General features: G+C 40.7%; 4 protein-coding genes across 4 annotated transcripts; 3 read left to right on the top strand and 1 right to left on the bottom strand.

Annotated features, from left to right (window-relative positions):
- The first annotated feature begins 39,397 nt into the window (after positions 1 to 39,397).
- Positions 39,398 to 100,286, top strand: LOC131231913 (dnaJ protein ERDJ2-like). Its single transcript, XM_058228284.1, has 11 exons — positions 39,398 to 39,559; positions 59,682 to 59,908; positions 60,036 to 60,131; positions 69,047 to 69,167; positions 69,335 to 69,441; positions 69,539 to 69,756; positions 70,118 to 70,295; positions 70,763 to 70,882; positions 80,076 to 80,162; positions 99,088 to 99,198; positions 99,338 to 100,286. Exons 2-11 carry the CDS (start codon positions 59,723 to 59,725, stop codon positions 100,166 to 100,168), a joined length of 2,055 nt encoding a protein of 684 aa, XP_058084267.1. The 5' UTR covers positions 39,398 to 39,559; positions 59,682 to 59,722; the 3' UTR covers positions 100,169 to 100,286.
- Positions 100,287 to 102,664: 2,378 nt separating this feature from the next.
- Positions 102,665 to 104,839, bottom strand: LOC131230633 (pentatricopeptide repeat-containing protein At3g62890-like). The gene has a single exon (XM_058226524.1). It carries the CDS (start codon positions 104,837 to 104,839, stop codon positions 102,665 to 102,667), a length of 2,175 nt encoding a protein of 724 aa, XP_058082507.1.
- A 296-nt stretch (positions 104,840 to 105,135) lies between these two features.
- On the top strand, positions 105,136 to 113,765 carry LOC131231094 (uncharacterized). Its single transcript, XM_058227187.1, has 13 exons — positions 105,136 to 105,765; positions 105,958 to 106,095; positions 108,511 to 108,592; positions 108,678 to 108,754; positions 108,860 to 108,975; positions 109,288 to 109,396; positions 109,488 to 109,604; positions 109,714 to 109,805; positions 109,925 to 109,991; positions 111,766 to 111,847; positions 112,914 to 113,005; positions 113,212 to 113,355; positions 113,453 to 113,765. Exons 1-13 carry the CDS (start codon positions 105,547 to 105,549, stop codon positions 113,597 to 113,599), a joined length of 1,482 nt encoding a protein of 493 aa, XP_058083170.1. The 5' UTR covers positions 105,136 to 105,546; the 3' UTR covers positions 113,600 to 113,765.
- A 27,341-nt stretch (positions 113,766 to 141,106) lies between these two features.
- On the top strand, positions 141,107 to 142,611 carry LOC131231299 (uncharacterized). Its single transcript, XM_058227444.1, has 3 exons — positions 141,107 to 141,360; positions 141,468 to 141,673; positions 142,044 to 142,611. Exons 1-3 carry the CDS (start codon positions 141,271 to 141,273, stop codon positions 142,309 to 142,311), a joined length of 564 nt encoding a protein of 187 aa, XP_058083427.1. The 5' UTR covers positions 141,107 to 141,270; the 3' UTR covers positions 142,312 to 142,611.
- Positions 142,612 to 144,179: the final 1,568 nt, after the last annotated feature.

Here is a 144,179-nt window from a genome sequence, read left to right as displayed (position 1 = left end):
CATACAATTGAAGTTGTTTTTTATGATCCAAACTCATCATATGATTAAAGCTGCTTTTCATGATCCAAACTCATCATATGATTGAAGTTGCTTTTCATGATCTATGGCAATGTATATGCTAAGTTGATCCATGCCCTAAATTTTGTAGATCCCTCTTCAGCTTTACAAATGATCCAAACTGGTCATATGATTTGGCCCATTTTTAGTGATCCAAACCTTTAACATGCTTGGGCCGTTTTAATGGATCATAACCTTTGACGTACTTGGGCCATTTCAACCTATTTGAACTTCTTATATGATTCATCCCATTCAGCGATCCAAATGTGTCATATGATTCGTGCTGCAGTTAGTAATCTAAACTCATCATGTGATTGAAGCCTCTTTCCATGACCCATCCCAATGGATATGTTAAGTTAGATCCATCTATTCATAATATTTGAGGTTGGTTCTCAGTGACCAACATCGTTAATTTTGTAGGTCCCTCTTTAGTTCGATACGCAGTTCAAACAATCAGATTTCTTTTTACAACGATCCAAATTCATATGATTCGGCTATTTCAATGGATCAAAACCTTTGACATTGGCTATTTCAATGGATAAAAATCATTGACATGCTTGAGCCATTCACTGGATCCAAATTTTTCATATGATTAGAGGCTTATTAGGCGATCCAAACTCATCATGCGATTGAAGCTGCTCTTCATGTTCCAAACTCAGCATATAGTTAAAGCTACTTTTCATGATCCAAACTCATCGCATGGTTAAAGCTGCTTTTCATGATCCATGGCAATTGATATGCTAAGTTGATCCATGCCCTAAACCCTCTTCCGTTAAATAAATAATTCAATCAATTAGGTTTCTTTTTACAACGATCCAAATTAATATGATTCGGCTCATTTATAGTGATCCAAACCTTTGACATTGGCCATTTCGATGGATAAAATCATTAACATGCTTGAGCCATTCAGTGGATCCAAATTGTTCATATGATTAGGCTCATTCGGCGATCCAAACTCATCATACGATTAAAGCTGCTTTTCACGATCCAAACTCAACATATGATTGAAGCTGCTTTTCATATGATTAGAGGCTTATTAGGCGATCCAAACTCATCATACGATTGAAGCTGCTCTTCATGTTCCAAACTCAACATATGGTTAAAGCTGCTTTTCATGATCCAAACTCATCGTATGGTTAAAGCTGCTTTTCATGATCCATGGCAATGGATATGCTATGTTGATCCATGCCCTAAACTCTCTTCTATTCTATACACAATTCAATCAATCAGGTTTCTTTTTTTCAATGATCCAAATTAGTATGATTCGGCTCATTTATAGTGATCCAAACCTTTGACATTGGCCATTTCGATCGATAAAATCATTGACATGCTTGAGCCATTCAGTGGATCCAAATTGTTCATATGATTAGGCTCATTCGGCGATCCAAACTCATCATACGATTGAAGCTGCTTTTCACGATCCAAACTCAACATATGATTGAAGCTGCTTTTCACGATCCAAATTCAACATATGATTGAAGCTACCTTTCATGATCCAAACTTATCGTATTGTTGAAGCAACTTTTCATGATCCATGGCAATGGATATGCTAAGTCGATGCATGCCCTAAAACCTTCTTCTGTTCTATACACAACAAGTAGGTTTCTTTTTACAACGATCCAAATTCATATAACTTGGCCCATTTCTAGTGATCTAAACCTTTGACATTGACCATTTCGATGGATAAAAATCATTGACATGCTTTAGCCATTCAGTGGATCCAAATTGTTCATATGATTAGGCTCATTCGGTGATCCAAACTCATCATACAATTGAAGCTGCTTTTCATGATCTAAACTCAACATATGATTGAAGTTGTTTTTCATGATCCATGACAATGGATGCTAAGTTGATCCATGCCCTAAAACCCTCTGTTGTTCTATACACAATTCAAACAATCAGGTTTCTTTTTACAACGATCCAAATCATATACCATTTCTAGTGATCCAAGCCTTTGACATTGGCCATTTCAATGGATAAAAATCATTGACATGCTTTAGTCATTGAGTGCATCCAAATTGTTCTAATGATTTGGCCCATTTCTAGTGATCCAAACTTTTGACATTGGCCATTTCGATGGATAAAAATCATTGACATGCTTGAGCCATTAGGTGGATCCGAATTGTTCATATGATTAGGCTCATTCGGCGATCCAAACTCATCATACGATTGAAGCTGCTTTTCATGATACAAACTCATACATATGATTGAAGCTACTTTTCATGATCCATGGCAATTGATATGCTAAGTTGATCCATGCCCTAAACCCTCTTCCGTTATATAAACAATTCAATCAATTAGGTTTCTTTTTACAACGATCCAAATTAATATGATTCGGCTCATTTCTAATGATCCAAACGTTTGATATTGACCATTTCGATGGATAAAAATCATTGACATGCTTGAGCCATTAAGTGGATCCAAATTGTTCATATGATAAGGCTCATTCGGCGATCCAAACTCATCGTACAATTGAAGTTGCTTTTCATGATCCAAACTCAACATATGACTAAAGCTGCTTTTCATGATCCAAACTCATCATATGGCACTACTTTTCATGATCCATGGCAGTGGATATGCTAAGTTGATCCATGCCCTAAAACCCTCTTCTGTTCTATACACAATTCAAAGAATTAGGTTTCTTTTTACAACGATCCAAATCAATATGATTTGGCCCATTTCTAGTGATCCAAACCTTTGACATTGACCATTTCGATGGATAAAAATCATTGACATGCTTTAGCCATTTAGTGGATCCAAATTGTTTATATGATTAGGTTCATTCGGCGTTCCAAAGTCATCATACGATTGAAGCCGTTTTTCATGATCTAAACTCAACATATGATTGAAGCTGCTTTTCATGACCCATGGCAATGGATATGCTAACTTGATCCATGCCCTAAAACCCTCTTCTATTCTATACACAATTCAAACAATCAAGTTTCTTTTTACAACGATCCAAATCATATACCATTTCTAGTGATCCAAACCTTTGACATTGGCCATTTCGATGGACAAAAATCATTGACATGCTTTAGCCATTGAGTGGATCCAAATTGTTCTAATGATTTGGCCCATTTCTAGTGATCCAAACCTTTGACGTTGGCCTTTTCGATGGATAAAAATCATTGATATGCTTGAGCCATTGAGTGGATCCTAATTGTTCATATGATTAGGCTCATTCGGTGATCCAAACTCATCGTACAATTGAAGCTGCTTTTCATGCTCCAAACTCAACATATGATTGAAGCTGCTTTTCATGATCCATGGCAATGGGTATGCTAAGTTGATCCATGCCCTAAACCCTCTTCTGTTCTATAAACAAATCAATCAATCAGGTTTCTTTTTACTAGGATCCAAATTAATCTGATTCGGCTCATTTTTAGTGATCCCAAACCTTTGACATCAACCATTTTGATAGATAAAAATAAATGATATGCTTGAGCCATTCAGTGGATCCAAATTGTTCATATGATTAGGGTCATTCGTCAATCCAAACTCATCGTACGATTGAAGCTGCTTTTCATGATCCAAACTCAACATATGAGTGAAGCTGCTTTTCATGATCCAAACTCATCATATGGTTGAAGCTGCTTTTCATGATTCATGGCAGTGGATATGCTAAGTTGATTCTTGCCCTAAAACCCTCTTTTGTTCTATACACAATTCAAACAATCAAGTTTCTTTTTACAACGATCCAAATCAATATGATTTGGCCCATTTCTAGTTATCCAAACCTTTGACATTGGCCATTTCGATCCAAACACAACATATGAATGAAGCCGCTTTTCGTGATCCAAACTCATCGTATGGTTGAAGCAGCTTTTCAAGATCCATGGCAATGGATGTGCTAAGTTGATCCATGCCCTAAAACCCTCTTTTGTTCTATACACAATTCGAACAATTAGGTTTCTTTTTACAACGATCCAAATTCATATGATTTGGCCCATTTCTAGTGATCCAAACCTTTGACATTGACCATTTTGATGGATAAAAATCATTGACATGCTTTAAACATTCAGTGGATCCAAATTGTTCATATGATTAGGCTCATTTGGCGTTCAAACTCATCATACGATTGAAGCTGCTTTTCACGATCCAAACTCAACATATGATTGAAGCCACTTTTCATCATCCAAACCCATCGTATTGTTGAAGCAGCTTTTCATGATCAATGCAATGGATATGCTAAGTTGCTGCATGCCCTAAAACCCTCTTCTATTCTATACACAATTCAAACAATCAGGTTTCTTTTTACGACGATCCAAATTAATATGATTTGGCCCATTTCTAGTGATCCAAACCATTGACATTGACCATTTCGATGGATAAAAATCATTGACATGCTTTAGCCATTTAGTGGATCCAAATTGTTCATATGATTAGGCTCATTCGGCGATTCAAACTCATCATACGATTGAAGCTACTTTTCATGATCTAAACTCAACATATGATTGAAGCTACTTTTCATGATCCATGGCAATGGAGATGCTAAGTTGATCCATGCCCTAAAACCCTCTTTTGTTCTATACACAATTCAAACAATCAGGTTTCTTTTCACAACAATCCAAATCATATACTGTTTCTAGTGATCCAAACCTTTGACATTGGCCATTGCGATGGATAAAAATCATTGACATGCTTTAGCCGTTAAGTGGATCCAAATTGTTCTTATGATTTGGCCCATTTCTAGTGATCCAAACCTTTTGACATTGGCCATTTCGATGGATAAAAATCATTGACATGCTTGAGCCATTTAGTGGATCCAAACTTTTCATATGATTAGGCTCATTCGGCTATCGAAACTCCTCATACGATTGAAGCTGCTTTTCATGATCCAAACCCAAAATATGATCGGGGTGCTTTTCATGGTTGGAGCTGCTTTTCATATTCCATGGCAATGGATACTCTAAGTTGATCCATGCCCTAAACCCTCTTACGTTCTATAAACAATTGAATCAATCAGGTTTCTTTTTACAAGGATTCAAATTGATTCGGTTCATTTCTAGTGATCCCAAACCTTTAACATTGGCCATTTTGATTGTTAAAAATCAATGATATGCTTGAGCCATTCAGTGGATTCAAATTGTTCATATGATTAGGCTCATTCGTCGATCCATGCAGACTTCAAGGAAAATTTACCTGAGGAGGTCAAGTTCCAGACTAGACAGTCTTCCCTACTCGAAGGCAAGATACCACTCTCCTGGATGGATCTAACTATTGCAGGAGAAATGTTTCCTGAAATATCGGAGAGGTTCCACGTGCCGGATTGACTGAGAAAATCGCATACCAAGGCTGGGCGGCAAGATTCTGGAATGTGGATAGAGGAAGCACCGATGAGCAGCCCTCTACCAGTCCAATTATGCGTTCAGAAATTTACATTACCTTTTCCAATCATCCATCGAGAATTGAGAATAGAGAAGGGAAGAGTTTTCCCCAAATCTTTCCACTGAGGCGAGGTTCCCTGAGCAACGGATCCCTGGCTGATCAAGAATTTCTGCATGTATTTGGCCATGAAGAGGCCCATAGAGAATCGACTGCAAGAAGCTGCCATCTCATCTTGTAACGAAAAGCCTGCATGACCTCTGAAATTCGTCTGACTCCAAGCCCACCTTCAGCCTCAGGGTAGCAAATGTCGGTCCATTTGGTCCAACGGTGCTTGATGCTAGTCTCTGTGTTCCCCCAAAAGAATCTAGCGAAGGCTTTTTTAATCTGATGACAAGCTTTATTTGGAATGTTAATAGCAGAAAGTAGGTGAAGGGGGAAGCTAGATAGAACGTGCTTAATGAGGACTAGCTTCCCTGCCTGGTTGAGAAGCTTCCCCTTCCAACCCGTGACTCTATTTTCAATTTTCTGGATAAGGGGTTGGAGCTGAGGAGTGTGGATTCTGCCCTTGGATATCGGTATGCCCAAGTAGATAAACGGAAATGACGCTTGTTGAAAGCCTGTAATTTGGCTGATTCGATGAGCTCTGGCCGCAGAGGATTTTGTAGGCATGAGGAAGTAGCTTTTAGATGCATTAGTTTTCTAGCCCGAGTTAGCTTCATGAGATTTGATGAATGATAGCACCGAGCGAATTGAGGAGACCCTGCCACTCAAAAAGATTATAGTATCGTCAGCAAACAAAAGGTGAGATATGACGGGACAATTCCTGGGAAGTTTATAGGGCTGACATGATCCAGAAAGAAATAGGTGCTTTAGGCCTGTACTGAGGACCTTTGTCGCAATAACAAAGATTGACAGGGCTAGCGGATCTCCTTGACGTAATCCGCGAGAAGATTTGAAGAAGCCACACGATCTTCCGTTAAAAAGGACCAAGAACCAGCAGTCTTGCCAACATGGTTGAGCCAAAAGAATCCATTTCGGATCGAAACCAAACCTTAAAAGAGCCTGGGAAATGAAACTCCATTCCAAGCGGTCGTATGCCTTCTCCATGTCCAGCTTGAGGATGATGTTGCCTCCATGGACCTTCCTGTTAATTTCAAAAGCCATCTCACTGGCAATGGACACAATTTCCGCTATCGATCTCTCTCTCACGAAGGCACCTTGTTCTTCTGAGATGATATTGGGGAGGATCCAAGACAGCCTATTTGCTACGATTTTTGAGAAGATTTTGTGGATGCAGTTACACAAACTGATCGGCCCGAAGTCCCTAAAGGATTCCAGATTTTTCTTCTTTGGAACGAGGTATATTAGAGTACATCGGAAAGCCCTCGGAATAATTGCACCCTCAAAGAATTCAAAAACTGCTCCAAAGATATCTTGGCTGATAATTTCCCAGCAGGAGGAAAAGAAAGCCCCAGAAAATCCATCCGACCCAGGAGCATTATCGGCCAGGATCGCAAAGACGGCTGCCTTAACTTCTTTCGAGGTCGGAGGTCTAGCAAGATCTAAATTCATAGAAGTCGAGATAAGGCTAGGAATGCAATCCAATAGACTGTCATTATCTTGGATGGGCTCCGATGTGAAGAGGTCTTTGAAAAATCTGACTGCTTCCTATTCCATGTCTTCAGGAGATTGGAGGGAATCCCCCGATTGGAGTTTGATCGACCTGATCGCTGAGGTTCTCCTCTTGATCATAACCGAATCATGAAAGAACTGAGTGTTGCAGTCTCCCTCCTACAACCATGAAACTTTGGATTTCTGCTTCCAGAAAATTTCTTCCTGGAGATGGGCGTTCTTCAGCTCAGCTACTGCTATGTTTAGCCTCTCTTTGTCCTCCTCCAACCTAGAGTTGAGAAGGGTATGTTCAACCTTGATGACTGCGTCTTCAGCCCTCTGAACATTATGGAAAACATTACCAAACACTGCTGAATTCCAAGTTGATGCAAGACAATTAACCACTTGCTCTAAAAGCTCGAACTGTTATAGTATGGCGAATTAATCCATTTATCTCATAGCCCAGGCCCCACATCTCATGGGTTTAGGACCTCGGCCGAACCCTTCGTGAGCCCTAAATCACATGGGCCGCCCACCCCGAGTGTGTCCCCGCATCCCACGGGTTACCCCACTCGAGCCTGGTGTAAAATGTGCATTAATCACCCCTAGTGAGGAGTCTCGAACACGAGACCTCTCCCGTGGGCCCCAAATCACATGGGTCACCCACCCCGAGTGTGCCCCTGCATCCCATAAGCGACCCCACTCGAGCCCAGTGTGAAAATGCTCCTACATTAATCACCCTCGGTGAGGAGTCTCGAACACGAGACCTCCCGCTCTGACACCAATTTGATGCAGGACAATTAACCACTTGCTCTAAAAGCTCGAACCGTTAGAGTATGGCAAATTAATCCTTTTATCTCATAGCCCGGGCCCCACATCTCATGGGTTTAAGACCTCGGCCAAAACCCCTTCGCAGTCCCCAAATCACATAGGCCGCCCACCCCGAGTTTATCCCCGCATCCCACGGGCTACACCACTCGAGCCCGATGTGAAATGCGCATTAATCACCCCTGGTGAAGAGTCTCGAACACGAGACCTCCCCCGTGAGCCCCAAATCACATGGGTCACCCACCCCGAGTGTGCCCAATCCCACAGGCGACCCCACTCGAGCCCAGTGTGAAAATGCCCCTGCATTACAAGTCTTCAACGCTGACTTTAGATTCTGCATTTTTATAAGCAGGTTCAGCATAGGAGTAGCCTGCGTGGGGAGCTCCCATTGGGCCCTAACAACGTCGAGAAAGTCTTTGGGAGAAGTCCACATACGCTGAAATTTAAAAAATCTTGGGGCTTTGGCTGATTCTTCCTCAAAACAGAGGAGCAATGGGGAGTGGTCTAAGTGTAACCAGGGCAAGTGGTCGACTTTGCTACGGGGGAAGGATTGGATCTAGTTCATGTTGAGCAACATTTTGTCCAGTCTAGCCTAGCGACGGCTGCAGCCTGCTCTGTTGTTGCACCAAGTGAACATAGAGCCAGAGAAACCTACATCAATCAAACCAGAGTCATCGATGGCATTGCGAAAGTCTTCCATGCTTCTACCATCTGCTGTCAAGCTGCCAATTCTCTCTTCTGCATTAATGGTGGTGTTGAGGTCCCCACATACCAGCCACGATCCCAGGGATAATCGGGAATGTTGCGAATTTCGTCCCATTAGTAGGGCTCTATCATATCTGTTGCATGAAGCGTACACCGCAGAGATGATGCACAGCTGAGAGTTTAGTTTCATCTGAGACCTGGAGAGTGACATTGTTTGGAGGTTGCGATAGTCGAAATGTGGAATGACTTGTTGAATAAAATCCAGATCTTGCCTTCTGCTGATACTTCTTCAACCGTGAATTGAAATCCCAACTTGGCTGCCACATATAGCTTTCCAGATTGTCTAATCATCGGTTCCTGGAGGATGAGAATAGCTACCTTCATTTTCCTCACCAAGCTTTTTAGGTATCTTAAGGTTGGCATATTTCCAACGCCACGAACAATCCAGGATAGAATACTAGACATCAGTTTCCCATCCTTCAATAGGAGCCCTTTTCTTAGGTCTCGCTTGGCGGAGGCTCTTCCTGAGTAAAGTTTTTCTTCTCAATCGACAATACACTAGAATATCCTAAGAGCGAGGCCTCAAATTAACAGAGGAAGGGGACAGGTCGCTATCTCATTCCTGAGTTCCCGCATCCCATAGATCTAAGCCTACCCTTGCTGGACAGATGATAGTAGTTGGAGAGGATAGGTCAGGGGCCAAATCAGACACCAATAAATCTGGGATTGAGACAGACTGAGGAGGATGAAGGTCCCAACAGCAAGAGAAAGCATCATCTAGCCAGCTCCATCTGGCAGGGGTGTAGCTGCGGTTATCTCTAGTGGTAAATATCTGGCTACGACATCTTCTGATAAGGCATGAGAGGAATCTGGATGAATCATGGCACCCCTAATGGACAAGGCCTCTTGTCGAGATGGCAGGGTAGGAGAGTCAGGCGTAGTACCTTGGACAAAAGATGGGGCTGGTAGAGATTGAGGTTGAAAAGGGAGTTCATTGGTTTGATCTGGAAGGGGCTGATGTATAGCATTGAGGTGCAGTGGGGGGGGGTGTGGACGAGGGTGGGTCGGTCGTATATTGCCAACTGGTGCACTATGGAGGGTCTGTCTAGAGTCCCTTGGATGTGGCTCAAGAGTCGTCGCAATTTCATTCGAAAGGTCGACTGATCCCCCTAGGTGAGACTCATCCCTTGGTGAGGGCCATTTTCCAGTAGGACAATCTGTCGAGCAGCTGGGGTGTGTCCTTTTGCGACTTGGGAGGGAGTGAATCTCTCAGCTGCATCATGGCAAACACCCAATCTGCAGTGGTTCAAAGTCCGGGGAGAGAACCAGGGTGGGTCGGTCGTATATTGCCAACCGGTGCACTATTGAGGGTTTGTCTAGAGTCCCTTGGATGTGGCTCAAGAGTTGTCGCAATTTCATTCGAAAGGTCGACTGATCCCCCTGGGTGAGACTCATCCCTTGGGTGAGGGCCATTTTCTAGTGGGACAATCTGTCGAGCAGCTGGGGTGTGTCCTTCTGCGACTTGGGAGGGAGTGAATCTCTCAGCTGCATCATGGCAAACAACCAATCTGCAGTGGTTCAAAGTCCTAGCTGGTTGAACCTCCATGGGAGATTCCACTTGATCAGTTGGTCTGATAGGGAATTCTGGAGAGTGGAAGGTTCTCAGGACCCACTGTCTGGTGCCTTTGTCAAGTTGAGGATTGTGTTGAGGGTAATGCATCCGGCGATAGCATGCTGGGAACATGGAAAGTGGTTCAACATGTACAATGATCAAGGTGTTCCAAAACGGTAACAGTGGCCGTAACGGCCACCACCGTTACCGTTATGATATGGGCCGTAACGGCCATTACAACCCCCGTATCGGCCATTAGGGCCTTTTTTATTTTTTGAAATACTGGACCGTTACGGGTCCGTTACGGCACATTTTTCTGTAACAGCCGTTACGTAACCGATTTTGAATACCTTGACAATGATCAGAAATGATCGAAAAAGCTACTAGCATTAATGGTTATCTTTTCAGAGAAAGTGAGAGTTGTAGATGAAAAAGCTACTAGCTTTCATGGTCATCTTTGGAGTCTTCTAACTCAGCTTTAATGGTGTACTTTAATGTATGTTGCTTGTTTTTTGATTGGCAGTTCATTAGGGTGTTGCTAGGTGACTTGAGTAACCTGGTTAGAACCTCTTGATTTATTTTTTTGAAAACTAACACTAATTTATTAAGAGCGCCAAAAAAGCACGGACAAACAGCCAAAGCAAAAGGATCCATAAATTTTCTTTCTTTGGTTAGAATCTATTGATAGCCAGCCCCATTAGGCACTTTTTGGCTGGTTGATCGGATTCTATTGAAATATACTACTTCGGATATCATATGTTAAGTGAAGCATGCTTAGTACATTTTAAACTAAATTTTGCATTTCAAATAGATGCTGCTATGGCTGAAGGGTGTTACATACCACTAATAGTTCATGCATACTACATCTATTTTGATAAGTTGCATTACTAGGGTGTTGTAATTTTACATTTCATTTGCTTTCTCATAGTTTGCTGCTGGGACCATCTATAACAGGAAAGAAAAACATGGATACTCAGTGGTCAATGTTGGAGTGAATTAAGTAGTGAACATCCATGCATTTCAAAAAAAAAAAAAAAAAACAAAAGAACATTCAGTTTAATAAAAAAGTTAATGGGTGCTTCCATGTCATTCATAATGATGAAGTTGCATTGAAATTGCAGCGTGTTGCTTTAGAGTCCAACTTGGAAGTAACATAATTGCCATTCAGAGCAGAGGAACCATAAATATGAATGTCAGGGAAGGAAATCACAATTGGGCTATTACTTGACTTTTAATGGTAATTCGATTTGAATTGTCCATAAGGAGCTTCAATAGGATTTCTTCTGGAAAATTTCACCTATAATTGTCATCATTTGAAATGTGCAGGCATACTCTACTGTCGGTGCCCCTGATTATACCGCTTCAGAGGTTTTGCTGAAGACGGGTTATGGAATGGAATGTGATTGGTGAGTATTTATATATGTTCTCCATCCTTTTGGCACCAACACACTTTGTAAAATCATTCCATTTCTTTTCTTTCTACAGGTGGTCACTTGGTTATCATATTTGTAGTGTAAGAGTTCCTGTCATACCTTTTAGTAAATTTGTCTCTCTTGCTTCATATTTGTAGTGTAGTCTTAGGCTCCATTTGGTCATCACATCAATCTTTATGAATATATTTTTTTCTCAAACCAAATGGAGCTTAAGCCACTTTTTAACTCCGCCAATGCAACTTCTTGCATTGCCGGTACCAAGCCCGGGTAAAGGAGGAGGGAGAAGGGCGTCAGGGTGAGTCGTGTCCTTTTCTTCCATTTTCTGAAGCTGTTATAGCTTTTGAGTTTACTACAACTAGATAGTTTTTAATTGGTGATAACCACTTTCCCTTGAGATCAAGCAAGAGCTGGGAGGAAGCGTTTTTTCCAGCCTAGAGGGAGACCAGATCACATTGGTTAATGTATATCAGGCATCTGTAGAGTGCTTGGAGACTAGCAAGATGGCTAACAGTAAAAAGAAAACAATTGGGAAATGCTTGAGCAAATGGTGCGGAGAAATTTTCATCAATAGCCATTCCCTGAGGCATGCCTATGTTTACCTTAGTTTGGTGGTTGTTATGTCTTGGATATAATGAGTTCTTAACTGGTAATGAGGTTTTATTTTAATTGACTTTAATATGATTGTTAATGAAGTTAACCTTCCTGTTGTTTTGCTGAGTTTTTTTTTTTGGATCTGTTTGAAATGAAGTGATTTTTTTTTTTCATTTCTATAATTTTGTGTGTTGCTTCTATATCTTAGTTTGGTGGTTGTTATGTCTTGGATTTATTTAGATTATTCCATTGTGTTTTATATATGCCAGCCAATATGCGGCCCACTGTTAAGTTGCAGTGCTGCAGTGCTCCCTATGGAATGTGAATATGAGGAGGTGAACAGATTGGGCAGATTTTAGATCATACGAAAAATTCAGATTTATATTTTTTGTGAATTTATTTTGCTGATTCGATGCATCTGTTTTTGGAATTGTTAGCAGTCCAAAAAAAAAAACAAGGGTTTTTGCATTTTTATACATAATTCCTTCTAATCGCTTTTGAGTTTTTTTTTTTTTTCCTTAGATCTCTTATTTTATTCCTGGCAACTGTATGATTAGATGGAAGGATATGTCACAACTCACAATCAATTGGAGAAAATCAAATTTTAGAATTTTTTTGGGGATGATCAATGCAATGTTTTACATCACATCACATCACTGATGTGCCAAACATTGTAGCTATTTCATCCTATGTGATTGTGGTGCTCATTTTGCAAGCAGTTTCTGTAGACAGTATTTCTTGCTTCCATTTTCACCAATTCCATGACTATTTTTATCAATATAGATGAAAATAACCTGTCAGGGTATTTTACCCACATCAAACTTACCAGGCTTTAACTGTCTTGGATGCTTTTTCGTTGTTATGGGTGGTGAAAACTGCACATATATAACCAATTGTTAATGTGGAATGAAGTGAAATATGTGATGGTCATAGAATGACTGACAATGCATGTTATCAAAAAATGCAATCTGGTGTGGAGCTAGTACTCCTTTTAGACGGTAAGCAATGGGATGTTCAAATGCTTTCTCCTCTTTGTTAAACAGACTTGATGACTGTTCAGTTATCTGATATCCTCAATGATCACCACCTATTATCCACTCTATGAACTACAAACATGGTATTAAATGGTAATGGGACTAGCAAATGGGTGATATTTTTGGGATCCATGACAAGCTTGAAAGTTCATGTCCACTGTAAAGTAAATGAGTCAATGATATTGCTGATTGTTAGGAACTCGGTAGAATTTGGTGTTATATGATATGTACTTGTGCTTATTTACTGGCTTATATATGATTTTTCCTAGTGAATTAGGCGATCCTCATGGTTGGGCCAACCTATTCGAGGGGCTGGATGTCACAGGCTCTTGTTCATTGAAGCTCTGTTTTTTTTCCCTCTTTTAAAGATATATAGCTTTGTATTGTTTATAACCATGTATAACCCTAACCAATCTGTGTATTCACATTGCTTAGTCATTTCCAATTTAACTACATTTATCTTTTATTATTATTGTTTAATTGACCAACTGATGATCATATAGGCAAATTGGCAACATAACAAACGGGACCCCATCATTGGCATTTATTAGGAACATGAAGAACTTAAGTACCTTGTAAGTGATCAGGTATGAGTTCTCATTCTGCATGCCTCTGTTGCTTTGGTACATTAGTAAACATGTGCCTATGGTAGCTGTTTTCATATGGATTTAAGCTGTTTGTATGGGGATTGATTGTAGGAAAGAAGAGTTTCTCAATTTGATGAGGAGTAATCTCATCCAAGCACTTTTTAATGGCCTACCGCCTGGAACAGTCCACTTTGGCTGCTACATCGTCTAAACTTCTCATATGAATGAAAAGCCCCCCTTAGTTCTCCCAGATGGAGAATCATTTAATTAGATGAGGGGCTTCTTTCTTTTTTTCTGAATTGGTGAATGAGGTATGTAACAGATGGGTGCTTTGTCAATTTTCATGTGTACAAACTGTATCTTCCTTTCACTAAGTTTTGCCCTGTTTGGATTCTGTATAGGACCCTCCTCCCTTGAGTTTGCTGGGGCTACTTGGTTTTTCACTTCTAACAAGTGGGGCCCGTGATTCGGTAATCCAGGCCATTGGTTTGTTGATTAAGTTTGGATAGACTATGCCCCAAAAATCTCATGGATAGAGAACAATCCTGACTATTCTATCTGTGGGCTACATGGCTGAGCAAGTTTTTAAAAGGGCAGTGGGATTGACCTCAATATCAAAGTTACCTGATTGCTACACTTTTTCCTCAAGGTGATAATGAAAATCAAAAGCCAAAACTGAAATGCAGCAATTAGTGCCTGCTGTTACTACTTACATAAAAGGCAAAAACTGAATTTAGGCGTCAGGATGCACAACCCAGTTGTTATTCTTCCAACAGAATCAGCACCAAGTGATTTTACTAGGCATCTGAAATCCATAAACCACTTGTTAGACTTTCAACAAAATCAATACTGGGTCTTTTTACCATGCTTCTTTTTTATGAAAATAAATCTTCTGTACAGTTGCAGTATATGTTTGTATCTTTGACGTTGTATAGCTATCTAGTACTGTAAATTTTATTGCCAGCTCTAATGACATTGTCGTTGAGGAATTGGGTCTGGAGGGCTCTTATGTTCCCCGTACTTATATTGAACAGATTCAGCTTGAGAAGCTTGTAAATGATGTTATGGTAAGCATCTTATGCTAAATATTTAGTTTCCCGCTTCAATTTGCTATTGTAAATTGATCTTGATACAATAGATTATCTGCGCAGGCACTACCGAATGATTTGAAGACAAAGCTCAGCATCGACGATGATATAGCATCAAGTCTCAAAGACACTTTCCTGGGCCTCTGCAGGCATGATTGCCTTGAGAAATAAGAATCTTAAGAGGTACTGTTTCTAATCCTTTCCTCCATATTTCCAGACATAGGTTGGATGGAAGAGTTGACTGAGCAACTTGGGGACCAGTCAGCTGTGTCATGGGACTCACATTTATGTTTCTTGAGTGTTAGTCAAGTTCTCTAGATCAATAATTTAAATTGCCTCACTCACTGTTGGCAAGCAAATTGTTGTGGATGTAGTGCCATGTTTGGCATGTATTGGGGATCATTTAACATGTTAGACTGAGTTGCAGGATCCTTCTAAATAGGTGTTGCTCCCACTTCGAATCCCTGCTTCGGACTCTTGCTCTCTATCTGCTTACCTACTTCGAATCCCTGCTTCGGACTCTTGCTCTCTATCTGCTTACCTACCTATTTATACTCTCTTGCATTTTGAAAGAGACTCTACCGTGCTCGCACACCCAAATTTGTTGCTGCTTTGCTTCACACTCTATACCCACTTCTTGAATGTAAACGGCATAGTTCGCGCGCGTGCGCGCGCACACACACACACACACACACACACACACATATATATATATATATTGGTTATCTGGGATGTAATTAATTTTTCTTTTTACTATTTTGTTTTGCAAGTTTTAGGCAGGGATGAATGGGAGCTGGATCGATGGATTTCTCTCTCTCTCTTTTTTTGTATTTGGAACCATTTAACTTATTATTGTAAATATTATTTTAATATTTATTTTTAGGGCTGGCTAATAAATGGGTTATGGCCAGCTCAGGTTTGATGGATCTTTCCTTTGAGGAACCCACAAATCCTCATTACAGGCCCATTTTACGACCATTATGGGTCATGATCAGGCCCGAATTACAGGCATTGCCATGCCTGACTTCTGCAATTGAGTAGACAAAAGGCTGCATGGCTGGCAACTGCCTTCCATCATTAGTTTTTACAATGGACTCAACACAAAGGACATGCAAAGCTAACATATTTTCTGGAGGTGCAGTTTAGGAGTTGACAATTGTGACAATGCTAGTTCGAGTGTGGCAACTTTTCAAGCCCATACGATGTACCATAATAATCTTTTAAGTTTTAAATATGTAAAAAATTATTTAAAAAAAAAAAAAAGAAAAAAAAAGAAAAAAAAAAAAAGAATGAAAGTTTCAATCAAATATAAACAGTGGCCCACGCATATACCGGTGCTTCAGCAAACCTTTGCCGGCGCTTTTCAGGATTTTCTAGGGGCTCGGAAAAGCACCGGTAAAAGTGTATAAACTGCCGGAAAATCTTACATGAAGCAGCGCCCAACACAACCGCCGGTAAAAGACGCCGACTGTCTAACTATTTATTGGCCAGGGCATCTTCACAGACAAACCCATCTAACTATTGGTGAGATAGGTGAGATTTCTGCCACATGTTCAATTGTGGCAAGTGTGTTATAGTTTTAGTTCATTTTCTTCCATCTTGGATTATTATTATTTTTTTATTTTTGGATAAAATGGGAGCATTGTTTGATTTTATTAGTTAAAACCTTCAAGTACTCGAATCCAATTTGCACCGGCCACATAGCATATACAAAACTATCCATGACAAAATGGCCTGCATCGTACATCACCACAAGGCTGACCATGCATGGACACAATCCGGGACCCAAAGAAGTTTGTATCTTGCTGATATTTGTGATTAGATATTTGTGATTATGTCTAAATATCCCAGACACCCAGGAATCTTCTGCTATGGTTGCACGCATGTTCCAAAAGATCACTCATGCCATGCTTGCACTCCCAAAAACTCTTGATCCGGTCACTCGTCAGGAACTACTTATGCCAATATTCCATCAAGAATCATTGCTAAGTGTACGGTTGTCAATGGGCCGAGCTTGGGCTTGCAAAATCAAATTTTCAAATATCCTAGCCCAAGCCAACCTCGTGTTGAAGCTCCTGTGAGTCTACCACTAAGGCATGAGTAAGGACCCCACACATGTATACAAGTTAGTAATGCACATGTCTCCACAATTGCCAGCATGGTGGGAAGGCGCAATATCCAAGCCATCAATTCAGGTGCACCTCACCGTATAGAAGTTTCGTCCCTAAGATAAATGTGGTCCATTTGGTAGGTATGCCATGATATTAGAAAATCAGTTGACAGGTTTGAAACTTTAGCTGATATTTCCAATAAAATCTAGGGCACAGTCTATTGTTGGTAGTTATCTTATTCTTATGGTCTTGGTTAAGAAATGTACTACAACAGTAGTGACATTTCTTTTTACATGTTCCCTGGAAATCTGAAGTAACTTCAAAGAGTTGAACATAAACTGGGTTTAGTTTTGTCAGAGGGAAATTTATAAAATTTATCAGTAGAGATATCAACATAATGAAGACCTAGACCCAGCCTCATTGAGTTTGGGTACCCATTAGGTACCCACGTGTCTTCGGATCTAGTTTTCAAGTTGGGTTCAAGGAAAATACGAGCATTTACATGGTTCATCTCAGATCTGATCGTGTTTTAGTACCTATTAGGTATGTATTGTGGTTTTTGAGCCATGGATTATCAACCCTAAGTGGAACATAGAGAATTTGGGTCATTTGAATTGCAATGACAAGTTCAATAAAGTACAAATGATGATGAAATTGTAATTTTATCTACCTTAGCATTCACATTGAAGAAATAAAACTCTAAATTACAATTAGGTTACCTTAAAGTTAGACATGAAATGGGTAAACAGTAATTTGAGAAAGAGCCCCCTGTCCAATACAAAACCTTTCAGGTACCCATGCGATCTTTAGAGCTAGGTTTTGAGTTGAGTTAGGGACGAATTAAGCATTTATGATGGTTGGGCCCATCAAATGCATGGAGTAGATTGCACACGCATCATGCGTGGTGCATAAACACGCTCTCTTACATGTGAGCGGAGTACTCAGTTCTTTAAATTAGAGAATAGTGCATACATACCAAACAATACCTAACCCACCTAAGCTCGTATCATTGGCTTAGAGTCAACTACCAATGACCTCCTGTTGGAAGATACAATGGCTTAGAGTCAACGACCAATGACCTCCTGTTGGAAGATACAATACGAAGTGAGGCACAACTTTGATGGACCGTATCTTTAAGGATGGACAATCCTATCCAATTGGTGTGACTTTTGATTCAGGTGCATCACCTATGTTAGGCTTGGGGCGCACAAATCGGAGCCATCCATGATTCAGTGGACCATACAATTTGAAATAGTGTACGAGGCAATGCACATCCTCTAGACTGTTTCCTTTTGTGTGGCCCACCTGACTCATATATGTAATTTTGGTTTGGAATCTAATGGTTGGAGTGGTTTTTATATAATCACCACGGTGGGCCCTATAAAAGTCAAGGGATGTCTTTATTCCAACTATCTCCTTTGGTGTAGCCCACCTAAATCACATGTCAACCTAATTTTTTGCACTTGGGACTAATGTGATGGGATTACATGTCTAATTGTCAGAGTGGATCTCACTCACACATCCAGGAAGGCCCCGTAAGAAATCAAGGGTGGGAGTAAATCGTTTTTAACAGGTCCAACTGGTTGGACCAAGAGTTATGGTCGACACATTGGATAACTTTCAACCTATTAATCTTATGCAACATCCCACCCTTCCAAATAGGTTGGCCAGGATAACCTATTGAAAATCTGCCAGATCTAATTATGCAGTTGACCAGTCCATTTAAAAAATAAAAAAAATAAAAAATAAAAACAACTATTACTATTGATAAATAGTAATAGCTATCTAATGTGTAGACCATAACTCTTGCTATTGATAAATAGCAAGATACAAGTGAGGTCCAATAAATTTGTAACTACCACTGATTTTTGCATGAAGAATCATATGGTGATTCCAGCCTATTATAATGTATTAAAGGAACCTTTTAAATCAGCGGGATGGGGCGGATTTATCCCATCCATCACGGTGGTCTCCACTTACCAAAACCCGAGGCTACCTTGATTTTTGTCAAACGTTGTTATATACCGGTAATTCGAAAACACCATCTTCATACAAGCATTGTTTTCGTTGAACGAAATAATAATAATTTGGAGGGTTGGAGTATCATGCCTAACGCTTGGGCCGGAGCTTAAAATCTAAGCCCATTTCTAAATTTAATTGGGTTGAATTTCGTACAATAAGCCATCAGCCCAGCAGCAGTTCGGGGCCACCTTTACATGAGCAATTTTGTAATATACAAAATATTTTATTATCTCTAACCGACATACATCTAAGAAAGCAAACGGACTGCCTTTTTAGCTTGTTGATCATATTTCGAGTCTGAGTGTGAGTGTTGCTTAGGTGGATCAGGTTGGTATTAGAGTTTTTGTTTTGTATTAGACTTGGGATAGGCTCAAGATTAAGATTATATTGAATAATGTGAGCCGGGCTTGGACAGAGATGGCTCTGGCCCTAACCGCTTTGGTGGATTGAGGTTAGTGGATCCTTTGACTGTGGCATCACGGCGATGTACGTGTCTTACATTCATGCTGTCCATCTGCTTAGCCAGATCATTTTATGATATGAGCATAAAAATAAAGTGGACCACACCATAGGAAATAGTGGCAATTGACCATTAAAAACTTTCATGAGACTACAAAAGTTTTGGTGTGGTGTTTTCATGGAGGTCTCTATGACCTTATCAACAGGGTTGGATGGAAAATAAACATTTTAGTGGCTCCCAAGATATTTTTAATGGTGGCCGTTTAATCACCACTGTTTCAATGCGGTGGTCTACTTAAGATTCGGATCTGCTGTATTTTTTGACCTAAAATCATCTGAAAAACCAATGGATATAATACGCCTGCAGTCAGAAATCCATAGACCGGCCTGGGATCCACCGAATCTGCTGTAAAATCCACTCTGTCCACCGCACATATAAAGTAGATATAAAGCAGGAAGTGGCTTGGGTGGATCCCTCGACTGTGTGGCCTACCGTGGTGTATTTGTCTTATATCCATCCGTTTCTCTAGCTCATTTTATGATATGAATCCAAAAATGAACCACATTTAAATCTAAGGTGGAGCACACCACCGGAAACCATGGTGATTGAATACCCACCATTAAAATCTTCTTGAGGGGCAGCGGAATGTTTATTTGCCATCCAACCTGTTGATAAGGTAACGAAGACAAGGGACCTTCTTCCACAAAAAATATCTAGAACGATTGCAAGCTGAAGGAAGTTTTTAATGGTAAATCAACCATGGCTTCATGTGGTGTGGCCCACTCGAATAATAGACGTGGCTAATGTTTTTTGGTTACAGGAATATCATTGAAGAATGCAGGGGTTGAAGGGAGTGAATGTTAGACATCCCACATGATGTGAGACGACCTTGGCCCTCTGGACCCACCAAATCACTTATCCAAGGTTAAAACCCTTTTTTTTTTTAACGGCTCTCCCCGTTAGCTCTTCCCAACGGCTAGTTTCTCTCTCTCTCTCTCTCTCTCTCTCTCTCTCTCTCTCTCTCTCTCATCCAATCTCCCATAGAAACTCTGTCTCCAATCAACATAGGAATTCCACCTTCTACCCATTCCAATCCAATCCCCCACTTCTACCCTCATTTCTCATCTCATTCTCTGCCAATTTCTCTGGAAAATCATGCAACTAGCCTCCCAAGAACCCACCACCATCACCGATAAACCTATGGAAGCAGCAGCAAGATCCACCTCCTCCCGTAGACCAAGGGTGAGGGAGGTCAGCTCTCGCTTCATGTCCCCCGTCGTCTCCTCTTCTTCTTCCGGCGATCTCCATCTCCCTTCTTCTTTTTTTTCTTCCTCCTCCAAATGCCCTCCTCCCCTTCCTAAGCATCCTCATCATCCCCTCGATATCAGACAGCAGCAGCAGCAGCAGCGATCCCAGTCCGTGCACAGGTGGCACCCTTCTCCTTCATCTCCAATCCACAGCGACTCTGAATCTGAACCCTTGTGCTCTTCCAATTCCAACACCATCTTCGACACCCCTTCAACAGCATTTCATCCAAGCAAAGACCAAAATGAAGAGGAATTGCCTGATTCCAAGGCAATTTGATAACCCAAAAGCACGGTATAAGCCTTCGATCGTCATTTTCCAGAATTTTTTTGACATCCCATGTTCCCATGAAAACCCTCATAACTCCATCACCGGGGTCGGATTTGGACGATTTTTAGCTTGTTGGAAAGGTAACTTGATGATTTCTAAAAAAAAAAGATGAATCGCCTAATTCCGAGGCCGTTTGATACCCCAAAAGCATGCTAGAAGCCTTCGGTTGTCGTTTCTCAATCTCGATCGTTAATCTTTTGAAATCACGTGATGCGAATAAAACGCTTGTAACTCCCTCATTATAAGTTGGATTGGGTCGATTTTAGGTTCATTGGAAAGGTGAGTCAGTGCTCTTCTTAACCCCACTGGAATCGTCGCATTCCAAGACCGTTTGGGCCCCCAAAAGTTGGGTGAGAGTAAATGGTCCAAAATTTTTTTGACATCCCCTGTTCCCACGAAAACCCTCATAACTCCCTCACTGGGGGTCAGATTTGGATGATTTTTAACTTGTTGGAAAGGTAACTTAACGAGTTTTCAAAACGAAGTAGAATTTCCTAATTCTGATGCCGTTTGGTACCCCAAAAGCATACTAGAATCCTTCAATCGTCGTTTCTCAATCTCAATCGTTAATCTTTTGAAATCCCATGATGCTAGTAGAACACTCGTACCTCCCTCGTTATATATTAGATTGGGTCAATTTTATATTCATTGGAACGTCGAGTCAGTTCTCTTCGAAACCCCACTGGAATCGTCGCATTCCGAGACCGTTTGGGCCCCCAAAAGTAGGGTGAGAGTAAATGGTCTAGAAATTTTCTAACATCCCCTGTTCCCATGAAAACATTCATAACTCTCTCACTAGGGATCGGATTTGGATGATTTTTACCTCGTTGGAAAGGTAACTTGACGAGTTTTCAAAACGAAGAGGATTGCCTGATTCCGGGGCCGTTTCGTATCCCAAAAGCACGCTAAAATCCTTCGATCGTCATTTCTCAATCTCGATCGTTAATCTTTCGAAATCCTATGATGCGAATAAAACACTCATACCTCCCTCGTTATATATTTAGATTGGGTCGATTTTATGTTCATTGGAAATTCGAGTCAGTTCTCTTCGAAACTCCACTGGAATCGTGGCATTCCGAGACCGTTTGGGCCCCCAAAAGTGGGTGAGAGTAAATGGTCCAGAATATTTCTAACATCCCCTATTTCCATGAAAATATTTATAACTCTCTCATTAGGGGTCGGATTTAGACGATTTTTACCTCGTTGGAAAGGTAACTTGAAGAGATTTCAAAACGAAAAGGAATCGCCTGATTCCGAGGCCGTTTGATACCCCAAAAGCACGCTAGAAGCTTTCGATTGCCATTTTTCAATCTTGATCGTTAATCTTTCGAAATCGCGTGACGTGAATAAAATGCTCATAACTCCCTCATTATATGTCGGATTGGGTCGATTTTAGGTTCATTAGAAAGTTGAGTCAGTGCTATTCGAAACCCGCTAGAATCGTTGCATTCTGAGACTGTTTCGGCCCCTAAAAGTGGGGTGAGACTAAATGGTCTAGAAATTTTCTAATATCCCCTATTCCCACGAAAACCCTCATAACTCCATCATCGGGGGTCGAATTTGGACGATTTTTAGCTCGTTGGAAAGATAACTTGACGAGATTTCAAAATGAAGAGAAATCACCAGATTCCAAGGCCGTTTGATAACCTAAAAGCACACTACAATCCTTCGATCGTCGTTTCTCAATCTCGATCATTAATCTTTTGAAATCACGTGACACGAATAAAATGCTCGTAACTCCCTCGTTATATGTCAAATTGGGTCAATTTTAGGTTCATTGGAAAGATGAGTCAATGCTCTTCGAAACCCTACTAGAATCGTTGCATTCTGATACTGTTTATGCCCCCAAAAGTGGGGTGAGAGTAAATGGCCAAGAATTTTTTTGGACATCCCCTATTCCCATGAAAACCCTCATAATACCCTCATTGAGGATCAGATTTAGACAATTTTTAGCTCGTTGAAAAGCTAACTTGATAAGCTTTCAAAATGAAAAAGGAATCACCTGATTCTGAGGCAGTTTGATACCCCAGAAGCACGCTAGAAGCTAACGATCGTCGTTTCTCAATCTCGATCGTTAATCTTTGGAAGTCTCATAATGTGAATAAAACGCTCATAACACCCTTGTTATATATCAAATTGGGTCAATTTTATGTTCATTGGAATGTTGAGTCAGTCCTCTTTAAAATCCCACTTGAATCGTTGCATTCCGAGACCGTTTGCATCCCCAAAAGTAGGGTGAGAGAAAATGGTCCAGAATTTTTTTGACATGCCCTGTTCCCACGAAAACCCTCATAACTCCCTCATCGAGGGTTAGATTTGGATAATTTTTAGATCATTTGAAAGGTAACTTGATGATCTTTCAAAACAAATAGGGAATCTCCTGATTCCAAGGCCGTTTGATACCCCAAAAGCACGGTAGAAGCCTTCGATCCTCGTTTTTCAATCTCGATCGCTAATCTTTTGAAATCATGTGACGTGAGTAAAATGCTAGTAACTCCCTCGTTATATGTTAGATTGGTTCGATTTTTGGTTCATTGGAAAGCTGAGTCAGTGCTCTTCGAAAACCCACTGGAATCATCATATTCTGAGACTATTTGAGTCCCCAAAAGTAAGGTGAGAGTAAATGGTCCATAATTTTTCTGACATCCCCTGATCCCACGAAAACCCTCATAACTCCCTCACTAGGGGTGAGATTTGGACAATTTTTACCTCTTCGGAAAGGTGACTTGACGAGATTTCAAAACAAAATAGGAATCGCCTGATTTCGAGGCCGTTTGATACCCCAAAAGCACGCTAGAAGCATTCGATCATCGTTTTTCAATCTCGATTGTTAATCTTTCGAAATCGCGTCACATGAATAAAATGCTCATAACTCCCTCGTTATATGTTAGATTGGGTCAATTTTAGGTTCATTGGAAATGTGAACTAGTGCTCTTCGAAACCCAGCTAGAATTATCGCATTCCGAGACTGTTTCGGGCCCCAAAAGTGGGGTGAGAGCAAATGGCCCAGAATGTTTCTAACATCCCCTGTTCCCATGAAAATCCTCATAACGCCCTTGTCGGGGGTCGGATTTGGTCGACTTTTAGCTCGTTCGAAAGGTAACTTGACGAGCTTTCAAAACGAAAGAGGAATTGCCTGATTCTAAGGCCGTTTAATAGCCTAAAAGCATGCTAGAAGCCTTCGATCGTCGTTTCTCAATCTCGATCGTTAATCTTTTGAAATTGCATGATGCAAATAAAATGCTTATAACTCTCTCATTATATGTCAAATTGGGTTATTTTAGGTTCATTGGAAATGAGAGTCGGTGCTCTTCGAAACCCGACTGGAATCGTCGCATTTCGATACCGTTTGGGCCCCCAAAAGTGGGGTGAGAGTAAATGGTCCAGAATTTTTCCAATATCCCATGTTCCCATGAAAACTCTCATAACTCCATTGCCAGGGGTCATATTTGGACAATTTTAACTCGTTGGAAATCTAACTTGACAAACTTTCAAAACGAAAGAGGAATCGCTTGATTTCGAGGCCGTTTGATACCCCAAAAGTATGCTAGAAGCCTTCGACCGTCGTTTCTCAATCTCGATTGTTAATCTTTTGAAAGCACATGACGGGAATAAAATGCTCGTAACTCCCTCATTATATATCAGATTAGGTCGATTTTAGGTTCATTGGAAATGTGAGTCAGTGCTTTTCGAACTCCACTGGAATCATCGCTTTCCGAGACCGTTTGGACCCCTAGAAGTGGGGTGAGAGTAAATGGTCCAGAATTTTTCTTACATCCCCTATTACCACGAAAACCCTCATAACTCCCTCACCGGGGGTCGGATTTAGACAATTTTTAGCTCGTTGGAAAGGTAATTGATGAGTTTTCAAAACGAAGTGGAATCGCTTGATTCCGAGGCCATTTGATACCCAAAAGCACGCTAGAAGCCTTCGATCGTCGTTTCTCAATCTCAATCGTTAATCTTTCGAAATCGTGTGACGTGAATAAAACGCTCGTAACTCCCTCGTTATATGTTGGATTGGGTCAATTTTAAGTTCATTAGAAAGGTGAGTCAATACTATTCAAAACCCCACTACAATCGTCACATTCGAGACCGTTTCATGCCACCAAAAGTGGGGTGAGATTAAATGTTCCCGAATTTTTTTGACATCCCCTCTTCCCACGAAAACCCTAATAACACCCTCACCGGGGGTCGGATTTGGACGATTTTTAGCTCATTGGAAAGGTAACTTGACGAAATTTCAAAATGAAGAGGAATAGCTAGATTCCAAGGCTGTCTGATAACCCAATAGTACGCTATAAGCCTTCGATCGTCATTTCTTAATCTCGATCGTTAATCTTTTGAAATCGCGTGAAGGGAAAAAAATGCTCATAACTCCCTCCTTAGATGTCAGATTGGGTCGATTTTAGGGTTATTGGAAAGGTGAGTCAGTGCTCTTCGAAACCTCAGTGGAATCATCGCATTTCGATACCGTTTGGGCGCCCAAAAGTGGGGTGAGAGTAAATAGTCTAGAATTTTTTGGACATCCTCTATTCCCATGAAAACCCTCATAATACCCTCACCGAGGGTCAGATTTGGTTGATTTTTAGTTCATTGAAAACTTGACAAGCCTTCAAAACAAAAAAGGAATCGCATGATTCCGAGGCTGTTTTATACTCCAAAACACGCTAGAAGCTAACCATCATCGTTTCTCAATCTCGATCGTTAATCTTTCGAAATCACGTGACGCGAATAAAATGCTCGTAACACCCTTGTTATACGTTAGATTTGGTCAATTTTATGTTCATTGGAAAGGTGAGTCAATGCTCTTCGAAATGCCATAGGAATCGTCGTATTCCGAGACCGTTTGCATCCCTAAAAGTAGGGTGAGAGCAAATGGTCTAGAATTTTTTCGACATGCTCTATTCCCACGAAAACCCTCATAACTCCCTCACCAAGGGTCGGATTTTGATGATTTTTAGCTCGTTCGAAAGGTAACTTAACAAGCTTTCAAAACAAAGAATCTCCTTATTCCATGGCCGTTTGATACCCCAAAAGCACGCTAGAAGTCTTCGATCGTCGTTTTTCAATCTCGATCATTAATCTTTTGAAATTGTGTGATGCGAATAAAATGCTAGTAACTCCCTCATTATATGTTGGATTGGTTCGATTTTAAGGTCATTGGAAAGGTAAGTCAGTGCTCTTCGAAAACCCACTGGAATCGTCACATTCCGAGACCGTTTGGGCCCCCAAAAGTGGGTTGAGAGTAAATGGTCCAGAACTTTTCCGACATCCCCTGTTCCCACGAAAACCCTCATAACTCCCTCACCGGGGGTGGGATTTGGACAATTTTTAGCTCATTGGAAAGGTAACTTGACGACTTAAAAAAATAGATGAATTGTTTGATTTCGAGGCCGTTTGATACCTCAAAAGCACGCTAGAAGCCTTCGATCGTCATTTTGTCAATCTCAATCGTTAATCTTTCGAAATCACATGACGGGAATAAAACACTCCTTACTCCCTCCTTATATGTCGGATTGGGTCAATTTTAGGTTCATTAGAAAGGTAAGTCAGTGCTCTTCGAAACCCCACTAGAATCGTCGCATTCCGAGACCGTTTGGGCCCCGAGAAGTGGGGTGATAGTAAATGGTCCAGAAATTTTCTGACATCCACTGTTCCCACGAAAACCCTCATAACTCCCTCACTGGGGGTGAGATTTGGACGATTTTTAGCTCGTTGCAAAGGTAACTTGATGAGTTTTCAAAACAAAGAGGAATCGGCTAATTCTGAGGCCGTTTGATACCCCAACAGTACGTTAGAAGCTTTCGATCATCGTTTATCAATCTCGATCGTTAATCTTTCGAAATCGCGTAACGCGAATAAAACGCTCATAACTCTCTCGTTATATGTTGGATTGGGTCGATTTTAGGTTCATTGGAAAGTTGAGTCAGTGCTCTTCAAAACCCATTGAAATTGTCATATTCCGAGACCGTTTGGGCCGCAAAAGTGAGGTGAGAGTAAATGGTACAGAATTTTTTCGACATCCCCGGTTCCCACGAAAACCCTCATAACTCCCTCACCGGGGGTCACATTTGGACAATGTTTAGCTCGTTGGAAAGGTAACATGATCAGTTTTTAAAACGAGGGATGAATTGCCAGATTCTGAGGCCGTTTGATACCCCAAAAGCACGCTAGAAGCCTTCGATTGTCGTTTCTCAATCTCGATCGTTAATCTTTCAAAATCGTGTGACATAAATAAAACACTCGTAACTCCCTCATTATATGTTGGATTGGGTCGATTTTAGATTCATTGGAAAGGTGAGCTAGTGCTCTTCGAAACCCTGAAGTAAATGTCACATTCTGAGACTATTTGGGGCTCCAAAAGTGGGGTGAGAGTAAATGGTCCAGAATTTTTCTAACATCCCCTGTTCCCATAAAAATCCCCATAACTCCCTTACTGGGGGTCAGATTTGGTTGATTTTTATCTCGTTTGAAAGGTAACTTGACGAGCTTTCAAAATGAAAAAGGAATCACTTGATTCTGAGGCCATTTGATACCCTAAAAGCACGCTAAAAGCCTTCAATTATCGCTTCTCAATCTCGATCATTAATCTTTCAAAATCACGTGACATGAATAAAACATTCATAAATCCCCCATTATATATCAGATTGGATCAATTTTAGGTTAATTGGAAAGGTGAGTCAGTGCTCTTCAAAACCCCACCAAAATCGTCGCATTCTGAGACCGTTTGGGCCCCCAAAAGTGGGGTGAGAGTAAATGGTCCAGAATTTTTCTAACATCCCCTGTTCCTATGAAAGCATTCAAACTCCCTCACTAGGGGTCAAATTTGGATAATTTTTACCACATTGTAAAGGTAACTTGACGAGATTTCAAAATAAAAGTGGAATCGCCTGATTCTGAGGCCGTTTGATACCCCAAAAGCACGCTAGAATCCTTCGATCGTCGTTTTTCAATCTCGATCGTTAATATTTTGAAATTGCGTGATGCAAATAAAATGCTCATAATTCCCTCACTAGATATTGGATTGGGTCAATTTAGGTTTATTGGAAAGGTGAGTCAGTGCTCTTTGAAACCCCACTGGAATCATTGCATTCCAAAACCGTTTGGGGCCCCCAAAAGAGGGGTGAGAGTAAATGGTGCAGAATTTTTCTGCCATCGCCTGTACCATGAAAACCCTCATAACTCCCTCACTGGTGGTGGGATTTAGACAATTTTTAGCTTGTTGGAAAGATAACTTGACGATTTAAAAAAAATGAATCGTCTGATTCCGAGGCCGTTTGATACCCCAAAAGCACGTTAGAAGCCTTCGATCGTTGTTTCTCAATCTCGATCGTTAATCTTTCGAAATCGTGTAACATGAATAAAATACTTGTAACTACCTTGTTATATGTCGGATTAGGTCAATTTTCTGTTCATTGGAAAGACGAGTCAGTGCTCTTCGAAACCCCACTGGAATTGTCGCATTCCGAGACCGTTTGGGTCCCCAAAAGTGGGGTGAGAGTAAATGGTCTATAATTTTTCTAACATCCCCTATTCCCATGAAAACCCTCATAACTCCCTCACTAGGGTTCAGATTTGGACAATTTTTACATCGTTGGAAAGGTAACTTGACGAGATTTCAAAATAAAATAGGAATCACCTGATTTCGAGGCCGTTTGATACCCCAAAAGCACGCTAGAAGCATTTGATCGTCATTTTTCAATCTCGATCGTTAATCTTTCAAAATTACGTGACGTGAATAAAACACTCGTAACTCCCTCGTTATATATCAGATTGGGTCGATTTTAGGTTTATTGGAAAGGTGAGTCAGTAATCTTCGAAACCCCACTACAATCGTCGCATTCCAAGACCGTTTGAGCCCGCAAAAGTGAGGTGAGAGTAAATGGTCCATAATTTTTCTAGCATCCCCTGTTCCCATAAAAACCCTCACAACTCCCTCACTGGGGGTCAAATTTGAAAGATTTTTAGCTCGTTGGAAAGGTAACTTGATGAGTTTTCAAAACAAGAGATGAATCGCCTAATTCCGAGGCCGCTTGATACCTCAAAAGCACACTAGAAGCCTTCGATTGTTGTTTCTCAATCTCAATCGTTAATCTTTCAAAATCGTGTGATGGGAATAAAATGCGCGTAACTCTCGAATTATATGTTGGATTGAGTCGATTTTAGGTTCATTGGAAAGGTGACCTAGTGCTCTTCGAAACCCCGCTGGAATTATTGCATTCTGAGACCGTTTGGGGCCCCAAGAGTGGGGTGAGAGTAAATAATACTATATTAATAATTATTTTGTTAAATTTCCTTTCCTTTTTATAATTGAAGCTCGTGTGGTATGATAGGAGGACGTGCTTAGGCTTAAAATGTAGGCCCATTTCCCAATCAATTAGGGCATGGAACAGGCACTGTACAACCCAGCTGGAATGTGGCCCGGCCCGCCTATGACCATTGTAAGGAGAGATCCTATAATACAAAAGAAACTTATACTTGGGAGGGCCCCACCATGTTGTCTATGTTAAATCCACCCTAACCATCAAATGTGTCATCCTATTTGAGGTCTAGGAACCAAAAAAATCAGCTCCATTCATTTTTACGATAAAACCACGCAATTAGAGAAACAATATACAGGTCAACTTTCACCCTACCAACTACTTCTATTGGTGTAGCCCCACCTAAATGACATATGGACCTAAATTTGGGTCAAAGGTCTAAGTTTTGGTGTAGCATCTAAATGGCATAGGTAAAATTCCTTTTTAAGGGTCATGGTCCACCCAATGGGTAACTTCTAATTTATTAAGTGAATGGGATCTCCTTGAGTTTTTTTTATGTATGAAAATCATGCATATTTACTCATCAATGGCTATACACAGCTTTGATGGTCACTTTAGTGGATAGGTTGCCTCATTATGGGGCAACTTATGGAGGATTGGGATTTCACGAGCACTTAATAGGTAGGAGTTGTCTGCTGGAAACTATGGTCCAACCAGTTGGACTCAAGACATTCTATTTTTTAATATATTAGCATAAACCCCTATGAGACGAATGCCCACCCTTGATTTCCTAGGGTCCGGGCTCGAGCCACCCAAAAAACAGAAGTTGGACCTAGGGTGTTGGGGCTACCTTGTGGCCACTTATTGAGGCAAAGGCCCACCTTTCGATGACTAAAATTGTTCATATAGTGGGGACCATGCAAGAGGGTCATAGCTGAGAAATGTCCACATCAGACTATCCTAACCACCAAATTGGGTCCAGTTAATTGCCATTTTGTTAAAGGAATAGGTTGATCAAATGGGGATGTGATATGTCGTACGAGAGTAGCTTCTTAGATATCATAGATGATGGCCATCATGCTATTACATTTGCATTGCTTTATTTCTTCAAAAAGATTTTCATGACAGCTGAAAAGATTTATATATTTGGTACTCACATTTCTTCTTTTCAATAATTATAATAATCTTACTAATAAGATTATAATATTTAAATCTATATCAATGCTATGATAATATTTAAATCTATATCAATGCTATGTAATTAACCTGTGCAAGCATTTCAGTTCATCTAATCTGAGTTTCTTCACAATTTTGTGTTTCTTCACAACTGGAAATGCATATTTGTTGATGCAGATCGCAGTGCATACAGCATGATTGATGTTGTTGATTATTTATTGAGAAGAAAATTTTGTTGGTTAGCCTCGATTATAGCCACCATGGTGACTATTTCATCTAACCTTTTCATAAAAATCAACCTTATCCTAAATTCAAGTGGGCCGCACCACATGACCCTCTAGGTTTTAGGCAGAATTTACCCATCTGAATATTCTATTGGGCGGATCAGTGAACACAAGGATTTTTGCTCCATGGATGGAATAGATGTTTCACATCTAACATTGTAGGGCCCAGTCAGGCCAAGAGTCGGAAATGGTGGTGAATCCATGACAGGTTCTTACCCAAATTTTAATATATGAAATCACTTGAAGGCAAAAGGGATTTTGGTCCATTGGTCATGGATAGATGTGCCCATTATATGAACTATTTAGATCAATGAACCACAGGTCCCACTCATGCCAATTGAAAACTGGGAGCTCACTGCACAACATTTAAACCCAAGAACCGTAGATTGCCTCCATCTCTTTTATATTGCGAGCCAATGTCTGCTCCCCTGTACAATCCGAAGGATGGATGTCTTTAACAGTCAATTTGCTCAATTTGCTGATGTGGATGATTCCATACATGTGGAGTCCATGATTCAGCGTGCACATCTTCCTAAACATCCACAACAAAAAGTGCACAGTTAAGATTATCTGGGTAGTGGACCATCGCACAAATCTAATCGAAGGATTAATGTAAAAAATCTATTCATCCTGAAAACTGCCCCTGATGGTAACAGAATCTCATGCAATAAAATCATCATCAATTCCAACTCTCCCATTGTTGTAGCTCTGTCCCTTTCCAGCTAAACTTGATAGACCCCACCATCATGAAATCCCCACTGCGTTCCAAAGTATGGCTGGGATCTTCTATGTGACTGCACATGGGACAATTAGTCTGATGATGTGGCTCTCTCTCTCTCTCATTTTATATTTCACTTTAAGGATTTTCACCGTACTGGCATCATTGTATGGTAAAATTCTCAAAAGAGGTTCGACCTTTCAAATATTCCGAGGGTGAGCTTCTAACAGGTCTTGAGAAATTTTTTAGACCAAATTGCTCTTGTTCTTGGTTCAGTACAGTTTTTTGAGTGAATAAGAAGTTACATTGTATTTAATGTTGAGAAATTAATATAGACAGAAGCCTTTTTGGGCGTCAGCAAGGCCCAACTCGTGGGGCCCACATTGATGTATGTGTATAATCCATGCTGCCCATCCTTTTTGCCGTGTCATTTTAGGACTAGGGCCAAAATATCAACTTGATCCAGAGCTCTTCTGGGCCACATAATAGAAAATAATGGTGATAATGTCACCCACTATTGAAACTTTACAGGTTCACTGTGATGTTTGTTAGAAGTGGACACTACCCAAGTCAAGACTTTTTGGGCCCATGACGAGCTGGCTGACAAGGTGGATAGAACAAATCATACTATTGTGGGGCGTGACTCCTATTATTTAAAAATAATCAAGTTATTAATTATATTAACCTGACAACCACGACCCTCACCACATTACAACCACGATCCTTACTACAAGCCCAATAAGACCATACATCTCCACATAGGTCCGATTTGTAACATGACAACCACGACCCATATAACATGATAATTACAACTCATATAACATGGCAACCATGACCTATATAACATGACAACCACAACACATATAACATGTCAACTATGGCCCATGATAACCACGACTCATATAACATGACAACCACGACTCATATAATATAATAACCTTTACCCTTACCACATTACAACCAAGACCCATATAACATGACAACCGTGACCCATACCCATATAACATGGTAAGGATTATGGTTGTAATGTGATAAGAGTCATGGTTATAATGTGGTAAGGTTTGTGGTTGTCTGGTTAATGTAATTTATAACTTGATTATTTTTAAATAATAGCAGTCGAGACTCACAATGGAGTGATCCGTTCTGTCCACCTTGTCGGCCAGCTCACCGTGAGCCCAAAAAAGTCCTGACTTGAGCAGCGTCCACTTCTAAAAAACATCACAATGAGCCTGAAAAGTTTCAATAATGGGTGTCATTGTCACCATTATTTTCTATTTATGGCCCACACGAGCTCTGGATCAGGCTGATATTTGGGCCCTAGCCCAAAAATGACACGGCAAAAAGGATGGGTGACATGGATTATACACATACGTCAATGTGGGCCTCATGAGTTGGGCCTTACCCATGCCCAAAAAGGCTTGTATCCATATCAATTTTTCATTATTAAATACAACGTAGCTTCTTATTCACCTAAAATCCGTACAACTATTGAACCAAGAACAAAGACAATTTGGTTTAAAAAACTTCTCAAGACCCGTAAGAAGGTTACCTTCAGAATATTTAGAAGGTCGAACCTCTTTCAAGAATTTGACCATACAACGATGCTAGTACGATCAAAATCCCTTCACTTTAATGAGTCGTTTGGATGTGTATAGCTTCTGTAAAACGTAAAAAAAAGTTATAGTTTGTATTTGGGGCAGAAATAGGTAACAAAGTAAGATTGCAAAAAATGTACTGATTATGTGTTTGGGGGAGAAATGTTATGGGTAACAAAATCACAGGTTACTTTGCTGTGAGCAACGACAATCACTTTTGAATTTGGGAGAGGGATATCAAAACATCTCTCTCAGCTCCAACAAAGTAAGCTTATTTTTTCTCCTCATTATTTATTTTTTTCTCTTTTGCGTTAGAGTGGAACAGGCACAGTTTGGCCCCGTCGGTTTAGGATTCTTGACCATGGTATAAGCCCCTTATCCTAGACCGTACCGTTCCATAGACTTTTGCGGTCTTTCCGGTCGAATTCTGGCAACCTTCAACCCTTAATCGGTATTTGCACGCGACCCTGATTCACACGTCGTCAACCCGAGTCGACTCAACCCGAGACTTGTACCATAGCGACTGCACCGTCGCCGCGATTCCGATGCCGCGACTCGCGCGCCGAGGCGATACCCTGGTCAGGAGATGTGGGCCAGCGTTCAGTGCGAGGAAAACGCCACGCGTTGCAAAACCCGAGAGAATCTCTACGACTTGTCACATCAATCAATCCCATCATATCAAGTACATGTCAAGTACACATCACCTTTCACCCTTTCCCAAGCAAACTCCAAAAGTCAAAAAGTTCTTACAAAGCCCATACTTTTCTTACACCATTGGCTACAAAAGTCAAAAAGTCCCTTACACCCATCACTCACCACATCAACACATCCATCACCCATCCCTCTCTCTCCCTTTACAAGTCTCTCTCTCATTTTCAAACTCATTCCCAAGCAAGAGAGAATCCACACGTCCAAGCCTCTCCCCATATCTCCCAAGCTTCAAGTGTGGCCCATTTCCCACCCTCTCATCTCCCATCTCAACCATCCAAACCTCATATCCTCCGTTGGAATCGAAGCAAAGGAGCTAAGGAAGCCAAGGGAGCAAGAAGATCAAGCGGTGGGTGCTTTGATAGGGTAGTTTTAATTTTTTTCAAAGATGGGCCAAGTGAGGCCAACCGATCAATGGTTTGGATCTCACTTTGAACCCTAAGATGTGGCCGATGGCCCACTTGGATCATCATGATCATTCCATGATGGGGCCATTCTTCATGGACCCCATCATGATGTTTATTTTCCTTGCATACCTAGGGTCATCTAGACCGTCTATTTTAGTGGAGAAGGGATCTCCACCGTTGGATTTTGATTTAATGGGCCCATGTGTAATGGGACCCACTTGATGTATGTTTGGTTGCAAAGGAGGGCCCATAGTGCCGGAGTCCCTCCATCATGTGTGTCCCACTCTTTTTTTTTTCTCTCTCTCCCTCCCTTTTTATGTTTTCTTTAGTGATGATGATGTGGTTGTATGGCCCACTCGGTTGGACCCCACCATGAAGTATGTATTTTGTCTGAGCCATCTATAAGTGGGATCCACTTCATGTGTGTTGTACTCACACCATCCATCATTGGTGCCCCACCTGAGCAGGCCCACCTTGCACGGCCAGACCGTCTAGCATTCCTGGACGCTGGACGTGGATTGGTAAACACAAATATTAGCTTGGTTCACAAGCTTTTTGGGTGGGTTGTTTGTGTAGGCCTCACCTTGATACATGTATTCAATCCACGCCGTCCATTCTCTTCTCAACCTCATTTCAGGTGTTGAACCAAAAAACAGAGTCAATCCGAGGCTCTGGCGGGCCATACCATATCAAATGGTGGTTTTCACCATTGAAACCTTCCCTGATATTTTTATACGCCGAAATATGTCCAATATTGGGCTTGTTTTGCTTGTCTTGAGCCATGGAGGGCCATTGAACGGAGTGGATTCTCAAGATGTGGACCCCACCTGTGAAAAACCACAGGAATCAGAAAAAAAAATATAACAGCAGCAGCAGGCGCTGCCTGCGCACAGGGACGGGCTGGCGGACAGCACCACGGCCCTAGCCGTGGGCCCCACCTTGATGTTTATTTGTCATCCAAACCATTCATATAGCAGTGGGCCACCCTCTAAAATCCAGGTCCATCCAAGACTCAGGTGGCCCACATTATAGGAAACAGTGTGAATTGAACTCTACCATTGAAACCTTTTTTTAGGTCCACAGAAGTTTTGGATCAAGCTGAAATTTGTTTTACTCTTCATCTAGGTCTGCGTGACCTTATGGACAGAATGGATGGCATATAAGCATTATGGTGGGCCCCACATGGGACCCACAGTGATGTATTTGTTTTATTCACACCGTCCACCATGGACGGTGGAACCCACCATGATGCATGGGTTGCACCCAATCTGTTCAACCATCTTAGAAGCTCATTTTATGGCATGGGCTTAGAGAATGAGCCAGATCCATAGTCCAAGTGGACCCCACCTTGGCATGTTATGAGGCCATTAGTTGTATTTGTGGCCCATGGTTGAGGCCCACCTTGATATATATGTAAGGCCCATGGGTTGAGGCACATTTGATGTATTAGGGGCCCATGGGTTAAGGCCCATTAAGATGTATTGGGGCCTATGGGTTGAGGCCCATTTGATGTACATATAGGGCCCAATTGGTGTGGCCCATTTGATACACATAAGACCCATGAGATTAGACCCATTTGATGCATTCTAAGGCCCACGGGTTATGGCCCATTGCAATGTACATAAGGCCTATTGGTGTGGCCCATTGATGTGGCCCACTTGATGAATATAAGGCCCATATGATATGGCCCATTTGATGTATTTAAGGCCCAATGGGATGTACCTAAGGTCCATTGTAATGTGCGATCCCAACATGATTTATATAATGATGTTTATGACGATCGTGCCTTGGGAGTAATGTTGGTTTGACGCCCACATTGCAAGTATAATGTTGGTTAAATGTCCACATTACAACTCTCCCTAGGGCCCATTGTTTGGCCTATACTTGTTGTGTGTAGGCCGTCTAGGCCATCTGTGTTGTAAGGATAGTGCATTACTTTATAACATGTGTAGTATAGCTCCATAACTCATGATCATACGTATCATATGTATGCTTGATATGAGAAGTGACTGATCATAGCATATGCCTTCGGGCAGATTGTTTAGGGGCTCCCGGATAGGGGGTGTTGCCCTACATGAGCGTATGATACACGTAGGATTGCTGTATGACTGGATAGTATGATTCATGCATTCGCATAATGTGATATGGTTATTGTACGCCCTAGTGACATCAGGGTCGTAGCCTCCACTGACGTATCGTGGTTGGCAGGATTGGATACCGAAAATATTGTTCTACATGGGGTGCTATAGATATCCCTGGGTGAAAGTCCCTAAACCCTTATGGTACCAAGAGGTTGCTCCAACGTCTAGACCGAGTGGGTGCATGAGCACCGAGTGCCGATTACCAGACGGTTGTGCTTTCCACTATGTCGTGGTCAGTTGGAAGGGGGTGCGGCCTTACTCGCCCGAGAGTAGGGGGCAATGCTAGGCTGAGTCTGACCAGCTCGAGGAATGGGTTCGCTATTGACGAGCCGAGCCCGATATTGGTAGGCGGATAGTGAGGTCTTTTCCACTCACCTTATTACGCGCGATGGGGCGGCAATCTGGCTTGGAGTGTACTAGACCCCGGTGATATTTCAGATTTTGAGCTGTATTGATATATGGACTTAGATAAGGATTTGTATGCTTGAGTTGCATTTTGCATTGCATGGCCTTGGTATGGCCGACATAATTCTTTGCACTACATGGCATTGGTATGGCTAATGGCATTCATGGATTCATCAGCATATATCCGCATTACTCTGATACCACATAACTACTACCTTACGCACACATTTACACCACCCTCTAAGCTTTCTATAAGCTTATGTATGACCGTTGCGTGCAGGTGACGTTGGAGCGCAGCAGCGCTAAGGTAGGAGCGCTTTGCAGATCATCTTGGAGCTTTTTATTTATCGTCATTGTATTTCCCTGTATGCTCATTGTACTTGTAAAGTTTTTGATCATAGTGAAAATGTGATGGAGTTTTTGGTTGTTGTTTGTGGGTTATGCCTTTGGTTATGCTTATTACGAATTAAACTGATGTTGAAAATCCTCCTTGTAGCATCCCAGGATCGGAACCTGGCGAATGAGCGTTGGGAGTTGAGAATGGGGTTCTACGGAGGCTGTCGGCGCCAGATTCGGCGATCGAAAATTTTGTGAGCCCGATTTCTGAGTTTAGGGCGTGACACATGAAGCCATCTTGATATACTTTCCTTACATCCACACTATCCCTATTGAAAGCTCATTTTAGGGTATGATCCAAAAAATGAAGCAAATCTAAATCTCAAGTGAACCATACAACAGTATGAATCCCCACCATTAAAAACTTCATGGGGTCCATTAGAACATTTTATTTACTTGATGAAAAGAGCACATAAGTGTCATCTTAATCCAAAAACTTTAGTGGCCTAAGAAGTACTTTTTAATAGTCAATTACTACTATTTCCCATACTATGGTTCACTTGAGATTTGGATTTTCTTCATTTTTTGGATCATGCCTAAATGAGCTTTCAATAGGGATGGACGGCTTGGATGTGAGGTAAATACATCATGATGGGCTCTACAATCACAAGTTGATGCTCAATGAGTCGCATTATGTTCCATATATATATATATATGGAAAAAGGTACTATGCGCTCGACCTCATGAGTCCGTCCCATGAGGTCGAGCTGTGTGGACCCCACCGTGATGCGTTTCGAACATCTACCCCATCAATCAGATGCACCATTCCATTGTGAGCCTATGTCCCAAAAAGCAAGTCAATCAGTGACTTGTGTGGGCCACACCACATACAGAAGTGGGGAGGGGTCGTGCACCATTAAAACATTCATAATCATTTTTTGGGCCCACTGAGATGTGGTTTGCAAATCCAGACCATCCATTATGTGTGTCCCACTTGTATGAGGGTTCAGACCAAGTTTCAACAGCATTCAAAACTCAGGTGAGCCCCACCAAGTGCTTTTATATGTTTTAACGGTGTCTTTACATGATTTTAGATGGTATGGCTCACTTGAGTTCCGTATACGTCTGATTTTTGGGATATCCCATAATTTAGAGGGCACCCATCAAATACATGGTGTTGATGGTCGACACACATCACGGTGGGGCCCACACAACTCGACCTCACGGGAGCTTATCGTGAGGTCGAGCGCATAGTACCTTTTCCACACACACACACACACACACACATATATATATATATATATATATATAAAATTTTAAGACCATTTAAAAAATGAGGCAGATCTCAGTCTTAATTAAGTGTTCTACACCATGGGAAATCAGTAGTGATTGAATGTACATGGTTAAAAACCTCCTAGGTCCACTTTAATGTTCATTTGACATCCTACCTGTTGATCAGGTCCTAAAGACATCAAGTTGATTCAATCAATACAGGTTGGTGCGACCTTCTACATGTTTTTCTAAAAAAATAAATTTGGTAAACAGTTGGATGGGTTAGAAATCTTCTGCAAAGATTCTGAGAGCTGTGCATATGTTTTGCAAACTATGGCCAACTTGACCAATAGATCAACCAGATTCCTATGCTGGGACATCAGCATAGGGGTGTCATTTCTGATGGATGGATGGGATCTCAGATCACTAGTGCTGTGATAGCACATGTGTTATCGCACATGTGTGGGTTAGTCTTTATTGTGCAGAGTGATTTTTGAGCACTGAAATTATTATAATACCCTTTACTTTTTATTTTTTTTTGAAAGTAGTAAAGTGGATAATTGTGGGCCTATGTGATATTTGTATGACATCCAACTCATCCAATAGATGTAATCTACTTTGATATTCTGCTGAACGAAAAATTTGGTTAATCTAGATGTAAGATGAGCCACAACTTGAAAAGGATTATACGCCAAGGTAGGCCTAAAATTTTCTGACTTCTTTAATATGTGATATTTGTATGACATCCAACTCATCCAATAGATGTAATCTACTTTGATATTCTGCGGAACGAAAAATTTGGTTAATCTAGATGTAAGATGAGCCACAACTTGAAAAGGAATAAACGCCAAGGTAGGCCTAAAATTTTCTGACTTCTTTAAAGAAAGGTTTAAAAAAAAAATTGTTTACGTGAGGGCACTTCGGTAAAAAATTTCGTGGGATTTACTAGGAATTTCCCTGTAAAAATCCCGTTTTTCCATTGCTGTGAATCCGATCACGAGGAATCTAATAAAAGAGGTTGAAAGAGAGAGAGAAAGATCTGGCGTCGACCAAATACAAGCCCTTAAAAACCCTCTCCCACCAACGTCATCTATCGACGGCCCTCAGCTGAAGATTGGTCCAGCCCTAAAATTATATTCTCTGAATCTCAAGTAACTCTCTCTCTCTCTCTCTCTCTCTCTCTCTCTCCTCTTCTTTGTTACCTTGTTCGATTATTCGTTGCTCTATGGCCCATCTCTATTTGATTCATGGTTCGGAGATCAGAAAACGAGTCGACGCTCCGACGATCCTCGCTATTCTCGTAAAATTGGCCAGATTTAATTGCAAAATCTAATAAAATATAAACTAGGAAGGAAAAAATGGTTAAATAATCTTGTGGGAAAAAAAAAGAGTCTTGCAAATAATTAGAAAAGAAATTTATAGTTTCATAAAATCTCAGGGGCCCTGTTTTGTAGGCATTCATCTCATTTTAGTTAACTATAATTGCGTATTAATTTAACAGTAATTGCGTATTGGAGATCAAGATCTCTATCACATAATGAGTTCATGTAACAGTAAGTAACATAATGTCAAGTAAATTGAGATGAACTCATTTTTAGGGGGGGATGGCTTCAATCTTTTGATAGTAGATATGATGAGCTAAAGAGGATGGTCAATTTGAGACAGAGTATAATATCCCGATGCATCACAACATGAATAGTTCCCTGATGTGCGCATTCACTACAAATGTGCCCTGTGGTTTATTTTTCTAGACTCTTGACTTGATAGGCCCCACCTTAGACAGTTTCTAGTAACAAATATAATCCATAACTGTTTGTAGTCGGCCAATCATCAAATGGTTAGTATCTTCTAACCTTTTGTGGCATCCCTCATACATGGCGTGGCCCATCCAATCAACAGTTTGGATTACCAAGTCATGGCCCCACTTATGCAAACTAATGCATCAGGTCCTTACTCGCATCTTGTTGCATCAAGGCACCAGAACTTCTCCATTTACTTCTAAGTTTTCCTAGGGCATGCTTGGATGCGAGGAATCCACAGAAAACAACCAATCTTCCCTTGAGGTGATGTTTTCTGCTGCTTTCATTGAAAAGGAAAACTGTCGATTCCACAAAGTTATCATTGCACTTGTCTTCAGTTGGAGTTCTCTAGCAAGATACAAGGTGACTATTGTGTAATGAATATGAGATTTCTGCTTGCTATCCAAATGACACCCCTTTCTTTGGAATCCACTAGGCTGCAATGTTAGAAAAGTTAACCATTACAGTTATCCATGTCCACATTGTAATGTGTCATATCCAAACAGGCCTAAAATCAACGTTTCCTCTCTCACAAATCTAGCTAGACATAGGTTCCTACCCTTCTTAGGAATCTCTACATTACAAGAGGATGTGTCTAGGGACTAGGATGTTAGGGATAGTGTTGGCACTGGGCCAGCTTGGTCTGAACATATGAAAATTTTGAATAGGCCTGTCTGCCTAGGCTCCGCCTGCAATTCAAATGCAGGGCCGTGACTTTTCCTGCCTGACAATTGTCACTCCTAATTAGGCAATACAAATGTGAAAACCAGGCGTAAGAAATGATGTTGCTGGTGTTATTGGTGATCTGGGGGGGGGGGGGGGGGGGGTGTGTGTGCAGAACCTTGTATGGCAACTATTTACATCCCCTTCTAGGGTTTTTATTGGTTGGTTGTGAGAGATTATGTTAGGAATTTAATTAATTTTTTGGCGTCTTGTTTATGTATTGTTGTAGTTATAACTGGGTAAGATCATGAGTAGTCTTAAGGTTTTTTTCAAGGGAACTATAAACGCTGTTATTGGGGGAAGTGAATGAATTCTTGCCAAATCTCTATCAGTCAGGCTTAGAGAGGTTTTGTGCCTCAACATCTTCCCTTCTCAAGGACCTTTCGTCAAGGGAGGCATCTCTTGATGGAACCCTTATGGCTAGAGATGTATCAACTTGAGAGTAAAATTGGGTGAGGCGGCCTCTTATCTATCCAGAAAAACAGTCCCACGACCTATCCACTTTCAACCAATCCCACCTCTAATCCGTCTAGCTAATTAGCACTAAGCTTCCAGCTATACATCACTCCATTTCAACAGGAGGAGATGCAAAGATTCTAGGAGTGGAAAGGATGTGAGAAAGATCTCAAAAAATACAAAGAATGATTGAAGTAGTTCACTCAAGCTTGCATGGAGCACATGTTGAGATAGGGAAAACACAATGGATCTCTATCTGTTGTATCTAATGGCCCCAAGGATGGTGAACCCACAATTGGACCCATGGATTAATGGATTGTGATTCCATGGATGGGTCAATTGAGGTATTCTTTGATGACTCAACTTAAGGATCCTTCTTTAAAAAATCATTTAAGAAAAAGATGGATCCTTGAATGAACATATTGAGGCACATGTGGTAGATTGGATGGAGCAGAAGACTTATGATCGGCTGGATTGATGAGAAGGGTCATGGACAGCTCAATGACTAAATCAGCAAATTATTATAGTGTGTTCAAATTGAGTTGAACTCATTAATCCTGTCCCAATGGCATTTGGGGTGAACCATTTAAAGATTGTTGGCCAAACATATGACACAAGAAAAATCTCAGCTTACAAAGAGGCAGAGATAGTGGACACCAATATGGAAGCCTGATGACGATTGAACCAATCCCACATATATGCCTCCACCAACTCCTTTCAAGGGTATTTAGTCATTTTTTATATTTTATTGAATTATAGATGATTAGGATTAGAAGTTGTGGACAGTTATGGTTTGTTTTGGGAAAGCGTATCATCATCATAATCATCTAAGCCTTATCCCAACTAATTGGGGTCGGCTACATGAATCCTTTCTTGGTCCACCGTTCCACTATATGGGATTTTTTTTTTTTTTTTTTTTTTTTTTGGGGTGGAAGTAAAATACTTGTTAATAGGATGCATCATCATCATCTAAGCCTTATCCTAGTTAACTGGGGTTGGCATTAATAGGATCTTCTTGACGATTAATTTTTAATGAAATTGAGTAAGTCATCTTTGATATTCTGCAATGGGATTCAAGTTGTTGTTGTTGCGATGCGTTTAGGAGCCCCTTTCTTGCAATACCATTGGGTTTGTCTGGGGCGATTCCTTATTGTTACATTTTATTTTATTTTTTGTTTTTTATCCATTATTGGTGACTGTGGAGTGATTGGAAATTAATTGCGGCATCTAGAGTTGGAATCAATTGTCACTATGGGTATGCATTTGAACCTTTGCAAATAACTATGTAAGATGAAACAACAAAAAATGATTAAGAGCTCCAAGCTTAGATGAAAGGCTCCAAAATTTCTGCAATAGATAGAAAGATTAGGAAACATTGGGAAAACAACAAATATTTCTTGGTTTCAACCCTGAGACATAGAAGAAATAGGAAAGGAACGTATAGAAATATTTAGCTTAGATGAAAAGCTCCAAAATTTCTGCAATAGATAGAAAGATGTCTATGTAATTTTTTTTTAACCAATCACAAAAATTTTCCTTTTATAGGGTCTCCTTATATAGTTGAGGTCTATAGGTCCAGATGTCAAGCAGTAGAAACATCAATGCTAATAAAGGTGACCTTTTGGGTTCCTTGAAGGTCTCTTTATTTACTTGATAAAACCACTCCCTCTCAAGTCTCAAGATATGTCCAACACAAACAAATAAAGAACTAACTCTATTTTTAGCAAACTACATCTGTTCCACCAAAATTTTGGGCATCATGCATGGCCCCATTATGTCTAATTGGATTCACTACTTGAGTGAATGCAGTACACATGCACATTCAAGTTTAAAAAGCAGAATAAATGCAGTAAACATGCGCATTCAAGTTTAAAAAGCACAATAAATGCAGTCTAAAAGATAATAGCGACCATAAAAAAACCTTGATAGCTTAATACAACTTGAGCTCCAAAATACTTCCTGCAACTGAAGAAGATAAAAGAAATGAAAGAGAGGAGATTGAAAGAGAGAGAGAGGGAAAAGTGAAGTCTTGAAGAATACTCTTGTGGGTGTTAGGGCTACAATCCCCCCACACCTTTTATCATAATACTAGAGATACAAAAACATCCTCCATAGGAGTACCCAACACTATTTACATGCACAGACCAAAAAGCACATAAAAGTACATCGCTGTAAATACATCACTTGCACTCTCTATACTCCCTCTCAAGTTGGAGTGTAGATAGTGATTATGCCCAACTTGCTAGTGATACGAAGAAGAGCATCCTGACTAAGAGACTTTGTAAGAACATTGGTTAACTGTTCTTCGGAGGGAACAAAATGAGTCGCAATTTCCTTGTTAGCAACTTTTTCCTGAATGAAATGTCGGTCCATCTCAATGTGTTTTGTGCGCTCACGGAACACCGGATTACTAATAATGTGATGACAGCCTAGTTGTCGTATTGTAAAGGAATGGGACTCGAAGGATCATAATTGAGTTCCTGTAAGAGGGTTTGAAGCCAAATAAGTTCACATGTCGCATGAGTCATCTCCCGATGCTCAACCTTGGCAGAAGATCACACCACAACGAACTGTTTCTTCCTCTTCCAAGTGACAAGGTTGCCACCTACAAACGTATAGTACCTGAATGTAGACCGTCGATCATGTAAATTTCCAGCACATTTGGCATTGGAGTAACCAGACAAAAGAAGGTGACCATGCTGTTGAAAAAGGAAACCTTTACCTGGGGAAGATTTGAGATACCGAAGGATACAATACACTGCAGCTAGATGTGTGGTACGAGGACCATGCATGAATTGACAGATAACCCCTAGAAAATACAAAATATCCGATCGAGTAATAGTGAGATAAATAAGTCGGCCAACCAATCATCGATACATCCTAGGATTAGAGGAGCTCACTATCATTAAGCTTACTTTTGTAAGTAGTATCCATAAGTGTGGTAGCAGGCTTACATCCTAGCATCCCAGTCTCGGAGAGAAGATAAAGGGCATATTTTCTTTGAGAGAGCACAACTCCAAATTTAGACCGAGCAACTTCAATGCTTAGAAAATACCAAAGTCCCAAGATCTTTGATCTTAAATCGAGTCTTGAGAAAAGATTTAATTTGCACCATTCCCTTAGTATCATCGCTTGACAACTTTATGTCATCCACTTAAACAATCAACACCATAATCCTTGTGGGCTAATGATATATGAATAGGGAGTGATCAACTTGGTTGCGAATAAATCCAAAATCTAGAAGTGCATGACTGAATTTATCAAACTAGGCACGTAGGAACTGTTTGAGACCATAAATAGACTTCTTCAGGCGATAAACAAGGCGTGAGTTAGGAGGCATAGAAAAACCTGGGGGCCGATCCATATCAACCTCCTCGATAAGATCACCATGTAAGAACACATTCTTCACGTCGAGTTGCAATAGGGGCCAAGAAAAATTAATTGCCAAGGAGATAACCATATGAACATAGTTAAACTTGGCCACATGAGAGAATGTTTGAAAGTAGTCTATGCCATATGTTTGAGTATAACCCTTTACAACTAATTGAGCCTTATAATGATCAATGAACCATTTGGAAGATACTTGATGGTATAAACCCATCGACATTCAACTATTTGTTTGCCTTTATGTAAGGGAACTAACTCCCAAGTATTGTGTCTCCAACGCCTGCATTTTGTCCATCATAGCCTTAGTCCAGTTAGGACTACAGACTACTTATAGCCAATGTTCGAGTTGTCGGTATCGCTACAAGTTTCGCTGGACGGGGATAAAGATATAATATCGTTATCGCCGATAACTAGAAATGTAGGGAAAAAGGGGGGACATGGAGAAAATGGTGGAATGTTTCAGTGAAACTTCCTGACATGCCTAAATACACATATTTACATATTCAGGATTGAAAAAATTGCACAAAGAATGCATTAAATTAGAAGTTTCCATTTAATAGGGGCCAAAAGGCATGCGTTGTCGCAAGAAATCACTCAAGTAGTAACTAAAATGAGTTTATATAATACAAATGCAACTATAGTACAATAATTAAGATTTGTAAAATTAAATGAACTCACAAAGCATACCTTTTTTGCCATCCCTCATCCCTACATGGAGTGATGAGGTGTCTTGTCATCGTCTAAATCTTGATTGTAGGACCCACCTCAATGTATGCATTGTATATCCACGGCGTTCATCTATTTTGCCAGCTTATTTTAGGGTGTGGACTCAAAAATAAAGTAGATACAAATTTTGTGTGGACCACGCCACAGGAAACATTGGTTAATGACCACTAAAAACCTTTTGTGGTCCATATAAGTTTTGGATCAAGCTGATATTTTTGTGTGTGTGTGTGTGTGTGTGTGTGTGTGTGTGTGTGTGTGTGTGTTTTTCCTTTTCATTCAGGCCTATTTGACCTTATCAACCGGTTAGATGGTTAAAAAATATTACCGTGGACCTTAGGAAAATTTTAATGGTGGGCATTCAACCACTATTTCCTATAGTATGGAAGACTTGTAATTTATATCTTCTTAATTTTTTTTTTATCACGCCTTAACAAGTGGGCCCTACAGGCACCCACGCCACGGGTTCTGGGGTTACACCCAAGTCACGCTCTAATAAGGATTAGGTGCAAACTCACACAAGACGGTGTAACCCTTAGTGTGGGGACTACCTTGATGTATGTCTTATATATCCATGCTGTCCATCCAATTTTTAAGATTATTTTAGGGCATGACCCCAAAATGAAGTAGATCCAATTCTCAGTTAGACCCTACCTTAGGAAAAAGTGGCGATTGTCCGTCAATGGGCCACAAAAGTTTTGAATCAAGCTAGTATTTATTTATTTTCCTTCATCTACGGTCACGTGACCTTATCAACATGTTGGATGTCAAATAAATATCACAGAAACATTATGGTGGGCCCAAGGATCACGTGACCTTATCAACCGTTGTGTACCTTATCAACACATTGGATGTCAAATAAACATCATGTGACCTTATCAACAGTTGTGTACCTTGTCTACATGTTGTATGTCAAATAAACATCACGTGACCTTATCAACAGTTGTGTATCTATACTGTCCATTCATTTTGGTAGATCATTTTAAGGCATCGGACAAAAAATGAGACAAATCCAAATTTAAGGTGGACCACATGGCAGGAAACAGTGGTCATTGAATGGCCACCATTAAAAACTCATCGGGAGCTACAAAAGTTTCGATCAAGCTGATATTTGTGTTTTCCATTCATCCAAATCTGTGTGACTTAATCAAATAGTTGGATGGCAAATAACCATTACAGTGGGCCTTAAAAAGTTTTTAATGGTAAGCGTTCAATCACCGCTGTTTCCTTTGATGTGGTCCACCTGAAATGTGGATCCGACTCATTTATCGGCTCATGACTTAAAATGATCTTTCAAAATAAATGGACGGTGTAAATGAAACACATTACATCATGGTGGGCCCACAGAGTAGCAAGCACTTCACGTCTCACGCGTGGTCATCTCGTGAAAGGGAGCTTCGGATGCAGGAAACCATCTTCTGAAGCCCTCGAATCTCTCAAATCCCTGAAATTTCTCAAATTCTCTCCAAAATTTAGGAAATATCCACCCATCTATGCAAGATTTTTTGTCGAAATTGCCGCTCCTTTGAAATCTTTCATTTATTTGAAGAAAAAAAAAGGAAAAATCTAAGGTTTTTTTTTAATTTTTACATACGGAAGAACAACGCTTGGATTTCGATGATCGATTGACTGGTGTGCTACCTCCAAATTCCGAATCCTCTTTTAAAGGTATCGAAAATATCCTCTTATATGGATCGGAATGATTTTTCATTTTCTTCAATTTTTTTTTTCAATTTTTTTCATATTTACGCACTCCTGAAATTTTCGGTGGGTTAGCTACGGCGAATTTATTGCCGATAACTTTTTTTTATCGTCGATAACTTTATTTATCGCCGACAATTGGAAGAGATGCAAAACTAGGGGGTCTCGGTATTGCAGGCTTGGCGACACCGATAATATCGGCGATATTATCGATTTTTCACCGAAAATTTGAACACCGCTTATAGCTTCCTTCAAGTTACGCGGGGTAACCGAGGAGGATTTGAGAGTCGCAAAAGACTAAAATGAAGGTGAAAGATGGTGATATAAAACAAAATTGCTGATAGGATGCTTAGTGCATGAGTGGGGATGTAAGGCCTGTGTCCTAGTGCCATCCCGTTCCTTAGGATCCTGTGATCCTCTCCGTCGAATATCGGCGGCCCGCGACCTGTAGATAGCAATTGCGAGCGACCTTAAGTCGCATCCTGTAAACCTGAGTTGGCTCAACCTGGGACCTATGCCATTGCGACCGCGCCGTCGCCACGTCTCGTGCGCCAATGCGACGCTTAGATTGAGAGTTATGGCCTGCGCATTATCCCGGCCGTGGACTGCATGTTGCGGGGCCATGACATTCCAGATAAAGTGCTTTCCCTAGGAATTATCGTTAGGATGATGTCATCCTAGGCTACTAGCCTAGGGGTGACGTCACCCTACTCTACCCCCCAAGCATGCTAGTAATTATGGCAAGCATGCCTAGCTTCTCTTACATGGTAATCATTGTCTTACATGCAATCATTCTCTCTCTTTTATCTCTCTCCCTCCCTCTCTTCTTTCTCATTTTCCTAGCTAAAGAGAGATCTCCAAACGTCCAAGAGAGCCTCCATTTCCAGCCATCTTCCAAGCTTAAGCCCTCCCTATCCAGCCCGTAGATTCTCATCATCACCATTAAAACACCTCCCTTGAAGCTAAAGAACCCAAGGGTAGAAGAAGAAGAAGAAGATAATAGGTGAGTGCTTTTCTAAGATTTGATTTGTTGTTTTCTTGCTTAGATCTTTAGGTTTTCTTGCTTGAGGCATGTAGGACCCACCAATTAATGGTGGGGATCCTATTTTGACCCCTAGGTGTGGCCAATGGCCCACCTTAGTTGCATGCACAAGCCATGATGAGGCCATTCTCCATGGACCCCGTCATGATGTATTATTTGATCTAGATCATGAAGGGGTCATCTAGACCTTTGGTTTCATGGTGGGGATGGCATCCCCACCTCGGATTTTCTGATGTAGGGCCCATGCATGCATGGGACCCATGTGATGATCATGATATATGGTTTGGATCTTTTGAGGGGCTCATAGTGGCGGAGCCCCTCCCTTTGGCCGATCTTCCTCTCTCTCTCTCTCTACTTCTCTCTCCTTTTCCCTGATGGACGTGGCCCACCTGATGTGCTCAGCCCATCCAGACAGTCCAACAGGGTGGGACGGTCCTACTGTCCAAAAATCTGGACGCATGTTGGCCCACCTTGTTGTCCTATGTTGCATGCAAGGTTTGATTCAAACACAAGCTTGGTCTGGGTGTGTGTGGCCCATCTAGGTGGCCCTATCTTGATCTATGTGATGAATTTTCTTGCTGTCCAGCAACCTATGGGCTGCACTAAGCAGCAACATCTTACTCAGATTTTTAGGCCCATGTTGCTGACTGTTTAAGTAGAGTTTAACCTTCATTTCTCAGCCTGATTTTGATGGGAGAGGGGTGGACTATCGGTGTGTGGACCCCACCCTGACGTATGAATGTATCCACACCATCCAGCCCTTGGTGGGACGCCTTCGGGCTGGGCCCGAGGGGCTTGGACGGTCCAGCAGTTGGGACCGTCCAGTAGTCCCATTGGAGGGAAAACAAAAAAATCAGCTGGGTTTTTGGGTTGGTGGGCCACTCACGTGGACCCCACCTTGTTGTACAGCTGAGGATGCACCTCATCCACCCATTTCCCCATGATTAGGCAGGCCTGGGCCCATTCTAGAGGTAGAACCAAACAGGGCCAGCAACATTTTTTTTAGCAACTTGCTGTCCAACAATTGTCTATCCTTCATGCATATGTTTAGTCTTTCCCTTTTTACCTCCATTGTGGCCCACCTTACTGAGATTCAACTCAGATATTTGTGGAGTATCCAGGCTATCCATCTATGAGACACCACAGCTGGGCCAGTAGCCCACCTGTTGGACGCCCCAACTGGGCCAACGTCCAACAGGAGGGCTGACCGTCAACCCTCCAGTGTGGCCCACCTTGATGATGTGTTGTATCCACCTTGTCCTCCTTTTTGTGGCCACCTGGACGTGGCCTACCCTTGGTGGGACGTCCCCAGGTGAGGCCCACCTTTCTCATATATTTGCCAGGCTGTCCAGGCCCTTATGGACGTCCAGGCTGGGTTGGGCGCTGCTGGACTTGCAGTCCAGCAGTAGCCTATTTGCTGGGCCCCAGTAGGCCCAAAAAGCTAGGTGGGCTAGATGTCCAACAAGGGCTCTGTATTGTTGCATATAGTTATATGATTTGAAGTTGCAAGGCCCACCAGATTGAGGTGTTATGTATACACACCATGCATGTATTTTTCTGAGATTATGGGCCCCATTTGTACCTTGTAGAGCCCACCATTCATCTGGTTGATTGAGGACTAATCTGTCCAGATTTTTGGATGTCCAGCAGGCCCAGATGGGCTGGACATCCAGCCTTAGAGCCTTCCTTGGTGCTTGTGCTGCCCATTCATTATATTGGACCTTGTGGGCTGTTTGAAAGCCCCCTATGATGTATGTGATTATGATTGCCCATCCAGTTTGCCAAATTTTGGGCTGACTTATATGTCCCACAATGGTACTTGTGATGTACCCCTAGCCCAACTATTTTCTGGGACATATGGGCTGCCCATGAGGCCCACCATGATGCATGTGTTGTATGTTCCCTTGGACATTGTATTTTTGGGCTGTGGGCTGTCCCAAGTAGCCCACCTTGATGTATGTGGACCATGGGCTGTTTCTTGAGGCCCACCATGATGTGTGAAATAGTATGTATGCTGTCCATTCATTTTCTAGCTAGTTTAAGGGCCATGGGCCCCATTGTGAGATAGTTTCTATAGTGAGCTGCACTCTAGGGGACGATGGTGGTTAAATGTCCACGTTGTGAACCTCCCTAGGGCCCATTCTTAGGTCCATTCTCATCTATTTGCCCCCCCATAAGTGTTATCCATCTAGCCTTCAGTGGGCTAACCCAAACCATTGGGCCCCCATTATTGTTGATGCTTCCACCATGCCTTGTAGATTTGTTCAAGCCATTAAGCCCATCTTGTGCTTATTGGGCCCCATAGGAAGCCTAGTTTACCACGTGATGGAGCGGGTGAGGAAGCCCACTCCTTGTTGTTAGGCCCATTCTAGATACGAGTAGGCCATCTAGGCCCATCCTTGATATGAGGAGAGTACATCATCACCGTAGATGGAAGGATCTGTGATATCAGATTTGGTATATCCACTGTTGAGGACTGATCTTGATGTTTTGGATTAGATTCATCGTCCTTCTGTAGACACTGCCATGTATATAGGCCGATTATTTGTTTATAGCCATGCTAGTATACTTTATCTAGTAGGACTCACTAAGTATGTGCTAGCATAACATCATGATACATGCCCATACGCATCATTTGCATGCTTGTTATGAGGAGTGATTGATCATAACATATGCCATTGGGCTGGTTGTTTACAGGACTCCCCGAGAAAAGGAGTTGCCCCACATGAGCGATAGTATGACTCATACATCTCGCATTTGTGAGACATGCTCACTGTACGCCCTAGCAGTACCAGGGCTGTAGCCTCCACAGGCATATCGTGGGTGGCAGGATTGGATATCGGAAATATTTGGTTCTAGGATATGGGCGCTATGGATGTCCGTGGGTGAAACTCCCTAAACCCTTATGGTACAAAGAGGTTGCTTCAACGTCGAGACCGAGTGACTTCATGAGCGCACGAGGGCCGTATATCAGTAGGCCGCGTTTCCCACTGTGTCGTGGTTGGTTGGATGGGGGTGTGACCTTACCCGCTCGAGTGAAGGGGGCAATGTTAGGCTGAGTTTGACCAGCTTGAGGAATGAGTCCGCTCTCGATGAGCCGGGCTGATATTGGCAAACAAATAGTGAGGTCTTTTCTACTTACCCAGTTGTGTGCTTAGATGGGGCGACAAACTGGCGTAGAGTGTACTAGATCCCGGTAATTGTCCAGGGAGAAACTGTATCGATATGTGGATCCGGCTGAGGATTGGTATGCTGGCGTCGCATCTTACATATGACCTTTGGCTACGTAGGCCTTGCATCGCATAGCCTCGGTATGGCTGATAGCATTTATGGACTTGCCAGCATTTTTTTGCATTACTTTGATATTGCATACCTGACACATATTGCGCACACACTTACGCCACCATCTAAGCTTTCTATAAGCTTATGCACGACCGTTGCGTGCAGGTGACGCTAGGATGTAGCTGAGCAGGAGCAGGAGCTTGTGGCAATATTTCTGGAGACTTGTTATCTATCTTGTATTTTCCTTCATGCGATGCACTCCAAAGTTTTTGATATTAGTGGATATGTGGTGGTGTTCTTGTTGTTGTGGCTTGGATATGCTTTTTATAAAAGAAAAATTTATGTTGAAAATCTTCCTTATAGGATCCCAGGATTGGAATCCAGTATATGGGTGTCAGGAGCCGAGAATGGGGTACTAAGGAGGCTGTTGGCACCGGATTCGGCGATTAGGAATTTCGTGAGCCCGGTTTCCGAGTTCGGGGCATGACGGGGGAGGCTTACGCAAGGTAATGGGAAGATCATCAAGTGATAAAGAGCTTATACTTGAATTGCCAGTAGAAGCGGATGAAATGAGGGGTGACTGATTAGTAGAGGATTTAGTCTGCAGGGATGGGCTTTGAGATAGACGGAGTAGGGGCATCATCAAGGAAAGAGGATAGAATACATGCTCCCCCTGACTCGTAAGAGGATTATGTAAAGATCTCCCTTCGTTAGAGGAGTACGAAAGACGGAGTAGGGGCATCATCAAGGAAAGAGGATAGAATACATGCTTCCCCTGACTCGTAAGAGGATTATGTAAAGATCTCCCTTTGTTAGAGGAGTACGAAATGCCTTCAAAGAAGGTCACATTGGTGGATACATCTCTTACCGGTCCGAGTGTCATTACATTTGTACTCCTTTTGTGATTGAGAGTAACCTAAGAAGACACACTTTGTAGCCCGTGGACTCAAGATGTCATTATTGCCATCAAGAAATTGAACAAGACATGTACATCAAAAAACCTTAGGGGGTAAAGAAAATAGTTTATCATGTAGATGCAAAATTTTAAATGAAGACTTGCGAGACGATATTCAAGATGGAAAGCGATTAATTAGAAATACAACAGTAAGCAAAGCATCATCCCAAAAACGTTTAGGAAGTTTCGTACCAATTAAGATGGTATGGGTGACTTAAAAAAGGTGATGATTCTTTTGCACAACCACACCATTTTGTTGAGGTATTCGTGGACACGAAGTACTTGATAAAATACCATGGTCTTGCAAAAAGAACCGAAGGCATGCAATAGATACTCGCCCCCATTGTCAGAATGTAGAACTTTGATAGGACATTAAAATTGGGTAACCACCTTATTATAAAATATTGTAAACATATCAAACACCTCATGTTTAGACTTTAAAAGAAAAACCCATGTCATTCGAGTGCAATCGTCAATAAAGGTAACAAAATATTCATATCCAAAAAGAGAGATAACATGAGCAGGATCCCAAGCATTTGAGTGGACTAGCTCAAATGGTTTGGGTTTTCTGTCAAATGAACTAGGAGGAAAGATAGTCCAGTGCTATTTGGATAACTCACAAGTTTCACAACATAAAGGTTTAGATACAAAAATTGAGGGAAGAGCTTTAACCTAGATAAGGATGGGTGCCCTAAGCGACAATACCACCTAGACAATGACTCCCTATCTAAGGACAAGGCACTAGTTCCTATCACTGGAGTATCATCTAAGAAGTAAATGCCTTCATGTTCACGACCATCACCAATCATTTGCTTCGTCAGGAGGTTCTGAAACAGACTGTGAGAAGGAAAGCATATTACTAAACAATTCAAGGATTTCGTAAGATAACTAACAGATAATAGATTAGGGGGAAAACTGGAAACATGTAGAACTGACGGCAAATGTATGGAGGAAGAAAGCTTGATGGTACAAGTTCTAGACAGAGGAGTTCTGTTTCCATCCGCAACAGTGACAAAATGTGACTGACTAGAAGGAAGGTAAGAGCTAAATAGGTGAGGCTTACCAGTTATATGAGAGGTGGCTCCGGAGTTAATGACCCAGGAAGAAGGAGAATATGACACATGGAGTGTCACGTCCCACGATTCGGATACAGAGTGTGCACCCTCAAACCTGAGTTACAATCCATGACTCGTACACCAAGTGTACTTATACCGACAATTCATACAGTTGCTTGGAGGCATAACTTAATGCATTTTAAGTTTATTTTGTATTTTAACATTCACACTTCCCACATATCATATAGTTCCGCACATTTCCATTAACCATAACCATCACATTTGCCAATCACATCGTAAATCTGATAACTCAACTATGTCCACCCATTTGGGACTTTATTCTAATTATAAATATCAAATACTATCCAACATAAAATGTTTAGAAAACAAGTGTTGCAACAATGCCTAACTATCAATGATTAAAATAAAGAAATTTAATTTCGTAAACGAAGAGTTATTATATCAACAATGCATCAAATCAGTTCATCGTATCGAGTTCGTCTTCAGATAAGTATGGCCATTGATCCTAGGAGTTGTCCACCATCGAGGCCTCATTCTCTGGCATCTAATTTATATTTCTTGTCTTGATCGCCTCTGTACGATTGTCATTCAACAAACATCAGTTGGCCAAGCCCAATGAGTGAACCCATCATGGTTCATACACTGATACATGGCACAATTAAGATAGTACAAACAACAATCAAAGTACATGTATGCAGATATGGGTATGGATGCAGAGATGACATGAGATGCATGCATCAAGTGGGATAATCGTCCACTTGCTTGGGTTGGATATCCATCAACCCACATTTGCACCTGGTAGGCTTCTACCATATTAGGTAGGCATGGGCAAGGCCCGCATCTGCTCCTTGAGTAGGTTTCTAGTAGTAGTGGGCATCCGGTAACGATTCTACCAAGAAACCATCCAGGGAGATCTCCCAGGAACCCAGGCACAAGGTGTCATGCAAATCATCTAGAGCGGGCCTCTAGGAATCAACATAGGAGCACTATGCAATGCATGTGATGCATGCTCAATGCACAATGCATTGACATACACAGGTTGTTACATACATCTCTCCATATGAGAGGAAACTCTGATTTCATGATTGTAATGATATTCATGTCCATATAAGCAATTCACAGAAATGACAAGTTCAACACAATCATTCATACATCAATACGTTAACTTAGCATCACAACTCAAACAACCATAGCAGGCAATCCTTCTTAATCGTACGGAGATGAGACATGTTGTGATTCACTCACCTGTACTTGGTAGAGATAAATCTATCAAACAGGTGTATAGGTTTTAATCTAGGATCCCTATTAAATAATTTATACAAATCATGAATTTGATCAAACTATTCCATCAAATGGGGCACACCTTTGATCAACTCAAGATGATCCACTTTCACTCATTCATTTGTAATTAATCTAAGGTTGTGTATATTATAACTTAATAATCCATTTATCACATTTCATAATATGATAGATTAGTAGAGGGATTTGTCGATCGAACCTGTCAATTGATTGAATTGAGAAAATCAGAATTAGTTCGGTTTAGTCGCTGGACTAATTTTACCATCTTTGACCGAACCCTTCGATCGCGTCTAATTGTGTAGACCCTTTGATCAGATCGAACATAGATCGATCGGATCGAGAAAATCCAAATCTCACAAATCAAGTTGCTAGACATATTTTGACCTGTTTTGATCGATTGAAGCTCTCTTCGATTGAATCGACAGAGGTCGGCTATGCTCTATTATACGATTCGATTTTTGAGAACTTAGGTTTTTTTTTTTGTTGGTTTTTAAGTTATTATAGATTTTCCACACACATGGTTTGAATCCAAACCATCCATTGATTTTCGCGACATCAAGTTTGAGGAAAGAATTGTTCAGATCTAGACCATCCAAGATCTTCAATCATCAGATGGCATGATTTATCATTAATACCATCCTTCGATCGATGTGGACAATCCAACGATCAGATCCATCTAAAATTTTGGTTAACATCTCAGATCTAATCCTTAGTCTATATTAATGGTTTAGATCGATCTGAAACATCAGAAAATTCATCGAATCAACAAATATGCAAAACAATGACCGAGATTCACTTTGATTGGCGTGGCCTACCCGATGGTTAGATCATTCTAGAATTTGGGCCCTGGTGTATTTTGCCTAAGAAAACATATGATCCAAATAGATCTGAACTAATACCGCCAGACGGCCCCATGCTGATCTCTACGACAAGTGATCTTGCTCAAAGCCTTCGTCTATTCTCAAAACTTTCCACGGATCAATGCTACGAACGAGAGGTCGATCTGCCCCGTTCATAGCGTAGATCTAGGAGTTATATAATAAAAAATGTAAGAAAAGGCTTAGGAAGTTACCGCCAAGAGCTTTTCTCCACAGGCCTCCCCTCTCTCTTACTTTTTCTTTTTTCTTTTCCTTAAGGTTTTCTCAGGAGAATTCTCCCTACGATCCCCTTTTATAGAGAGAGAGAGAGAGAGAGAGAGAGAGAGAGAGAGAGGCCCCCTAGATCTAGAAAATTCTTAACTGGATGAGCTCCCTTTCCAAATCTGGAAGTTTTATGAATTTGTGGAAAAAGTTATTTACTATGGGGACAAAAATCGATCCTTTGACCTCACCCGCAATCAAGAGTCACGGTGGCATGAGTCGATCCTTTGACCTCTCTTATGTCCAAGAGTACCTCTACCAGCGTGCTAAGTGATTTGTTTTGATTATTAATTACAAAATTAAAATTTTAATATGATTAATCCAGGATTTTGTAGCTAAAAATTCAGGGGCGTTACATGGAGAGCAGTACCTAACTAGGCTACAGCGGCTCCAGAAACATCATAAGTATCATGAACATGAAGTTGCATAAAGGCATCATAGATCTCACGGGAGACGGGGACAGTATCATCAGAAGGAGACTTTGCTTGAAGCGCTCCAAGAGTGAGCTACAAACTTGGGTCGGAACCAATGGATGCACTATTAGCGAAAGATGCACTTGCCGAGGATGGATGACCAATAAGGTCCCAAAATCGATCAACAAAATGGTTTCTGCCCCCATAATGTGTACAATTGCAAGATGAATCACATCCACGTCCACGACCACTTCGGCCACGATTGCCACCACGTTCACCATGTTTGATATCATGGCCACGCCCTTGATTGCTAAATCCAAAATCACGTCCATGCCCTAGTGCACCCCATCATGGGGCTCTAAATGTAGGGCTGTAAAAGGACCGGTTACCAATTGCGTATGCAAAGCTATCATATGGTAGAGGAGGTTGAGGTAGTAACACACTAAATCATTGCATAAAGCATAGTCAGAGGAGGAAGTGGATCCATCACAACAATCTACTCATGAACACCTCTATTCTCAGAGTTAAGGCCAGAAATAAACTGCATGCTTCAGGTTTCTTCCCATTGCTTCCAAACAAGATCATAATCTTTCTTACACTCGGACGAAAGAGGATGATAGAGATCCGACTCATCCCACATACCCCGAAGAGCAGAAAAGTACTCCTTTAGAGATCTGGAATCCTGTTGGAATTTGCCGATATCTGAAATTAACTTAAAACTCTTGATATATTCCATGCCTTTGAATACATGTCATGAAGGGTATCCTATATACTTTTTGTAGAGAATAGAAACATAACAGAGTTACTTATAGATGGATCCATACTGTTAATTAACTAAGCCATGACTTGGTAGTTCTCCTTAGTCCAAGTTGTGTTATGCCCATCTGTAAGGTCTGGAGCATCATTTAATATGTAGGTAAGTCTATCTCTTCTTGACAAAAACAGTTTCACGGATTGAGCCCACTTCAAATAATTATTACCATCCAACTTAACCATTGTAATCAACAGAGGGGAAGATTCTGAAGACCCTGCACCAAATCCGGATGACATTTTGTTATCCATATGGGTCCACAAACACTAAACTCAAGGAATAAAACACTTATGGTGGTTCTCACAAGATTAGGTCAGCCACTAGACTATATTGGACAAATTTCCACACAAAAGGTCCAAATAATGGGCTACGGGTCTAGGAAAGATGGAAGACTCAAAATCCAGCATGAAACTTCACAAAAGGATTTGCATGAACACGACACACTATCATATGGGGATAAGAGAACACATGTAATCACCAGAAGTTTTGGTGTATGTCCAGTGTCACTAGGGCCCAAAAATGGTGGAGCCGAACCACTATAATGCCCAAAAACCATCCAAAAAGATCTCCCTGATCAGAAAAACTTCCATGGATACCTTAACATGGCAAAACTGATCCGCCCTAAGAAGAAACGCCCAAAAAATCTTGCCGATTTGGAAGAAATTGCAAAAAAAAAAATGGAGATTCGGGGTTTTTCGGCTGACTCAAAAAACGGCTCAAACACACCTCAAATCGGCCCAAAAATCCTGCAAAAATCACCATAATTCCTCTAAAATCAAGTTGCATCAGATCCATGTTCTTCCCAATGAGAAATTGGCCGTACGGTATGTATAGTTGTTGACATCAGCCATACAGTTACTGACGTCAGCAGGTCCATGCAGCTCCGATCAACACGAGTATCCTACTCTTTGATACTAAGTTGAGTTGCAAAGATTTAAAGAAGAAGAGAAAAGAAATGAAGGAGAGGAGATTGAAAGAGAGAGAAAAGTGAAGTCTTGAAGAATACTCGTGTGTCTAGAGATACAAAAATATGCTCCACAGGAGAACCCAACACTATGTACATGCACACACCAAAAAGCACATAAAAATACATTACTTGCACTCTCTATATATCCCACTTGTGCGATATGAAATGCACAAGTAGTGTTTAAAATTTTTCATATCACAGGATATATCGCACGGTATTGTAAAATATCATGACCAGTCATTTATAAAAAATACTTTTTATCAACGATATCCGTTGATATCGACAAATATCGCATTAACGCACGGGAAGTTTGAGCTCAAGGGTAGAAAAATCTAAAAGAAAAACCCATCCAAACCCCTTCGATCAACGACCAGTTGGCGCCAAGTTCAGAGTAGTTATGAGTGTTTGATGAAATCATCATCACAAACACTAATTTTGGAATTTCGGGGAAGATGAGCCGATTTGCAGAAATTTGGAGAATATTTGAAATTTCTCCAAAATTTCTCAAATCGGAGAAGATGAGTACCAACATTATGTTAGAGTGTATCTTCATTGGTATCATTATACTATGACCTAAGCATAAAAGAAGTATTATGCCTAGCTCTGTTGAGATGGAGATGATAATTTTGAGCTACCACGCAACTTTGTGGGTCTGAGCCATAGCCACACATTATTCACATGTATATTTCTAGTTTTCTACTTCTTTTACTTTTGAATATATTGCTTGTGTTTCTATACATATCTTCTTATATTTATAAATTATATGAATTGACTTTGAATATACTTGCATCAATTTGATCGGACAACGCATAGGTAAGGATCCCATATAAGGAAACCTATGTGCACTTTTTTTTTTTTTGTGATGTTTTGATCTCTAAGTGTGTATTGATGTCTTTTTTAACAATCCTTGAAGTTTCATTGAAAAATTTGACCAATTTCCCAATGTTTCTCCATGTTTCCAACGGCAAGGATACATTATGCTATACAACTGATATATACCACGCGATGATCAATATGTATCCATATCCCAAGAGTGCGATACATTACGAGAGAACAATACGGAAAACATTGGATGTGACCCACTGATGATGTCATCATGATCACAGCGTCCCTAGTATAACTCCCTTCACCTCTGCAGCTACTTGGGTATATGTATTGGTTTTATTATTCTTTACTTACCTCTTGGCCATTCTTTGAGACTGGCTTGGAATGTGACTTGCATAATTGTAGTTTCGATGTGTCAGGGTAACATGCCTTTGAATCAGGACAATTTTATTCCTAGGCAAGTCCATGATGAGTTGGTTTGATGTTTCATGGTTTGATTTATTGTTTCATTAACTTCCCTATGTTGAATAATCACTTTGTCCTGTTCATAGATTGTGGAAGAATGTACATGTTCTCTGTATGTGTAGTTTAATATATCATGAAACATGCCTTTGTTTTAATTCGTCATATATGCTGGAAGGTGGACATGGTTTAACTCTGGACATTCCCTTGCAGATATACTAGAAATTTAGACATTGCTATAAGCAGAAGAATCGATGGCTTCATCAGAAGAGAACAGCTCGCTATTCCCAATCTTCATTTTGACTATAATGGCACTGCCTTTAGTGCCTTACACGATTCTCAGGTTATGCCGTGCTGTCTCTAAAAAGACGAAGAGCATCCACTGTCACTGTTCTATATGTTTACGTTCGGGAAAATACCGCAAGTCCATATTTAAACGGGTAAATTCTCCCTTAAACCATTTGTCACGTACTATTGAAATTGGGGGAATTGTGTTATTGCTGAGGACACTACTCTCTAAAAGGTGTATGCCTTTCTTTCTATGTTAACTTTTGGTTACTTTTGCAGATCTCAAATTTCAGCACATGTAGTAACATGACACTTGTGCTGCTCTGGGTCATCATGGGGTTCCTGGTTTATTATATTAAACATATAAGCCACGAGGTAATTTATTTTTAGTAATTAAATTTTGATGTTGAAATATTACTTCCGTATCATTACAGCGCATATATGGAAGTCAATTTAGATCAGCTGTGGAGTACTCTTTTTCATGCCAATTTATTCTTCTACTAGTCATTTGGACTGGCTAGAGCAATCCTACCCAGGATTTAGTCCTGTGAAAGATCCACATTGAACTATTGGATACTGTTATTTTGGTGAGGCATGCGTATGCAAACAAAGAATACAAGTATAACTGGAATATCTGTTCCCTTGTATGACTATCATTTGTACGTGGATTGTAGATGATTCTAGTTAAATCCTCTTTTCTTTTTTCTTTCTTTCTTTTTTTTTTTTTTTTTAATTTATTGTTTACATACTTTTTCCTTTTTAAATAAGAGATATGGATGTGCATCTGAAAAGTTTTCTATGATATTGTTCTCCTAGCATTTTCATCTGATTTTTTTTTTCCATATGAATTTCATTTTAAAAAATTGGATGTTGCAAGTCTGGGTTTATTTTATTTTATTTTATTTTATTTTAATTTTCATCTGGAAGTTCACATCATTCCCTCTAAAGATTTTATTGTACTCGAGTTTTAAGGACTATAATACCTCTGTTTATATTAGTAGAAAAACCCAGTTTTATTTCTGCTTGCACTCGTAAAATCTCATAGAAATTGCTTGTCATAGACACTACTCATTTATTATGTGCTTCTTAGATTCTAATGATTTTTTATTTTTTATTTTTTCTTTTCCTGCTAGCATGAAACAAATGTTGATGCGAGGGCATCTTGGTGTGATTCCAAGGATGTGCCGTATCTCCATGTTGGGGTGGGGGTGGCCCACGAGGTGGGATCTATTATATGTAGAATGACCACGAGGTGGGGCTCACTATGGGACCGTGTGATTTGGGGACCTGTGCGAAACGGGGGTTGCCCATGGGGAGGTCTCGCTTGGGTTTGCCTGGGAGGGCTTACATGTGGGGGATAAACCAGTCCTTCCCCATCGGCTCTGGAGTTTTTGGTGTGATGGTCGGTTGTCCGCTATCAAAATGGCATCGAGCAGGAGCTCAGTGTTCGAGTCTCTTCACCGGCGTGGGTGGATAATGCGGGGGCCAGTGTTTCAAATAGCGCCCGTAGCGTAGCGTGGCCGTAGCACTACGTAGCGTCCCAAATAACGTAAATCCCCTATAGCGTATGCTACAGGGGTCGTAGTGTACGCTACAACTATGTAGCGCGTAGCGTCCGTAGCGTAAGCTACAATGTATTTTTTTATTGTTTTATTTTTTTATTCTTTTTTTCACGTTTTCTTTGTTTCTAATGTTAAGGAATGTAACACTTGTATTGTACTTGATACTTTAAACCTATAGGATTTTTATTTCTTTTCATAATTGTGACTTGTGGTTTCAATTAGACATTATTAATTAAAGTGGTTTGCTTAGAAAGTTGTTGATGTGATAATTATTTAATTTGGCTTATATATGTGGATTGCCTTTTGATAAATGATAACTAATAACTTTTTCGAACATGCTTATAATTTATAAAATGAATCATCTTTTAGTCATTTTTATATTTTTTTCCTTTTTTCTTTCACTATTTATTATATTTGTCCTATTTTTAGATTAAAAAATAGAAGTATCGCGTAGCTTACGCGTCACGCTACGTATTTACGCTACACGCTATAGAGGGTTGAGTGCTACGCATCACGCTAACGCTATTTAAAACACTGGCGGGGGCATCTTCGTGTGATTCTAAGGATACACCGTATCTCCACGCTATGGTGGGATGGCCCACGAGGTGGGGCCCAATCTGGGACTATGTGATTCGTGGACCTGTGTAAAGAGAGTGTCGCCCACGGGGAGGTCTCAGCTGTGTTTGTTTGGGAAGGCCTGCATATAGGGATAAATCGGTCATTCCCCATCAGCTTTGGAGCTTTTGGTGCACTGGTCGGTTGTCTGCTAGCAAATGTTGACTTTCCATCACTCACCACAAATAAAATCCCTAGTAATTACAATAGATTTGAAAGATTGGTGAAAAATGTTTCTTAAAGCAGGCCCTAGATAGCTCAAATGAGGTTGCTGCCACTCCTACTACAGCGACGACAACAATATGCTATGATTCATCTCATGTATTATGGTTTGCTTTGCATGAAGTTCAACACTATTGATGGTTGAATTCTTTAACACTCAGATCCGTTAAATCCATAGTTTAAGTCAGATATGACACAACATGTATATGGGAATGGATCCATCTTGGATACAACTTAGTTTTACTCAAATGTTTATATTAAAACAACAATTAAAAATTAAAGATTTTTAAAGGCCGTTGTAATGAAAATATTAAATGTATTAAATATATGGCTGTGTTCTCATACCTTAGAATTGAGGTTTATGGAGTCTGTGACCTAAATCTGTACTATTAGTAGACACCTAATTCACTGTGCTCACCTAGATGACAGGGGATCATCACTTTAAGTTTTTTTTTTTTTTTTTTAATAAAGTATTTCGACCACCTTGGTCTAGTAAATATTGACATTTATGAATCATGTGCTGTTAATACAATAAGACTTATGTTGTGACCTGGAACAAAATAATGCATGCATTGTTGTTATATTCGACATTTTTTTTTTTTTTTTTGTGAATATCTTGGATAGATTTATTGAAGAGGAGAAAGAAGATACAACAAAACAAACAAAAAACAACGAAAATTACATCCCACACACTAGGAAGAAATAAGACTTGTGACTTGGAACAAAATAATGCATACATTGGTGTTATATTCAACATTTTTTTTAATACTTTCTGGTGAATATCTTGGATGGATTTATTCAAGAGGAGAAAAAAGACACACACACACAGTCACACACACACACACAACAACAACAACAACAACAACAACAACAACAACAACAAAAAAAAAAAAAGAAACAAAAAAAAGAAAGAAAAAAAAAACAACCAAAATTACATCCCATGCACTAGGAAGGAGTGCCCTAATAAAAGAGGCCCTTATCTTCTATCAATTGCTAGGATGGATTCCCTAGGAACCCTCTCATTTGCAAAGACTATTTGCTTTTGGATTTGCTTCCCGGAGCACATGAGAAAAGGACACATCCTTGGATTGACATAAGCCTATAACTTCCTCAATCAAATTGACAAGAGGGGTCTTCCTTCTCTCTGTTTTTCCCTCCCTTTCCTTTTCGGTCCCCCCCTGGGATGGCGTAGCTATTTCATAACCACACATTTTTCTTAAACACTTTGGTGTATGCTGCTTGGTGCACTTGCATTGTTTCACTGTGTGGTGCCCACCTTGATTTGTGTTGTATATACATGCCATCCATCAGTTTTTCCAATTCATTTTAGGACATGGTCCCTAAAATGAAGCAGATCCAAATCTCAAGTTGTATATACATACTTGTTTCTTCTTCTTCTTCTTCTTCTTCAACTTAGGTTGATACGGCAACAAACCTCTTCTTCTTCTTCTTCCCTCTTTGGTGCCCCCCCTTCTCTCTAGTTTTCCCTTCTCACCCTCTCTAAAAAAATGACTGGATGGCATAGTTGTTTCACAAACACTTTAAAAAAAAAAAAAAAAAAAAATACTTTGTGGTGTATGTCGCTTAGTGCACTTGCATTGTTTCACTGCATGGGGCCCACCTTTATTTGTGTTGGATATACATTCCGCCCATAAGTTTTTCCATTTCATTTTAGGGCATGGTCCCTAAAATGAAGCAGATCCAAATCTCAAGTGGACCACACACTAGGGATTAAATGCCCATCGTTAAAAAACTTCCTAGAGCCACTATAATGGTTATTTTCAATTGAACTTGTTGACAAGGTCACATAGACTTGGATGAAGGGAGAACACAAATAGCAACTTGATCCTTTTTTTTTTGGTCCCAAGAAGTTTTTAATGGTGGGAATTCAATCCCCACTATATGGTTCACCTGAGATTTGGATTTGCCTAATTTTTGGGACCATGCTCTAAAAGGAGTTGGCAAAAGGGATGGATGACATGGATATACAACAAATGCATTGAGGTGGGCTCCACATTCAAGGTGTTACTCACTAGTGGTCAACCTAATATTTAGATCTTCCTGATTTTTAGGGCCATGCCTTAAAATTTGTTGGCGAAACAGATTGCTGGCATGGATATACAAATATATTGAGGTGGGCCCCACGTTTAGGGCCTCACCCAATAGTGGTTCACCTGAGATCTGGACCTGCCTCATTTTTAGACCATGCCTTAAAATGAGTTGGCAAAACAGATGGACAACATGGATATGCAATATATACATTGAGGTGGGCCCCATGTACAAGGCCTTAAAAAATTGTACATGAGGCATATATTAACTTAAAATTATTGCATTAAATTATGGGATCATTGTTGCTAAGTCATAATCCCAAAATTAAATTGTTTGAACGATTTTCATCGTTAATTTGCAGACACTTGTTTTTTGAAATAGGCCATTTGGTATTTTTCATCCTTCACTGTCCAATAAATGTCCACTGATCCATTAATGGGATATGCCATAAGTGCTAATAGATGCATGAATTCGAAGCTGATTTGGGACATCTAGTAGTTCGCCAAATCAGCGCCGAATCAGCAACAGTATTCATCCGATTCTAATTTCAAAATTTTCTAAGATCTATTGGAGGAATAATATCAAATTGTTAGGTATATGAATTACATAATAGGACACAAAAGTCCCTAGCCTTTGCATGTTGAAATGAAATGTACGCGAGTCATGAGGTATGTAAAACACCAATACTATAAATAATAGTAAAACCTGCAAATATGAGATGTTTTAGTATTACATTCATTCTAACAAATTTATATTGATATTATGTAGTTAGAAAATTAAATATAAAAGGTTTGCGGTCAATTCCAGTTTGCTAGGTTCAAAAATTCATTAGACAGCTCGATACATCATTTTCACCAAAGACTGAACCGTTATAAATGAATGCATATTTGGAATATCCATAATTTTTTGGAGGAAAAACATCGATCGATACGGGGGTGTATCAACCGTTATGCCCCCCCATATCGGCCGTTACACCAAATCAGTGTATCATTAACAGTGGGCACCATTACGTCCACTGTTACCATTACAGAATACCTTGGCAGCAGTAGCATTAGTAAATAGCATAAATCCCTGTAGAGGTTGCAAGTGTGTAGCATTGTAGCGTATGTAGTGTATGTATAGTGTATGTAACGTATATAGTGTATGCTATGCTTTTCTTTTCTTTTTTTTCCTTATAAATGATAATTGTATTTTGTACTTAATACTCTTAACCTGTGAGGTTTTGATTTCTTTTCATGCTTGTGACTTGTGGTTTCAATTAGACATTATTAATTAAAGTGGTTTGCTTAGAAAGTTGTTGGTGTGATAATGATTTGATTTGGTTTATATATGTGGATTGGCTTTAATAAATGATAATTAATAACTTTTTTGAACATGATTATAGTTGAAAAAATGAATCATCTTTTAGGCACACATAATTTTTTCCTACTATTTATCATATTTTTTGTATTTTTAAATTAAAAAATAGAAGTATCTTGTAGCGCAAAGCTACATGCTACTGAGGGCTGAATGCTACGCAACACACTACTGCTATTTAAAACACTGATCCCAACAGGACTAGGATTACTCCCCAGAGACTATCCATCAGAGAGATCCATCTCAATTCCACCTATTCCTTCCACCCTAAAGCATAACCCTGAAGCCTCCCAATTTGATCAAAATATGGTTTTCAAAAACCCTTTCAACCTTTTATCTTCCTATCCTCATTCCACAGTCAGTGTGAAAATCTTACTGATTACTCATTTACTGATATGGATTTCCTTCTAAAAATCCTGCATTTCCTTTCGAGCCAGAGGCACCAAAGCGACGCGTGAACAACCATCGATCAGAGGAACTTGCCTATACCCTGTCCTCTATCCCTCAAAATACGCCCCAATTGAAAATGTTATTGCCTGTACTAATCTGAATTTTGAAAAAATGGCAGACCAAACCAACCAGCAAACAAGCAATGCAGCAGTATATGAGTTACTGGTTCCTTTGAGTTAACACATCATGCATCTATTCAGTAGATACTTCTTGGCTTTTCATATGGTCATGAGTAAGAATTTTGTCTAAACATGCTGTCCAATAAAATGCGTTAGTTTTCAGGGGCACCATTTTCATGCTCTTGCATTTGTCACAAAAGTAAGGCACGGTTTCACTGAATGAGCGGAATAGAAGGACATCACTGAGAACTGGTCATCCGATTCAAGTTCCCAAAGCCGACTGTTAATGTGTTGGACAGGGGTATAAATCTTCTCAAGTCACACCAACAGTTGAGCGAACATCGTAATCTCGTCATCTCTGAGGTTGCACCTAAGAATTGCCCCCATACTTATTCTTTTGCCACCAATACACTGATAGAATGAATTAACTGTAGTCTCCTTTTCAACACCACTGTTCTTCCAAGAACCTAATCCTGTCACTCACAACAACTCAGAAACTGAAATAGCCCTCCATACCGCGGACCCAGCTCTGCTATTAGCGTGATTTGGTTCTTCACATCCCAAGCATTGATTGAGAGACCATATTCTGCTGCAAGGATATTTTGTAACACAGGTTTTTCCTCGATGCTTATTCTCCACTCTTGCTTGCGCACTAAGGCTACATTAATTTGCCTGATTTCTCTGATATCAAGACCATTTTTAGCCGGCTTGGAGACCTTCCAAGTAAGCAGATGATACTTCTGCAAATCATTACAGTCATTCCAGGGAAATTTCTTCATGGAAGACCCTAGCTTAGCAACAACTTTGGAAGGACATTTCAGAATTGAAGCCAGCTACAATTGCATGCTGGAAAGACCCACTTTAATCAGCATTATTCTCCTTCCCGAGGAAAGAAGCTTCCCTTTCCAGCTTGTCAACTTACAATTACATTTCTCTAAAATGGGATCCCAACCCATAGTCGCCAGTCTTCCAACAAAACTAGAATCCCAAGCAGCCTGACTCAGAAATCCGCAATACTACAATGAACCTCATGGGTATTATTTCCAAATCTGATCCATTGTTATTCAGGCATGGGATGCTATATTTTGATAGATTTACCCTTAGCCCATTACAAGTTTACAACTTCAAATCATTGAAGAATGTCCCTAAAGGAAGAAATCTTAATGTTAGTGTTAGAGATTCCCCATCCCTTGAATCAGGCCTACATAAACTGCTTTCTTAATCATACTGCTAAGGCATTTGGTGACAAGCATCAACTCCATTGTACAGACAAACACAGCTATTATGAGCATCCATCCACACCACAAGGAACAATTGAGAGGGTGACACCCACCATTGTGTATGAGGTCTACTTCACACATGCACACAACCAATATAGGCATCCATTAGATGCGACCGCTTTGGCCATCCATCAGATTCGCCCTTCGATATTGGGCCATTGAACCAAAAATCAGCTCGAACCATGACTCAAGTGGGCCACACCACGGGGAATAGTTGAAAGGGAAACACACACCATTGATTTTTTAGACAGGCCATTTCACAATTGTGTAGTCAAAGGTGACCCGGTGGCACACCTGGGCATTTTGAACTTGATGGTCCTCGCCTAGAACATGGGTGAGGCGTTTACCTTAGTTGTGCTCCTAGTGCCTGGGTGCACCTAGGTGTGCCTGTGTGTCTACGGCCATTTGACATGAGGGTACCTCTTTTTTTGGTTGGGTATTTCACCACCCTTCGAAGGTGTAAATGCATAAGTGGAGTGTTTTAAACCCTATTTCATCAACTATCCTCTTTTCTTTGGAGATCAAAAGCAAGTCTTTTATCGAAATTTCGACGTCTTCTATTCTTTTCTTCTTGCTTTCTTCTTCCAATAGATGGTCTTTGTGTGCATTGATTTTGTTTAGTTTTTGTAGCTCTACTTGACTTCTTATTCATCAATGTTGATTTTAACTGATTAAAATATTCAACATACATCTATAAATATGTGAATATTAATATTGACAATATATTTAATACACATTAATATTAAATATATTTAAAAAAATTTTACTTGGACACTCTAGGCATGCGCTTAGGCATTTTGTGTCTAGGCTTGATTGGAGTTAATATATGCCACTTCTACAATTTCTGAGTGATTAAGTATCAATTGTGATTGAGTATCAATTCTCCTACTCTGTTAGTGAATCCAATAACTTCCCTGTTTAAAATGAGAGAGACTTTGATATTCTGGGAGAGTGAGATAGTTGATAATCCAGCACCAAAAGTTTGTACACGTGGAATACCATGAACTCAAAATAAGTTGTACGAATCATGGTTGTCTGATTGAGATGGATCTTAAACACAATTATTTACTCGATTCTTTGATCATTTGATTGGTGGTTAGTTAATGGATGGCTGAAAGATTACTATCAATGGTCCAAATTCGGCAAATAAACACTTATTAATTGGATATTAAGAACATGTTAAACCAATCTGCATTTAAAAAAAAATCTATCTAATGTGAACCTTACAATTTAGACAGTTTGATTGACCTGATATATGCCACGTCTACAGTTTTAAAGTGCCAAGTATCCTTCACACCATGCTAGAGTATCTAATAACTCTCGCTTGTCTCGGAATTCAGAAATCCATTCATCTCTCTTCACATGAATTGCACATGTCACACCCACTAATATCTATAACCTTCTGGAACAAGTACATCGTACTACTAAATGAGGCCTACTTTCTCAACCAATACAATTTAAAAGCGACTAACTTTCTGTATCTAGGCCTAACAAGGAAAGGGAGTAAGCAATACACTAATATCAGATAATTTTAAGCATTCTGAAAAATGTGATCAACGCCATTTTGATTTTCCGTTTCTGTAATAAATTTGTTGTAGGTCACTTGTTAACAATCTTAAGCTTGTTCTGTTGTTCAGGTTCAACCATTTGAACCATTTGGTATTCTTGGCTTAGAGGCTGGAGCTTCAGATTCAGAAATAAAGAAGGCGTATAGAAGACTTTCCATTCAATACCATCCCGATAAAAATCCAGATCCAGGTAGGTGTTCTATATCTAGAGTTCACTTATGGTTTCTTTCCTTCTTTTTTTTTTTTTGGATAAGATATCTGGTTGAATTTCAACAAGAAGAGAAAATGAAAAAAGATATGATTTTCATTTTATTTTTTATTTTTTATCTATTCTAAGTGTTTCTTAACTGTTTTCAGAGGCCCACAAATATTTTGTGGAGTTTATATCTAAGGCGTATCAAGCTCTGACAGATCCAGTATCTCGTGAGAATTTTGAAAAATATGGCCATCCAGATGGCAGGCAGGTGGTATCATTTTCCTCTCTTGGAAGTGAGAAGCAATATGTTTTGGAACTCTTTGCATTTGAAACTTGATGGGTGTCATAATGTTGCTTGCATGTAGGGGCTTCAAATGGGAATAGCTCTTCCACAGTTCTTGCTAAACATTGATGGGGCATCTGGTGGAGTACTTCTTCTTGGGATTGTAGGAGTTTGTATTCTTTTGCCATTGATGATGGCAGTAATATATCTCTCAAGGTCATCCAAATATACTGGGAACTATGTCATGCATCAAACCTTGTCCACTTATTATTACTTTATGAAACCTTCCTTGGCCCCAAGGTATGGAATTTCTTTGCAGCGAGTTGTCCTTAATCATTTTCTGATCTGCATAGTTACCTTTTATTTGAAAGTCAATTAGCAATCTGTTGCATTAATGTCATGAGCTGCATTGCATGATGCTAGATTGGAAAGCTGGGTAAATTCCACGTGGAATTGCGATTGTGGCCTATATAAATTATGGGTCTTTAAATCTGAGTTCTATGAGTTTCATTCACTTAGGAACGATATTTTGTCTCTTCTTGCGTGTATTCCTTTTTATGCAATACCTTGTCTAACATCCTTATGGAACATCATTCAATGCCACTTTTAGGATGTCTGCTGTGGATTTTCTATTTTATCTTACCGTTGCTTTGTGATGCAGCAAGGTGATGGATGTATTCATTAAAGCTGCAGAATACATGGAAATCCCAGTTCGTAGGAGCGACGCTGAACCCCTTCAAAAACTCTTCATGGTAGTTCGAAGTGAGTTGAACTTGGACCTCAAGAATATTAAGCAAGAGCAAGCAAAGTTTTGGAAGCAACATCCATCCTTGGTTAAGGTAACTTTGTTAGACCAGCACGGACCACTCCACATGCATATCTAGGCACGGGCGTGCATGCAATATGGCACTTCTGTTGGAAATTCTTGCCATTTATCACATGGGACACACCCTGCAAATCTGTCCAAAAACTGGTCTGGTCATTATTTAAGTAGACCACAAATGTATGAAAACAGTGGATGGTTAGTGCAAGCTTGCTAGTTTTTTAAACCCATCCATTGTTTTCATACATCTGTAGCCTGGCTGATAGTTGAATCAGCAGGTCTTTTTGTCCATATGATCTACACTATGGTCCCACCTTTGATGGGTTTGGTTGTCTTTAACCCATGCCAGTTTGGTATGTGTTTTCTTGTGTAGAGGTACGTCTGGAGCTAAGAAGTCCTCTTGGCTATGTCGTGCACTTAATTATATTGTTCTCTCTCATTGGACGCCAGTCCACGGTCTCATCTGTCTTTTGTGATGTTCAGACAGAATTATTGATTCTGGCCCAATTAACTCGCGAATCAGGGTCTTTATCTTCAGCTCTGCAGGGAGACTTCAAACATGTGCTGGAACTTGCACCTCGCCTGCTTGAAGAACTGATGAAGGTTATATTCGCGTGACACTTCCCATCTAAAATTTTTGAATTGTGTTTGCAGAATTCGCTACTACGTCCCTTAATGAATTCAATGCTTAGCTTTGTAATCATCATAATAGCCTTGTCTCAGGTATTTGGGTTTGGTTTGTGAAATCCATTTCGCCAACCATTCCTATGCAAGGCTCTATCCTTGGTAAGTGAATAAGCCTTCATATATCTTCTCACAAGCTCAATTCAAGTCCTTTTAGGTCCTCCGCTCATCCTCCTTACAGGCCCTTCATCCATCCAGTGACTTCTCTGGATTTTTAGCACATGGCCTAACCATCTCAATTGGCTTTCAATCCTTTTTTTTTTGTTCTCTCCCATTTGGGCTATTGCTTTGGGCAACTCAGTAATAGTCTTCCCAGTTCCCACACATCCATATGCGTGTTTCTTGTTAATTACTCCACTCTGCCCCACATCAAGGTTCAGAATATTGTTATCGTTGCCTGTATCATTTGATTCAATAATTGATATGAATTGGCATATATTGGCCATATCAATGCCCACAGTTGAATAAGTGCAAATTTTTAAGTTAAAATAATGAAAATATTGACAAATAAATGATACAAATGGAGAGTTCCTTTTTCTTGGTGGTTTGTTTGGCAACTGTCCCTCCATGACTGTTGGTGCACACTAGTTTTGAAACAGAAAGTAGTTGCAGAAAATTGATACCTACTTACCCGATTTTAGATCCAGTAATAACCCAAAGCAATCACAATTTCATCAAGGAAATTGAAAGTTTATGTACCATATTTCAGCCCAAAAATCATCACCCATAATTTGTTGTGATGGCCAAACTCTTCAGCTCCATTTTACTCCTCACCTTCTTATTCTGTTCCCCTACTATTTCACCCGTCTTGATTTTATAATGTATTAAACAACCCCCATGATAAGATAGTTAAATTTGCACCCAAGAACCACTCTCTCCTCCACTCTCCTCTTACCTTTCATCCTTGCTATATATGCTATCTTTTCCTTCATACATTACAGGACATAATTGAAAGGACGTACTAGAGGTTCACTTATATCTGTAGAAGTTGAGGCTATTGATGTCATGGTAGATTCTTAATGCAAAGATATCCCCCTTCAATTATTGGACCTCATTGGAGGGGCAGGGCTTCTTTGACCAGGCATTTTACTGAGGAGGTATTAAGCAAAATGATGGCATAAGAGATTGTCACTTTAAAAAATAAATAAATAAATAAATAAATAAATTCGTTGAGCTTCCCCCCAAACCACAAAATGGTTTATTGGAGAAATGGTTGATTCTTTACTTATTGCCATTTTCCGCTATCCAAACACATGGTAGATCCTCAAGGTGAAGGAAGATCCCATTTTACATCAAGAAAACCTTGCTCGCTTGATGGTTCATCTAGATTGACAACAAGAGGAGTTTAATCTCGCCGAAGGGGTTCAGATTGGAATCACTCTCGGGTCCGTTCTAGACATAGATTGCGAGATTTCTCTCAGGGGTCAAGATACCTGTTGTATTTGAGAAGTTATGCCCATTCTTAGGGCTCCTTCGATGGTTTGGATGGGGATTTCATTTGCAATATCTCCACCATTTGTGAGAACTCCCAGCTTGGAATCTCTAAGGGGACCTCTGGGCTTTAATAAAGGTTAAGGAACCAGTGGCGGCAGTTGGGGATTCTAACGTTGATGTTGGTTCTGATAGAGCCCCTTAGCTCCGGAAAGCCCCAAGCTCTAGGGATCTTTTCGAGACAGGTCATCGAACTGAATCCAATGGTTGGACGACAATTGCCTCTAGAAAAAAAGCATATGAAAATACTAAGAGGCAGCCCCTCAGCCATGATCCAATGAGAGATGGCTTCCCTGAAGAATGGATGGATATTCACTTCTGTAGGGTGTTTGGGAGAGTTGGGAAGGTGAGGGAGGTGGTCATACCCCGAGCGAGAGGTTCAACTTTGATCCGAGGTTTTGCTTTCGTGAGGATGAACGAAGACGAAGAACTCCAAGCTATCAAAGGTTTGCAAGGTTCTAAATTCTATGGGAAGGAGATGAGGGTTAATGTTGCTCATTTTGGACCGGGAATGGGGAATTGGGAGAAGATGGAGGCCTCTTAGAATCTCTCTACCATAACCCCTGCAACTAAGGTTCTAAACAGAAAGTAACAGAAAATTGATACCCACTTACCAGATTTTAGATCCAGTAATCACTCAAAACAATCACAATTTCATCAAGGAAATTGAAAGTTTATGTTACCATATTTCAGCCGCAAAATCATCACCAATAATTTGTTGGGAAGGCCAAACTCTCCAGCTCCATCTAATTCACCTACTATTTCACCCTTCTTGATTTTATAATTCATTAAACAACTCCCATGATAAGATAGTTAAATTTGCACCTAGAACTGCTTTCTCCTCCACTCTCCTCTTACCTTTCATCCTTGCTATATATGATATCTTTGCCTTCATAGATTACAAGACAATTGGAAGGATGTACCAGAGGTTCACATGTATCTTTAGAAGTTGAGGCTATTGATGGCACAGTAGATTCCTGATGCAAAGATATCCCCTTCCAATTATTGCACCTGATTGGAGGGACAAGGCTTTTTTGTGTAGGTGTTTTACCGAGGAGGAATTAAGCAACACAATGACACTAGAGATTCTCACTTTTTTTATTTTCTATTTTTTAAATAAAAAAATTTCTTTGAGCCTGCCCCTAAACCACAAAATGGTTTATTCAAGAAATGGTTGATTCTTTACTTGTCGCCATTTCCCACTATCCATATACATGGTAGATCTCTCAAGCTGAATCTAGAGGTTGTATGATAGTTGCTTCTAGGGAAAAGAAGATGAAAAACACTAAGAGGCAGCCCCTCAGCCATGATCCCTTGAGAGAGCTTCCAACCCTGTACGTGTATAGCTTCCCTGAAAAATGGATGGATATTCACTTTCGAAGGTTGTTTGGGAGATTTGGGAAGGTGGTCATCCCCTGTGCGAAAGGTGTAGCTTTGATCTAAGGTTTTGCTTTCGGGAGGATGAATGAAGACGAAGAACTTCAAGCTATTAAAGGTTTGCAATGTTTTAAATTCTATGGGAAGGAGATGATAGTTAATGTTGCCCATTTTGGATCGGGAAGCAGGAAGGGCAAATTGGGAGAAGATGGAGCCCCCCTAACACACACACGCACACACGCTTCTCCTGCCTTGATAGTGTCGGAGGGAGGATGAGCCCCTTTTGGGGGGCCTGAGCTCCTTAATGGATGCCTTTTTAGGGAACATATTTGGTATTCCTCCTCTTGGGGATTTTGGAACCCCTCCCCCAACTAGCCCCTTTCCTCCTCCCTCTTCTTGTCTTCCCACACCCCCCCCCCCCCCACCCAAAAAAAAAAGGGAGTCGTATGATTTCAATGATAAGATCCCTAGCTGGAGCTTTGTCGATTATTGTTCCTCCTAGTGTGTTTCCTAAAGTGCGTCCTAGCTCTCTATAAGATCTTGTTTCTTAGTTCCGATTATACTGTTCTGTGGGTCCAAAAGATATCATTTTGAGATATCTGAATCCTTTTGCAGTTTGGGTTTCTCTTTCTTCCTTCTCTGATATTAATAAGATTGTGTCCACAGGGAACCTTCACTGGGTTGTTCCAATGGAGGCAATCTGCAAATGGGATAATTGGTCAAGTTTAGGCATGGTTCATCCTGGTTTGTTTTTCTAGCATGCCGTCTAGAACTCTGGTTTGAAGAAATCTTCCTCTCTTGGGTCTTGTTTAGGGGAAGTTACCCGAATCGACCAATCGATGGAGCGTTGGGAAGATCCCCTCTCGGATTGGCTTCTGACCAGGGTGAAGAGGACGATAGTGGTGCCTTCCTCCATCAAGATCGTTACCAGAGAGGAGTCTCTTGAGATTCCGGTCTTTCGAGGGGAAGTACTCAGTCGATTGTAGCTTGGGAATGCATTTGCTTAGCCATTTCATGGCAGATTTTGTTCGCTGATTGCGGTGGCGACGCCTTTCATCGTGAATGCTAGAGCTCTAATTCCAGCGTCCTATGGACCTCTGGACGTGCTCGCTCCCCCGCGCGACTTGTGTGGCCTGGCCCCCACTCATTTTGGTCAGTGTGGCATGGTGTCTCCCACACGTGTGCTAGATTTTGGATAGTAGGCCTCAGCTTTCCAGCCACTTGTCTAGTGTTTCATGCCTCTCTCTGCTACTCAGGCCTCATCTCCTTCACATGTGGGCGCTGTTTTTACCCCAATATTTTCTCCTTCAAGGGATGACGTGAAATCTCACATGAGATATCGGTGCGAGATCTTGATTTCTTGTCTTGAGCATGTTTCCTCTCCTCTTCCTATTAATGGGTGCGGCTCGAGGTCTTCTTTGAGCCCCTCTTGGGACGTGTGTCATGATGTGAACAACGATGATTTTGCAACTGCCAGTCGCTAGCAAGCCTCCTTTACGCACTTTGCCCCCTCTACTTCTCGTAGGTCTCTGTCCGGTCAATAGTTAATGTAAGTGCTTACATACCCTGCTTCAGACCCTAATGTGGATGAGGATCGGACATGTGACCCTTCTCCTTTGATTTTGGTTGGCGCTTCCTCTCAAATAGTTGTTGATGATACTATTGCGTATGACGAAGGCCAATAGGTGATAAAGGGGGCTAGAGCCTTCTACCATGCTAAGGGAGATTTGGTCCATCAGGATGATTTGAGCCCGGTATTCGAAATATCTGTATCTCGTTATGTATCGCACCCTTGGGATACGGATATGTATCGGTTATCGCATGGGATATATTGGTTGTATCGTGTAATGTATCATTATTGTCAGAAGCATGGGGAAACATTGGAAATTGGTCGAACTTTTCAATGAAATTTTAGTGATAGTTAAAAAAGACATTAATACACACTTACAAATCAAAACATTACAAAAAACAACTGCACATAATAAGTTTTCTTTGTATGGGGTCCTATTCTATGCATTGTCTAACTGAATTGATGCAGGTATATTCAAAGTTTATTCATATAATTTATAAATGTAAGAAGATGTGTGGAAACACAAGCAATACATTCAAAAGCAAAAGAAGAATCACTAAATCAAGTAACAAACATGTTTGATTTTATGTTTGGACACAAAGATTGCAACCAATTTGCGAGAAATTGGGAAAATTTTATTTTTTTTCAAATTTCCACAACTCACTCCTTCTCCTCCAAGTCTCAAAATCAAAGCTCTCAATCCATGATTTTTCATGCAAAACGTGAAAAATATGGATTTGTAACTGTTTAACACTGATTTAACATGATTTACAGAAGAAAAAAAAGAAGGATCGAAAATAAAAAATTGCTCATTGAATCGAACATGTGGGATAATATCTCACTACTTGTGCGTTTCGTATCGCACAGGTGGGATACAAGAAATATCGTGGGATATACCGGCTGATATCGTCGATATTTAGAACACTGTTCGAGCCCTATCTCCCCCTCTAAGGTGGTTCCTTTAGTGGCCTCTTCGACAATCTCGTTCTACTCTCACTCGAAAGATGACTCCTCTGATGGAAGATAGGAAGATGATGCTCATCCTGGGGTCTACCTCTCCTCTGACGATCTCTCTACGGATGTTATCTCCCCTTGTGTCAGTCCAAGTCCCAAACAGTTCTATATCCCTTCATCTCCTCTCCTTTGCTAAAGTTTTTCATACCCATCCTTACTCGTCGATTTTGGTGGCCCCTATTCATTCTGATCCCCCTCTCCCTCTCTCTACGGCCTCGGTTGGCCCCCTGGCCCTCACGACAATGCCTCCTGGTTCCTTCCCTAACCCTTCTTTAGTTATAGACAGTTTCTCCTCGGGCGGGGATTTGGTTCTTTGGGCCCAGGGTCCTCTGGTGTAGGCTCTAGGTGTTCCCCCTTTTAAGGGCTTCTTTCTTTCTCTACAAATGACATTCGAACCTTTTAGGGTTCTGCTTCTCCCCCTTGTATTCCGATGGAGATAATGGAGGGGTTGGTGGAATATATTAAGAAAAAAAAAAAAGTGGGTTAGAGATGTTGTCTACCCGATGTTTAGTAATCATGATGAAGATTACATTGCTCTCTTTAAATTAGTGCCAGAAAGGGGTCTTTGGGTCTCGGTTGAAGGGGTTTTTCTTTCAAGGTCTCCCAGTATCCTTCCTAGCAACAAAGAGCTTGTCAAGTTAGGGGTGCTCCCAAAAGGTGTCTTGGAAGCTATCCCTAGAAACATGTGAAAGGGGAGAAGGGCGAGCCAGGTTCATCAATGAAGATCCTTTCTTAAAATGTAAGAGGTTTGGACTGCCCTAATAAACGGTCTCAGGTGAAGGAAATTTGCTCCCATTCGAGAGCTAAGCTCATTGTTCTTCAGGAATCTAAATTGCAAAGAATCGATGAAGGGTCTATCACCATCTTTGGGTTCGGAGGATTCTCTATTTTGGTTGCCATCTTCCTCAGGATCCTTCTCGGTGTGATCCTTCTACCAATTCCTTGCCTTTCCTTCTCCAGCTTTGGCTGGTGGTTAGATGACACAACCTAGTTCGATGGTGCTCCCCCTAAAATTGCAGCCTTTGCATGGTTGGTGGAGAAGTATCGGGTGCTCACTATTGACAACGTCAAGAAGAGAGTCATCTCTCTCACAAACGTATGCTTGATGTGCTTTTGTGATGCCGAGTTAGTGAACCACTTGTTCCTCCATTGTTCTTTTGTTTTTGAGATCTGGTGATGTGCTCTTGCTTTGGCTGGAGTTCAGTGAGCTATGCCTTTTTCCATAGATGACCTATTTCGGATGTGGCATGTGGACGAGGGAGGATCCTTGGGAATAATCACATGTTTTAGGCATGTTTGATCTGAGAGGAAAAATCACTGTTTTAGGAATGTTTGATCTTCCTTTGCGAGGGTTTTCATTTAAGTCCTTTTGCCCTTTAGGGATTGGGCTCTGTGTGTAGTTTGGGTTTCTATGGGCCTGGTCATTGTATTCTAGTCATGCTTTTCTTTTTCTTCTGTTTTTGTTGTCTCTGCTTTCTTTTTCTCGTAGTTTTTGTTTTGTTTTTGTTTTTGGCTCTGCCTAATAAATTGCTTCATCCTTAAAAAAGAAAAAAAGAAAAGAAAAAGAAGCAAATAATAATAATAATAATAATAATAATAATAATAATAAAGACAATTTGGAAAATTGTAGTGGCCTCCACATCCGTCTCTGCTCCCCTTCCTCTAACACTGAAGATGATTCTATGTTGTCTTCCTGTTTTCCCTAGGAAGGCATTCGGATCGAGGTTTTATGGACCGATATTCGTGGGCATATGAGCGAACTAACTAACCAATACGATATAGGCTGTAGCATTTGCTGGAATTTTGTCTCATTTAAAAAATAGAGAAATTCTGGAAAATACAAAAAAAAAAAAAAATGCAAAACCTTAGGGTCCTTTTTTTTTTTTGGGTTTGTACATGTATTTTATATTGTAACTTTATAATCTTTGGTAAGAATGATGTATGTCTGGCAGTTTAAAGCTGAGTGAATCAGTCTTGCACTCTTAGATACATATTTTGATACGATATTAATGCGGGGGCATTTTCACACCGGGCTCGAGTGGGGTGGCCTGTGGGATGCGGGGGCACACTCGGGGTGGGTGGCCCACATAACCCATGGATTTGGGGGCTGTGTGAGGCGGGTGACTCGTGTGAGGCGAAGCCCATGGATTTGGGGCCCACGAGGAGGGTTCAGCCGAGGACCTAACCCATGGATTTGGGGCCTGGGCTATGAGATAAAGAGATTAATTTTCCACGCTCTATCAGTTCGAGCTTTTAAAGCAAGTGGTTAATTGTCCTGCATCAAATTGGTATCAAAGCAGGAAGTCTCGTGTTCGAGACTCCTCACCGAGGTGATTAATGCAGGGGCACACTCGGGGTGGGTGGCTCGCATAACCCATGGATTTGGGGCCCGTGTGAGGCGGAGCCCATGGATTTGGGGCCCACGAGGAGGTGGAACCCATGGATTTGGGGCTCACGAGGAGAGTTCAGCCTAGGACCTAACCCATGGATTTGGGGCCCATGAGGAGGGTTCGGCCGAGGACCTAACCCATGGATTTGAGGCCGGGGGTATGAGATAAAGGGATTAATTTGCCGTGCTCTATCAGTTCGAGCTTTTAGAGCAACTGGTTAATTGTCTTGCATCAGATATTCTTTTTGAGGATCATAACTCACTTTGATAGAATATATTATGATATAATTCTCAAGTATTCAAGTGCGTAACATACATCAGGCATCTTCAATTATTAAATTTTTATATACTACATTACTAATATGGTATATATAAGTTCACAAATCACAAATTCACAACTAACAAGATGGCAAGAGCACAAGACACATACATATGATGATATACCCATTACTGGTGATCAGTTTACAGTCATATGACTCATACCTTGTCAAATCCACATGAATGCCTGAGGGAGCTGTAAATTGTCATCAGCTTCTGTACTGGTGGCTGATATTAAGGGTATGCGTACAGGTGCGAGTGTGACCATGGACTCTGAATTAGCATATGATCGCCATGCTGAGACCGGTTGACATAATCCAATATCTTCTGACTACTACCATGACCATGATCTCCACCACTCTGATGACTAACCTCCTCACCTGATGACATGCATCTCTGACATTTTCGAACAAATTAATCTTGTAACAGTACCCTTGTATTCTTTTCCCAAGGCAAAAGCACATCTAGATTCTTCCACATCTTTATATAATTATCCATCACTTGTCTATTTTGGAAAATACGTTTGATGGTTTGATCATTTGTTTTGTAATTGAAAATAAATTATACCAATGGCAATTAAATGATGGGGCCATTCTTCTAACTTAAACCTGCAACATATTCATACTGTTGTGTGGCTCATGCCCTCTCCATTTTCACTAACATGTCTTGTGAAATATATACCATAGTATTTAAAAAAAAATAAGATTATGCAGTATCATGTGTAAAATGCTGTTTTATTTTCATTTCTCTGTTACTTATCTTGACAAGAAGTATGAGGATGACAGCTGTATAAAAAAATTGGGATGGTGTAGAACATTCTTTCAATATAATTTCTTCTTACTTGCCTTCCGTTCTTTTCAGTCAGGTTCCTTAATTTCATATATTAACTTGTCTTCTTGTCCCCAGCTTCTATAGTCAACATTTCACTATAATTTTTTCCCCCTTGCATGCAGATGGCTGTTATACCACGCAGTCCTCAGGGACATGGATGGTTGAGACCTGCCATTGGGGTTGTTGAACTTTCTCAGAGTATCATTCAGGTGCTGCTTTGGTGGATTTTTTTTCTTCTTCTCATTCTGACTTCTTTTATGATCATTTCATGTATTAAAGCTATTTTAGTTGATTTCTTTTAAACCCCACATAAATGCAAATTTTGATTTGATTTGGAACACTCGAGGTTTTTTCTTCCCCCCCAACATGAGCTTGTATCTACTAAAATTCTTGGTTATTCAATATCAGAAGATTATTTCAAAGTGATTTTTACATGAAACATTTTCATGGTAAGTTTTTTTTTTTTGAAAGGTAATGAAATCTTTACAATCTTTCAAATAATAACAACAACAACAACAACAACAACAACAATAATAATGACATTTTTATTGAAACCATTACACAAAGAAACAACAGATGGGAAAGAAAGCTACAAACCGAAAAGAGAAATTACATTACAAACATTGATGGACTTGGGAACAAGAGGTGCAATCTACTGCTTCCTGTTCCACCCTTCTCACCACCTCAAGCACCAACCTGCCACCTATTGCTCCTCTCTCCCTGAAGGGCCCACAAGAAAGCCGGGAGGACCAGCCTCCACACTTATCTCCGTTTCTTGCCAACCCCACTCTTGTGCCAGGCCCAAAGAAAATCTTCAATAGACCCTGGCATAGCCTGCGGAGTTTTGAACGCCTCAAGTAACCTATCCCAAACTTCTTTAGTGAACTTGTAGTGAATGAATAGTTCAGAATTTGTCTTTGCGCATGCACATTAAGCACACATTGGGGAGGACCATCATTCTTCGTTGAAGATTGTCCACCGTTAGTACCCTTTCCCTTCCAACCAACCAACCAACCAAAGGCCCCCTAATGCAGGGGCATTTTCACACCCGGCTCAAGTGGGATGTGCTGTGGGATGCAGGGGCACACTCGGGGTGGGCGGCCCGTGTGAGGCGGGCCCAACCCATGTGAAGCGGGTGGCTCATGTGAAGCGGAACCCATGTGAAGTGGGGCCCACAAGGGGGGTTCGGCCGAGGTCCTAACCCATGGGATGTGGGGCCTGGGCTATGAGATAAAAGGGATTGATTCGCCATGCTCTATCAATTCGAGTTTTTAGAGCAAGTCAACCCCCCCCACTTGTTCAATCTTATTGCCTACAACAATCAGCCCCTAGATCTGGTCTTTTCCATCGAACTCAATCCTTCTAATTCCATGGCCTCAAAAACCTATATCTAAGCTAGATCCATATTACCACAGACCCTTGTTCTAGATCTAGGTCTAGACTCTAGACTGTACAAAACAGAACCTTTCAATCTAGAGCCTAAACCTAAAATCCAGCTAAATCGGCCCCTTTCCCAACTATAGATCTACAACCTTAAGTCCCAAACCAATCTTTAGATCTTGATGAACCCTGATCCGTCCATCCAAACCTAAAATCGACCTATATTCTGAACCGACAACCCTCTCATTTCTAGATTTGTGCATTTAATCAGCGACAGTGTAAAAACATGGCCAAATCTACATCTTGGACTGATATGTGACATCTCTCTTCATCTCATATTGACAATTAGATCCGCATCTTTGGCCCTTGTATCTAAGCTCCCGATCTCATAGATCTATGATCAGATTTGTTCAGGCCTGCATCTTTTGGCCTGCTGTGTCTAGTACGGGTACCCCATCTCTTAGATTTATGATTAGAACTGTTCAGATCTGCATCTTTGGTTTGCTGTCTTAGTGCGACTCATCCAAAATCTATGATCGGATTTATTCAGGTTTGCATCTTTGGCCTGTGATGTCTTAGCGGCCCATCTCTTGGATCTATGATCGGATCTGTTTAGGTGGAAGTCTCTGGTCTGCCTTGAGATCTATGATCAGATATGTTCGGATCTGCATTTTTGGCGTGCTGTATCTCAGTGCTCCTCATCTTAATATTTATAGCCAGATCTGTTGAGATCTACACCTCTGTTCTGCTGCATCTTAGCACTCATCTTGGATCTACGATCCCATTTGTGCAGGTATGCACTTTTTTACTGTTGTATCAGCTCTCCATATTTAGGATCTGCTCATTATTTGATATCCGCACTGTATGCAATCTCTAAGTCAGATCTGCTGATATGGTGGACACATCAACAGGAAAAAAAAAAATCAACAGTCAGATTTGACCAAAATTCTAGATCAATGTTTTGCACAATGTACCACTTGGGTCAGTGATCTGGGTTTGCAATATATGTTCACATCTGCTAGTGCATATGCACCGGAAGCGGGATTGTCTATAATTGTGAGATGGCAGATGACCTGAATGATATGTCGGGACCTTTACAAAGAAGGATGGATATGCTAATCAAACAAATTAGTGACATGAACAAGAGTTTTGCTGCTCAATTAAATGTTCTAGCAGCCTGGATTACCGCCATAGAAGAGGTTAGTAGGAGGAACAACTCTGACCTCAATCATCTTGTAACAACCTTGAGATGAATATGGAGTCAAGGAATGATCTCCTTAGACATATAATTAACAAAAACTACAATAGAAAATATGAAATGAACTTGGGACTGTAACGACCTAGCTAATCACGACATGGCCCGAGGGCACCTATCCCTTCATAGGATTAACCAAATTATACCGAATGATTAGATTTTTGCACCTAGGATCCTGCAAAGCATGTGAAGATTGCAATCCCAAATTATGATGTTAATCGAGACCCAAGATTTTCAATGACTAGCTAAAGTCTTTGGAAATATTTTTTGATGGTATGGAATGGATGAAGCCATCAAGCTGTGGTTTGCACATTTTGAACTTAATGGCTCAGCATAAGGAGTGTTCAATTTTTTCTCAAGGGATCAGTTGAAGAATTTGGGATGCTGCTGCTGATGGTTGTTTCATCCTTGGGCAATGACTTGGGGATGAAAGTAATGCTGAAGTGTCTCTTATTTCAAGAATCTGGGATATTCTGATTCTGCCGAAAGTGAAAACTTTTGTGTGGGCAGCGTCTCTAGAAAATATTCTAACAATTGATTATCTTAAGAAAGAGAGTTGTGATTCCCAATAGATATGTAATGTGTTGCACAGCCGAAGAAATGCCAAATCATCTCCTGCTTCATTGCTCGTTGTCTGGCAAGATTTGGAGTGAAGTGATTCGTAAGTTTCGGTTCGTTTGTGTATTCCTAAATTTGATTCTTAAGCATGTTGCTGGCTGGTTCTCCAATGGGAATTCTTTGGAGAGCAGTTGGCTAATCACATTGTGGGTCATTTGGACCGAAAGAAATGCCAGAATCTTTCAGAATAAGTCAGCACCAGTTAAGTCTATCATCAATCCCATCTTAGATGATCGGTGTCTTGGTCGAGAGCCAATGCAAATGCCCAAGTATCATCAATCCTATCGTAGATGGTTGGTGTCTTGATCGAGAACCAATGCAAATGCCCAATTATTCAGTTTCTGTGCTTCTATTCTAACTTTGAGGCTGTCCTCAAATGCCGGAAAAAAGTTCAGATTGAGAAAGCTAGATGGACTCCTCCCCCATCTGGATGCTTCAAAGACTCCTCCCCCATCTGGATGCTTCAAAGACTCCTCCCCCTTCTGGATGCTTCAAAACAAACTTTGATGGCAGTTCTTTTGGAAATTCAAGCTGGGCGGTATTGGTGGGTTTTTCTGTGATCACGCTGGAATCTCCATTATCGAATTATGGGGTCCCATTGGTTTTAGGCACTCCAGTAACACTAAGGTTGCTAGCCTCCTTCAAGCCATTAAGATCTTCATCTCTTTTCAGCTTTTCCCAGCAATTGTGGAAGGAGATTCCTGTTATGCAATCAGGTGGGCCTTGTCTGGGAACAATTTGTGGAAGATCACAGACATGATCAATCCAAGATTGGTATTACGTTGTTGAAGAAGACTTGCAGCCCTGTGGCCTTCCTTCTGTGGACAACTGGGAGGAAAGGAAGGTGAGACTGAAACTGAAATTTTTTATCTAGATTGCAAGACAAGCTCATTTCGGGAACTTTTTCTATGTCATGACAACTTGACTGTGGAAGAAGATACATGACGATAGTATGAATTGGCACTCTGTTGTTGTCTGACAGAAACAGCGAAGCATCAAGTGACAAGTTATTGCAATGGGTTGTTATATGAGATACAATGAGAATTGGTAACCATCTAACTAAACAATGCAGATGAAACGATACCCAATGGCACAAAAAGTGCATGAATGGAATTTAGTGGCCAGATACAGTAGTTTCCAAGCCAGCGGATATACACCTTCTCGCTCTATTGCCACCAGCTCCATCTCACTCCTGCTTTTTTAAGATCAATTACATCCCATGGTATTTTTCCTAAGAAAACATGATTGGCTAGAACACTGCATGTAACAATAACAGTGCTAATTAGTTGGCAAACGCTCGAAACTTGAACACAAAGGACAAGTAAGTTAAGCAAAATCAAAGTAGATCAAACAATACTTATTTCAAATTGTGAAGGTAGGCTGCAAACGTATGCTGCAAATTTATTATTATTATTTTTTGAAAAGCCATAATAAGAATTTAATGAAAAAGGCCAAAGGCCAAAAGAATACAAAAAGGGAAAATAGACAAGAAAACAAAAAGAACTATGCCCTACAAATCGAAACAGCAATCTGAAAATTGGGCAACAGGGAGAACATTAGCTGCATGCGCCCCTCTTGCATTCTTATGTTTTGTGAAATAGGAAAGTGAATGGTACAAAGAAGAATTATTAGAAGGCCAACTAGGATGTGAACATGAAGATGCATAAGAAGAAGATGAACAAGGGCATGAGGGAGGCATAGATAGCTTCAAAGAGAATAACCTATCACTGGTGGTCGGGAACCCCCTATTTCTTTAGACCAACCTTGGATGTGGCCTCATAGTGCTACACAAAGGCGGTGTGGCGACATCGATCTATGACCATGGATTGAGACATCAACCATAGAAGGTCCACACCGAGAATTTTTTGGATTTGTCTTTACTCCACATCGACTCCTCCCTCACTCTGATTGAGGGATGAACTCCCTGAAGACAAGAAAGAAGCTGTATGAAGTCATCAAGTTCCTCTTCCGATAAGCTCCTTCTACACACCTGCGGGGGGAGGAGGGGGGGAGGGGGTGCTATGGTAGCAGGATGAAGTGATTGAAGATGTACTCGTCGATCAGATTGTATCTGCACATCAAGGCGGTATCAAAGCTTTTTGTGAGGTGGTTTGGGTGTATGTGGTAGGGAAGAATTTCAATGCATCAATCCGGAGTTGTATGAGTGTTACATTGAATTCAACTCAATGGAACCAGAGGGAGTTGATGCAATCGACAGTCCTTTCGTAGGACTAGTAAGAGATCAAGGGTGGGCCTATGGTAGCAGGATGAAGTGATTGAAGATGTGCTCATCGATCAGATTGTATCCACACGTCATGGTGGTATCAAAGCTTTTTGTGAAGTGGAAGGCCGTCCAAGGTTTATGTGGTAGGGAAGAATTTCAATGCATCAATCCGGAGTTGTATGAGTGTTACATTGAATTCAACTCAATGGAACCAGAGGGAGTTGATGCAATTGGCGGTCCTTAGGTAGGACTAGCAAGAGATCAAGGGTGGGTCCCACCTGATTGCATGTGTGGCCCTTTTGATCACACACATGACCGACCATGGGATTTGATTTGTTCTTTTAGTTTCTCTAATACTGTGGTCCATTCATCTAACCATGGACTAGAAATACTTTTGATTCTGCAATATTTTGTTCATTAATCACTTCAGATTCTTTCATTTCCATGTAAAGATCATTTTGGAGGGAGCCACATGTCGTATCATACGGTCCGTACCCTATTAATAGTTGCATTAGTTCAGTTAGACAGCGCATAACTTGGGAGTTAGGGGCCCTATACAAAGGAAACCTATTATGTGCACTTCTTTTTTGGGATATTATGATTTAGAAGTGTGTATTAAGGTCTTTTTTTAACAATCCTTGAAGTTCCATTGAAAAATTCAACCATTTCCCCAATGTTTCCCCATGTTTCCCAAAAAGTGCGATAAATTACCCGATACAAATGATATATGTCATGCGTTAATGTAACGCCTGAAAATCGGGGGTCGAGCAGATACTCAGCTCCCGAGTTCCAACGCATCACTTATGCAACACCGATAATGATGATTGAATGTTGTCCGTACTAGTGCTTTAAACATGAATGAGATTATACCAAATCAGCATATCATACTCCAGAGGCAATTAAACTACGCTAGTGGAAGACTGTGATATGTATATAAACTGTATAAAAGTAATAGCAAGCCCTCAGAGTATGAATGTCACTAGGTTAAATAATTACAAGTTTAGTTCCAAAATGTACAAAATAAGATAGTGTAATGTTCTCTATCCAAAACCCTGTAGCCCCGTCAACGCAACACCAGGTCTACATAAACCCGCCTAACAGTTGCATATAGGAGAACGCCTCCTCATCGTCCTCGAAGTCCGGCTCTGCCTCGCAGGCATCACCATCACCTGCAACTATGACAGGGTCTGGTTAGTGTTTAAAACACCGTCCCAGAATGTGGGAGTGAGTGATCAACTCAGTGGAGCCATAAAGCAAAGGTTAACATGCTGTCATTTCAGTCCAGCAGTAATGACAAAACAATACAATCAAACATCCCTAAGTACTGTGATTAATGCAAGAATGGTATGTAATAATGATGCATGCCCTCGCCTGCACTCCCTCTGCGATCTTCATCTCACGGTCGCGGCATGTCAGTCACTTCCTTAGTGCTCTACCCAACGCCAAACGACACATGCAATGTGGTGCATGAGCGTGATTACCAAGTTCTTATTAGGCCTTTTCATACAGCAGGATTGGGAAACTAAGGTACCTCATATCATTTCCCAAACAATGATCCATTCTAGGGTCGTCAGTCTTAGCTAATCTCATACGATGTTGCGGTTACAGGTCGCTACAAAGGGCTCGTTACCTCGATGCATGCCTGGTTTATACTCTTTTTTACTACGGCAAGGCTCGTTACCTCAGCGCAGTCTTAGAGTATGCTCGAGGTCACTACGAATAGCTCGTTACCTAGTCGTAAGCCAACAGCTCGAATACAGTGTCCCATACCACCGTATTCGGCTCACGAGTCTGGGTTGCTCACTGGTCACTACGGGGAGGCTCGTCACCCCAGCGTAGGCCGACAACACGACCATGGTGTCCCATACCACCATGCCTGGCTCATGAGTCTTAGCGGATCGAGGTACCAAGATTAACGGGATTTCCACTGGTGAGTTTGGTACCTTAGGTTCAAGCAGTAGCATCCATACATGGTGAACATACATCGGGTCAATCGGGTTACTTGACGAGCTCGACCGGAATGAGCGCACCTTGAGTTGATCGACATGAAGTGCATAAGCACTCCGTGTGGCCTAACCACTGTCGACAACCAAAGTACGGCTCAGATTCATCGAACACGTCCTGCGTGGCGAAAAAACCTCAGCCAACTGGTCAGAACCTGTTACCAATTGCCTGGACTATACCGTAGTCCCAAACACACCCAATTCCAACAAGTACTCATATGACATAGTCAAGCAGTAATGAATAAATCATTCCAATCCTACAACCATTTGAGCATGTTATGAAATACAACATACACATGAATTCACACATATACATTCCATGAGTAAAACAGACAATAAAGTGTAAGTTGCATGGAGGGATTTATACACTCAGTTAAGGTAGTTGAGAATCTCATCTCAACATCCACATAAAGTACAATTCACCAAATACTTACTCATACAGACATTTTTACAAACACTTAGACTACATGTTCTAACATACACGACATATGTTGGCCGTAATATGTATTAGGGAAAATCCTTTCGTCAAGGAGCTGTCGCATATACAACAATCATATATTCACGACAATTAATCATGGCAAGCACAAATCCAGATTCCATACGAATCCGGTCATTTCATCAAACACATGGAATACACTAAACTCAACATAGTTCATATATATCTAAAAAGCGAAACAAACGTCGCAGTTGGCATGTGAAATGGCACCCACGTCAGTTATAAATCATTAACCGACATTGAAAGCCTTGAAAGCCATAACCTAAACGTTTATAGTCCGCACCTTACGCCGGTAAATGCGTAACGAACTCAGTTTAACCACTAAGTCTTTGTCTACGACACCACCACAACATATATCAGGGAATAGGTTAGCTATTTCATCTATTACACTAGTTGGAAACCCTAAAACAGGTTAGGGTTAGGATTCCTTACCCAACTACGTTGTCGAAAATGCCGGTATAGCGATACAGATGGGGTGGTTGAGTGCGTGGAGTAGCGGGATCGAATCCCAGGAAGAATCGCCAACTCACTCTCTTACTTTCTCTCTCTTTCCTTCTCTTTTCTCTCCTCTCTCTCTTAGGGTTTTCCAAATTCGTATGGAATGAGAGAGAGAGGGTTTAAGGGGCTTATATAGGCGCAAAACTGATGGGAATGGCCTCAGGGCCATGATATACTTAGGTTATAGCCAAATAGTCAACTGTTCTGGCTCAACGGAGCACTTCTGGAGGCCCCTTTTCTACGTGCGGTCGGACTTAAGCTCCCTGACATTGGATCTAGGTCAAGCTGAGTTTTCGGTCCGATTGGATTTACAGATCGACCGTGGCGGACCAGTTTCAGTTCGACGGTCACCGATACTCGATCAGGGCCACAAGTGCACTGACATGGGTTGGAAATTTTCCCTGATCCGAAGGTGTAATTGGGTCAGATTCTGACAGTCTGAATCCTTATATTTGGACCTGCAAGTGAACGACCCAGTTTACTTAAGTTTGGGTTTATTTCTTAAAGATATTCGTGTTTCTCACATACTTCACTCCGGGCTCAAGTTGTGCGTTTTTGGATACTATTAGGAGTTGATTTTCGGGATGGTTGTCAAGTCCAACAAGGAGGTCATATTCGTATAGTTTCGTAGTTATCGGACTTTCGACATGCGGTCCAGGTCCGATACGGAGTTTCGACGTGCTCCCGAGAGCAATCGGGTTTAGAGATTGATTCTAGATTTCAGGGTAAAGTAGCGTCAATGATTCTACAAGTTTTGGGTCTTGCAGATCGTATTTAAAGTGATCAGTGCTAATTTCACAGATACTCTAGTTTAGCACTAGGTAATTCTCGCCTAATTTCTAAAGGATTTGGTCTTGAGTGATTTCTGCCTGAGGTGATACTCGGGCCTTTGTACGGATTTTTCCAAGACGTTACAATCTACCCCCCTTAAAGAAAAATTTCGTCCTCGAAATTAGTACCTTTTCGTATTCCTCGAGAATCTGAGGGTAATTCTTATGGACCTCGGCTTCAGTTTTCCAAGTAGCCTCTTCTTCCGTGTGACGTGTCCATAGTACCTTCACAAGTGGGATAACCTTGCTATGCAATACCTGCTCCTTCCTGTCCAGGATACGCGTCGGTTGCAATACGTATGTAGCGTCCTCACTCAACTATACCTACTCCCATTTGATAATGTGGGAAGGGTCAGGGACGTATTTCTTCAGCATAGATACATGAAATACGTTGTGAACACCCGCAAGTGGTGTGGGCAAGGTAAGGCGGTATGCCACCACACCCACTCGATCAAGTATCTGAAATGGGCAGATGAAACGCGGCGTAAGCTTCCCCTTCTTGCCAAACCGAAGTACTCCCTTTATGGGGGAAACTTTAAGGAACACATGGTCCCCAACCCCGAACTCTAGCCGCCGCCGCCTTGTATCGGCGTAGCTCTTCTGTCTACTCTGTACTGCCAGAAGTCGACCCCTGATAATGTCGATCTTCTCTGAGGTCGCCTGAACTAACTCTGGGTTAATCAAGCTCTTCTCGCCAACCTCTGCCCAGCAATGCGGTGCTTGACAGGGGCGCCCATACAAGGCCTCATAGGGAGCCATGCCAATGCTCGCCTGGAAACCATTGCTATATGCGAACTCTGCATACGAGATACAGTCATCCCAACTGTCCTTAGAATCAAGCACACAAGCTCGCAACATATCTTTCAAAATCTGATTTACCGGTTCCGTCTGCCCGTCAGTCTGTGGGTGAAACACGATACTGAACTTCAGTTTCACACCTATTGCTTCCTGGATGCGAGTCCAGAAGATAGATGTGAATCGCGTGTCTCGGTCCGACACGATCTCCAAGGGAACTCCATGCAGACGCACAATCTCCCTGATGTACAGTCTGGCCAACTCGTCTATTGAGTTCGAAACTTTAATCGGGAGGAAGTGAACCGATTTCGTCAACCAATCCACGATCACCCATATGGAATCATAACCCTTCCTTGTCTTCGATAGTCCCGAGATAAAGTCCATAGAGATGAAATCCCACTTCCATTCAGCTATAGACATGGGCTGAAGAAGTCCAGGAGGTCGGCGATGCTCTGCCTTGACCTGCTGGCATGTGAGACAACGGGACATGTAATCTGCTATGTGGGCCTTCATGTTGTCTCACCAGTACGATCTCTTCATATCGCGATACATCTTCATACTTCTAGGGTGCTTCGCCATCGTCGAATTATGTGCAGCCTCGAGAACTTCCTGCCTCAGATCGTGAAGATTTGGGACGCATAGGCGGCTACGGTAACGTAAGCCCCCATCCGTACCAACTCTCCAATCGGCATCCTCATCGTCGCTATCCTGCTCTCAAACTCAGACAATCGTCCATCGCCCTTCTGGGCCTTAATGATCCTATCATCAATAAGTGGCCGCACATGAACATGCACGACGCTCTCGAACGGGTCCTCCATGGTGAGCTTCTGCTCGAAGTCTCGCACGAACTCTACCATACCCCATTCTGCCACCATCAGTGGAGCCGCAAACTCTATGGTCTTCTTGCAGCTCAATGCGACAGCCACAAGGTTAGCCTTGCCCGGATGGTAGAAAACCTCGAACTTGAAGTCCTTCAAGGTTTCCATTCATCGCCGCTGGCTCATATTCAGGTCCCACTGAGTGAATATGTATCTGAGGCTCTTATGTTTGCAAAAGAGCTCGAACTTCTCTTCATAGAGGTAATGTCTCCAGATTTTCAAAGCAAAGATGACGGCCGCTAACTCCAGGTCATGCGTAGGGTAGTTTTCCTCGTGTTTCCTCAACTATCGCGATAGGTAGGCAATAACCCTGTCCTTCTGCATCAAAACACCGCCCAAACCGACGCGAGATGCGTCCGTGTATATCGTATACTTGACCCTTTGCTCTGGCAATACTAGCATAGAGGCGGACGTCAACTTGTCTTTCAACTCTCGAAAAGCTGCCTCTGCCTTTTCATTCCAGGCAAACTTAAGATCCTTCCGAGTCAACTGAGACAAAGGTCTGGTTATCTTGGAGAAGTCCCGAATGAATCGTCGATAATAACCTGCCAACCCAAGAAAACTCATCACCTCAGTAACCGAACCGGGCTGCTCCCAGTCCTGAACTGTAGCTACCTTAGCAAGGTCCACGGCTATCCCATCCTTGGACACTACATGTCCCAGGAACTTGACTTCCTCTTTCCAGAAGTCGCACTTCTTGTACTATGCGAACAACTGGTTCTTCTTCAGAGTATCCAAGACTGCTCGCAGGTGTTCCTCGTGTTCTTCCCGACTCTTAGAGTATATCAGGATGTCATCAATAAACACGACGAATCGGAATAGAAACGGCTGAAACACCCTATTCATCAGGTCCATGAACATTGCCGGTGCGTTCGTAAGGCCGAACAACATCACGAGAAACTCAGTGTCCAAAACTGGTCCTGAAGGCTGTCTTCTTCCCTGATGCACAACTGGTGATACCCCGACTGCAAGTCAATCTTCGAAAAATATTGTGCCCCTTTCAACTGATCAAACAGGTCATCTATCTTAGGCAAAGGATATTTGTTCTTCACCGTCACTTGGTTCAATCTGCGATAATCAATACATAATCGCAGAGATCCATCCTTCTTCTTTACGAACAACACGGGTGCTCCCCATGGAGACACGCTAGGTCGTATAAAGCCTGCATCCAACAGATCATCGATCTGTTTCCTCAGCTCCTCCATCTCACACGGGGCCATGTGATAGGTCGGAAGAGATACAGGTGTCGTACTAGGCACTAGATCGATGGTAAAATCGATTTCGTGCTAAGGGGGTAGTCCAGGTATCTTCCTGAACACATCTGAGAACTCTTGGACCACAGGAGTGTCCTAATTGTTGGACCATGAACATCCTCCAGCATGGAAGCGTAACAACTAATGCGATAGGGCCAACTGACCTGCACTGGAAATGTAAAGGTCGTGCCCTCTGGTCCACAGGCTGTCACCACTCTAGTATCGCAGTCGATCTCTGTTTTCATCTCTGTGAGCCAATCCATACTGAGAATGACGTCATAATGATGTAACGGGGTGACAATCAAGTCGATGAGCACTGTCCTGCTTCCTGCGTCTATCGAACACCCCTTACAGATCCTGGTAGTGTCTGAGAAATTTCCTGTAGCGGTAAGGATTCTCACCCCAACCATAGGACTAGTTTCCAATCCCAGTCGCTTGACTGCTACGCACGATATTATAGAGATAGTGGATCCGGTGTCCACTAATAAGAAGACTAGAGTACCTTGGATATGTGTCGTAACGTCAAAAGCCATAGGTGCTGTAGATGCTGTCTCTGATGCCTCAGCCACAAGTGAGTATACGTGAGCTTGCTGAGATCGGTTCGGCTACGGTACCATAGGTCGCTGAGGCAGCCTAAATCGGGGTGCAGGCGGTCGAAAAGATGGATGTGCTGGTGCTGATCGCAGAGGTGAGGCTATAATGGCTTGAGGAAGCAGGCGGTTGATCCTCTGAGACGGCGAGAAGCCACTGTCCCTCATCCTAGTAAAACAATTCGTCTGTGTGGCCTAGCCTCTTGCAATAGGTACACCACACATTTGGTCGCCTCATCGAGACCGGTGAAGCCATAAGCCTAGGCGGTGAATCCACACGCTGCCTCTTACCGAGGAATGGTTTGCTCGGAAGATCAGGTCGCGGCCTAGGGGCCATAGGTGCTTGCATACGGGACTGCCTGTCCCCGTCCTGCTCAGCTCGCATGGACATGCTCACTAGCTCAGCATAGCTGGGTATGCTAGCGCTGCACATCTTCAAGCGGATCTCAGGTCGTAGACCCTCAGAAAATCGCCGCATCCGCATCGGCTCATTCGCCAATATCAACGGAGCATACCTGCCCAGCTCCGTGAATCGGTTCTCATACTCCGCCACTGTCATCCCTCCCTGTCGGAGGCGAAGGAACTCTCCCTCCTCATGGCGGTACGTGAGGGGAAAATACTTCTCGTGGAAGCGCATCTTAAAGGCCTCCCACATCCATACATAGCCGACCACAATGGTTCACAGAACACTGTCCCACCATAAGCTGGCCTCCTCAAACATGAAGGTGACCAACTCCACCTGCTCTGCCTCAGTGCAGTGCAGCGGCTTTAGCATCTTAGAGATGCAGTCAAGCCAATACTCGGCCTCCTCGGGTCTATGAGTACCCGTGAAAGTGGAAGGCTGCAAGCGTTGGAATCTCTCGAATGCTCCATTGGCACTCGTGTTCTCAACAGGGTGTACAAAAGGTGCAGGTGGAGTCACACCCATGCCCTGGGCAAAGATTCCCCCAAGGTTGGCCAAGAGCTGCTGCTGCTGCTGTATCAACAACATCATCTGCTCGAACCTATCAATAGGAGGAGCCGACTGAGACACGTGCGACATCGAAGAAGATGCGCAGTCCTGCTCAGGAATCGGTGGTGCAACAGGTGGTACTGCAAATGGTGCCACAGGTGGTGCAGTAGATGGTGATACAGGTGTTGGCCCATTTGTGGGGCCAGTGACCGGCTGAGAATCCGACATAGTTTCAAAGGTCGGACCCGAACTGGGATCCGTATGGCTATCGCTTAGGGGAGGTGCCCCGTCAAGTGAATCGCCAGGTGTGAGACGTGTCGTGCTCCGCGTGCTCTTAGGTGGCATTCCCTATATACAACATAGGGTGCAACCCGTGAGATTTAGCATAAGATCAATACACGCAGTTATACATCAATCACATTTCGAAACAAAAAAAAAAGTACAATCAAACATCCCTAAGTACTGTGATTAATGTAAGAATGGTATGTAATAATGATGCATGCCCTCGCCTGCACTCTACGGTCGCGGCATGTCAGTCACTTCCTCAGTGCTCTACCCAACGCCAAATGGCACATGCAATGCGGTGCATGAGCGTGATTACCAAGTTCTTATTAGGCCTTTTCATACAGCAAGATTGAGAAACTAAGGTACCTCCCTTATATTATTTCCCAAACAATGATCCATTCTAGGTTCGTCAGTCCTAGCTAATCTCATACGATGTTGCGGTTATAGGTCGCTACAAAGGGCTCGTCACCTCGATGCATGCCTGGTTTATACTCTTGTTTACTACGGCAAGACTCGTCACCTCAGCGCAATCTTAGAGTATGCTCGAGGTCACTACGAATGGCTCGTCACCTAGTCGTAGGCCGACAGCTCGAATACAGTGTCCCATACTACCATATTTGGCTCACAAGTCTGGGTTGCTCATTGGTCACTACGGGGAGGCTCGTCACCCCAGCGTAGGCCGACAACACGACCACGGTGTCCCATACCACCATGCCCGACTCATGAGTCTTAGCGGATCGAGGTACCAAGGTTAATGGGATTTCCATTGGTGAGTTTGGTACCTTAGGTTCAAGCAGTAGCGTCCGTACATGGTGAACATACATCGGGTCAATCGGGTTACTTGACGAGCTTGACTGGAATGAGCGCACCTCAAGTTGATCGACATGAAGTGCGTAAGCACTCCGTGTGGCCTAACCACTGTCGACAACCAAAGTACGGCTCGAATTCATTGAACACGTCTTGCGTGGCAAAACAACCTCAGCCAACTGGTCAAAACCTGTTACCGATTGCCTGGACTATACCGTAGTCCAAACACACCCAATTCCAACAAGTACTCATATGACATTGTCAAGCAGTGATGAACAAATCATTCCAATCCTATAACCATTTGAGCATGTTATGAAATACAACATACACATGAATTCACACATGCATTCCATGAGTAAAACAGACAATACAGTGTAAGTTGCATGGAGGGATTTATATACCCAGTTAAGGTAGTTGAGAATCTCATCTCAACACCCACATAAAGTACAATTCACCAAATACTTTCATACAGACATTTTTACAAACACTTAAGACTACACGTTCCAACATACACGACGTATATTGGCCGTAATATGTATTAGGGCAAATCCTTTCGCCAAGGAGCTGTCGCATATACAACAATCATATATTCACGACAATTAATCATGGCAAGCACAAATCCAGATTCCATACGAATCCAGTCATTTCATCAAACACATGGAATACAATAAACTCAACATAGTTCATATATATTTGAAAAGCGAAACAAACGTCGCATTTGGCATGTGAAATGGCACCCACGTCAATTATAAATCATTAACCGACATTGAAAGCCTTGAAAGTCATAACCTAAATGTTTATAGTTCGCACCTTACGCCGATAAATGCGTAACGAACTCATTTTAACCACTAAGTCTTTGTCTACGGCACCACCACAACCTATATCAGGGAATAGGTTTGCTATTTCATTTATTACACTAGTTGGAAACCCTAAAACAGGTTAGGGTTAGGATTCCTTACCCAAGTAAGTTGTCAGAAACGCCGGTATGGCGATACAGATGGGGTGGTTGAGTGCGTGGAGTAGCGGGATCGAATCCCAGGAAGAATCGCCAACTCACTCTCTCACTTTCTCTCTTTCCTTCTCTTTTCTCTCCTCTTTCTCTTATGGTTTTCCAAATTCGTATGGAATGAGAGAGAGCGTTTAAGGGGCTTATATACGCCCGGAACTGATGGGAATGGCCTCAGGGCCATGATATACTTAGGTTATAGCCAAATAGTCAGTTGTTCTGGCTCAACGGAGCACTTCTGGATGCCCCTTTTCTACGTGCGGTCGGACTTAAGCTCCCTGACATTGGATCTAGGTCAAGCTGAGTTTTCGGTCCGATTGGATTTACAGATCGACCGTGGCGGACCAGTTTCAGTTCGACGGTCATCGGTACTCGATCAGGGCCACAAGTGCACTGACATGGGTTGGAAATTTTTTCTGATTCGAGGGTGTAATTGGGTCAGATTCTGACGGTCTGAATCCTTATATTTGGACCTGCAAGTGAACGACTCAGTTTACTTAAGTTTGGGTTTATTTCTTAAAGATATACGCGTTTCTCACACATTTCACTCTGGGATCAAGTTGTGCGTTTCTGGATACTATTAGGAGTTGATTTTCGGGATGGTTATCAAGTCCAACAAAGCGATCATATTCGTATAGTTTCGTAGTTATCGGACTTTCGACGTGCGGTCCAGGTCCGATACGGAGTTTCGATGTACTCCTGAGAGCAATCGGGTTTAGAGATTGATTCTAGATTTCAGGGTAAAGTAGCGTCAATGATTCTACAAGTTTTGAGTCTTGCAGATCGTATCTAAAGTGATTAGTGCTAATTTCACAGATACTCTAGTTTAGCACTAGGTAATTCTCGCCTAATTTCTAAAGGATTTGGTCCTGAATGATTTCTGCCTGAGGTGATACTCAAGCCTTTGTACGGATTTTTCTGAGACGTTACAGATAACCAATACATATCTGTATCCCAAGGATGCAATGTGTAACGCGATACCGATATTTCAAACACTGCCCTATTCCAATAAAAAGATATATGTATTATCATCCAAGTTGTTAAAATAAATTGATGAGATTTGATCCCATCGGATCTACTATTCTAAATTTCCATAAGAATCTAGGAACTTATGCCCGCATTGTCTCATTTGGTCTACATACCTGAACTGATAACATTTGGGATTATGCAGGATTATACACGAAAGATCCTTTTTTGGCTCTCTCTTTAGCCCTATGTTGTAGTTCCAAGGGTTGTTTACCCATTAAAGCGGTACGCGAGCTGGGTTCAGAACATCGTGAGACAATTCGGTCCATATCCAATGCGGGCATTAGAGCATTGAGAGGACCTTTCCCTATGACTAAAATATCATTCTTATGGTTATAAGAGAATGAACTATTAGCAGCCATTTCACTTTGTTCAGGGCTTCTTAGTCTAATTGCCTATATAGTGATTCATGCTTGGATGTGTGATGCCACTTTGCATCGAGAACAAAACGTGATTTGCTACTAATATTTGTGTTTTGGAAGAAGTGGAGGGGTTTTTTTTTTTAAAAAAAGAAATAAAATAAAATCAACTAGAGGGGCGTTAGGGTTCATCCCATACGCATTGAAGCAATCCTATACATCCGATTGCATTGGCTTCTTTTACAAGGCGAGGGTTTACTTATCATTATCATTTTTTTGGCCTATGGTCCATTTATGGAGCCTTGTGATGAATGAATGGTTCGGATCATCATAAACACATGACTCATGAGATGTGTATGGTATAACCTTGGAAGGATGAAAATTGCTGTTGCTTGCTGATGTGAATTGTCAGCAACCCTCATCAATGATGCAGTCGTCATTTTGGAGAAGAGTGCAAATATAGAAATTCCGAAAATCATTTTAACTTCTAATTGATTGATGGAAATCTTCACGATTGCTGGAAATTGAATATAGAGGCATGTTTGGTGCTGGAATTCCCTTGAAGTCATATTATAGGGCATCTATAGCTGCTGGAAATTGTTTCAAGTATGGTTGCTGGAAAATACTGTTTTGTTGCTTTTTTGTTATTTATTCTCTGAGATTGTACATATTTGTGGTGGAAAATTGTTTAGAGACTATTCTAAACCATTGTAATTGAAGAATGCCATTGATAGGGCCCATGGAAACTGTATATCAATTGCATCAAAATGGCTGGCCTAGAGTATTTATGTGCTACTATGAGTTATGCATGAGGTTGGCAATGGCAGATCAGATGATGAGACCTAGGAGTTGATCAAGTTATTGGTTGGGCTCATAGTGCATGGGGTGCCCACGAGGCAGATCTTTGAGGTTGATTTGTGGTATATGTCGGTGCCAGTGGACTTCGTTGATTTGCTTCTGGGGCTCAGATGTGCCCCACATGGTTTAGGTTTGGTGGACTCTCATTTGGGGTTTTCGGACTTCAAAAAAAGCATCGAGGGTTGTCACATTGTGGGAGCCATTGAGCTTGTTGGATCATCATGATAATCTAAGCCTTATCCCAACTAATTGGGGTCAGCTATATGAATCCTTTTCCGCCATTCCACTCTATGAAGGGCCATAAGGCCTGTAACTTCAGTTATTCCATGGGTCATCAAGTCTTCTTACAACCTTCACCCATATTCTTTTGGACCTTCCCCTTGCCTTTCTAGAGCCTCCATGGAGGGTTGTGGATCCTTGGTGTAATTTGAAGTGCATACACAACATTGTTCATATCAAAGTGGCCATGACAGGTGGGTCAGGTGTCTTGAATTGTTGGCAGAGGCCTGTGCCTATTAGCAGGGTTGAGTAGACCATAGGCTGGCTGACATGGGCGTGTGTTAGGGCACCACAGGGGTGTTGGTTGGGTCGAAAGCCTTTACTCGTACATGAGGTTGTCAACAGGCTGGCAATGGAGTTGGCTTGGGCCCAAATTTTGAACTGTGTAGTCCAGCCCTATCCAAAAAGTTTATTTTTCTTGGCGCAGGCCCAGCCAGGCCCATTGACAACCCTAATTATAGGTTTTCAGTTTCTGTATCATGCATTTTCTTTTCATTCTTGTGACTGTGCTAATCAAAATGACTTTCCTTGGCTTATTTCCCTCAGGCAGATTGAGAATTTAATAGGACCTTGTCTTGTAAGTTGTAACCTGCATTTAACGCCAGATATTTGCAAAATCCATTTCAGCTTTGCTGTCCGTCCAAACTTAGCTATTCTGACCGTCTTATCTAATTCCCATTTTAATCTCCTTTAGTAACCCAAATTATTTATATCACAGCTGTTAATTCTCATACTGCTGCAGGCTGTTCCTCTCAGCGCAAGAAAAGCTTCTGGGGCATCCACTGAAGGAATCGCACCCTTTCTGCAGCTCCCACATTTTAGTGAGGCCATTGTCAAAAAGATTGGCCGGAAGGTACCCTTAGGACTGGTTGCATACATACATGGGAAGTGCATGTCTATAAGGATTTACTTGCACATGTTTGTAAGCCTTTGCAATTTGAATTTAAAAAGACGAGCTTTCCCAGCTAAAAGATGACCTTTTATTTTCGCAGAAGGTGCGCACATTTCAAGAGCTACAAGACATGACCGCACTGGAGCGTGCGGAGCTGCTAACTCAAGCTGCGGGATTTTCTCCTGCTGAAGCACAAGATGTAGAGGTGGTCCTTGAAATGATGCCTTCTGTAGAAATCGAGATAACATGTGAGACAGAAGGTGAGGAAGGGATACAAGAGGGTGACATTGTCACCATGCATGCTTGGATCTCACTCAAGCGTGGCAACGGACTGACGGCTGCCCTTCCCCATGCCCCTTATTTCCCATTCCACAAGGAAGAGAACTTCTGGTTGCTGCTCGCAGACCCTGTCTCAAATGATGTGTGGATGTCTCAGAAGGTGAGCTTTATGGATGAGGCGGCTGCTATTATGGCAGCCTCAAAGGCGATACAAGATGCAAAGGAGGGCTCTGGCACGAGCGTGAAGGAGACAAGTACTGCTGTGAGAGAGGCAGTTGAGAAAGTAAGGAATGGGTCGAGGCTTGTGATGGGCAAGTTTCAGGCACCTGCGGAGGGGAACTATAATCTGACTTCCTACTGCTTGTGTGATGCGTGGATTGGCTGCGACAAGAAAGCAAGTTTAAAAATAAAGGTTCTAAAACGGAGCCGGGCAGGGACAAGGGGGGCTGTGGTGGATGAGGGACTTGCTGTGGATGATGGGGTTGAGGAAGAAGAAGAGGAGGAAGAGGGATACGATGATTACGAGAGCGAGTATAGTGAAGATGGTGAAGATGATGGGGGAAAGGAGAAGAGAAATGGCAAGTTGGCCAATGGTGCTGTTCGTGGACAAGGCAGCTCAAGTTCTGAAGGTTCAGACACCGAAGAAGAATGATGACAGCCTTTCCTCTTACTCTCCATTTCAGGCATTTAGCTTCCACCACAACAATGTTGTCTTTATAAATTAAAAAAGAAAAAGAAAAAGAAAAGTCTTCACACCTTGTTAAGCTTTATTACCATGGATAAGGAGCTATTTGGATCAGCACCTAGTTCATGAATCTGGCAATATTTTAATTGCCTTATTCATGAAGTTTGCTGTTGAGATGTTTGGACGACTCCTTTTTCTAACTCATGAATTAGGCAGTTTAGCAATAGTGCCCATGCTCAAGGATTGAGTCTTAGAGAAAAGATGCGAAGAATTATATTCCTCCATTCGTGAATATAACCATTTTCTCCAGGAAAGAGGAGAGGTTTTGATTTTGACTATCAATTTTATTGTGACATGTGTCTTGCATCTGTGCATCATACACCCAGGCATCAATTTCGGCAGGTGTCAGTGAATTGGTAATCCAAACCACTCATCTTTTGAGTCTCACCGTGGATGGAGCTAACCCAAAAAATCTCCCGACTGGAACATCCTAGCTTTCGATGTTAGAACCTTTTTACCGTTGGATTTGGACCATTTTCTTATCTCTTTTGACTTAGGACATGAATCAAAAGGTAAAGATTGTTCTATCAAGGATATTTTTTCAGACACATTTTATCCAATGGTCTGGATTACTGAACCATATGATCCACTTGTCATAATTGAAAACCAGCCACACAGAAATGTGGTCAAGATTCTTTTGGGTCTTCTTTACTGAAACCTCGTATGATGGTTAGTGCAAGTTGATGTTAGACCTTTACCATCAAATGGTAGCATCAATTTTTTTATGCCTTTAATCAAATGGTTAGGATCGTCTAATCAGAGCAATTCTTGGAGAGATTGACAATCCAACCTGGGATGCTAGGTCGATTGTCTAAAGAGACGGGGAGGTACGATTAACCAAAAGTTGGTTGGTCAGTGGTGAAGATCATCCAATCAGAGATTCCTGGGAGAATCATGAATTGTTCAGTTTATTCACTATTGATTAAACAACTAGATTGTTTGATTGAAACAATTATTCAGAAACATAGGCAATCCAAGATTAGAGCTGTACATGAGTCGAGCCGAGCCGAGTATAGCCCAGCTCATGCTCGGCTCTGCTCGGGCATTGAGCATGGATTCCCTGCTCGTGTTCTACTCATCCGAGTATGAGCAGAAATCGAGTCGAGTTCGAGTCCAGGTCCGAATTTGAGCCCAATTCGAGCAGGGTTTTCGAGCAACAAATTTAACATATATTAGCTGTATTAACATATATTAACAATTTTAACATATATTAGCTATATTAACATATATTAACATATTAACAATTTCTATATTAACATATATTAGCTATATTAACATATATTAACAATTTATCCAAAAAACTAATAATAATAAATCAACACCACACAGTACGAGTCGAGTACGACTTGAGCACACGAGTCGAGTACCGAGTCGAGTATTGCTCAGCTCGTACTCTACTCCTAATCAAAACGAGTATCAAGCTCATGCTCGTGCTCAGTTCAAACTCATGCTGAGTCGAGTCGAGTCGAGCGAGTAACCGAGCTTACTCTGCTCATGTAGCTCTATCCAAGATCTTGCTCCCAATGAATGGTCTATATTAATTTGGACCATGCTACTGGTCATTGATCATATGGTAGGGCAGATCAAACAACTTTTAAGAAGCATGAGTTGAATATATTGTCTATATGATCATGTGATTTTTATTTTATTTTTTTATTTACTTTCCATGAAAAATCGATATTTGACCCAATTTTCTATTTTCCACGGATCAAAATGGTTAAGATAATCAAATCAAAGTGATTCTTGAGAAGTGAAAATCATAGCTTTCAAAACAGGGACCTGCTTTTGACTCTGTTATTCAATTACGAATTTACTAAACGTATTTCATATTTAGAAACATTTATAAATTAATTAAATCTTACTATAAGAGTGTTTTTCATCGCATTTTCTAGCCAACTTCAAAAGTAGTGAGTGAGGTATATTACTCTTAAATGTTTTACAGACTCTTATAAAATTTATCTTAAAACCTGGACGGGCAGACGACCTGTCTTGTATGCTGGTCTGGTTGAACCAATCCTACTACTGGCCCAACCAGTGACATCATCTTCATGTCAATTAAATTAATTAATACTTTAAAAAAAATGGTAAAACCAAATAAAAGCTGGCGTTTGGATGGCCCAAGTACCCAGCCATTTCAATCCAAAAGCAGTTTGTAACTCGGTTTAATTCTTTGTCACTGGTATTGGGTTCTCTGTCATCTTCACCTTCCACAGCCCTCAGTGAAGTTCATAGAGCACTTTTTTGTTTTTCGGAAGAGTTTTATAGATCACTCATAAGTGCCATTACTCCTCTAGAATGATCTCTACATCACGTAAACAAGCCCGCAATCAGCCTTTCATTTGCACATGAATCATTGCCAAAATATAAACATGTTCCAATATCATAGCATATCTACATGAATTGTTACCAATAATCCATACACGAGCAGGATCCTTCCTTGAAGTGGTGGAATCGATTACGGTCCCTCAATATAATCTCCCGCTCATAAATACGAGATACAAGTTTCATGGTAGAGTGGCAATCCCCACACACACGCAGATTTTTCACAATGCGTATTTGATCCTTTGGGCATGTATCGATCAGTCCTAAGGCCAGCGCCAACTTCTCACTGTGATACCCAAGTGCAACTTCCCTTTCATCATCACCCACATCGAATAGGACCTGTGATGTGTCCAATACATGATTAGCTAGCTTTAGCCGCTCTATCATCTCTTGCAACATGGAGTAAATCTCTCCAGCCCTTGGGTGGGATACATCTCCTACCACAAACTCATACACATTGCCCTTGGATTCAATCAAACTACAACCAGGCACCCTCTTCACGCCTTTAGCCTTCATCTTTAACCTTACATTTCTGGCATTGTCCCACTGACCTGCTGCAGCATAAACATTGGATAGAAGCACATGGCAGGCGCTATGTTCAGGATCTAATTCGATAAGGTTCCTCGCTGCTCGTTCAGCTATCGGAACATTGCCATGCTTTCGACATGCCCCAAGCAAAGCCCCCCATATCTCAACATTTGGTCTCATGTGCATTGTTTGTACCAATGCCTCAGCTTCACTCACAAGCCCAGCTCGTCCAAGGAGATCTATCATGCATCCGTAGTGTTTAATATCAGGCTCTATGCCGTATGTTTTCATAAGCTGGAAATATCTTTGCCCATCATCCACTAATCCTGCGTGGGAACAGGCACCTAAAATACCAACAAATGTGATTCTGTCAGGCATGATACCACTCTTCAGCATCTCCGAAAAGTACATGCCAACATCATTCCCATAGCCATTTATGCCAAGACCACATAAAATAGAGTTCCACGCCATGATGTCTTTTGTTACCATCTCATGGAAGACCTCAACTGCATCTTTGATACTTCCACATTTTGAGTACATGTCTATAAGGGCACATGAAATTTCCCCCTCCCTACTTGCTGATGGCAACTTCTTCCTGATAAAAGCGTGTAGCCATTTGCCTTGTTCAAGAGCACCTAAATGGGCACAGGCTGAGACAATGCTAACCAGCAACACCTTGTCCGGCTTTACGTTTTCTTCAACCTGCTGCATCTCTTTGAAGAGCCTTAATGCCTCCATGTAGTTGCCGCTGCGCACGTATCCAGAAATCATGCAACTCCAGCACACAATATCCTTTTCGCCCATACTATCAAACACCCGACGTGCAGCCTCCACCTCCCCGGCCTCCACGTAGAGGGAGATGAGACAAGTGAGGGAAATGGGCGAGTTGGTGTTGCTGAATTCGGAAGGAAGTTGACGGAGAAGGGACTTGGCAAGTTCAGGCTGTCCGGACTTGGCATACCCTGATATCATTATGTTCCACGAGAAAAGAGTCTTCTCGTGAGGCATCTGGGAGAAGAGGCGACCTGCTTCCTCAAGGTGTCCATGCTTCAAATACCCACCAATCAAAGAATTCCAGGAAACCGAGTCCCGTTGAGGATTTCTATCGAACACCCGGCGCGCGGATTCTAGCATCCCAATCTGCGCATAAACGTTGATAAGCGCATTCCTCACGACAAGGTCGAAGGCAAGGCCGGATTTGAAGACGTGGGAGTGCAGTTGTTCTCCTTCGTGGAGCGCTTGAAGGCGTGCGCATGCCTTGAGAAGGAAGGGGAAGGTGAACTTGTCTGGAGGGACGGAGCCTTGGCTAAGCATTTCGTCGAACAGATGCAAGGCGCTTTGGGGAGCGTCGCTCTTGGCGTGAGCACGGATCATGGTATTCCAAAGGAAAGAATCGAGGAGGTGTTGATGGAGGCTGTAGAAGAGGAGAGTAGCGTAGTGAAGGCTGCCGGCATCGGAAATAGCGCAGAAGAAGAGAATCTGACTGACGACAGAGCGGTCCTCGGACAAACCGAGCTTGATGGCCTGAGCGTGCAACTGCATCAGCTCCTTCATGCTTCCGCATGTCGAGCTGGCGTTGGAGAGTGACAGCACTCCTCGCACGTGCTTGCTGCTTTTTCGTGGGACTTGGAATTCAACCAGGGCGGAAGTAACCGACGATGGTGATGGACGGTACTGATGATACAAGGACTGACGATGATAACGGTGGTTGTGCCACATGGCGACCATTCAGCGAGGGGTACTTGGGTCTGAGCAAGAAAATATATCGATAGATGGACGGATCGATTGAGGAACGCGGATTGCATGCATGATGTTTGTCAGCGACGACATAGGGGTAGGCCCCACCTAAATTCTGACGTGGTCTCGATAGAGAGATACCTTGAGATTCATTGTCGGTGTTGAATTCGGGGCATGGAAACTCGTAAAAATAGAAGGGACGGATTGGATTGGATTGGGTTGGATGGATTGGAATACAAATTTGTTTCCTATGGGTGTGGAGTCTATTGGTAGGCCGGCCGGCCGTGGATGTTAATCTTGTCTTATTTTTATTATTTAAAACTAAAACAATTAATCCCGGACAAGACCGGCCTTTGGCCTGGATAGCGGCCAGCACTGTCAATCAGTCGGTTCGGGTCTAAATCCGGCCGCGTAGAATATGCTACCCGAGCCCAACCACCAACTTTTTTGTGCAAGGTATAGGTCGGGTCGGGTCGGGTCTAACTCAGAATGGTATCCGGTGCAGGTTTTAAGACAATGATATTGGTGTTAAAAAATAATAATTTATAATTAGAAAAGAGTAAACAATGATTAAAAAGAGATTAGTGTAGCAAACTCTAAGGTACTCTCTTCTAGCATTGTTTCTGCCATTTTTGTTTGAGCAAGCATTTATATACAAGTTGGAAGTCCAATTAATCAGAGCTGCAAAGTAAGTGAGAATGGCAGAAGTAAGGAGGGTTGAAGAGGGATTGGGAGATGCAACACTCCTAACAGATGAAGAAGACCATGAGAAGAAGATGAAGAAGAAGGAAATTGACGATGAGAGCAAGGAGAGACAAGCCACACCCGACCAAGACGACCAAGATGATCAACCGCTTATAAAGCCCAAGAGCAAGAGGATTGCAACCTTAGATGCTTTCAGGGGCCTTACCATCGTGGTATTTATCATCTCCATCCTCCTCCACTCCACTCGAGTAGTCTGTGGCAGACACATGCAACATGAATATCTACATATCCACGAACATTACCTCGAACATTACCTACCACATGTCAATACAAGCACATGCAGAAGAAGAAATACTTCCTTTTCTTCTTTATAATAAACGATTGGGTGCCTGTCTTATATGCAGCTGATGATCTTAGTCGACGATGCTGGCAGTGCTTATGAAAAGATTGATCACTCGCCTTGGAACGGTTGCACGCTTGCTGATTTTGTAATGCCTTTCTTTCTTTTCATCGTTGGTGTTGCAATAGCCCTCGCTTTCAAGGTATTTCTCACCTTTTTCATGTGCTCATTAAAATATAATTTTTATAATTCCTCCCTGATGGAATATCTGTTTTAAGGAATGTTGTGTAAGACTTCTATTAAGTAGGCTTCACATCATCAAAGGTTTGGATAATGTAACTACTGAATTATTTGGATTGAGTATACTATGAGCCACATAATAATAATAATGATTTGTTTAGAGGCAGTGGCGCTTCAACTATAACATTGATTCTTATAGTGTGGAAACTTCTGGAGTAGTAGTTGCTATAGGTTAAACTACTCTAGCATTTATCATTATAAATATAAATCTTGGTCTGGTTGGATTTTACAGATTCTGTCCAAATATGGCCGGATTGATCATGGCCATTCACAGATCACTTTCAAAGTATCTGATTCATTTCGGATTAGATTTAGCTGAAATTTGCTACCTGACTTAATTATCATGCTTTGAAAATATCCATCAGCTCAAATTGACCAAAGGATGGCCTGATCATGAAGATCTGATCAAGACAATTCATCAACATCACATGGCGAGATTGGACCTTATGTTTGATGATGAGTTTAATTTGCATGAGTTGTACATCATACAAGTTTTAGAGTCTTATTTAATATTTATTTTTTTTGGGGGGGTTCTTTACCCATGCTTTAATGGTTGATATTATCGTTAATTTTAGCTATAGGGAAGGAAAATAAAATAAAATCAAACCATCCATTTAAGGCAAAATACTCTCAATTTATCAATGGTCAGTGTTAGTTATATCTTGGGCTAAAATTAGACTTCTTAGTTATAGTTCATTGATATATAACAAGATCATGAGACGATCCTTAATTAGTCTAAAACTCAAAGTTTGGAAGTAGTTGTGCTAGCTATTAAAGTTACTTCATTCGATGATTTTTTTTTTTCTTTTTTTTTTTTTCAATTTTAGTCTTATGTGTATAAAATTTAATAGTTTTTCATACGAGCTTAAGATTGCATAAGGTTGCATTTGGGTTCGCTTCGAATGGTGATTGAAACAAAGATAATTATTGTTTCATAGGACACCAACAATGTGGAGTGATTGGTGTTGGTAACATAAGTTTAAAAGATCTATCTAACTTAAGGTGTCGGATGTCTTAAATTTATGTAATCAACATTGATTAGTTTAATGTTCAGCAGAGTCATTTGTGTATTGTGATCTCGACCCAAAGAAAGAAACACGATGATGCACTAGTCATTTGTGTATTGTGATCTCAACCCATTGTAATTGTGATCGATTTAGCTATATAAGGAACAATTCCCTTGGACCGCACAATGTATGTCAAACACAAACTCTTGCAGTGTGGAGATTTTTAGAGTAGAAGTAATTGAAATAGATTAAGCTACTCTAACTCATGTTATTATGAATATAGGTCTTAGTACCCTAACCTATGTAAAACAAAAAACCTGTTTTCCATAATGGATTTCTAAGAGGGTGCAAGGTAGGGAAGAAATTTAAGTACAACGTCTTCATTAACAATGGGTGAAGGAATAGCTTACCATTTAGGCACGCATTTCAAATTCTGTTCTAAGAAATCTTCATTATTGATGCATAAATTGATCCATTATTTTGCAATTTTAATTTTACATGTTGCTCTCAATCTAGGATTAAACAATCCAATGATCCAACCATGACTTGATAGGAAATTTGTTGAACACTTATTAAATGTGAAACCATGTAAAACCCAAACCCTCTAAAAGGTCTCCTCACTTGGAAAACTCTTATAATCACACTATATCTTTTCATACTTCTTTTATATGGAAGGTAATGATTTCCATAAAATCCAAGACTATTTCGTCTAAAGTAAATGCGACTTATAACTTAAGTTAGTGATTATAGTATATGATGATTACCTGCTAAAATCATGTATACATTTAGGGCTTGTTTATTTCACCAATTATGACAGTAATGTAAATCTAAAAAAAAAATTAAAGAGAGAGAGAGAGAGAGAGAGAGAGAGCAATGATGACAAATTATTTCACTTGTCTCCTGAGATCAGCTGCATTTGATCGTCGATTCCTGTGTTTGGTTTATCCATGGTAAAATTATAATGATAAATTTTTTTTACATTACTTCAATATTAAATCATCGCCAAAATAAACTAATATTGTTGTTTGAATTAGTAATTTTTATGGTAATACCATAAAAAAGTTCAATGATTACAAATTACTATGTCTCCTAACACATCTGCATTTAATCAACAATTTTGATAATTGGTTTTGCCATAGTAAAATCATAAAGATAACACATTTTCTTTACATTATTGGGGTAATTGGTGAAACAAACAGGTCATGATTTTAAGAAAAGTTTTAAATTTTTTTTTAAGATGCATGTTTAATGTGAATAAAAAAGTTGTGATTGTTTTCAATGAATTGTAAAAGCTTTATGTATTGTTACAGAAAGTTCCAAAGTTGAGGGATGCTGTAAGGAGAATTGTTATAAGAACATTGAAGCTTCTCTTCTGGGGACTTCTTTTGCAAGGTGAGTAAATTTTCATTACAAATTGAAACTAACTTTCTCCAGATTCCAATATTCTTAGCTATATTGGTGGCTTACTGATGGTCAGGTGGATATTCTCATGCTCCTGATGATTTATCATATGGAGTGGACATGAAGCAAATTCGTTGGTGTGGTATTTTACAGGTTTCTAAATTTTCATTACCAATTTTCTTCTTCTTCTTATTTTTATTTGTCATGTAGATTATAAGTTTCGCCTCACCTCACTAATAACAACTCTTTTGTAAACAGCGTATAGCTTTGGTATACTTGGTTGTGGCTTTGATAGAAGTTTTAACTATAAAGGTTAGGCCAGTTGTTCTCGGCTCTGGCCATTTCTCCATATTCAGTGCATATCGTTGGCAATGGTAAGTACATTAATGCACAAGTAATGAGAAACATAGTTTACAAATATAAAATTTTGACATTTTACCAAAAAGTTGATTTTATAAAGTTGTAACATAAGTAATGATTGAGGTAGAGGACTCTACTCCATCAGTGATTCAATTTTCAAGGATAATACTACTTGTCTCATTCCATATGTGCACATCACATACAAAATGAAATGAACAAACTTTCTAAATTTTCTAATTTATGATCAAGTTAATAATAACATATTGACATATTGTCTTGGAATAAGAAAACAAAATATGAGTGTTGATGTTTTATTAGCTTTTCAGGATGGGTGGTTTTATTGTCTTTCTCATTTATATTATCACAACATATGCACTTTATGTTCCCGACTGGAGTTTTGTGGTACATAAAAAAGATGGAGATAAGAGACTCATGGTATAAATATTATTAACCTTTTTAGTATTTTATCCATGGAGTAATTACAAGCCAGTTATTGAACTAAGTTCTATTGACATTGCATTTTCAGGTAAAATGTGGAATGAGAGGCCACCTAGGACCCGCCTGTAATGCGGTTGGTTATGTTGATAGGAAAGTTTGGGGCATAAACCATCTCTATTCATCTCCTGTATGGACACGTTTAAAGGTTAATTTGAAGTTCAATGAGCTTATACCTATTGAATTGGATCAACCATTTTATGACATGAGTTTTATGTATTTATTCATCTTTACTTTCTTATTTCACAAATGGATAGACTTGTAAAGGTACTTCTCCAGAAGCAGGGCAAATTCATGAAGATGCTCCAGCTTGGTGTTATGCCCCATTTGAGCCAGAAGGCTTGTTGAGGTTTGTCAAGTACCCTCACAGAAAAAAAGAAAGAGAAAAGTTAATATTAAATTCTTAAATGTTAACTATAAATAGTTGTAAGCTCATGATGGACTGAAGCGGTTATTGTATGTTGTCAGTTCTATCACGGCCATCCTCTCCGGCATTATCGGGGTCCATTATGGGCATGTATTAATTCACTTCAAGGTTGTCCCTCAACATTTTTTAAATCTTAATTTAACAAAGATTAATAAATTATTTGTATTGCAATGCATGCTATAGATTTTAATCATTTAGAGTTTCTTCTTTGTAAGAAGAACAACAGTCAGGCTCATATGTAGTGTAAGGGAGTGGTGTTTGTTAAACATGTATGTGTGAGCTCCTTACTATTTTATGTAAATAACCACCACTTGATCGTTTTAATTTTCATTTTAGTGTGACAGTAGTACATTTGAGTGTCATCATTCTTAAAGGGCTTGTCTAGCACTACATGCTCTAGATCATAACTGTTCAGAAATGTCCCTTCGATATATAATTGGATGAAATGTAATGTGGGACATGATTCTGTTTGCATGTAAGTGAAGTTTGATAAACATGGATCAATCCACTCCTTATTATCTTGTGCATCCATCCACCCAAGTATAACATTCGTACATATGTGTGACTCATGTTTAATGATATTTCCTAGTGATTACCCCTTCATAACCATTGTTTACTTTATTTATATTTCAAATGATGCATTTGTAATAATAATGCTATGAGGAATTTTGATAGCATACTGAGTGTTATTAATATAAACCTCAAACACTGGCAAAAGCTCGGGTAAAAGAGGAAGGCTAGTGTCTTGCAGGCAACCAAGCATAGAACTTTTGCTGAGTACCTTTTAAAATCTAACCTAAAATTGATAACACAAAGATAAGATGGTGATAACATAAGGTTAGTTATTGTGGCAAAAGCATCCCACATAATAAATTATTTGTCTTGCAATGCATGCTATAGACTTTAATCATTCAGAGTTTCTTCTTTGTGAGAAGAACAATAGTCAGGCTCGTATGCAGTGTAAGGGAGTGGTGTTTGTTAAACATGTATTTGTGAGCTCCTTACTATTTTATGTAACCAACCACCACTTGATCATTTTAATTTTCATTTTAGTGTGACAGTAGTACAATATTTGAGTGTCATCATTCTTATGGGGCTTGTCTGGCACTACATGCTCTAGATCATAACTGTTCAGAAATATCCCTTCGATATATAATTGGATAAAATGTAATGCGGGACATGACTCTGTTTGCATGTAAGTGAAGTTTGATAAACATGGATCGATCCACTCCTTGTTATCTTGTGCATCCATCTACCCAAGTATAACATTCGTACATGTGTGTGACTCATATTTAACGATATTTCCTGGTGATTACCCCTCCATAACCATTATTTACTTTATTTATACTTTTAAATGGTGCATTTATAATAATAATGCTATGAGGAATTTTGATGGCATACTGAGTATTATTATTATAAACCTCAAACACTGGCAAAAGCTCAGGTAAAAGAGGAAGGCTAGTGTCTTGCAGGCAACCAAGCATAGAACTTTTACCAAGTGCCTTTTAAAATTCAACTTAAAATTGATAATACAAAGATAAGATGGTGATAACATAGGGTTAGTTATTATGGTAGAAGCATCCCGCATCATAACTTTACTGAAAAAAATTTGACATTAATATCCCGACTTCTATAATTTAAATTAATATTATTTTATTATGTGTAAAAATTATTACATAGTTCTAATAGATTTAGAACTAAATTGTGAATTATTTTGTGTGATATATATTGTATCTATAGTTGTACATGTACAACTGTAGATACATATCTTATAACAAGTTCAAGGTTTCACATCATATTACCATCGAGGTTACATACAAAATCAACATGCGCTCAATCTATACATGTAATTAATGATAAATTAAACTATATTCTATCGCAGGGTCATTCTGAGAGGCTAAAGCAATGGGGTTTGATGGCTGTCGGCATGCTTATTGTTGCTATAATTCTTCATTTTACATATGGTAAGCTTCTTCCATTCTAAATGTTAGAATGTTATCATTAGTAGTGGCAATTGAATTAGAGTTGTACATGCGGCTCGGCCACTAGTTGACCTCAGCTCGAACTCGGCTCAGCTCGGCTCAGTCCTCGAGCATGACTGGCTAGCTCAGCTTGGTTTGGTCAGTAGCTCGAGCCAAGATCGAGCCGAGTTCACATGTGCAGCATTTTCACAAACACATGGGCTACACCTTCAAATTCTCACTATATGTAAAACACCATGGTTTTACAAGTATTTCATCAAACACCTTGTAAGCAACATCAAAATCAAGAAAAAAGAGTATTTGTTTGATTAAACATACCTTCCTTGCCACCAGTCGACACTTTGTTGGGTCATTTCATCAAACACTTGGTGAACAACATCAATATCAAAGTAATCAAGTCACTGAACTGGTTCGATCCAAGTTCGATTCGAGTTGGGTTCAGTCTGAGTCAAGTCGAGCTCGGGCAAGCTCGAACTTAGTTCAAAATTCTTTTGAGCTAAAAAAATCAGCTCGACTCGGCTCGAACTCAGTTTCGAATCGAGTCGAATCGAACGAGCTAACCAAGCTAACTCAGTTCGTGTACAAACCTAAATGGAATGGGCTAGGGTTGGCCTTATCCTAGCCTTAGTTCCTTTAACCTTGTCCCTAGATCTTATCCTAATTGAGATGGAGAGCGTAGACCATAGCCCTGCCTTACAAGGCTGGTGGGTGATGAAAAGAGTCAAGTGATCAGAACTTTGAAAAATGTTCAGCTGAAGAACTGTTTAGTTATCATGTATTGTGTGTATAAGAATTTCAGATTATTGAAACATAACCTTATATCCAACAAGTGTATTTAATTATATATGTAGGTTGAATGAAAATCACTAATAAGTATCCTTAAATTACCCCGCCTCTTTGCTTAACTATGTACTTTTTTCAAAATGCTCGACCATCACCATCCCTTGTAATCATGAACCATTTATGTTATTATTAAAAAAATTGGTACATTTGATATATTTTTATCCCAATTAACTTAATAATATTGACTAAATGTTTTCACTTGCAGCAATTCCTCTTAACAAACAACTGTATAGCTTCAGTTATGTTTGTTTCACGGCTGGAGTAGCAGGAATTGTTTTTTCAGCATTCTACATACTGGTATTATGTTAGCTTTAGCTTGGTATTTCATAAGTATATTTTGAATTAAAAGCCTAGTTATTAGTAATTTAGTATAATATTCTGTCTAAATACCTGTTAACATAGTTTAGAAATTTAAATTGGAATACATCTTGACATCTTCAACATTATAATAAGTTGCAAATGCTTTAAATACTAATTTTGTCTATCCTTATTTTAATGGATAGATTGACGTTTGGGGAATAAGAATGCCATTTCTGTTCCTAGAGTGGATCGGAATGAATGCAATGCTAGTCTTCGTAATGGCGGCGCAGGGCATCTTTGCAGCATTTATAAATGGATGGTATTATGAAAATGAAGGAAATTCTCTTGTAAGAACAGTCCGATAGCATTGCCGGCCAAAATCTTTTTTAACAAGCTCCTATTATCGACACTAATCTTTCTAATTCTATATACTTTCTTCTACAGGTTTATTGGATTCAGAAGCATGTGTTTTTTAATGTGTGGCATTCTGAAAGGTTAGGGACTCTTTTATATGTAATATTTGCCGAGATAACTTTTTGGGGAGTGGTAGCAGGCATCTTGCACAAATTGGGCATTTATTGGAAATTGTGAAAGAAATAAGAAACAATGTCAATCAAATGATAGCGATACCATGTATTGACCGACTTTCGTTAATTTTAATGAGTTTCTATTTAATTTATTCTTAAACAACATTGAAGGTTGTATGTGTGTATACGACTTGGGCTTCTAAGGGACTCTTGCAAGTAGCCATTATGGTAAAAAGAAACAACATTTTTTTAAAAAAAATATTTCTACAAGCGGTGTATTATATTGGAAGATGTACTTCATATTTGTCTAAATTATATTGTAAGTGCAAGGATATTCATAACTACATTATACATAAATGATGGTTGGCACTTAGATATGCATGATCCACATAGGAGGCTATGTCCGCTAAACATAAAAAACTGGCATTGACACTGATCTTATAATATTGATACAATCCAACCTAACCATTTTCGACAACTAAGGCATTTCTTAAGTTCATGGTGTTGGTGTGTTTCTTATATCATTAATTATTAAGATGTGATACATACAACTTGCCTCTTTTGTACTAGTTTCACATGGAAGTTTATGGCATTATTGACATTTGTGACCTAAATGGGCTTTGATGAAGATAAGAAATGACAGGCCATCTCAAGTGTCATGTTTAAGTCATTGAGATGGTCCATATGGTGGGCCACCACTAAAACTGAATTAATCAGATTATCTTAACTAATTGGATCATGGTCTAAGAATGAATGCTTAAAGGATGGGTAGTGATTCAAATTTAAATAGTAATGTTTGTTGGTCCCAATTGAAATAATTATTGGCCATGATCATCCATAATAAGGCCCACTAGATAAATCGTCCATATCACTTTTCTTGAGGTACATGTGAATATAAAATTTAATTTCACCTGTTATATAAACTAACAGGAGAGTAATACTGTGAAGGGTTCTTGTTATTGCTCGCATGCAAACAGCATGGTGTATTGTATTTTAGGTTGTTGTTGCTACTGTTACTATTATTATTATTATTATTATTGATCAAGCAAAACAATTACATGACCAAGTTAAGGAGGTAAAAAGGAACCTAGTGGTCTGCTCAAATCAACCGCATGCGTAGAGACAAGCCAATTCATCTCCCAAATTGGATGACAATGATGGTCATGCCGACAACACAATCCCGGTCAAATGCAAGTGGACAAACCCTTGACTACATGTCACATCTCTTCTTTCTCTCTTACCTCTTTGTGAAATAGGGGCAAGTCGGCAATCCATCAAATGGAGGTTTGAGTACACAACCTATTAGACAGAGGTACGAGTGAGGGTGTGAGTGCATAGTCCTTTAAATAGTATATGAACACTCTACTCAAAAGGGGCACAGGGCCTAAGATGGAGGGTGAGTTACGTGGTCTAAGAGATAGGTCGAAGGTCCAAGTGGATGTGCATATTGCATAGTCCGAAAGGAATAGTACATGACCCAAGGTGGAGCTACATTTGCATTGTCCAAAAGGAGGGATGAGAAGGCTGAGGCAAAGGCATTATGTGCAACCCGAGCGTTAGGGGTGCACATGCATGGTTCAGTTCGGTCTGGTTCTGGCATAAAACCATAACCGAACCGTTCTCAACTATTCTAGGAAAACCATAATTGGAATTGGACCATTTGCACCCTAGAACCGAATCAGAACTGAACCGTAAAAAATTGGTTTGGTTCTGATTTGGTTCTACGGTTCTAGACTTTTTATAATCCAGTCCAATTACATGGTTTGTTTTTATAATCTAGTCCAATTGCATGATTTTTTTATAATCCAATCCAATTGCATGGTTCGTGAGAGACGGAGTGAGGCCACGAAAGAGGGAGAGAATAAAGAAAAATTATGATTATTTTTTTTTACTTTTAATGTTTCAAAAAATTAAAATTAAAATATTTATTGACTGAGGGGTCCAGTTCTAGGTTTGTATCCAGGGTTCAATTTTACAGCTCAATTCACGATCCAGTTCGGTGCTTCAAAACCCCAAACTAAGAACCGAACCGAACTAATCAGTTATTTGATTTTTGGAACTGGAACTGAAACTGGTGCGCTTTATAACTGGACCAAACCGTGCGGTCTGGTTGGTTCCAATCCGATCTACCGGTTCCATCGGTTTTGTGTGCACCCCTACCGAGAGCTCTTACGTATAAAGAGAGGAGAGGGTAGTGAGAGAGTGTAGAGAGAGGGAGGGGCTTACTTGAGAGGTCACCGCCTCTCTCCCTCTTCACCTTTCTCCTCTTTTGCCACATGTGGAGGTAAGTGGTCCCGCTAGGGGTTGCTATTTACCCCGTCACCAACATCTCCCAACTAACCCATAGTGGAGGACATAATTTTTTCAGTTTCTATACACAAGTATTTATATACTAAGTGACCACCACACTAGCACACAACGTCTCAAGCTCTCCAAGGCTTGCCCTAGACCCACATGACCATATGGATGGAGACAACCCTCAATCTATGATTGTTTTGCCAACATATGCGCTTATCCTCTTATATGAATTTAAATCACAAGTCTTTTGTAAACATTATCTGATGATTTTTTACAATAAATTATTTAGGTATACATAATTTTAATAAATAATTTGCAAATCATCTTTACAAATAATAAGAATTTTGTAGTGGATAAGACTCAAAGTGTATAATATCATGATCCTAAGAACTTGGTGTAGTTACTAAGGGGTCTTTCCCATACAACTACACAATTCATAGTGAACTAAGTCACTCACCTAGCAATAGATCCTTGACCAAATCAATCAAAATTTCATATTATATGTAAAAATAACAACATTCAATATCATCCTCTTGTACACAAACGTAGGTATTTGAGGGCATAAGGGTCACCTATGAGACTGGCCTGCTCCCTCAATTCATTGATCATATTGAATTAGGTACTAATAGGTAAATTAATTCTATAGAAGAGTCTAACTGAACACTTTAAGCATGTAGTCGCTCACCCACGCAACAAAGCAGACATTAGTAGGCATATGTCGGGTCTACAATGCACAAGCCCCCAATAAAGCTTGTAGTATGGTGCAAGGTAGCGCGTGAAACAATAAGAGAGATCACCATTTTCCTCGAGTGATTAAAACCTAAATCCACAAGAAAAGTTCTTTAGTCCACAAGATAATAAGGAAGTAAATTGGATATTTTATTGAATAATAATTTTAAAAGTTTCAATTACATCACCTGTATATATAACTCAAAACCTTAATTCGAAAGTTATCCAAAATAGCAAAATTCTAACCATAATTCAAAAGTTACTCAAAATAGTAAAGCTCTTCTAAAGCCTAATTTTCTAAAATAGAAGTATAGTTGGGAGATTTCTAATATGAGTAGTACTTTTTAAAAAGACGATAAATCTAAAATTCTAAAAATAAGGAGATGAAAAAAAATAGAAATTACTAAAATTAGTAAATTTTTTATAAAACCATAATTTTGAACTAGAAGAGTGTGTTTTCTTAAAAAATGGACGGACACGACCCATTATGAGAGTCGGTTGACCCTGGATGACCGGCTACGTAAAGATCGATAGGTCATGCATTCGGTGATGATGCCCATATTAAAAGTTACGATTGATTTACAGTCCAAACTTCGAATGACTGTTTCTCCCTATATCAAGAATGAATTTCTTCAAATCAGACATTCTTGGGGCCAAGTTACATCATAAATTTATTCAAACAAGACATGTTTCGGGCCTAGTTACGACATGCACTATATAAGACTAGGTCCGGATTTAAAGGACTAATTCCTCTTTTGTTTAGGCTTCTTTCTGTCCAGCCATGTTATGAGTGTATTTACAGTATACTCTACATTAGTCTTCTCCACTTGAAAAGAACTCATTCCAAGTTATCCAACGGACTAGGCTCATTATATTCGTATAGGTCATCCATGTTGAAAGTCCATGAGATTCCCATATCTTTGGGAAGATCAACGACATGAGCTTTATAATTAATTTTCGTAAGTATCGGAATAGAGTCTATCTTCTTATTTCTCAGTTTCTTATATGACATAGTCAGAGACCTCTACTTGTGCAGATGAACTAGCACGTTATTGTTGGGGATTTGTGCTGTGAAATCACACAGATCTAGATATAGGATAGCAATCCAATGGCACTAAGCACACATAAGAGAATACAAAGATTTAACGTGGAAAACCCTTTCGGAAAAAAACTACGGCATAACAGCTTCCATGATGCCCCGAATTCGGCACTCGACTTCCATACACCAAGTCCCGAGTTCGGCGCACCACAAGGAAGATTTTTGACTCTTTATAACTCCTCATTTATATACATAGTAATACCTGAGCATAAAGATCCATGATCAAATTACCAAACAACATTCTCCATCATAAGTCTCGATGGTTATAAGTATAATGCTTTACAAAAGGTATGTAATGTCAACATTGCCAAATCGAAGAATAGATGCAATGCATCGAGAAAGCTAAGTCTTCCAAGCTACTCCAACCCTAAAAAAATGGAAAATAAGGGGCTTAGGCAAAAAGCCTAGTGAGTACACACGTGTGTGCAGTGTGTCCTACATGCAGGCAAGATAAATATGCTACAAGGAAATCATACCACAACCATAACCATATAACATGCATCCGTAATCACGTCATCATCATCATATTGTCATGTCATAATTATACAATATCGAAAATACTGACAAGTCCATGAGTCATACAATATTAGAGTACGCAATATAAATCAGCATGTAAATGAGGAGTTATAAAGAGCCAAATATCAGATTCAAGGATGCAATGCAATATGTGGTGCGAATGAAATGACTATGCTGGAGTGAAGTTGGGATGGTAGTACGTAGTATCGCAGACTATGGGGTCTATCACAAGGGACTTCTATCCAAAAGTCTCATACCTAATTTGGATAGTCAGACTCAATGTAGTAAACTCCTGATCTCAGGTTAGTCACGCGCCCCAACCGAAATCCTGCCTATTGCGAAGGTACACACAACAAATAGCTGCGCACCACCAGCCCAAGTGAATAGTGAGTGAATGAATGAATGAGTATGCAACTCCTGCTCAATAAGTCCACATATCAGTACAGTTCATCCCTGGGATCATCACCGGGTTTTAGTACACTCCAAATGACAGTCTCTCTCCTAGCAGCACAGTTCAAGTGAGAGTAAGAAACCTCACTATCCGCCTGGCCAATAGTCTGCCAATACCTATCCGGCACGTCGATAGCGGACCCATTCACGAGCTGGTCAAACGCAGCCTAGAATGCCCCCTACCCTTGGGCGGGTAAGGCCACACCCCCTCCCAACCGACCACGACACAGTGGGAGACGCGGCCTCCTGGTATTCGGCACTCGGGCGCTCATGTATCCACTCGGTCTCGACATTGGGGCGTCTCCTGGCCTTAGAGGTTTAGAGATTTTCACCCAGGGATATCTATGGCGCCCGTATGCTAGAACCAAATATTTTCGGTGTCCCATCTGGCCATCCACGATATGCCCGTGGAGGCTACGGCCCTGATGTCGCTAGGGCACACAATGCAAGATGCATGAGTCATACAATACAGTCATGCATCAATCCCGTGCATACCGTGCACTCATGTGAGATAACCTTCGCCTATCAAGGAGTCTCATAACAATCTGTCCAATGACATATGCAATGGTCAACCACATCTCATAACAAACATGCAGATGATGCGTATGGGCATGTATGATAATGCTGTGCTGTACATACTCATAATCAGTATCAATAGCCGGCCTCAACAATCGACTTCGACAATGTAGACATTTAACCAACATTGTCCCCAAGGAATGGCCCACATAAATATCAATACATACATCATGGTGAAATCACACCACATCGGTCCTCAGATACATCGCTTCGGGTCTCACACAAGGGCCGCACATTCATCGCATTGGGCCTCACTCATGGGCCGCATATACACCACATTGGGCCGTATCATATGTGCACTACACATCGCAATGGGCCTTGGCTCATGGGCCATGAATACACCACATCAGGCTTCACGACCCATGAGCTTCAAATACATAATAGGTGGGCCCTACACATGGGCCTCAAATACATCACAATGAGCCTCATCATATGGGCCAGAAATATATCTCAATGGGCCTTGCCCATAGGCCACAAATACATGGCTACACCAATTATGATAAGTCTCATATTACAACCACTTCACACGTCACATAGTTAATGGCTCATATTTGGTGCTGCATAGTTAAGGGCCAAGAGCCACGTTTCATCGTACCATTTACGGTTTAGCGATCACAGCGTATAGAATCCAGGACCTTAATAGCATTAGCTTGGGTAATATAACTCTACATCACATTCGGTTAGTGTACAACTTAGTTATATGTGATTCAAGTGGCGGTATCTATATCGATAAGCACAAACCTACGTCATTGAATGGCCATCAATGCCACTTGATTTCATACGGTTAGGTGGCCTTGTACGTATTTCACATTCATACAATTAGATGACTACGTATACTACATGTACTCCACCATTGCCTATGATTAGGTGGCTATACATACATCAAATACCCACATGATCAATGGGCCAAACAGGTAATATCACACCCTCACACCACTAGAGTTTATATATTTGTTATAATTAAACATGTTTTTAAGAGTTTAAACACAAGTATCATGATCCTATTACTTGGGGCCGCACTCTAACCAAAGTGCCAAGTGATCAAGGGATGTCCACAATCAGCCCATTTAAAGGATTAATCATCATTACTTCAAAAATTACAATACCAGTTCATCATACATTCCACACATGGAATTTACAAACTCTTATCGAAGAGGCCCAATGGTTGGCCCAAACAAGGCTATCACTGATGGACCCACATGGCGTTCACTCAAAATGGGCCTTAACATTCTTGGGCTCACATATCAATGGAATTCATAATGGGTCCTATGCAGTAGAGTCCATGGGGATTTCCCATGAGGTTGAGTTGTGTGTGACCCACCTACGACTTAGGTCTGCTTTGATTATTTTAGTCCAAGTCCTAAAATGATATGAGGAAGTGGATGGTCTGCATGGATTAAATAGATACACCATGGTGGCCTTAGGTTGGATTCAATAGTTAAGTCCTTATTCTCACAGCCTTGTATTGTGTGGTCCAATTCAGGTTGGATTGACTGATCTTTGGGACAATGCCCTAGAGGGGACCTGGTACATAGGCTAGATGGGTTGAATATTTAATGCATCATCAGGATGGCCCATAATAAAAAAAATTTTTGTGATGAGAGTTCAATTTACATTATTTCATAATGAACGGCTATCTAATCATTGGATGGGCCTGAGTCTTGGTAACATACCGTCAAAGGGGTTGATAAAATAAATAAACGATGAGGATCTTGAATATAAATCATGTCATAACCATGGTGGATTAAGTGGCATAACACCTACATCAAAGTGGGCCATACCACATACAAGTTGAGAGGGTTACCCTCCCTTAAATATTCATAATTATTTGTTGGGCCCGCAGAGGTGTGGTTCATAAATCCAGCCCATCCATTATGTGTGTCCCACTTGGTTGAGGGGTCAGACCAAGTTTCAGATACATCCAAATTTCAGGTGGACCTAACAGGTGATTTACATACTCGAGCTTCGAGTTGTACAGACAGTTAAGGAGATCAAAGTTACATGGGTGCAGAGAGATGTATTTATTGCATATACACAGTTCATCTATTTTTATTTTTTTATTATTTTTTTTTTTATTTTTTTTTTTGAGATCATTTTATAGCACCATCCAAAAATGAATCATATCCGAAGATTATCTGGACCTCACCACAAACAGTAGTGGAGATGATGATTTCACCGTTAAACAATTTACAGGGCCCACCATACCGTTTATTTTCCATCCAATCTGTTCATAAGGTCATAAAGACCTGAATTAAGGGGAAAAACAAATTTCATACTGCTCCAAAATTTCTGACCCAAAAAGGGTTCCAATGGTTTACGTTCAATCCCTGCCACTTTTGTAGTGTGGCCCACTTGATAGTTAGATCTATCTTATTTTTTTCTTCTCAAGCCTTAAGACAAACTTGCCAAATGGATGGACGGTTTGGATATAACACATACCTCATGATCAGATTGATCCAAATCTTCTTTTTTTTTTTTTATAATTATTATTTATTATTAATATATATATATATATATATATATATATATATATATATATATATATATATATATATATATATATATTTAAAGGTGTGGGCCGCCTGAGTTCTGTGTACGGCTGAAATTTGGGGGTGACCCATTTTTAAATGGGACCCATCAAATGCAGGGTGCTGATGTTCGACATACATCAAGGTGGGGCCCACCTCCTTCCAGCGTCAGTGGAGACGCTGGCAGCAACAGCGTCACCGCTGTTGTGTTTTTATTTATTTATTTATTTATTTTTATTTTTCATATATGGGGCCCACAACAGGATGATCTAGTCCATCTGTTGTGTGTGTCCCACTTGATGGAGGGAACAGTACAAGTTTCAGATGCATCCAAATTTCAGGTGGGGCCCAGCAAGTGCTTTTATATGTTTTAGCCATGTCTGCACATTATTTTAGATGGTGTGGGCCACCTAAGTTCTTTGTACGGTTGATTTTTGGCGTGACCCCTTCTTAAGAGGGGACCCATCAAATTCACGGTGCTGATGTTCGACATACATCAAGCTAGGGCCTGTGGTGGGGCCACCTCTTTCCAGCGTCAACAAAGACGCTGCAGTATGCAGCGTAGAGGGTTGTTTTGTATTTTTTTTTTTGTTTCTCATATATGGGGCCCACAAAAGGACGATCTAGTCCATCTATTACGTGTGTCCCACTAAGTTAAGGGGTCATTCCAAGTTTCAAATACATCAAAATTTCAGGTGGGCCTCCCAGAAAGTACTTTTATATGTTTTAGCATGTTTTTACATGAGTTTTGATGGTGTGGCCTACCAGAGAAATGTATTGGCTTCATTTTTTTGGCTCAACGCCTAAAATGATCTGAAAAATTGAATGGACGGTGTGGATTTAATACATACATCATGGGTGGGGCCCATTGTGGACCCACACCTCTTCCCTTCTTTTTCTTTCAAACGGCGGGACGCCTGCCTTCTTTTTTTTTTTCCTTTGGTGTGTATGGACGTGTGCATGTGTGAGCGTGTGGCTAACCAAATTGTCATACTTGAACAGTTTGGATGGCTACAACATTTTGGTGGGGCCCACTATCAATGGGTCCCACATAAAGCCTATAATAAATTATTATTTTATTATTATTATTATTATTTTTTAATGCATCCTTACCATTAATCACATCCTTATCATCATATCATCACAAGTATTAATTATTATTATTTATATGTACTCTCTTATGTATCCACACCATTGATCACATCATTATTCTCAAATCATTTCCACTAATAATCATACAAATAATTAAAAAAAAAAACAAACCAAGAGTGGAGTGGGTGTACTCACCTTGATGAATTAGATGGATGGTTGAGATGGATGGAAGGGATGGAATTGATGGTTGAGATGGATGGAAGGTATGAGATTGATGGAGTTGATGGCCCACCAAGATCACTCCTCTCTCTCTCTCTCTCTCTCTCTCTCTCTTATGGAAAAATGGTGAAATGCTAAGGGATGGAGGGGTATTTATAAAGAAATGGATAAAATTTTGGTTAAGTTAAGCTAATGTGATTAATATTAGTTTAGGCTAGGATTATGGTACTTAATTCATGCTTTGTAATTAATGGTGGATTAAAGGAGCATGGGATGGCATGGTGTGGTGATGTCATGCATAGTGTATGGCATGGAGAAAGGTTGACTTTTATGCACATGAGAGAGAAGATGTATGGGTATGTGACATCACACACATGGGTAGAGATTCTCTCACCCATGTGTGGCATGTACATGTGTGCTTGACATGTGTTGTGCACATGTGTGGAATGAAATACATGGTGCCATGCGCACATGATACACTTATTATTCTTCACGGCGTATCTCACTAACGGAGTATCATACCGACACACGGGTGGTACCTCCACGATCGCGGCGATGGGGCGGTCGATATGAGATAGGTTTCAAGGTCTTCGGGTTCCGGTCAGTTGGGTGTGTACTATGAATGATCAATCCATGTCTAGCTAAGGGCTTCAATCATCATAAGCATGGAAAAAGTACCGAATGGACCAGGTGTTACACAATACCTCTTGGGGTAACGTCTACGGCATAAAGTGATAGAAATTCACTATGAAAGCATAAGTTACAAAGAGAGAAGACTTACCCGATTCGAACAACCTCAAATCTCACCCTTGTTACACTCTTTGATAACCCTAGAACCCTTTAGAATAGCCCTAGGGACCCCTATTTATACTTTAGGAAACTCTACTTATGCACCTAGTCTGGAAAAGTTCGGAAACCGCCTCAAAATTACGCAGTCCGCGCAGGATCTGCGTAACCTCGACTAGTCGAAGGAGGGCCTTGACTGGTCAAGCAACCCGCTCGACCGGTCGAGCCTGACCCTCGACTGGTCAAGCATCATGGACACCCAAAAAAATGAGCTCGCTGGACTTTGAGTCGAGCGCGCCATAACTGGTCGAGCAGCCTGCTCGATTGGTCGAGCGTCCTAGAACATAGAAGACATCTTCTGACAACAATCTCTACCACGTCTTCAATCTTCAAATGTGTAGCTCATTAACCTCTTCTCTTATCTCTGCATCACATCATAGCTTCTTGTATCCACTCCATCTTTCTTTTCCGCCATGGCCAAGCCCAGAGAAGTTGCACAAAACTTGAACTTCTCTACAGGAACAGTCTAGGTGAACATGTCTGCCGAATCTGAATTCATGTGCTCAACCACACTTTGCTCCTGTCTTCTCAAAAGGAAAGATGTAGTTTTCTTACCATCTCACCGCTACCCAATATTGCTTGCTGGGGTATTTGCTCACAACAATGATAGCTTGTGAAATAACCAGTCTATTCCATACTATGACATGCAATGCCAACTGCATTCGAATAAGACTCATGAGATATCCTGTTTTTCCTCATTTGTTTTAGGACATGTCCTGAGGAAAACTTGAGAAAAGACGCGTAAGGTATGCTCTCCGGCTTTACCTAGTTCATCACGTCCTTGATCAATACCTACCCAAGGTATTCTGCCTATGATAAATAAAGCCTACTCCTCCTTCAGTATCAATGTCGAGAACCCTCTTTGTAGCCCCCCGATCCTTCATCTTGAATGTCCCGCTTAACTGAGTCTTCAGTACATTGATCTCAGACATGTCATAATTGGCGATCTACATGTCATCAGCATACAATTCCTAACTCACATGAAGGAATCAAACCACCGCCTAGGCGACAGGTCGAATCATGACCTCCTGTAAACTTTTTTCTCAGCCCCTTTAACTTCGAACCGCTCTGGTTGCTTCATGTAGATCTTCTCTTCCAATTTTTCTTACAGAAGTGCCGACTCTACATCCATCCTTCCAGCTCGAGATTACATTGTCCAACCAGTGCCAATCACGGATCTAATAGACACCTGCTATACCGTCGGCGTGAATATCTCTGAGAAGTTGATCCCTTCTCTCTGAGCATAACCCTTTGCCACCAACCTCGTTCTATATTTATGTTATATCTTCCTGAAGATCGATCTGCATCCAACCGCTTTCCGACCCACTGGAAGCTCCACTAGCTTCCATATGTTGGTCTGGTACAATGAGTCCATCATATCGCCCATAGTCACCTTCCAATTCTTAGAACCAGTGTTGAGGGTAAAATATTACATATTAGACCTCAGTTATTACCTAGGTTTAAGAACATTATACAAATTAATGGCTTGTTTTAATCGTGTTTGTACTGCAAGGTGAATTTACAGGCTTGGACTGCAACACGGTACTAAAAGCATGGATTTAACACTCAAAATTTACCAAGGCAAGGGACGGACCCCAAGGGATCAAGTTCGAAAGATTTACACGCCAGAGATTCAAGAAAATTGAGAAACTGAAGCTCAAGTGGCCCAAAACTGGTCAAGAATGCAAGATCATAGGGTTCCAACCATCCGTTCGGCTCGAAACTTCATATATGGCCCGAGGACCATAAATTAACCGTACAAGTCAATTTTCAACCATTGGATCCCTCTGAAAGTGGCCCAACGGACAGATCAGCTTATAAATCAGCTAATTGGGGCCCACCAGATATCTGGATATGCTTCAATTTTGGTCTTAACCCCTTAAATGGGGTGGCAAAATGAATGGTTGGAGCGAATTTTCTATACACATCATGATGGACCGCATGTGGGACCCGTGTGCACGGTGCACAAGTGCATCGATCGTGCACTGCATCTCACAAAGTCAGTCAGCGCACAACCCAGATTCTTTGTGCCAAACGTCCTGCGGACGCACCTATCCGTCCATTTTTCAGTTGTGGGCCCACTCATCATCTGATTTGATGATCTAAACCATTCATTCACTCAAGAATGTAGGCGTGACAATTTCCTAGGTGGCGGAATCCCGAAAGACAACGGAGAGCTGATTTCAGCCTTTAAAACGGAAGATCGACGGTGCAACGAAAAAATCTATGGGCCACATTGAATTTAATCCGAAACCACTCATTCTCACATGGTTTTTCGATCTGCAACGAGTAGATGGAGTGGATTTCTTTGACATCACCGAACATGGACCTCACCATCATCACAGCGTAACAATTACGCAGGCTCTGTTCGCATCCGGACGCTGTCCGAGTTTTGCGGACGATTGCATGAGCGTGGTTATGATCGGATGGGTAATCCAGATTGTCCATCGTGTAGGCCACTCAAAAATGTCCGAAGGGACGTTATTCTTTTTGACAGAGTCACAAGAACAAGGGAGTTGGGAGGATCCGTTCTTGGCTGCGTAAGGAGAGCTGCGTAAAACTCCACCGACTTTCTGCTGTGCGTAAAGGCTACGCACGCAAGCTGCCACCGACCCCCTGCTCTTATAAAGGGAAGAAAGAAAGAGAAAAGGGGGGCATCTGATCTGAGGCTAGATGTGGAGCAGAGACAAAGAGAGTAGAGTTGTTTTTTTTTCTTTTTGTTTTTGAAGGATTTAGCCTAATCATGTTGCTAGGCTAAACCTCTTAGCTAGGGCTAAGAGGTGAAGCTTGTAGCATGATTAGGAAGGTGACTTTGCTATGATTCATGGTTATTAAACTGTTATCGATTTTAGTTTGATTATTAAGGAATACTTTTAGTTTTTAATGGTTTATTGTGACTCAAATTACAGTAGATTTGCAATAGCTTTGAGTATGTTCTTTTCATTATGAGATTGTGAACTTAGGAACTCTGTTGTTTACCATTGTCTCATGGGCATGGTTAGGTGACGGAATCACTTTCAAGTCTTCACCAATCTTATCCGTTGATGATAAGATCCATGAGAAGTTCAGAGATCTGACAAATCTCTTCTTACCAACTGGATAAGATAGGACTCTGATTCCAGTTGTGTCCTTGAATTATACAAGGTAGCTTCCCAATTGCTACAAGTAGATCCCTGACACCCTAGTTTCCACCTTTATTCTTATTAGTTTTTAATTAATCTATTCACAATTATTCCTTACATTTTACCTGATTTAGATTTCATCCTATCCTAGTTCTAGTTTAAGTTATTTTCAGATTACGTACAAGGTTCAGTCCCTATGGATTCGACCTCGGTCTTACCGAGTTTATTACTACATCACAACCCTATACTTAGGGTGTGAACAACCAGGCTCACCTAGAGCCATCTGAATAGAAGACAGATCTCCCGCGATATTGGAGTCGTCCATGTACCTCGCCGATATCCTGTGATTTATGCTGTGTGATTCTTCTCACCGGTGGCTGCTCCACCTGCTCTGTATCTCTGTCCGCGCATCTCAGCCTTTCTGCCCTGTTGGCTCATGTGGCCATGCCCAGCATGCCACACACATGCAGAAGTGAAATCCACTACAGCCATTGCAGCTCCACCGTTTGAAGTGCTCTCGATCAACCTATAAACATGATCGAGTCGTTGCGCTTTCATGACTACCCGTGCCCCCTTAGATACCTTAAGAGCACCATCAATACTTGTGTACTTGCATCCTTTTATCTTAAGTTCACCAAGAGAAATCAGATTCTGCTTCAAATCAGGAACGTGCCTGACATCAGTCAAGGTACGCTCTACCCCATCAAACATCCTGATGCGCACCGGACCAACAGCCACAACATTACAGGGAATGTCATTGCCCATAAATACATGTCCACCATCGCACTCCCTATAGCAGATGAACCAACTCTGGTGAGGAGTCATGTGAAAAGATGCCCCTGTGTCTAGCATCCATTCGTCCTTACGATCATCATATAGCCACCTGATCGTAGACACAAACAAAACATTATCATCACATCCACTCAATCCATCTAGCAGCATTGGCCTCTTTGTATGAAGCCTCAGAATCTTCTCTCTTAGATTTAGGATTTTCACAATCCTTCTTCACATGTCTTTCCATCCCACAATTTCAGCACTTTACCTTTCCTTTACCCTTTCCCATGGATTTGGATCTAGAACTTGAAGAACCTGTATCTTGTTCAAAATTCATACCCTTCGTAATCAGTGCCTCAGAAGATATCCCAATGTCGACGTTAAGTTTTCTCATGGCCTTCCCTTGAAGGGTTAAGATAATGGTGTCGACACTTAGGGTTTTATTCGTACTGCACATAATGTCCTTGAATGACTCATATAACGCTTGAAGATAATTCAGCAACATACATACTTGTTCTTCATCTTTCATCACTTCCTCTATATCCAGCAATTTGCAAATCAATTTATTAAAGTTGTTGATGTGAGCCTCCAGATCTCCACCCTTTACCATCTTGAAGTTATACCACTGCCGCTTCAAGTGTAGGCGATTTTCACAGGATTTTTTCGCATAGACATCCTCTAACTTCATCCATAACTTAGCCGCAGTTTTCTCCCACATGACGTTGTAGAGAACCCGTGAGACATAAACGGATCGATGATAAAGTTTTCTTATCAAGAGTATTTCATTCATCATCAGTCATAGTAGACTTTCGCTCCTTAAGAGCAACATCTTCGCCTTGCTTGATTAAGGAACTGATCATCTTAATCTTCCATAACTCAAAATTATTGTTTCCTGAGTACTTCTCAATATCATACCTAATGCTTCCCATTATTATTAATCCCTCAGATTCAGATCTATGCCCCAACGATTGCTTTGATACCACTTGTTGAGAATTTGTGCTGCGGAATCACACAAATCTAGATCTAGGATAGCAATCCAATGGCACCAAACACACACAAGAGAACACAAAGATTTAACGTGGAAAACCTTGTGGGAAAAAACCATGGCACAAAGCGACAGAAATTTACTATGAAAGTATAAATTACAAAGAGATAGGACTTACCCGATTCGAACAACCTCGAATCTCACCCTTGCTACACCCTTTGATTACCTTAGAACCCTTTAGAATACCTTTAGGAAGCCTTAGAATACTTTAGAATAGCCCTAGGGACCCCTATTTATACTTTAGGAAACTCTACTTATGCACCTAGTCCGGAAAAGTTCGGAAACCGCCTCAAATTTACGCAGTCCGTGCAGGATATGTGTAACCTCGACTAGTCGAAAGAGGGCCTCGACCGGTTGAGCCTGACCCTCGACTGGCGAGCATCACGAACACTAAAAAAAATGAGCTCACTGGACTTTGAGTCGAGTGTGCCTCGACCAGTCGAGCAGCCCGCTCGACCAGTACTCGAGCATCCCAGAAGATAGAAGACATCTTCTGACAACAGTTATCACCCACTTGAAACATTTTTCTAGCATTGATGTTTATCAACCACTTATACTTAGAATTATACTCTTGTAACTTCTTTTAGACATCAACATACACAATCATGATTTGGTCTATATATTTTTTACAAAAACACTTATACTCGATAGTTTAGGCAACGAAACTAGCTCTAGTGTATGTTGGGGAACATTACCATACACAACCTCAAATGCGGACTTACCAATGTACCGACTGCATGAGCTTATCACTAGAAATAAAACATTTGAGGTTAAAGAGCCGATTCATCACTTCTGTTTGTCCATTCATCAGGTAGTGGTAAGCGCTATTAAATTGCAAGGTGGTGTCAAATCACTATCATAAAGTCCTCTAAGAGTGATTGAAGAACTTGGTATCGCGATACAAAATAATTGACTTGGGGATATCGTGTAGTCGCACGATATCTCTAAAGCACAGATTAACAACATGAGTCATGTCAGGAGTCTTATTACACGAGATGAAATAGGTTGTCATACCCTGAAATTCAGTAGGTGAGTTGGTCAGGCCCAAAATTCAGATAATGATTAAAATTTTGAAGCAATCACAACCACAATTTAATAAAAATTACATTACAGTAAATCAAATTTAATATAAGTTCAGTTATAATAGTCCAGCTCACTTCTGAATTTCTACTATCGACCATACATTTTTACACAATATAAGAAGAAGAATTATACATCTAGACAAACACCTAGATTTTTACTTCACTCCGCCCCTTGACTAAATCCTACACCCTACAATCTAAGTGGGGGTGAGCATAATAGCTACATGGAATTATATGATACCCAAACAATCATTTATTTGTTCGGCGCTGGTTAAAACAAAAATGATCGTGCCAACCACACAAAAACCTCAACGTACATATACCTTTGATATTACTCGGGCCGATGAATTTTTTGATATAGTGTTGGCCGAAAAATGTATCAAAGTCCTTATTAATCATAAAATACCTACGATTGAAAAGTTGATAAAGACCGAGTAATAAAAATGGCATAGAAGTTGATCGCATTCTACTAACAAATGTCTTATTTTCAGGAATGTTATCCAGGACAACATTTACTAAAGATTACTGAAATTTTTCAAGAAATAGAAAGAAGCTATGTTAATCGATACTGATCAATTTTTAGTGAGCATGAAAATTAACATACCAACAGTCGATCCATAGAAATTTATTCGACCACGATGAAAGGTTGATCAATGGGCCAGTAATGATGATGTAGTATGTCAACTGGAAGGAAAATTTGTGTTGACATGACAAATAGCTAAAGAATTACAACTAAAAATAGCATCGCTAAACTTATATGATCAATCTGCATGGCCAATTTGGCCGATCAGTCAGTTTCCTCGGTCGAATATTCAAACAATGGTCGAATTTAACCAAAACTTAGGCAACTTAAGTTCTCAACTGGACTAGAAGGGATGACTCATATCCAAAAATATCGTTGGCAAAGACAACAAGCCATTAGATGAAACATGATCCACACAGTACATTTGATTGGGAACTAATTCAAACCAATCCAAACCAAGCTTTGGAATTAACTTGATTTGTGTACTGCTACAGATGTAAGGAGAATTGATTTTTTTTTTTTTTCTTGGTTTTATCTACTAGTCCTTATTCGCATCATCAAAGGGGCCTTATTATATATTTTCAGGTGATTGGCCATCCAAGCCAGAGGCTTCTTGATGACTGGTTCAGATATCTCATGCATGTGTCACGAATCAGTTCAAAGGTGATAACTTAAAAGGAAAACAAAGCGATAAATAGTCTTAATCTATAACTTTATTATTGTTAAAAGATAAATGAGTTTTATAATTGAATCTGGTTAGGTACGTTTCTATGTTTGAATTCTTCTCATTCCCTTGCGTTTCTTCCACGGCAAATATGGAAGCGGATTGGCTGTGTACCACACACCACCGACCTCGCTGGTGTGGGTACGTGTCGTGCAAAGGACGTCTTCGACCTCCGAGTTATCCGAATGGTTCAGAGGAGATCAAAGTTACATGAGCCACACAATGATGTATCTATTATATCTACACCGTTCATCCATTGTTTGAGATTATTTTAGAGAATGATCCCAAAATTGAGTCATATCCAAAGCTCAAGTGAGTCACACCACAGGTATCCATAAGACAATGATTCTTACCGTTAAAACATTCGTAGGGCCACAATAACGTTTATTTTTCATCCAATCTATTCACAAGGTCACACAGACCTGGATGAAGAGGAATAACAAATATAATATTGATCCAAAACTTCTGTGACCCCAAAAGGGTTTCAATGGTAGACGTTCAATTACCTACTGCTTTTTGAGTGTGGTCCAGTTGATCTTTGGATCTGTATTATTTTTCGAATCAATCCTTATGAAGTGCTAGCCAAATGGACGGACGATTTGGATATAACACATACCTCATGATGGGACCCACATAACTTGACGACGTCAACACATCACCCACGTCGGTGGTGTGTAGTACACCAGCCAATTCGCTTCCGACAAATATCACGTAACATGCATCTCCGATGACAGATCAAGTACAATGCAGCTACCATCTCACGGTACGCGTTTCATTCATGTATAGAGTACGAGAACGTTGATCTTGTGGGCCACCTTGTGAATGGACTATAGACGGGAAAAAAAAATAGTGAAAATGGATTGCTCTGATCATGTGTTAGTTCTCCTTGTTAAAAACGGACGATTATTTTTGCAGTCAATTCATTGAATGGCTACTATTGTCCAATCGACTTGATTTTTGGATATGATCTTTCCTTGTGATGGGATGGGCTCATGAGATGAACGGTTGGTCCGATCACCGTACATCCTTTCCACCTCTACAGTGAGGAATGGACTACATAGAGGCTGTATGACGCAAGCTGCATATTAGCAGTTGGATCTAGGGTGGAATGGAACGGCTGATCTTCTCAATTCTCGTGCTGGTGTTAGTTGTCACTCACGTGTCTTGTCTGGTGGGGGATAGAGTAGAGCAGAAGAACTGGAATATGATTAGATCCATCTATCTGCATGTTACATTGAGCTAGGTTATCCATCAATCTGAACTATCTAGCTAGTGGGCCTCATTATCTATGGACGATATTTAGAAAATCATGTTTATCAGAAGACGACAGCCATCGTTTATCTTTACCTTCCAGCACTTAATATTAACCACTAGCTGTTTTTCTTTACCACCGTCAATATGTAAGCCATTGTGTAGATGGCTAGAATCATCCAATCTAGGGGGATCTTGAATCAGTTTCCATCCATAGTTGTTTCCACTAGATGGACGATCCTGATTGGAAGATAACCGTGGCTCATGTAGTTTACTTACATGGCTCCGGAATATTCCGGTTCTTGTGGCTCTACGTACCTTATCATCTTCGGGTGGTGGCCTGTCACTGTTCTATCTCGGCACACACGGGAGTAACTTTAAAGGCAGAGTTTTGTGATAGGCTGGCAGAGTACGAAAACTTGTACGCATGCGCCTTCATACATCACAATAATCCAAACCGTCTAAATCGTGGGTCCTACCATAGATCGGTTACATCTCCAAAGAGTAGGTTGATTGGACGATATCTATTAATATGTTAACAACGGATATTTGTTTATTGAGTCCGAACCCACCAATTTTCATCTTAGCAGTCCATTTATTAGCCAACTCAGGTATAGCTGTAATGATTCTTTAATGTGACTTTTTGGGTTCTGAAGCATCTATAGCGGGGCTGATCCCAGGGGTTCATTTGAACGGACTGTGTTTTGTTAAAAGATTATGCCACGTGTACAAGGTGGCCAAACTATCCTGGAGCATGAAGTATTTTATAAATAGGTAAAGTACGAGAAATTACCACTGTAGACTCCACCTTTTATCCAGCGCCTTCTCAACTTAGACCTTTCACGTGCGGACAGAGCATTTGAGGACGAAAATACCCCTACTTTTTTTTTCATACCTTTAGCTACCATTATAATCCGTAGCCATAGGTCTGCATAACGAAAATTTACTTTTAAAGCAGGGGTATTTCCTTCCTCAAATGCTTTGTCCGTACGTGCAAGGTCTAAGTTAGCAAGGTAAGTTTTGGATATCTCATAAGACGCTGGATAAAAGGTGGGGTTTACAGTGTTAATTTTTCTCGTAAAGTACAGGGAAGAGAGAAGCTTCCACGAGAAGCCCATGGTCATCCCGACACCACACAAACGAACGGTTCTTGATTTGTCGTCTTTTCTTTTCATCGCCGTAACTGAACCCAAACTTCACCATTTCGGAAATGTTTCCTACTCTGCCAGCGTATGACTGTTGATACGCAGGAAATCAGAAATCGTACACATGACGCACAGTAAATCAGAAATTGATATGCACTGGAATCAGCCTCCTAAATTATCTTATAAAAAATTAATTTAAAATGGTCTGGTTTAGTGGTCTGCTGGCACATCACTACGAATGGGGGCCACACTCCATGATGGAAACATTTTTAGGTGGTGAACCCCATCGCGGTGGTGACGCCTCCGCTACCAAGTCGGTGGTGGAAAAGCTGTGTCGGCCAATGTGTTTTAGCCACTGTCAATCTATTGCGGCAGCTCCTATTATCATATGGCATGCTTTAAAAAATGAGGTAGATTTAAAGTTTAAGTGGCCCACGCTAAAGGAAATATTGGGGATTGAATGTTTGCTGTTGAAAACTTTCTACGGACATAAGACAATTTTTATTTGCCTCTAACCAGCTCACAGACTCATGTGAATTTACATGAAGGTAAAAAAAAAAAAAACACACACACACACACACACACATATATATATATATATATGAACTTTGATTCAAAACTTTTTTTCCTTTAATTTTGATTCAAAAATTATGTATAGCTCGGCAAAAGTTTTTAATAGTGGAAATTTAATTCCTACTGTTTCCTATGGTATGGTCAACTTGAGCTTTGATAGCCATATTTTTAGGTTTGTGGCAAAATGGATGGATAACATGGATAAACACATACGGTTGACACTTGGTTTGTTTTCTGTCACATGTGGTGTGTGCGGAAATGCAAGAATTGATATGGTGGCTAAATTTAAATCAAAAAACTTTGACCCCAAGTGCTAAAATAAACATATATATCTAATATGAATGTATATTATCAGAATTTGAGAAGATTTATTGCCTATACTCAGCAACTTGGAAAATATTTATAATGATAGAGCAATTGTCAGAAAGTGGGGTTATTCCTCCAATACTTTGCGTCTTGCCTTTCTCCATAAATGACTTTTTCAGTATACCAGTATAATAAAACAAAATGAAAAACTCATAATCAATCACTAAGAAATAAAACAAGAATGCGTCTCTTGAAAGAATTATTAATGTTGGATAAAGATCAAGTCCAATATATGAGCGTAGACTTGAATTACAACTAAGGATTACCTCTAAGGATTAGTTACTGAGTTATAGCTACTTTTAAGATAAATTGAGATAAAGTAAATCGATAAATTTAATTTGATTTGATGTTCCGCTTTTTGACGCATCTCGACCACTTGGCCCGTTCTAAATACCTCTTGAGTCATCTTTTGACGCAGGGGAGGACGTGAGGTCGAGCACCGTCTTCCTCAAGAGGATAACTATTCCGAATCTATAGAACTTATCTGGACTCCTCACAGAGACTTCTCGAATCTACGATGAAAGAAAACAGGAAATAGAAATAAATTCTAATAAATTTGAAATTGATTAATGAATTATTGATAATTGTCTAATGAGTCTCCTTACACCATTAATAAAGAAAAAATAAACTAAAATTCGTAATTACCAAAAATAGTAAAATTCTAACTCTAATAAAAATCCTAATTCTAATAAAACTCTTCTAATGCCTAATTTCTAAAAATAAAAATTTCAAATAAATTTTCTCTAGAAGAGTCCTAGTATAATTAAAAGTTATTTCTAAAAGGGAAGAAAATTTAAAACTCTAAAAATAGAAAAAAAAAATATTAAAAAATTGAAATTACTAAAAATAGTAAAATTTTCCTAAAAATTCGTTTTTGAACTGAAAGCGCACGTTTTCTAAAGAAACGGATAGATGTGAACTAATTTATGGGTCGGTTCACCTTGGATGACCTGTTTCAATAAAGATTGATAGGTTGTGCGCCCCGTAACGATACCCGAATCAAAAGTTATGGTTAATTTATGGTCCATATTCTTTTAGCCCAACCATGCTAGGAACGTATCTGTGACACGTTCTATATCATCTTTCCTCTCGACGCACTTTATTGTATGTCTCACGACCACTCGGTTGCTCTTTTATTATTCTATCAGTTATGATTTTGTAAAAAACACTTTAAATATTCTTGAAAATCTTTCGCATGATATATTTTTCCCTTATTATAATATCCCTTGATTTTAATTAACTACCTTAGAAACCATAAAAATTAAATAAAGTACAACATATACTTATTGAGGCCCACAAAGCTTTCCGGCGGCAGGCTTGGGTAGCAGAGGGTCAAACAGCAGACTTGGCATGTTAGGACGGATCATCAGAGGTATCCCACACCACAGGATCTTCCAATCAGTGCTGTTACTGAATTAGGGAGCTCATCATCCACAACACCATAGAGACGTTGAAGGGTTCTAATCATGGAGATGGGTCCCACAGACGGTTACACATCTTTTCCTTTTCCGTGTAAATGTAATTTAACTCGGTGTTGACGCCCTTCTACGGAAAGAGTGAAAGAGATGCAGGAGCCAAAATGACACGGAAACCTCTTTATTGTTCCTATGTGAGGTTGTTTCCCCTGCCATTTTTTTGTAGAATCAGCTACCCTACCCCCTGTGGGACCCACCCCATTATATGTATGCTATTTAACCTGTGGATTAAGTGAGCCCTATCATGACGGTGGGATGCTTGAAAGTCAGGTTTATCCATTTATTAAGTGGTCCAAACAATAGAAAACAATTGATAACTACCAAAATGGGCTTGTTTGGATTGATAGAATTCTCTTTTCAACCATAGAAATGAAATTGGTTTTCATCTTCTGTCTATTTCAAAAATAAACATGGCTGTGAAATCAATTTCCATTTCCATGCTTTTCCTGGAAGAAGGCAATTACCATTTTCTAAAAGATAAATACCGTTTATAGAGATTTTCATATTTTCTTAGTAATAGCCTTACTTTATTAGGCCATTAACCTTTCTGCATTTCCATGAAAATCACGCATACTAAATCAATAGTTTCCATTAGATTTGTTTCCACATTTTTATTTTCTTTTCAGATTCTACTAATTCAAATGGATTGGGATCATCTTCAACGCATGTTTTACATTAGTGTGTGAAATGCCAAGTTTGTAGAGCTCACCATGTTATATATCCAAAATCCACTTTGCCCATCAGATTCTATCTTCCAGGTTAGGCATTGAGGTTGAAAATTAGCTAGATCAAAATCTCTGTTAGGCAACATGATCTAGAACAAAGGGAATAGGATGTCAAACACAGGTTTTTGTAAGGGCGACAATAGCATATACCTTTCACAAACTTATTAATTAGGTGCACCTCACCAAAATGAATATAAGATGCAAAAATCAACCACCCATGGTTTAGAGATTCAACGTCTTGAATAAACTCATTTGGCTTGACTGAAAAGTTGAATTGGCTAGCCTCACTCAAATTGGGGTGACCAAGGGAGATATTCATGGCATCGAACCAAATCTGAGTTAATTTGAACAATTCATGTTGGCTTGGTTGATCACGGGAATGTTTTCAAGTCCACATAGAAAAAGCACTTCTCTCCCATCTACACCCCGGTCATAAAACCATGACTCTAGTTCAATTCAAACAGGCCAACATGGGGTGGTCTGCCTGGTCTTTTGGATCGGCCTAAATTTTTGGGATGTCCAACTTTTACCTTGGAGTGAACCCTGCTAGAGGGGTTGGATGCAAAGGACATGCCATGGTGAGTCCACTTCCAACCCTTGAAAAATCAGCTTATTCTACAAATGATTTATAACGTAGAGGGTGTATGGAGGAACAAAAGGCATTATCGTCTTCTTCTCAAAAACTAGTTCTTAAATCCACAATTAGAGAATGATATCCAAAAATGAGAAATAAAAAAATATTATTAATGAAAAATCTGAATAAAGTCGGTTTACAAAGTTGTTTAATATGACTTACATAAAGCCTTAAACCCAAAATCATATTTTTTTTTTTTTCCAAAATGATGAAGTTTACTGAAATAGTAAATTCATTCATCTCTCACATGAATCAATCATGGACTTTATGTTGCCACTGTCTTAAATCTATCAATGACATTGTCTGTCGATGCCATCGATAAACCACTCAATGCTATCAAGTAGGTATTGATGTCATCAATGAATGCTCAATCCCATCGAGAAAAATCTGAAAAATCCATGTTGGTTATTGAAACATTTTATTGTTGCTACTTGATAATATCAGAGTTCTATACCATTGATAGATCTTTGATGGGTGGTCGATGCCATCGAATGTCCCATCGAAGATGTACACAGAATTGTAATCGGGATTTGGAATGGATAGATGTGTATTAGGACTTTCTAAATCATTCCTAATAGTTCAAAGGTATAGCCAAGGCTTGTGAAGTAGATTCGAGGCTTGTTCGAGTCAGTAGCTACTATTTCTTGTAATTTCTGTTTTCAGAGTGCCACGCAAAATTCATATTATTCTCATTTAGACTTGGTTGTGCGATTGCATATACTTTGCTTGATTCATCTCTGGGTGCTTCTATGGTTTCCAACACTTTATACGTACAAATAGAATACATGTTCATTACCAATGGAAACTATAATGCACGATGCATCATTGGTGATTGTCCTTAATTTTCCCATTCATCAACCTAGAGTGCAATGGGCCTCTCCCATCATCTTCTAATTTTTGAAGAGGAAAAAAAGTGATGAGAAAGGGAGAGAAGGCAGTAGAAGTGTTGTGGCTTTACTTGCTTGTTAGTATATCGAGCGTGGGGTGCGGATTGCATGCTTTAGTTGTGCCCGGTGGTGGTGTATTGATGTGGCAAAGATGTGTAGGCCTTACCATGAGGTATGTGTTATATCTACATTGCCCATCCATTTTGCGAAATCATTTTAGGGCATGAGCCCAAAAATGAGGCCTATCCAAAGCTAAAATGGACCACACCACAAAAAGTAGTGGGGATTGAACTCTTACCATTGAAAACTTCTCGAGGCGTAGAAGTTTTGTATCAAGTTGATGGCAAATAAACATCACTGTGAGCCTTATGAAGGTTTCAACTGTGGGAATCATTGCCCCATGCCCACTTGATCTTTGTATCTACCTCATTTTTGGGTTAATGCCCTAAATATTCTCGTAAAATGGATGGGTGGAATGGATGTAACACATAAATCATGTTCGAGCCCACAGAACTTTGCCGCACCAACACACTACTGAGGTTAGTGGTGTGTGCCACACTAAACAACTGGGCGGCGAGGAGACCAGATTAGGTGCAACCCCACATCACCCAAGACGGTATGACCCTTACCATGGGACCCACCTTGATGTATGTAATCTAAATCCATATTGTCCATCCATTTTTTCAGGTCAATTTAGGGCATGAACTCAAAAATGAAGCAGGTTCAATTATCATGTGGACCATACCATAGGAAACATTGGTGATCGAACATTAATGGGTCACAAAAGATTTGGATGAAGCAAATATTTGTAATTTTTTCTCTTAATCTATTTTTATGTGACCTTATTAAAAGATTAGATGACAAATAAAAATTATGGAGACATTACAATGGGCGTTAAGAAATTTTTAACTGCAGGGCATTCAATCACCCCTATTTCTTATAGTATGGTCTTCTTCATTTTTAGGCTCTTGCCCTAGGAAAAATGGATGAACAATGTGAATGATGGATAGATATATCAAGGTGAGCCCCAAGGTAAGGGCAGCACCTAATCTGCTCTCCCTCAAGGGCTTGGAGTAGTTAGGTGTGCCCTCGGGCTCACCCAAGATGGTGTGGCCCTTACCATGGGGCCCACCTTGATGTATGTATTCTATATTCACGCACCCTTCTAGTGGGGCCCATTTTGATTTATGTATTCTATATTCATACATCCTTACCATGGGCCTATATGTATTCTATATTCATATTCATGTAATCCATCCATCTTTTTAGATTATTGTAGTACACTCCAAAAAATGAAGTAGATCAAATTCTCAGCTGATCACACCACCGTAAAAGTGGTGATTGTTAATTAATGGGTTGCAAAAGTTTTGGATCTAAGATAATATTTGTTTTTTCACTTCATCTATGTTTATGTGAACTTATGGGTAGGTTGGATGCAAATGAAAATCACCGAAACATTATGGTGGGTACTAGAAAGTTTTTAAGGGTGGAACGATCCATCACCAATGTTTCCTATGCTATTGCCCACTTGAGTTTTAGATCTGCTTTATTTTCGGATTCATGCCTTATAATGATTAAAAGAAAAAGCAGATGTATAATGCATGCATTGAGGTGGGCCCTGTGGCAAGGACCACACTGTCTTGGGTGAGGCTGGGCCGCACCTAATCCGCTCCCTCAAGGGCACGGGTGTCAATGCCCCGGACTCATGCATGCCAAAATCCAAAATTTGAATAAGCCCTGACCAAAACAGTTAAAAAATTCAGTCGGAGACCAACCCCAGACCTGCCCCGTTGACAGCCCAACTCAAGCGTGGGAGTAGCTTCGGTGGATCCTCGGATCTACCAAGATGGGTGGGATCCCTAACCGTGGGGCCCACCTTGATATTTGTAACTTATATCCATGCTATCCATCTATTTTGAAGACTCATTTTAGAATATGACCCCAAAAACGAATCAGATCCAAATCTCCGGTGAGCCATAATACTGGAAACAGTTGTAACTGACCGTTAAAAACTTCTGGTGGACCACAAAAGTTTTGGATTAAGCTGATATTTGTGTGGTCTTTTCATCTAGGTCTTTGTGACCTTATCAACAAGTTGGATAACAAATAAACATTCCGGTGGCATAAAGTTTTTAACGGTGGAGATCCAATCATAATTGTTTAGTGTAGTATGATCCACTAAAATTTAAATCTACTTTATTTTTGTGACACATCCTAAAATTAGCTGTAAGAATGAATGGACTGTGGATGTAAATCACATAGACCAGAGTGGGCCCCACAGCTAGGGATCCACCGACCTCGCGGTGGATTCACCCAAACTGCACCCTTCGAGAGACGGGGTTGCCTAGTTTGGTTGCCCTTGCCCCGGGTCGGACGCGGATTGCGTCCTACCGCCGGCCGTCTCCATTTAGAACGGGTAGCAGCTTTGAGTGGACACTGTGATGTATGGGTCTTATCCACACCGTCCATCCGTTTTTTCCTATCATTTTAGGCTACAAAAGTAAAAATATGCAGATACAAGGCTCAACTGGACTACACAATGAGGATTATACTCTTACCGTTGAAAACTTTTTGGTGGCCAAGGAAGTTTTGGATGGAGCTGATATTTGTGTTTTCTCTTCATCCAGGTCAATATAAATTTATAAGTTGGTTGGATAGAAAATAAACATCAAGGTGGGCCCTAGAAAAGTTTCAACGGTGAGAATCATTATCAACGCTGCTTCCTGTGGTGTGGTCCACTTGAATCTTTTATCTGCCTCATTTTGAATATTGGGACGTAAAATGATGCGAAAACATTAATGGACGGTGTGGATAAGACCCATAGATGACAGTGGCCACTCAAAGCTGCTCCCCGTTCCCAGCAGGAGACGGGCAGGAGTAGGACGCAATCCGCGTCGGGTGGGGGTAAAAGCAGAGAGAAGAGTAAGAAGGAAAAAAAGCTATATATTCTCTCTCTTCTTTAAATATATAAATAGCTGCTCTCCTCTCTCCTGGCGTGAGAGTGAGAGAAATCGAGATCTAGATCTGCATTAGCATTGGGTTGGAAGTTGAGAAGCATGGCTTCGATCCTTCTCCTCATCGTCGTCTTCGTGGTCAATCTCATCGCTTTCGCCCTCGCTATTGCTGCTGAGCAGCGGAGGAGCACGGTCTCTCTCTCTCTCTCTCTCTCTCTCTCTCTCTCTCTCTGTTTGTGTGTTTGTCTTCTATTCTTACAAGTTCTTGGATTGATGGTGTTGTTTTGGATGTTTTGCAGGCAAAGGTAGTACCAGACTCGGAACAGAACTACGACTACTGCGTGTATGACTCGGACATAGCAACAGGGCTTGGTGTGGGTTCTTTCCTCTTCCTGTTGGCGAGCCAGGCCATTATAATGATCGCTAGTAAATGCTTCTGCTGCGGTCGTGGTTTGAAGCCGGGCGGTTCCCGTGCTTTGGCCATCATCCTCTTCATCATCTGCTGGTATCCATTTCCCCTTCTCTCTCTCTCTCACACACACACACACACACACACACACACAACTATACTCGAAAACCAGAAAGCTGATGATTTGCCCATAGCCGCAAATCTTCTGCTCGACTAAATGTTCCAAAACTCTAGTTATTTCTCCATCTCCATTTCAATTTCAGTAGATAACTAAAAGTTAGAATTCGTAATACATAGAGAAAGGCCTGATGCCTGCAAATTGGCCAAAACAAATACATCAGGACTATAACCCACTTGGGAAACATGTGGGGGGTTTCATTACAAGAGCATTCTCCCCTGCCAAATGACAATAGATTTTATGTGGTATTAACATCCATCTCTCTTCTCTCCCCCACTCCTGTTTTAGGGTAACCTTTTTAATTGCGGAGGCTTGCTTGCTGGCCGGATCTGTGAGAAACGCGTACCACACCAAATACAGGACAATCCTTCCAGTAGGAGAACCTCCTTCTTGCCAGACACTGAGGAAGGGCGTCTTTGGAGCTGGGGCAGCTTTCATCTTCTTCACTGCCATAGTTAGCGAGTTTTACTATGTCTCCTACTCCAAGGCCAAGGACAGTGGATCCCTTCCTCCTTATGGAAGAGACACAGGAGTTGGGATGGGCACATACAACTAAGCGCACTGCTTTTGCTGGTTCATGTGGCACTCACCTCATGATAGTAGGGGATTATACTGTTTGGAATTTGGATTGAATTTTACTCTTTTTTTGCTTCTTCTTCCTTCTGGGATCGGTTGATTAGTTGAATAGATACATGGATCTTTGGACTTGATTGATATTTTGTAATGCATCAAAATTTCCATTTTACCATCATCATTGGCAAAGTAGTAACTAGTTTGTACTTCCGTAGGTAATTTCTTATTATATGAACCCCGAAGGCTGTATATTTTGTTGGAAACTAAGTTCTTGTTCATCATCTATCATGCTATTTTCCAACCTATCTAATTACTTCTTTTTTTTATGTTTTTTTTCAAATCTTACTAACTACTCTACATTTTGGTCTTGTGAATCAATGAGTGCATTTTCATGGATTGGTTCCAGATGTAGTATGCCTCTCTTTGAGGACATCAATATTAATTCAATCCAAAATTTGCACGGCATTACCTTTTCTGATCTTTTCCAGTGCCATTTGTATGGTTAATTGGGGGATGATGAAATAAAAGGATGGTTGATCCTTCAATTTAAAGTGCATGTTTGGATACATGGGCTCTGATTGGATTCTGTGGAAGATGTAATGACCATCCAAAGACAATTTCTGTGGTCACTACAGAAAATATGATTCCAAAATGCGTCCCTGTTTGGGTAGCAAACAGATTCCTCAAATTCATGAGACAGTTGTTGCCTTGTTTCTCGTGCTAGATAACTCTCACCATGGATAAAAGTAATGGTTAGGGTGCGGAATCCAAGTATCCAAACAACTCAACTGTGTTGTCAGTGGAAAACAATTTCCATTTCCCTGCGGGTCTGTATATCCGAACATGCCTTAAGGATACGGTGGAATGGCAGAACAGGATTCGTGTATCAGACCCTAACTTGTTGGGATAAGGCTTAGATGAGGATGATGATGATGATGAGGGTGCTGCATATTAGCTGCATTGCAACAACATGGCTGCAGTTCAGAAGTGATGTGAAATGCCATGCTGGTGCAATTTTTATTGCTAAATCTGTCGCCTCTTGTGAGTATATATTACATCCAAAGGCGCCATTTTGACCTTGCTCCATTTTGGGAAAAAAAAAAAAACGAAACCACCACTATGGAAAGACCTTTTATTCTCTTGGCCCTGCTTGATTTTCACATTGAAGAACATAAATGTTCACTGTTCATCTTAAATTTCCCCCCTTTTAAACGGTCTTTTTTTTTTTTTTTCAACTTGGTAATCGATGTCTTGCTATAGTTGTCTGAAGTAGTCCGAATGGACATGATGAGGGGTTTTGGAGACTGTTCCAGGCGGCCAAGGACACAACGTGGTGATGGAAGGGGAGCATGTAGAGCAGTGACCAACCCCAGACAGCTCGGTTCTGAGGATGATCCTGCCTCATGCTTGTATGCTCCTAAGGTTAGCATGGTGCCCCTTTTTTTTTTCTTTTTTTCTTTTTTTAATGAGAGAGAGAGAGGGAGAGAGAGAGGGAGAGAAAGAGAGAGATTGTGTGGGCAGCCCACTAGGCAGAGTTGGTGGACACACATCTGTCGCCATGAAATGACTGTGAATGGGAATCTTAACGCATGGAATGGGCTTAAAAAATTTATCTATGTTTCCGTAGATTCGCATCAACTTTCATTATTGGAGGGTGATAAAGGGTACACCAACTCTCCGTTGGTGTTTTTTTTTTTTCAGTTGATCATTAAAAGGAGAAGAAGAAGAAGATGTAATTTAAGAAGAAAGTAGGTGAGTTGGCTTTAACATGAAAATAAGTGATGGGTAGGAGAGATGAGAAGTAATGGATGAAAAAACAAGTGATTTGACAGGAAAAAAAAATGGATTAAG

The sequence above is a fragment of the Magnolia sinica genome, chromosome 17 (genome assembly GCF_029962835.1).
Source record: "Magnolia sinica isolate HGM2019 chromosome 17, MsV1, whole genome shotgun sequence".
NCBI lineage: Eukaryota > Viridiplantae > Streptophyta > Magnoliopsida > Magnoliales > Magnoliaceae > Magnolia > Magnolia sinica.
The sequence above is the reverse complement of the archived record's forward strand: the minus strand, read 5'-3'. Positions and strand labels throughout refer to the sequence as shown.

Excerpts from the sequence above, each read along its gene's own strand:
- LOC131231913 (XM_058228284.1), top strand. The coding sequence starts at position 59,723 with ATGGCTTCATCAGAAGAGAACAGCTCGCTATTCCCAATCTTCATTTTG. Across the intron at positions 80,163-99,087 it reads TTTCTCAGAGTATCATTCAG|GCTGTTCCTCTCAGCGCAAG; the intron begins GTGCTGCTTTGG and ends ATACTGCTGCAG. Across the intron at positions 99,199-99,337 it reads TCAAAAAGATTGGCCGGAAG|AAGGTGCGCACATTTCAAGA; the intron begins GTACCCTTAGGA and ends TTATTTTCGCAG.
- LOC131230633 (XM_058226524.1), bottom strand. The coding sequence starts at position 104,839 with ATGGTCGCCATGTGGCACAACCACCGTTATCATCGTCAGTCCTTGTAT.
- LOC131231094 (XM_058227187.1), top strand. The coding sequence starts at position 105,547 with ATGGCAGAAGTAAGGAGGGTTGAAGAGGGATTGGGAGATGCAACACTC. Across the intron at positions 108,976-109,287 it reads AGTGCATATCGTTGGCAATG|GATGGGTGGTTTTATTGTCT; the intron begins GTAAGTACATTA and ends TTAGCTTTTCAG. Across the intron at positions 109,397-109,487 it reads ATGGAGATAAGAGACTCATG|GTAAAATGTGGAATGAGAGG; the intron begins GTATAAATATTA and ends TTGCATTTTCAG.
- LOC131231299 (XM_058227444.1), top strand. The coding sequence starts at position 141,271 with ATGGCTTCGATCCTTCTCCTCATCGTCGTCTTCGTGGTCAATCTCATC. Across the intron at positions 141,361-141,467 it reads CTGAGCAGCGGAGGAGCACG|GCAAAGGTAGTACCAGACTC; the intron begins GTCTCTCTCTCT and ends GATGTTTTGCAG. Across the intron at positions 141,674-142,043 it reads ATCCTCTTCATCATCTGCTG|GGTAACCTTTTTAATTGCGG; the intron begins GTATCCATTTCC and ends CTCCTGTTTTAG.